Source organism: Grus americana, chromosome 5 (genome assembly GCF_028858705.1).
Source record: "Grus americana isolate bGruAme1 chromosome 5, bGruAme1.mat, whole genome shotgun sequence".
In the NCBI taxonomy this organism is placed as follows: domain Eukaryota; kingdom Metazoa; phylum Chordata; class Aves; order Gruiformes; family Gruidae; genus Grus; species Grus americana.
In genome coordinates this window covers 7,553,141-7,697,319 of record NC_072856.1, presented here as the reverse complement: position 1 = coordinate 7,697,319, position 144,179 = coordinate 7,553,141, and the positions used below count along the sequence as shown (strand labels likewise).

General features: G+C 36.5%; 1 long non-coding RNA gene across 1 annotated transcript; it reads left to right on the top strand.

The window, feature by feature from the left end:
• Window positions 1-65,430: 65,430 nt before the first annotated feature.
• On the top strand, window positions 65,431-124,306 carry LOC129207642 (uncharacterized). Its single transcript, XR_008577496.1, has 3 exons — window positions 65,431-65,472; window positions 119,383-119,501; window positions 123,910-124,306. It is a non-coding gene; the product is annotated as an uncharacterized LOC129207642 (long non-coding RNA).
• Window positions 124,307-144,179: the final 19,873 nt, after the last annotated feature.

Sequence of the window (144,179 nt, the reverse complement as noted above, 5' to 3'; positions counted from 1 at the left end):
AGATAAACAGTTCAGTTTATGAAATTAAATGCTTTTCTGACATCATTGCCAGCAAGCACTTGGAAAGTGTTTATACCTATATTTGTGTTGAATCAGTTTAGTTAACAATGAAGATCATCTCCTAAGTTAAGGATGTAGGAAATGCATTTCTCATGGTGCACACCAGGTGTTCTCAGCTGTATGCATTCAAGTAAGTGGAATGGCTCAGTGTGTGTGTTTTCTGATAGGACAGAGTGGGACCAAGTGATGCAACTCTATTGACTGTAATTTTCTCTGTGCATTTTAGATAAGCAATTTCCAAAGAAATACCTGTACTTAATTGCAAAAATTATTTACTTGTTTACAGAAAATACCGTACTACCTACATCATGCTGTTATCAAGGTGTTTTCTTCAACTTTTTCTTTATTCTCCAATTACTCTGAAACATCTATTTACAAAGATGACCATTGTCAACTTTGTGATCATGAAACTTAGTTGAGCGAATGATGTCCATTTTCCCCCTGGATCTGTATCTCTAGGGGCATACGTACTTGTATGTATATATAGCTTATCAAGGAAGATAAGTCACCTTTAGAAATTAATTTGATAACTAACAAGGACAGGCCTATTTATTGCTGTGCTAGCTGAAATCTGTGAGGCTATGTATATTCTTAAAATATCTCAGTACTTACATGTCATTCTATTGTGGTGGGAGGATTTTGTTTCTGAGAAAAAGCAGGGCTTTTGCTGAATTGGGAGCTCAGTAGGAGCAGTGAGCAGGGGCTGCCAGGAGATGCTTTTGATCAGCTGCCTTGTCTCTGTGATAGGCAGTGATTCGCCATCAGGAGCTTTTTTGTGACTCTGAACTTAAATCATGGCTATATCTAGCATGCCAAACCTATTCAAAAGTTTTGTCTAGAGCTCTGACCAGGTCCCCCAAGTATGCAATGGCTTCTGCTCATGACAGTGTGTCGTGGTTTTACCTCAGCCAGCAGCTGAGCACCATGCAGCCGCTCGCTCACTCCCCCCCATCAGGATGGGGGAGAGAATCAGAAGAGTAAAAGTGAGAAAACTCGTGGGCTGAGAAAAAGACAGTTTAATAGGTAAAGCAAAAGACGCGCGCACAAGGAAAGCAAGGAATTCATTCACTGCTTCCCATGGGCAGGCAGGTGTTCAGCCATCCCCAGGAAAGCAGGGCTCTCTCATGCGTAACGGTTACTTGGGAAGACAAACGCCATCACTCCGGATGCCACCAACCCCCCTGCCCCTTCCCCCAAGCTCCTTATAAACTGAGCATGACATCATATGGTATGGAAATATCCCTTTCGTCAGCTGGGTCAGCTGTCCTGTCTGTGTCTCCTCCCACCTTCTTGTGCACCCCCAGCCATCCTGCTGGCAGGGCAGCACGAGAAGCAGAAAAAGCCTTGGCCCCGTGTAAACACTGCTCAACAATAGGCCCATAGAACAAGAACAAAAACATCTCTATATTATCAATGCTGTCTCCAGTGCAAATCCAAAACATATCCCCATACTAGCTACTATGAAGGAAATTAACCCTCTCAGCTGAAACCAGGGCACAGAGGCATCCATATCACAAGTCAGTACCATGACACTACAAGCTTACACATGTCAATGGATAGCCTTCAGATAGCAATTATTTCATCTGACCTAGATACCACAGATCTGGGTCAAATTTTAATTAGTGTGAATTAGTCACTGGTTCTATAAACCACTTGCATTATGCTTGTGTACAGCTTTGTGTGCGCCAGTAATCCCTCTGAAACCAATTGGTGTAAAGCTGTGTTCCTACCTGAGCCGGGAAGAGAGGCGCTGTATGTTAGCTTTCTGCAGAGTTTTACTGGAAATAGCAAGCAGCTGTGGAAATTAAAGATAACCTGGAGAGATCTAGTTGACATACGTCTCCATTTCAGATATGTGGTGGGAAAACAAATTCTTTACTTTCAAGCAAAGAAAAAATGTGTTTCTGCGTTCATAACTGTCCATAAATCACATAGTTGCAGACCAGTATTAGACAAAGTCACAGTAACGTAGAGTTAAATCACATATCCCTGAATGTTTGTGCAATGAAATTTAGCCTTGTGTCCAGGGAATACTGTGTCTGCTCTTACAATGACTATACCACTGGGGTCCAAAGCAAATTGTTTCATCTGCAAGCACTTTGCCTAACATGCTTGTTTTTGTGGTAATGCGGTTTCCTATTGATATGGCTTGGATTTCTCTTCATTAAAGTTGTTAAGAAAGGGCTATTTTGGTTTATCTTACTATTTTTCTCAAATACTTGTGGCTTCCACCCCAGTCACCATCAGAAAGAGCTTTGTCCATAATACAGTCTTGATACTGTACAACAACTGATAAACAAAGTGTCATGTGTGATACCCTGCAGGTGGTTTAATGGCACCTCATTGCTTTCTGTGCCCTTGAGACTCTCAGCCTTTTTTGTTCTAAAAGAGCAAAAAGAGCAAGTGCCCCTTGTTCCCCTTTCCACGTCAGTACAGGATCACACATGGGCCTACTTCAGAACAAAGAAAATGAAGGAGAAATATGGGGCAATCTTGCTAAATGTGCAGATAGTATTCATGTAACATAACTTGACTGCACACTATCAATCTGCTCATATTGAAAATCACCGATAAAATGTTGATGATCTTTGCTCCGTAATAGAACAGCAGTCCTATCTTTATTCAGCTAACTGAAGCTATTTACTCTGTGCTCAGAATGGTTATTTTACTGTTTCACTTGTCTAGTGAAATATTTGTCAGATAAATACAGTTCTACCTATCAAGCAGTCCAAATCCTGAATAATATTCATCTGAAAGTTGATTATAAAGAAAACATCCAAAATTGTTATTATGTGAAGCACGGGGGAACGGAGTAATTTGTTTGGGTTTTTTTATTTAATTTCTGCTGTTACTACAATTCACTGTCAGCAGTGAACAAATGCTTCAAAAACTAAAGATGTGCACTTCTTTGCTTTACGAGATTTAACACGGATTGTTTCAGCTGGCATGAAGCCCAGAGCCTCTTATGTTTTGAAATGATTGTAAAGTGCAGGGAATGCTAGGATATACGGATATATATGGTTTTGCTCTTTTTCATTCAAATGACTAAATACCAACTTGCAAAGCAGTAAGTATCTAATCTGCACATCAAAATTTGTGTATTTGATGAAGAAAGTGAGAAAAACATGATGTGATTATGCATTATAGTTAAACCCCCCCAACATTCTAGACTCTTAATTATACTGCATAGTGCAAGAAAACCTTGATATTCTGCATTGATGGTACTTTGTAACATACCATGACAAATAGGAGACTTGAAGTTCGAAAATCACAATGCATTTCCTGCCCCAGAAAGCATAGGATGATAATATATGATGATAGGTGGATGCAACAAAGAAGTGGAACAGAAGAAGGGAGCAATACTTCTCCTTTTTACAGTAAACAGCTGTAGTAACACAACAGCTGCTGAGAACTACTTTAAACAAGCCAAGGCACTTGAGTACTGTTTCTGTGCATTCACAGCCAAGCCCAGTGAGTCATGTATAGTGGATGTACACAGATAGTGTGTGCACTGCATGCATCGCGTTTGTGTAATTGTACTCAATGGTCATGGGAGGGACTTTTATATGCGTGTATGAAAATGCCATTTAATACATACTGAGCAAGTCTCCTGCATCTGCCTGCAGACTTTCAGCACTGGGTGTGGCACCCAATTTGGCCTGAGGGCAAAAGCCTGGCTCTGAGGCCCATCTGGAAGATGGGAATTCTCAGGCTTGATGGGCATCAGCAGAAAGGTGACATCAAAAGATTAATTTGAAGAGGAGTAGTCATTTTGCCCTTTCTGTAGCAAATTCATCTCTTATTTGGAGGAGGATAGAAAGCGAGAGAGAGTCTGAAAGAAAATTGGACTGATAGATGATGACAGCTGGCTTGAATAGAGATGGAAATCACTGAAGAGCACATATTCAGACCACAGGCTATACTGCACTATAAGCTACAAAGCACATTCAATACAAAACTTCTCTTTGGATCAAGAGTTTGATAGACTGAAAGAGAGACCAGTCTTTCGGTGGCATGGTGGCACAGCCAATAAGACTAATTTAGTGGCATAAAAGTGAATGCTTTGAAAATTGTTTAAGTGGCACGTGTCAAAATGAGGGAGTAAGATGTTACAGAGGTCAAGATGGAAAACGATGATCTGGGTTTCAGCTTAAGCAATGCGAATGCAGAGGAAAGGCTGATCTTGGAGATGTTATGCAGAAAGAAACAATTAGATTTGTGCTGGATAAATAACATTAGAGATGGCTAAGGTGAAGTTAACACCCCTGTTACAATCTCAGGAGCTGGAGTGGTTACATTAGCAGGTTTTGCCTAGTCATTGCTGCAGGTTCAAACTATAGAAACACTTCGCCGAGCTCACATTTAAGCAGGTTGGAATGGTTTTTTTTTATATATCAATGCATTAAGTCCCTGCTAAGAAAATGTTTTGATAGTAGAATCTAAAAATCTAAGGCCTTAGTATGTTACTACAGTACTTCCTAAACATTGAAGTGGGGTAAGGCAAATATCAAATCTGTGCCACTTTCCTATGAGGTATTTTCTTTCTACCTCCAATACCGTGAGAATCAGAATGCTTATTAATATATGTCTCATAAAGGCCTAAACTGTGCTTACTTAGTAGTTTAAAATAAGCAATTTAAAGGGAATGGATTTTTCAGAAAAATTATTGATACATTGGACAATGTCTCATAATAATACTGTGAAGTAATGATCACTTCCTGTTGCTTTTAGGTGAGACATTTGTGCAGTTTTTATCATTTTCAGGAGATAAACCAGTTATCAAGAATGTGCATTTGCTCTGACTGGCCATGCATTTTACAACACTGATATAATTAGTTACAAAAATACAATTTCAGGGAGAGCATGAGTTACATTAAAAATATATTTGGGTTTTGTTGTAAAATAAAAATGCTTTAATCATATTCCACCCTTTTATATGTAAACATTTCCTTTCCTTACTCCGCACACTTACTCTTTTAGATTCTCCCGTGATTTGTACTTTCCTCATTTATATTCTCTTAGGACTCAGCACTGAGGCAAGGGTTTATGTGTGTTTATGAAGAAGAGAAGTTAAAGAGGCATTTTTGACTCTGAATCACCCATCTGGAGTCCAGTTTGACCCCTTGACTCTGTGGCTGTCAAGATACTCCTCTGTTTGAGTATTAAAAGACTTCATAGATTAGAGTATTTGGAAACTAAGAGCTGTATGAGATCTAAAATCTGAAAAGCAAAATGTGAGTGAAGCCGCTTTGTGCTTGACTCAATAAGAAAGAGACATGGTTCAGACCCTAAGGTATTTTCTGGTGACGTGAATAAAGTGACATAAATGGGCAGAGTTAAAATTATGTACAGAGTTTGGAAAAACATCACTATTTGTCCTTCTCTGTTTCCCATTTCATAGGGACTGCAAAATAATTTTTCAGGATATTGCAGATGATTTGTCAAAATTAATCCTTGGGATCTCCTGCTTTTATCAAATAAATTAATATTTACAAAAGAACGTAAGACTGTTTTCCTTTAAGTTTGTTTGCTTAACTTCTGTGACTTCTTACGTTACTTAATCGCTTCTGATAAAGGATTTTTCTAACAGATTTTCAGATAGCTAAGTACAACAGACAATGTTAACTGTATTTTGCTTGTGCACCATAATGATTTGGAAGAACTCCAGCATGTCAGTCAGGAAGAACTTCCTTCATAAATCCCCTGTAGCTTTTACTAAGCATATCCTATTTTTTCACTGCGCTTGGTGGCTGGATCCCACCAAACTGATTGAAATTGTTTCCTCTATCATTAATATTGTCTTTTATAATGGCCTGATACTGTATTCGCAGTAAATATGAATTGGAATAGCTCTACTAAATCTATAGAGCTTTTCTAATTATGCCTTGCTGAATTATGGCACTTGTATTTTACCTTTTCTTTGGTTCTTAGGTATCTGAAATACAGATCCAAAAGGTAAAATACATGTATTTTATTGAATTTTTTAGTAATTTGGGACACACTGACAAAGTACGCAGAGAATTAACCACAAACTTCACTCCAGGCTTGCATCAGGTAAATGCTGATCTCCTAAACTAGAGATACAATTCTGGCATTAATACTTTGTGTTTTAGTCACTCTGGGCAAATGGACAAAGCACATCTTTCACTTTTACTGAAGTTATCACAGTTTGCTACTGGAACTGGATGACAAGATTAGACGACTTCTTCCATGTGTAGAGGTGCTATATAGCATCAGGAATCCTTTAAATCTGGAAATGAGTACAGAGTAAACAGGATGATGTTACAAGTATGTTAATGTATTGCTATATACTGTCAGAGGGCTGGCTGTATGAGCTTCCTTCTAGTCCTCCTCTGTAATCCTGTCAGGAAAGGAATTGGGAGCTTGAGTTCCCAAGCAATGCAGATGATGACAGGTATTTTGTAATGCAAGATTGTTAAATTCTGCACTATCAGCCAAGTTGGAAAAGATGTGTGTTTGAAACCACAAAGAGTAGGCAGAGACTCAGAAAGAGCTGTTGATCCTGCCAATCGTACTTGTTACTGTAATTGTTACTGCAGACACAGGGCATTGGAAATGTAAGGTTTATGCAGGAAAGAAGTACAGATGCTGAGTTACTCTGAGAGTACTCTAACAAAGGGATGCTGTGCTGAGAAATTGCTTTTGACTCCTTATGAGAGGACAATAGAGGAAAAACACAAAAGCAGTAACAAAGAAAGCAAACCCCAACCCCTGGATGGGTTAGCAAGAGCATTACTCATATTTAGTTTGGTGCCTGAGAAGTGGATAAAATGTGATCTGTCATAGGTATAACAGTGTGGAACTATGCCAATCACCAGCTGAAGTTACAGCTTCTTTTGCAAGTTGGAAGTGACCTTACTTTTCTGTGCAATCAAGGGAAAGCTGTAGCTCCTAGAGGGCTATGAAGTGGTGTTAGTCTAGGTATCAAGGAGAATTACACCCTGGAAGCGTAAAGAGATTTGTTCTGTTGGATTTTAAGGCCCTATATTTTAGTGAATATTTAGAGACATATCTGATCAGAAGGACATGTCTGCAACCTTAAGAAAATTGTATATATTTTAGTAGCTCAATATTGCCTTGCTGGCACAGTGTTTGAACTAATATTCTTGCCCGAATTCTGATTGCTCACTAATTGGCAGACACTGACTTTAGATTGAAGTGGTCCAACTGTCTCGGCAATGAAATGTAGGCACCGTGTAGGAGAGGACTGAAGGGAAAAGAGACTGGCTTATGCTCCAACTCTGTCCCTGCAGTTGATGTAGGCACAGCCATATGTATGTCTGTGGAGTCAAGGACACTGTCAAATGAAGTGTCAATGTAGCCTGTAACGATGTGTTCAGGAATTGGTTAGATGTGCTTGTAACACTCAAACTTTGAGGAAAAAAATGAAGCCTCTCAAATACCTGTAATGTGAAGGATTTTCACATTTCAGTAAGTTCAACATATATTCTTTCAAAATAAATTTCCCTAAGCTTCTATTTTTTTTGTTTGTTTTACTAATGTGGCCATTTGCAGATATTGCCTTTTAAATATTTATTTCTTTCCTTTCCAAGAGTACCTTGAACAGCAGCGAAATTTCCATTGAGTCAACCAGCACAGTGACAATATCTTCAGCTCACAAAACATTAATTCTAGAGAGCAAATCTTAAAGCAGGTGTATAATAGGGGGATAAACCAACACAGATTCAGTTATGATGTTGACATTTTTCAGATGGTAAGATTTTAAAAAAGAGGTGGAAAAAATTAAATCCATTTTTCATGAAATAACTCTTTGCCCTACTTTCCATATGGTCTTGCAGCTCTTTTTAAATTACACAGTTGTGTTAAGTAAACAAAATTATTCTATCAACATGGGTCGTATATCACATTTATTATGAAAGAAGACATGGTGACCGCCTCTAGTATGTATTTCTAGGCATATAAAAAATTGAATTTAGCGGGAGACCTGACCAAAAGTAAATAAAACCAAGTAGCATTTTCTCTAATGGAACAGCTGTTAAATATTGTGGGTAGATCTTGGTATATTCAGGAATCTTTCTCTGAGCAGAAGCAGGCAATGTTCAAATCATTGTATTATGTATGTTGTTTCTCTAGGTCTGATTTGAAGAGATATGTATATATATATACACACACTTTTATTAAGTTATGTTGGATAGCTTGGTAAAACAGAGAGGATTTTGGTCACACAAACCTTTTTGTAGGTCTGCAGAGGCTGTGCCCAAAGGTATTTCTTGCCTGTTCAGCTGTTTGGATTTGTTTGGGGTTTTTTGTTGGTGGTGGTTTTTTTACAGTAGCAAATGCTCTAATTACTTTTTCCTATAAAACTTGCATTTCTTGTATTTTTAGACACTGCTTTTCTTGTAATTTTCTGCTATAGTCCTTAACAACTTCGCTGTTATAATATATTGGAATAAAGAGAACATATCTGGAAATGTAAACAATACAGAAGCACAGCTGGACTTTGCTTGGACAGGAAGAGGTAGACAAGGGAAAAAAATGAAGATTCATGAAGGAGATAAATTCTGATGGTGATTTTGGTCACTATTTTTTCAGTAATGTAAATCATAAAATGTGCACTATATAGGAACATAAAAAGGTCCAATTAAGTTGAAGAGAAAATTGAGAAGAATATAAATGCACTCTATTCTGTATATATAGAGTGCCGAGACATTATAATTAAGCAATGAACATTATTAATAATGTCATTCTGTCCATGAAGGCCACAAATCCATGTAGCTTTCAGATTTTGCAGTGAATTTGTGGTAGTGGACCATATTTCCACTAGTGGTTGGACTGGTGTCCCAACCATTTTATGTGTGTTGAGTTTTTTCTGCTCTTGCTTGTCATCTGTCAGTTCTAAGGATAGCTGTTGATAAAAAAATGGAAGAAATTTGCCCAGCCGAAATGAGATTCTGCCACAGAATGGATATGGACTCTAGTTGTTGTAGAGATTTTAGCCAATTGTGTTTGACTGAGACTCCCGGAGGGAGGAAAAAAACCCAAAAAACCAATGAAGAGAATAGCTGTCAAAGACAGACCAAGTATTCCCTTCTGTCAAGGACTCGAGTACTCTAATAGAGCAGGTTTTGAGCAGATGTACAGAGCATGGCTTGGCTGTAAATTTCCTCAGTTCCTTACCTGCTATCACAGCAGTTGCAGCAGTTACTGTTAGTCAAGTTGTGTGGTTCATGCACCAACAAAGAAAGATTAATGAACTTCCAGCTGTATAGCCAAGGTCAATTCTCTGCACAAATTTGACAAATACAGAGCAAAGGATTGTAACTGAAATAAAAGTTGAAACACATTTAAATTGAGAATCATTAGTACATTAATACAGCTATGGAGTTCTGTCATTTTAAAGTCAGTTTTCAGATTAGACTAGTATGTTAATCTCATAAATTTGGTTTACAGGATTTTGTTATTTTTCAAATGTTGACTTTATGGTAGAGTTTTATGGCGGTCTTGATTTTGGTTTGGGAATTGAAGACATCTTGCCAGCTTTTGTTGCTAACATATTCCATGGTCTTTAGACAGTTGCATTAACTCTGGCTCTCATTTTTTTTGTCTTGTCTTCTCAAATTGTAAGTTCTTTGGACAGATGGTCTTTTTTTTTGTCTTTTTTTTTTTTCCTTCTGTTTTTATACTATGAAGAAATGTCTACTTTAGAAATGTATTGCCAAGAAATCTAGCAAATTGCAGACACCTAAGAAAGAGCTTACCAGGTAAGAATGAAAGTTCATCTGCCACAGACAGTGTCCCATCTGTGACGGTGGACTCTAAGGTAACAATGGAACCATGTAACATTTTGCGAATGTACTTCCACTGTGTACTTACTCAGGTTTCTGAGGTTTGTAAGTCATGGACTTCCTGAGCCAAAGACTGTGTATTTGGTATATTTAATAGGCCTTTTTTCTGTTAAGAAATATAAGATCCTAATATACGTGACACACCAGATCATGAAGGGCACAATTAAAGCAGAACAGTTGCACCAAGCATCTGCAACAATGGAAAATGAGATGTGTGCCAATGCTAAAAAGAAAAAAAAACAAACCCAAACCCATTTGGGCTGCTTTTAAAAGACATGATCTGAACCTCAGCAGTACTACAGATCTTCAGCTCCCATCTGTGTGCAATTTTTTTTTTTCCCCCAAATACACTTTAAGACTGACAGTTAAATCTGTTGGCAGCAGTCACCTGTCTTTCAGGGAGCAGGCTTTGTGTAGCTACATTATATGTGTACATCCTTGCATTTCATAGAATAAGCTATCTAGTTCTATCTGCTGGGGTAATAAGGTAGAGGTAAAGCTGCTTCGAGAACTGCTGAATCAATATTGGTTCTTTATCGCTATGTTTATAAGTGTCTGGAACTTTAAGAAAAGCTGGAAAAGGAAAACATTCAAAGGATGGTGCCACTCCCTCCAGTGTTCCATTCTCATCTTTCTTTTTCTGAAACCTGTCTGTAACTCCTGATGTTTTCCACTGATTACAATGTCTTCTCCAGTGATTGATACTGTCTATGCATAATGCAGAACTGTGACAGAGAAATTCAAGGCTAAACTGCTACTTAGGAGAGCCCTTTAGTCAGAAACTGTACTTCAGAAGGTTTTTAACTACTGAAGGGTTAGGTTTTGGGTTTGTTAACAATCAGTCCTTTCAAGTCTTAGAGTGACTAGTTTTCTTGTTTTACAATCTTTGAGATTAAAAGCTCCTAAAAATTTTTCTCCCTACTGAGAAGACTTGCTAATTCTACATAGAGAAAAATTCTATTAAAGTATATTAAAAAGTGAATAAGGTATCATGAACATACTGTGCTGAATAGACACTTCTAAATGTGGATAGAAATGCCATCAGTTCGTAATGTGAGAAGACTTTCATTTGGTAGTAAAGTTTTTGCAAATGTATATTATTGGGCAATATTTTTGGATATGTAAATGACTATTACCTGCTATCTACAAGGCTCTACAGTTAAAGACATAAAGGCTATGAGGGGAAGAGTAAAGAGATCTTACAGAGTTATAGATGGAGGAAGAAAAGGATAATTTAAACATCAGTAGGACCTTCCACATGATACCTGAGTCAACTCATGTAAATAAGTGTTTCAGAATCCACCAGTGCAAGGCCACGAGGATAAGAGCATATGGAGATCCTAGTGTAAAGGTGCTGCCATGGCATGGTCAGGATGTACGGGTGAAACATTACAAGTAAGAGGCAGACTACAGAATTGGAATGAAAGGCCCTCAATGCTTCAGTAATAAAAATACTCGAGGCACTGTGCAATAGCATTGAGAAGACCAGAAAAAAATGGTATGTGTGGAAGTAAATGTCTTGATATGTATATTAGTAATTTTTTCTCAAGAGAATAGTTGTGAATTCACTCTTCATTTCAGCAGGTCTAATTAGATCTCTGACTGTAATGGGCAGCTATCATTACTGTTCTTTTTCAACTAAGAGGAATAAGTCTGTCCAAAGCAAATAAATTGGCTAAGATGTAATGGAAGGTTATAAACAGTGAAAAATGCCAGTTGGGACTGCGTATTTTAGTGCAATTGATGGAGTATTTTTCTTAACTATAATTTTTGCACATAAAAATCTTGTGCTGGAAGAGTCCTTCAGATGTTTTGATACCATATATCACCAAGTCTGAGCTTGCTTTAACAGCCGAAAACCTGAAAATATTACTCATCTTCTAGTAACATTCTCTTTAGGTATGTTGTAAAAGTCAAAGGTGTGACTAGACCTTCTGTAGTTGCTGGTACCCAAGTGAATGCTGATACAATTCCATATAGTATTTGTTATAACAATGTGAGGCGGAATATTTTGCTCAGCATTTCAAATGGGTTTTGCAGCCCACAACAAGGATGAAGCTGAACAGTTATCAGTACTTACCAGCTAGTTAGTGACATCTGAATGCCATGTAGCCAAGGTCTGATGGAATATAGGAAGACTTTTAGGAAGGAAATACTAGTTATGCCTCTAAATTCTTATTGTTTGCTAAGTGGTTAAAGTGCCTGCCAGCTGAAGCCAATTTAACGTGCTTATCTTAGTCAAATGCTCTCCATTGATGAAACATGAAGGAATGGATTACTACCTATAAGACATCACTACCTTCAGCTTTTGAATGTGCAGAGAAAACAAATACTTTCCACTGACATGAAACAGTGCCTACGTTCTCTGCAGTATAGCTACACAGATTCCAGTGAACAAATCCTTCTCGTTTTATTCACCTTTATATTACTTATGAGAACTATACTTTGTGACCCTAGAAAGTGTTGGTCTGTTTCAAAAGTAACCAAGATAGTTGTGATCTGAAGAAACATGATCAAGTATCTGAGAGTCAGAAGATCCAGACTGATGAAATCCATCAATGCACACACACAAAAAAATCAGATATTACTTGCATTATAAGAAAACAGCTTTTGAAATTGTAAGGACTGTGCATAAATTGTTGACTTCCCATATGAATTCTGTCCAGACAAGGTGGTCCTTCCGTAGTGCTTCCTCTGCACTTCTATTGTCTCCTCCACTGTCATGTCCGCTGCCTGGAGGTGTTCATAGTTCATACAGTTGGCAGAAGATCTTCAGTTTAACATTGATTTGTCACCTTTTGATTGAAACTACACCTTGATGGTTTCAGAGTCTAATCTTTTTACTATCTGAACATTTTGTCTGACTTCTGCAGTGTTTAATGAGAATAGTGTTATGGTTAAAATAATCTCTTCAGTTGCACTTGAAAAAAAACCAACCAGCATTGCATGTGATTATTATGGACTGTTTGTTTTGAGAATTCTGAGGATTAAAGTTAGTGTATAAGCCCATGAATAGGCTAAATCAGTCCAGCATAAGTACTATGAAATAAAGAGATGCTTTGCTATTTTAGAACCAGGCTGTCCAGCAGGGATTACCACCTACCCTGTTATAATCTTCGCAGTGATAAACACACTGTCTTTTTGGAACACAAGGGAGAGATTGAATTAATGTAGACTTTCAGAAACTGAATCTTACTACATTTCATTTCTGTTCAACTTTCAACTAAACAATCATTCGTGGAGAAGGAAATCACTTATTTTCAAGCATAGAGAATTTTCAATGTCTGTAGCTCTTTCAGCATATGAACAGGATAAGCAGGAGCATGTCCCCAAGTTCTTAAAATACAGGGGGCAGAGCATATGCTCCATTTGTGTCATTCAAGTGGTGGAAAGAAAGCAGAGTTTAGTTACATACTCTTTATCGTGCAACTCCTTGTTGTCAAACCACATGACACCTCTAAAAACTCACAATGGATAGAAAAAAGGTAAATAAATGTAAAAATAGCTTTGACTCTTTTGCATTCTGTTTCCTACCACATAGTCCTGTACTCTGCCATATGACCATCACAGGAATAACTGATTAATAAGAACACGGGCCTCTCACTACAAGACAGACATTGAGGTGCTGGAGCGTGTCCAAAAAAGGGCAATGAAGCTTGTGAAGGGTCTAGAGAACAAGTCTTATGAGGTGTGGCTGAGGGAACTGGGGTTGATTTAGTCTGGAGAAAAGGAGGCTGAGGGGAGACCTTATTGCTGTCTACAGCTGAGGTGGGTGTTGGTCTCTTTTCCCAAGTAACAAGTGATAGGACAAAAGGAAATGATCTCAAGTGCGCCAGGGGAGGTTTAGATTGGATATTAGGAAAAAATTCTTCACCAAAAGGGCTGTCAAGCACTGGAACAGGCTGCCCTGGGAAGTGGTTGAGTCCCCATCCCTGGAGGTATTTAAAAGATGTGTAGATGTGGTGCTTAGGGATGTGGTTTAGTGGTGGACTTGGCAGTGCTAGGTTAATGGCTGGCCTTGAATGGTCTTAAAGGTTTTTTTCCAACCGAAACGATTCTATAATTCTGTGAAGAAAGTACTGATTAACAATAGGTAGAATGATAATTAGATATATATTTGCTTTCAAGAAGGCAAACGTGTGGAATTATAGTCTTAAATGCGGCAGTATCCCCTTTCATTATGGCAGTAGTTACTAGAATAGACAGCATCACGGCTTCCTGGGGACGTCTTTCTCCTATGACCTAATTAGGGTCACTGAGCTGATCTAACCACTTGCATTTAGGTGCTTTAAAAGTTACATACAGTCTGATTCAGTGGCTCGATAGGTTCAACAACTGGGTCATAAATCCTTTTTGTGTACTTGTCTCATTTTCTCATCCTAATTTTCAGTACACTATCTTACTGCTTCACAGAAATATTAAGATGTATTCATTATAGTTGGTAAAATGCATCAAAGGCCTTCAATGTAAAGTACAAGAGCTGCTGTTAAAATAACAAAGGTGACCAATAGGAACATAAGCAGCGGTACTTTAATAGAAATAAAGATCTCCACTTTCCTTTTTTTATCCCTTTTGGCTTCAGGGATTTCTTTCTTTCTTTTTTTATTTTATTTTTACTTCTAAAGTTTTACAGCTTGATTCAAAAATTGTCTAGAATTCCTACTGCCAAAGGCTAAGCTATAAATAGTTCTTCTCTCATTAGCTTTTTTTTAAGTTTAACAGTTGGAATAGGTCTGTGGAGCATATGTCAAAGTTACATATTAAGTTCCACAGTAAAGAGGGAAAAATGTACATGCAATTTAAAATTCCTAATGAGGAAATGAGTTCTTGTATTATACTTTGATAGAAACCTGGATAGTGTTATCATTTTTTACCATTTTTCAGTATTACTAATACACTCTGAAGCTATTAATGAAAGTAAGAAAAAAATTTTTTGGGGAAAATATTAAGAAGTAAGCTTTGCTAATTGAATTTTCAACTAATTGTCATGAGTTTTCTACTTTCTCAGAAACACCCAAGTCAGCTTAATTATGAATATTTTACTCTACAGCAGAGGTTGGCTGAAAACCTGGGGTTGTGTGCTATTAATGTTCCAAAGACAAACCTTATATTAAATGAGTTTGTTAGTATGCAAATACAGAAGTTTTTTGATGTAGTGGAACTTGGAAGTTTTCAAGTTGTAAGATATTTCACTTACCTTCCTCAAAATGTTCCATGACAAAATACAATCTTCTACCTGTAATGTAAGAGAGCATGGTCAGCCCAAGAATATGGTACTGGGATTCTGAATGCCATATTATTCACTGCCATCATTTGTTTGCTAGTGCTTTTTTCAACTCTTGTCTCTAGACTTAATCTGATTTTTGGATCAGCACAAGCCGTTATGGAAGTTAGAAAGTTCAGAGAGAGAACTGTGCTTCTGAAGAAATATGAGTTGCCCTAATGAAATGGGAAAATTACAGATCATATAAAAAAATCAGGAAAAATATAGCATGACATAATCCAACAGTGAAAATAACTTTGTCTTCTATTCCATATATCAAAAGCAATAGAAGGTTAAATGTGTACAAAGAGATAGTAAGCAAAGATTTTTGAAATGTCATATTTTCTGCTCTTTCAGAAAGAAAGAGAAGGAATGAATTTATACTAGCTGAGTAGCTGGGCCGCGCTTTAAGATTGCACATGTTCAATAAAGCAACAAAGGCCAAGAGACTAAGTGGCTGCATAACTTTTTTCCCTTCTGAATCTTCAGCTGAAGTAATTCTTCATCAAAGGGTCTGCTCTGATTTATGATAGATTATAAAAATGACCATCTGATGTTTGCATCTGTATTGATGTTATCCCTTTCAAATTTTCAGGTTAATATTAAATCCATACATAATTCTGGTGCTAATTTTAGGGCTGGTCAATTTATTTTTTTTCATACCAAATAGTATTATTTCATAAAACTTCTTTTGCTGTTTGTAGTAGACCTGGGATTTTAATGACGATTTCTGTCAAAATCTGATGCTGCAGTGCCTGATGGAAGTTGGTGTTTGGGATCAGGCACTTTCTGGTTGCAACTCTTCCCTCTATAAACAAAGACATTTTATCTGATAAAGTCCCATATCTTACTGAGGGGAATGTGAGCTTACAAAAGACAGACTGCAATCACTGTGGAAACCCAATAGTTGTCTTCTCAAATTGTGAGAGCCTTCCAATTTCATCTGCAAAGAGGAGTACTAGAAAAAGGAGATATCAGAAAGCAAAGCCTAACAAGACAAGGTAAGCCTGCCAAATCTGTTTTTTTCATTGCTGCTGCCAAAGAACTGAGCACGAATTACTAAATTATATACCCACTCTTTTTCTTTTCAATTTATTAATGCTTTTAGCAAACATGGATGCTAAAAAACAGCACTAATAATCTTTTTGAAGAAGCAGTTACCAAACTTTCTGTGCTTTAGAATAAAGAGCAGTAGCTCTCACCAGCACTGCTAGCCCTCACAGCTGACCTAATTGAAGGTATGCCTTTAAAAAACTGACAAGGGGAAAGCAACAATACTAAAGTTATTCCCACTAGATGGGAAAAAGAATGGATATATGCATGGCAAGGGAGAGGAAAGGACAGAAGCAGTAGAAAGAGCCTTAGTAGCTTTGGGAATTTCTGGAGAGTGATTTATTCAGCCAGACTTTCAGACCTAGCATTCCAACAGATGTTGTGTTTATTTATAGATCAGGCACTGCAGACAAGGTAATTCATCAGATAGCAGTTCACCCTGACTTCTGACTCTGACTTTGAGTTCATGGAAATGAATACTCTCAACCACGAATGATTACATTAACCGATTTAGTGATAACTGCAGAGCCTGTTCAGGAAAAAAACATGCACCCCTTCAGCCTGATGTATGCAGGGATAGAGGATGCTCATCTATCTCCTTTTCTTAGTCTCTCCATATTTACAGCATTCAGTGCATATTCCTTACTGTGTGGCCTTGCTGTGTCAGGTATAGTAGCAGAGCATGTAGAAGCCTGTTAATTCCAGCACTCCAGCAATGATTTGAGCACAATCCTCCTGCTCTATGCATATGCTTCAGTGGGAGGTTTACTTAACAAGAAGTTCAGAGCTGTTCTAGGAAAGGGGACCCACATGAAGTGTGTGGATGATACTTAAGTAATGCATCCAAGATTGTTTGTGCCTTTCGCAACCTTCATGCGCTGAATGGATACAGGCACCATCCAAACTGTGCGGTAGAGGTTTGCCTAGAATCTCAGTTTCCTTGTCAGTGTGGTTCTTCTGCTCTGTTGCCTGGGTTTCTTTCCCTCAGAGAATGGGGGAAAGAAGGGGTTTTGATAAGTGACGGGTCTTGTCTTACCATAGGCTTGGGATGCAACTTACAGAATCTTGTACTGTTAGCGACTACCATTTAGACATCACTAGAGGAACAAAGCTACTAATGAGGAGTGAAAACTAAACAAATGAGCAAATATGCTGCTGGTTTAGAATGCTTTGCCACTCCATTTTACAGTTAGCAGCCCACAATGTATTGGTTTTCATCTTTAACATTTTTAAATGTAAGATACTAGGCACAAATCTTTCTGACATGTAGGTGGCTAACCTCTCGATGCTCATCTAACTTTTTGATCATAATTTATGTATAACATATCCTATTAACCAGTCTTAATGAATACTAAATGATATTAATTTATGCTACTTGCAGTCCTTTTAGCACAAAGCAGTTATGAATGGAAAGCAGAGCTTTCTCTCTTTCATTTATGAATGGAAAGCAGGAGTCTCTCTCTCTCTTCCCCCTCCCCAGTCACTCTGAGCCTTACGATGTGTTAGGTCTGCTATCTTCAACAGCAAAGTATAGTGTGGTATGAGAAACAGCTATAAGATTAAAATCTTTCCATTCTCCTCTGCCCATGTCTGTACTAAAGTTCTATGTTTTGTACGTTCATTCTATGCTAAGAGCAAAATCAGAGTGTGAAATCCTCATCTGTCTGGTACACTGCTGACAAGGTAGTATGTATCAAGATAATGAATATTTCTCATGCCTAACACTGTACGATGCCACATCACCATGACACTGATGCACAAATTTATTACTTAATCAGCTTTAGATTTTAGTTTCTGACTGTAATTTCTGGATCAATTATGCTAGATGGATGGTGCTTTTTTGGCACAGACTCAGATGGAGCGCATTGCCAACTTTCTTATCCATCTTTCTGAAAATGAAATGAATGAGTCCAAATATTGGATGCAGCCATTCTGCTTCCGCTGCCAGTTCATTCTTTGATGTCTTTGCAAATACTGCTGCAAGGAGTCAGTTAGTAAGGGTACTTTTTATGATTATAAAAGATACTCAACAGGAATAAGTTTCAGAGATGATCTCTATCTTCAGTAATTATCAGTTAATAGTCAGATATTATTTCCATTCATAAGTTTTGTAATAAAAGATGCAGGTTTCAGTTTTAGAAATCAGTTTTTTCTTAATGTTTTTACCGTTCTTCTCTCTCTGCTTATCTGAACTATTTTTTTCCTAGCAGATTAATCACAACTGACAGCAACCAAGTCTTTATTTTATGACTTGTGAATACTGAGTTACCAGTAATTCAAGTGCTGTTGAATAACATTTATGTGATGTCTTTCATCTAAGGACTTCCAAGTGCCTTGTACTCATCAAGCTTCACTGCAACCATGTGAATTAAGTGTTGCTGTACTAGAGACAGCCAAACGAGAATGTAAAAAGATGCAACTGTCTTCTCCAGATTCAGTGCCAGATGCAGATAAAGATTTTTATCATTTTGCATCAGTTTTGTCTTACGATTAAACCATATTTTCCTGTCTCTCTTGCTGAACTGTTGGGTAAAGGAGTAGATCCAACTAGTAAATTAGGGGTTATGTTTCAGGTGTATAACAGGCAGCGTGCCTTTTCTGACTGGTGAAACTATGTACATTTAGAAAAGAATCTGTCATTTCATAAAATGTCCCCTTATTAAGACAGTCCTCTCTTTATTATCTTAAAAACTTCTAATATGTGTCAGTTGTACATGACTTGATAAACAACATGCTCACTTTTCAGTGTTTGAAAGGGTGCATTGAGCACATTTTATCCCTGTTGTACAAGGGAATAGAGTAGGAACTAACTAGTGCGTTGAGTTTGACTGTCATCTTTTCTGACAAATAATTTGAAACTGGAGGCAACAAATTATCATGGTAAGTTTTCTAAGCATAATACGTACATGTGAGAGTATAAGTACAAAAATACAAACATAATCATTAGGCAAAGGAACCTGATTTGAATAACCATCTAGGCAAAAATCATACCCCTTAAAATTCTTTCTCATTTAATTTATTTTCAGACTTTTCTTTCAGTTTGTATTAGGCATCCAACTGTGAAAAAAGAATGTGCTTTTTTTTTTCTATAACCAAATAGTTTCTGCTTTTAGTTTTCCGTTAGTTTTTTGAAGGAGATTCTTTTAACTGCAGAATAAAAAGGAATTTCTGTGCCCGTTGTTGCTAGTTGAACAAAAACTGCTGAAAAACAATGTTTCCTGCCTTTGGAAGAGCTGTTGATTTCACTGTGTTTGGATCACACCCAGAGTTAGCCACTGAAATGCTGGTATTTAGCAGGCACTACCATCATGAAGAAGTAGCAGTACTGAGGCTGAAACACGTGATTGCTTCTGGAGACAATCTAATCGTAAGACCCCATGACTGTCAGACAGACACACAGCTCTCTGTGCTTCCACAGGAAGTGATCCATTGCTTCCCCCACCATAATCTTCCCGCTCAGCACCTGTAAGAACGTTATGTTACTAGAGAAACTGCAGTAACTTGGTAAGTTACTGGAATACTGCAGAAAAAGTGTAACATAATACCAGTAACACAAGACCAAGATGCATGCCCTGTCAAAATTAAATGCATTTGTGACATCAGCAAGTCATTAACATACTCAACCTGTAATTCTTATTTGCAAACGACCAAAACAATTCCTACTATTTCTTGCTATGAAATACCTAGATTTCTGCAGTTGTCTTCACTAGAGTTCTTGCCTGCTTTTGAAGGTGGAATACAGCTGTGATGCAGAAGTAATTTCTTGATAACTGAATGTAATGAAGGATATTGAAATTGTATCTAAACTAGCAAAACATTGAGAGCATTTGTATTGATAACACTTTATGATTAATTCATAGGGTGGAAATGAAGGTACAAAGATAGAATGCTACCTCATTAAAAAATGAAAGCAGAAAAGCCTAAGTGACTAATACCCCTTCTAAAATTGGAACTCATTAATCTTGACTCTGCCAGGAAACATATATGGTCAGGTTTACATGCAGAAATGGTTACAGTGTTTCCAGTGGGCCCAATCAAGTAAACACATAGTTGGCACTGTAATTCAGTGAGTTATCTTTTAAGTAAAGAAAATATGAGGCTTTTTAGGAAGAAAATGTGCAGTAGGTATACATTTGCACGCTATAGCAGGATAAGAACCAACTCATCTAACACTATATTTCCTGTCATATTGCAGAAAATTTTTTCTATCAGTGCATATGGGAGGGATGTATCTCTGTTAATTGAGCTCAGCTGATAGCTTTGACCCTGATAATTTATGTATTTCACTATAGCGTCTAAACAATAGAAGTTGTGTACATTTGGTAGCAGCAAATTTGGGGTGTTACTTGATTTACTTCTAATATCCACAAGTATCAAAGATTAAAATATGACAGGCAGACAAATTATAGTTGAATTCACATATATAGGCAGCATTTCTCCTCCATGTTCTCTGCATAATGTCACATTCTCTTTAAAGCTGCTCTTGCCTAGACTGTTGTGTTGGAACTTAACAATCATTTCACTTTAGTGACTTCTCTGTTTCCTAGCAGGAGAACATGACCTTCTAGCATTGGAACAAGGCCTGGTTTATATTTCCTAGCACGCAGCTCAAAGATTTGAAGGACCCTGTATCCCACTGTCAGCCTCCATACCATTCATAACCTCTTGGTTATGAAGTAAACCCTTGGTTTCCTTTCGAGTGTAAGGAAGCTGCATATTTTAATTTTTTTTGTAACTTATTAAACTTATTTTTGCAAAACTGTTGTTTCATCTGAGGGAAGGCAATAGTATTAATGGGTTTCAACCTCTGCCAGTTTTTGAATGCCCATAAAAACAAATACATGTGCTTACAATAAATTTGTTTTTCATCATAATTTTTTACGTATTCTTTCAATAAATAGTCTATAGATCCCTAGAAAGAAAGAAAGACTGCAAACTGAAAACCACTGACTATGGTTTCAAATGGTTCCTTAAGGCTATTCCATTCCAGGTTTTGATACAATAATGCAAGTTTTACTTGGTTTCAGAGTATTATCTAAAATAATCTGATTTGTCTTTCTATTCTGAAAAGGAAAACACATTACATGGTAATAACACATTTCCTTTGTCTCAGGAATCAAAATGAACGTTGTTCTAATTTAGTAAATAGCACATATTATCAGTAGCTTTATATGAAAAAATACATTTGTAAGAGTGTTAGATCTGCTTGTATGTTATATATACACACTGAGTAAATTTTTAAGGAACTCTCCATTTGTAACCCAGAAGAATAGCTAAATGTGACTCATTTTGTAATTAAACTGAGGGAATATCTGCCAAAACATTTGTAAATGTTTGCTTAGTTTAGAATTGACTGAGGGGTTTTTTGCCCTCTTTTTTGGTATGCTTTTCTTTCTAAGATATTTTAACAATGTATTGACTCTCAGAAATGTTCAGAGAAATAAAGTCATGTCCCATGTTAAGAGACTAATTCAAAAAAAAGAAAAAAATCTTCATGACTATAAATAGAGTAATCCTTTCATTTCATCAGATGGCAGTTGTTTTCAATCTCTTTTATTCCAACCTTTTTTGAAGAACTGTGTTAATCCAGTCAAGGGACAGAGGAGATTATATTGTTCTTATGTATTCAAAATTTCAGCTTTTGAGTGATGAATGAATGCAATGATCCTGAGTAAACTGTGGAAGAAGCATTTATTCACAAAAGTGACTTCAGTAGGATTCTTTGTGGTCCTACAGGGCCAGTGCACATCGAGTTGCAAGAATAGAAAAGAATATGAGAAGAAATAGAACAGGTGGATCTAGCAAGCAGGAATGAGTGGGCAGGAGAATTCAGTCAAAGTCTGCTGTAATGAATGGTGAGACTTATGACTTTGGTCAGATGACTGAGATTGACACTGATGCACTCAGTATCAAAATAAACCTCCCATGGGTAATTTGTCAACAGAAAATAATAAAAAGAATATGCTTTATGCCTTTTTAAAGCAATACCTGTGTTGTGGAATTAGTAATACCTACTGTTAAAGCATAAGAAAAATCTTTATTTACACAGTTCTTTCTCAATAAGAAAATATTTTCTGTGTCTAGACCTTTATGCTTATAGTTGATTATAATTAGAAACATATAACATGTAGAATTGCTATTTGATTTTTCTCTTGGAATAGCACACTGTAATCCCCTGGCAACCTCATTTTCAGGCTGAGGACTGCATACGTTAATGCTGAGCTTTTTTCAAATGGAAATGCTCTAAATTTTTTCTGTGTGGACAGTAGTCTTAGCAACTTTGATACTTGAAAGAATTGTAGAGAAATCTGAAATATTTCTAGCAGGGAAGGGCAGCACATTGTCTTAAATACATTTAAGATTTAAATGTGTATTAATTCTTCTAAAATAAGAATCTTCTGTTGCATAGTGGACAAAGTATTAAATTATAGGTACTATAATGAATTTTATTTCACTCAGTTAAGCAGTATTACCAACAGACTGTACAGGATGAAGAATTCTTAACCTGGGAGTAAAACACATTAAACATCTGTCAACCTGGTTGAGCTGGAGGTATATCAGAAGCCTTTTGTGTGAGCAGCGTTGCTGGAAGAGCTCTGCTCACAGAGCGACGGAGAGGATCCTCAGATTACTTCAACCTGTACAACAAAGCTGCTGCGATCACTAGCAGCTGCTGAAGTTCCTTGCCTTCTCTGGAGTGTTTAAATTGAGACTTTGGGCTGCTGTGCAAAGGTTGAAAGGGGACATGTTTCACCATCTGCTCTCTTCACTCTGCTCTTCTGGAGTGGCGCAACTTGTTTTGAAGTAGAAGTAGGTAGTAGGAAAAATTTATTGCTTCCTATTGAAATATTGTGACCCTTAATGTACTTGGAAATACTGAAAATTCCTTCAAGATTTTTGTGCAGATCCAGATTATGATGTTAAAAACTGTTTGCAGCACTAATTTCCCAGCAAAATCAGCTGTTTTGCGATACACACTTCTGATTTGAATGGTATAGTGAATGCTTTGTCTGAATACAAAATAGCACAACTATCAGGAAATGTTTCATCCATCTACATGCACAAAGCCAATTATACATAAAAGATTATGACATGAAGGACTTATTACAGTTTCTTTGCAGAAGCATTGAAGTATGGATTTATCTTTATTTGCCCTCAAAGTGCTAGTAGTTCCTAGGGTTACATCTCCCTGGTTAGTAGCTGGTTTTAAATAGGAGAAAGCATAGAGGAAAGCTGTGCTCTATGAAGTTTCCTTTATTTTCACCATTCCAGGAAATCATATAGTGATTTTGATGGAAAATAGTCCTCATAAACATACAGTATAGGGGATTGTTTCTACAGATAATTTCAATTATTTGTAAATGGCATTACATCTACTTATACAAAACCAAATCCTGGAAACTAGTACTTAGTCTCAACAGTTGTACCATAGTAAACAGGTTTTACTCTGAGGTTGTTCTCCCCTGTGTCAGCTAAATTCCATCCTTCTGGGTGACTAAGGTGTGTAATGATACAGCTTTTAACCTGGTTTATGCAAAATGTACTGTGTCCATAGCATATTCTGTCTCCCCAGAGAAACCTGCCACTTCAGGAAATGTATTTGGTTCTATTTTGCACACAGGTACTATGTATGAGCACTGTGGATGCTAGGCACTGTGTTGGTCTGTAATAGTCCAGCTCCTCTTGCAGAGGAGGAGCTATTCCTGATAGCAATATGAGAGAAAAGCGCTGTATGTGGCAGCTGTGCTATGGGCAGCCGGGGCTGCACACACACTCATGCTTTCTGAAATACAAACGGCAAACCTTTTCTTGTTAATTTTTCTTGGTATGATAGTTACAGTGCCCTATGATGATAATGGCATTCACTGGTCCCTTTAGGTCACTGCTTTCTATTTTCCCCCTTCTGTTTTGCAGCGTCAGCAATTAATTTTTTTCATCAAAACAGGATATATATATATGTCGTATGCAAACAATTTGTACTTAATAAAGTTTTGATGCGTGTCTCAGCTTCTGACACTGTACACAAGTGCAGTGGTATGTAGTTTATCTCAGCTCCTGTTATAAATATTAAATATGATGTAAACATGTCTTGGGGGTATTGATTGATGATACTTGGTGGTATTGATTGATGAGAAGCTCAGCATCAGCCGGCAGTGTGCGCTTGCAGCCCAGGAAGCCAACTGTGTCCTGGGCTGCATCAAAAGAGGTGTGACCAGCAGGTCGAGGGAGGTGATCCTGCCCCTCTACTCTGCTCTTGTGAGACCCCACCTAGAGTACTGCGTCCAGCTCTGGGGGCCCCAGTACAGGAGAGACATGGAGCTGTTGGAGCGAGTCCAGAGGAGGGCCACGAAGCTGATCGGAGGGCTGGAGCACCTCTCCTATGAGGACAGGCTGAGAGAGTTGGGATTGTTCAGCCTGGAGAAAAGGTGGCTCCGGGGAGATCTAATTGCGGCCTTCCAGTACCTGAAGGGGGCCTCCAGGAAAGATGGTGAGGGACTGTTTATCAGGGAGTGTGGTAATAGGACAAGGGGTAATGGGTTTCAGCTGAAGGAGGGTTGATTTAGATGAGATGGTAGAAAGAAATTCTTGACTGTTAGAGTGGTGAGGCACTGGAACAGGTTGCCCAGAGAGGTTGTGGAGGCCCCATCCCTGGAAGTGTTTAAGACCAGGTTGGATGAGGCTTTGGGCAATGTGGTCTAGTGGAGGGTGTCCCTGACCACAGTAGGGGGGTTGGAACTATATGATCTTTAAGGTACCTTCCAACCCAAACCATTCTATGATATACTAGACCAGTAAGAATATTAAATGCCAAGGAAGACCCCAGGAAAGCCGATTGAAAGCTAATGGAAGCATTCAGTTGAACAAAGAGAATATTTTCTGCTCAGAATTCTAAAGAACATGACAAGTCTCAAGCATTGAGTGGTTTTCAGCAATGGATTGGGTTGCTAGCTAGTTTAATACAGAATAATGAGCAGACTTGAAGCTTCTCTGGTTTCACACCTTATTCAGTCTCTAAATCCTTTAGAAACCATTTACTAGGCAAACTGCAATTTTCCTTATTCAATTTATTGTCGTTCTTAGCTGACAAAGTGAATGTCTATTCTGGCAAGGGGCAATCAGAAAAAGAAGAAAACAGAATATGAATCTTATTTTTCTTTGAGAATGTAAGTACTTGGATTCTCTTTCTTTAATGCATGATTAGTGTATTTGATCCCTTCATAAGTGGATGCTAGCAGCTTTCTTTGACATAGGTTTTTCTTACACTGCTTCTTTTCTGGATGTATTTTGAAGGTTCTGGTTGCAATGACCACAAATTTAATTTTTTTATTCCTCATTTCCATGTGCAAACTGTTCTCAGGCAGCAGCAGTTTCACGAATGAGGATAGAATCCATGAGGTGACAGGATCTCAGAGTTTTTTACTTGTGGGAGGCCTTATTCATGTAGCTTAACACTTTCTGTAAAAGCTTCACCGGATAACACATAGAACAGTTTGTAAGTGCAGAAATAAGCTTCGCTTTGGCAGATATTAAATAGGGTACTAGTTCACAACAAGGTAAACTTCTGCAACAACTACCTGTAAAATCATTGCCATGTGGTATTTCTAAGACACTAAAGTAAGGAGTTGTTGCTCTATTATTATCAGGTTTTGTGAGCGTTTTATTCTTGACTAGAAAACTGAAGATAGAGAAGGTTCTTTCATGTCTTTGCTCGCTTTCTTCTTAACAAAAGTCAGTATAACACAGCAGTAATGATGCATTTTAAATCTTCCCCCCCCGACCCTGCCTGGGGTAGGTCTGGAAATTGGTAGGTAAAAAGAGATAGGACCTTATTGTAGGACTCTGTTGGATGGAGGCCATCGTGGTTATGATATATGTGGGAATTTGAATCAGATTTTTGAAAGTCCAAATTTAAACCAATGTCCTTGCCATGACCATATATGGAACATTTCTAACAGCATACTCTATAAGTCTTAGATGTTGTACACGTGACGTGGTTATGTACTTCCTAGAAGAAAGAGTTTGTCTCTCTTTAAAATAGCCTAGACTAGGAAAAGTCATTACTTTTTTTTTCTGAACACGTCATTCTTCTGACACCAGCTGCATGCTACCTTCTGTTAACCCAGTTTTATTTTAGTAAGAAATATTTGAACCAGGAATTCTGGTACTTGCAGTAAATGTGGTACATTTAATATTTCTAAAAATGAACCTAGAATCTAATCAGAACCATTGGACATTCTGGCTGTTCTGCTAAGTCTTCTTAAATGTATCACCGGAATACAATCTATGGCCCTTAAGGTAGTATACAAGGAACAGAAGAAATGTAAGAAATGGTGTTGCTCGTTATGTATAGTAAGATATTTTGAAACACCCAGCATGATGTAGATAAGGGAGATATATTGAACTTATATTGAGAATATTGAGAAATACTATGGAATAAATTCAGAAAAGCCACAATCTAAAGATTAAAAAAAAAAAATATCCTTGTGTGTGACATGTAAAAACCCAGCTTATTCCTTAACTGTTAATTAAAAAAGCTGTCTGAGGACAAACGTGGCTGGTTGAGAACACTAGGACTTGCAGGGTTCATTTGTTTGTTTTCATATTTATTACCATGCAGATAAACGTTGTTATGGAAACTGAATATATTCTATTTCTTAAATAAATATTCTCCCAAGGCCTCTGGAACAAAGAAAATAAATTGAAGCTATTAGTGTTATTGTTGCTGTTGGCTGCCTGAAATCTCAAAGCTGGGATTGTAATTGATACTGGGAATCCAAGGATTTTGGCTTTCTGGTTTTATAGTAAAAAAAGTAGAAAGTCAATAGCACTGTCATCTGCTTCTTAATCACTATGACAAACTGGTAATGGGTCCCCATGATCCCTCTGCTTGAAGCATCTTGAAGTTTCCCCTGGTTTGGGAAGCCTTGCAATCCAAGAATAATTTATGTGGAAATTCACCAAGTGAATTTGCCCTATAGCTTGGTGAACCTGAACCTTAGCTTTATAGCAAGGTGTCTCACAGATGTTTCCTGCAAGAATTCAGACAAAACCTGTAGGTATTTTCTAGAGAAACTTTAGAAAGTTTCCATATGCTTCAGTTATGGTACAGGAATAATCATGATGGAAAGGGGAAACGTGAAGTTTCTGATCATGTTGTAAGGAGTGGATGAGAATCATATGGTAACAGTTGAAGTCAGGTAAATCAACCCTTGGTCCAGGATATAATTTCAGGCAGTGAGATTGATTGGAAGCATGACTGATGACTGAACTTATCACAAAGACAGTGGATTTGTCACTTGAAATTCTCAAGGCCAAATTGGTTCTTTCAGAATTCTTTGGTTTATTCATTATGGAGATGGAGATACCAGTCAGGATGTATGACTAGCACTGGTCCTTTCTGGGAACAGGTTTTGTGGCCTTGAATTTGTATAACTTTCTTTTTTTTCATGAGCCATATGCAGCACAGGCTTATTTATTTAGGTAGTATGCCTTAGGAAAACTCATTCAGATAGTGAATGCATTGGAATCCTATGCCTTGTATAGGCATCTAACACTAAGAAAAAAATTTTGTAATGCATTTTTTGTGATGCATAATTTGGTTTTGGATGTCCTGCATTCATGGAAACAAAAATCAAAATGAAACTGTCAGGAGCTATCAGAAATATGTTTTCCAGAGTTATACTAAAAACAGCAGCCATAATCCATAAATGATTAAAGGAATATCCTTTAGAAGTGGGGAGGCAATAATTCACCTGTATTATCCCTGCAGTGACAAGAACATTATCAGCATTCCATTTCTAGTTCCAGACATCAAAAATGAGAGCAAAATCTTAAGAGGAATTCAGGAAAGAGCTATGGAAAAGCAGAAAGCTCTGGAAAATATGGCTTGTAATAGTAGATTGAACTTTGTTCAGTCTCTTTATTTGGGAAAGAATAAGAGGTAAGTTGACCTTAGTCAAAATATATCTATCCCTACTGAGAAGATCTGAACTCTGACAATATCTATATATTTTATTGTGATTTTACTTTGGAGGTATAGGATTAGCTGAAGTACTTACAGCATACTATAGTGAAGTACATTGTAAAAAAATAGTTTAGTCTTTTGAATCGACTGTTCTCTGATCTGCAGTCAACTACAATTCAACCGCAATTGCGTCTTCTAAGTTCATTTTAAGCAGTCTTTAAGTGATTTGTGAGAAGGTAGCGTGTTAAGAGTATTTTCAGTGTAAGAAGCCTGTGCTACTTGCTTCTTTCATTAAAATAAGTATCATCTTATCTTTGGGATAATATTTCAGTAGAATAAAGAGAGTACATTGGCTGCTTAGGAGTACTCTGCCCGGCTTGCGTTATCCGTGTAAACCTATGCAGACATTTCCTTGAGGTGCAATAGTGATGTTCATTTTATCATGCAACTGGTACAGTAAGAGACTAAAACAGTACATTGAAGGAAATTAATTTCTCTGATATTCTTTACGTTTATCTATTTAGTCATTGTATGATTTGCTTTAAAAGTGTCTCTCTTTCAACTCACTTTATATAAGTCTCTGCTATAATTTTTGGGGACACTAAAAGTGTTGATTATAGGGGGGTTTTTTAGGTTCTATAAAGATTGATATTATCCCAAATTTGAAAAGCTAATACAAACTTGGAATCCAACAAACAAGAATGTAAATGTAAATAAGAGAGTGAGTTGGTGCTTCAAAAGTATATATACAAAATCATATCTTCTCTGATTTGTCAAGCGTAACTGGGTCCCTCAGGGAAATTATGCTTGGCCAGTCATTCTGGTGAATATGCAGAAATACTGAGAAAAATAACCAAAATAACTGGTCTTGTGTTGGTTGGGATTTTTTGGTGGTTTTGTTTGGGGTTTTTTTCTTTTGGTTTGCGGTTTTTTGGGTTTTTTGTTTTGTTTTAGTTTGCACTGGTAACAATCTATCAAGACTGACTAATTTTAAATCGCAGCATATATGAAAACAACTTTCCCTTAGCTTTAGATACCAGATTACTTTTGTTCATATCTTATATTTTCTGTAATCATTTGTCTTTTAGGAAATTGCTTTGGACATTACCCCTTAAATTGCAATTTAAAGGATGATTTTTGCTAAATGGGATGTCATATCTTTAAACGTGCTTCCTTCCTCTAAAGCTGTTTCCATGTTTGTATTTTAGAACCCTTTATTCATCTTTAACTCTTGAATGACCTTTGTCAGCTGTCACTGTCAACTAGGGATCACTGCTCTTGACAGTTGCTGTCAGTTCTGAAGAAATGTAAATCCCTGTGCCGTATTCCACAGGGCTGGAAAAACCAACGCCTCTGAACTGTGGAATACATCAAGGAATAAAAACAACCACCCACATGCACAGTAAATACTATTTCTTCAGAAAATAACTTGCCCTACTTACTATCTAAAATAGTGACAAATATTTAATGTGCTGCAAGTTTAAAATAGATCAGAGTGACATTTGGATCACTTAATAAAAGGAATGGTGAAAGGTCCATATATTCTGGCTTGGTTAGAGATTCTGTGTAATGCAATTAGCACAAAAATATGGGGAAATTGTTGTTGACTGCTGGAAAGAACTAATCAGCATTTTGAGAGGGGAGTATATTTTCAATTAATCCATCTGGTTCTTAAAAGGTCTGGGTGGCAATAGAAAGGTTCCTAATGCTTATAGTAAGATTATTGAAAGAATTCTAAGATCAGGATTCATTTAAAGTTAAAAAGTCATATTAGAAAAACCCATCTGGCTAAATCATTTATTCATATCTTAAACCATAGTTTCTGATTTCTGCAGTCAAAAGCAGTGAACAAGGCACAATATGGTCTTTGTAGCATTTACCGAGGAATTTTTCACAAATCTGTAGTAATTAAATAATTTGGACATGTTGTATAATTATATTAATTGGTATTAATTGGTGCATTTGAACATGTACCTATTGTAGTGGTATTTAACCAAGAGGCCTACAGTCCAGCAAATCATCAGACAACAAAATTGTTTGAGAATACCCCTAAAATCTTCACTAGGTTGACAAATTAAAGGACAAATCTGATTCAGAATTACATAATCCTCAATGTTACTTTTTAGTTTCACAGCTGGAAATGGAGGAAAACATTAGAAGCCAAAAAAATGCATTGGTGGCTTAACATGATCATAATTTTTGAAAACTTTTGAAACATAAGAACATGTGGAGGAGGTTAGAGTGGCATTTATATGTAATGAAGGATTTGGGACCCAATGGCACAGCTTTATCACTGGTCAGAAAATATTATCAGCCAAATTGAACTCTCAAATCTCTTAAATTTGTGCGCCTAAGTGTGTCCATGTTTGTGTGTGCATGTGTGCCTGCGTGCCCTGTATATATAGGAGAACTATACTCACATATGTTCTAAAGATTCATTTAATTTATGTATTCTCATTCCTCCCTCCACCCCACCCCCCCCCCCCCCCCCCCACCAAATCAAGGTTGCTAGGGTGAATCAGTACCTGTCACTGCTGTTAAATCCTTCTGTTATGGACTTGGGATAGTTTCTCAAGGAAGCTAGAAGACAGATGTAGAGCAGGAGAAACTCACAGATGAATTCCTTCTCCTTTCCGTTCTGCATGACTAGCCTTGAGGAATAGAACATGAAAGGGAATGATGAGCTCTTAGCCCTTTTCTCTACCATGCTAATTTTCTTCCTATTCTCTAATCTATAAGTTTAGTGTGCAATCTTGGAGAATCAGGGGTGCAACTCGTGACTCACAAACTAATGAATTTTCTTTTTCACTTGCTATGTGCCTCTTCCTTTGTGTGTTTGCATAAAAGTTAGGACTAATCTGGAAAAGGACATCTTTTCCCATTAAGAATCAGACAAAAGAGGGAAAACAGATATTTTGGTAGCTTTTGAGGAATACAGTAAACTTAAGATTTGATCAGGGAAACTTTTGTTAAAAATTGATCTACTGTTCTATGAATATTATCTTCTGGGAGCAACAGAGAGCTTGAAATTCACAACACTAGAACTGAGATCCGACAGCACGTAGAACTGCTGAGACTGGTAATGAGAGAATGTTGTTTTACTTCCATGTGATTGTTATCCGGAGGAAATTAATCTAAATATCTGTGAATGGAGGAAAGAATCAAAATTTCTTTTTCTATTTCTTCGTCAATGTATTAAAATGACAACTTATTCAGCTTTCAAGGATTGAAACTCTTACAACGAAGCCTGAAATTCAATTGAACTATAAGTGGGCAACGAAGGGCGAGTTTTATGTGTTTTTTCTCCCTGTGTTTCTTTTGGGAAGTCCAAACCATCAGAGAAATCAAATCTTAAAAGCTTCAATAGGCTGACATTACTGATTAACAAGAAGCTGCTTCCACAGCTCAAGAATACTAAAAGCTAAGACCAGCCTAGTCCCAAATGAACAATCTTCATGCTAAGAGTCTTATTCTGCCATAAATCCCCAGGTCCATCTCTCATTGATGTCAGTGGAAATTCTCTGCTAGTCTAGAGGAGTATCTGTCCCTAAGGAATTACATGATTTAGATCTCAAAGGACAACTAATAAAAGAAACATGTAACAGTTGAGACAAATTAGTCATTTCACAAATGTTAAGTGCCTTTTACACTGGTGAAATAGATGTAAAAGGAATATGATACTGATTTTAAAGTAAAAATCCAGACAAGATTTTTCAGAGAAACAATCTGAAGATATTTGAACAATGTCATTAACATAATTAACAACTAGAGCATGAAAATGTAGTTGTGATAGTGAAGCAGAGGAGGTCGCTAACAATCAAAGATATCCCCAAAAGGAAAGACACTGGTCTTTTTTACCCCCACAGAAGTGCCTTTTAGTGTTACCACTTTTTTAATACACCGCAGGCTATGTACCACAACCACAGCTCTGTCTCCTTTTACCTTTTCCTGACATGCCTATTTATTAGGTTGCTGGCAAATTTCCAGCCACCTCCAGCAGTGATAGTTCATTAGCTGTGTGTAGAACAGGACAGTCTATCAAGTTGTGAGATTAAGTTGGTGATGAGAAAATATTTCAGAATTTGGATCCAAATTACAAATACCTTTTTCTTCAAAGTTCAGTTTGGGATTGAGACTTAGACTTAATTTTATCCATTTCTAGTTCAAACTTTAAAGGGAATATTACCATAAATACATTCAAATACCTCTCTTTCCATCTCTTTTATCAGCTGTCAACAGAGAATTCTTGCTTGAACAGAACTACTTTCCAACACTGGTCAGGAAAAAAAAAAGAATAAAAAGGTTTTTTAAAAATTTGTTTTGCTCTATGTTTCCTATGTATCTTAATTCCCTTTCAATCAATTTTGACATCTTTCAAGTTTCCTGATTATTTTTAGACAACCCAACTGTACTGCCTTCTTTCTCACAGTGAAGACAATTCCAGTTTCAGACACCACTTTCACATGTTAGCTACTAACCTTACCACAACTCAGTATCAGATTACTAAAGCAGCGCTTTGTAGTGACTGTCTCTGGGTGAAGATACCTGCTATTCTGTTAGGAAGTGACTCTGGAGCTTGAGTAAAACAGTTGTGTTACTTGAGCCAAAATTCTGAATGTGTTGATAACAGCAATGCCAGAGTTTACCTGTTGTACTTAATGATGTATCTTATTTCAGCTGATATCTTTCGGGAAAGACATGGAGGTTCACAATGCCTCTCTGAACTAAGCAGCTGTGTTACGACATGTTTTCTGCAAGATGAACAGCAATTTGCAACCTACTACTGAGTTCAATGTACTTAGTGTGGTGAAGGTGGCATCTGCAAAATGATTTGATAGTTTCTTGCAGTGACACTGAACTGAGCTCCAATTCAGCAGTTGAATTGCCCTTCCTGCGTCTTTCTGTACTGCATTAGATTTCTGTTGCAGACAAAGCCTGAAGAAATTGTAGTATTTTGACAAAGCTACAAGTCTGTGGCAGATACTGATTAAAATACACATACCCTCTTAACTAAAGCCTGCACCATTTTTCATAGTAAGAGATTCTCTGCAGATTCTAGTTTATTTGCTATTTCATAATTTTGTTTATCATTGCAAACTTAAGATATTTATGATAGTGCAGTTAATGAAAATCATCAAATGCATTACATATCATTATTTTAAAAATCAGTCTTTAGTGAGGTCGTGTATTCAAAGATCTTTTGTTCTGTTGCTTACTGGGATAAATCAGGAAAAGGTTAATTGGAAACCATAATCCTTATCACTATTTCCAAGAACACTGGAAAGGTTTACAAAGCTTTTGAGGTAAACATTTCAGATGACTCTCTTTTGCTATTGTTGAATGTACATCAGTTCTGCTGGTTAACCCAAGGCAACTGTCACTTGTTTTTCTTCCGGTTCAGTTGATCAATGGCTCAGATGACTCACTTTCACCCATCTTTAAAATTAATTTAGATCTTTGAAAAAGACTTTTGAAACACTGGATCAGAAAAAGAGAAATACATTTTGAAATGTATTATTATATCTCAAACGTTTTCCTATTCTGAAGTATAAAGAGAAGGATCTAAGGATATAAATTTAATTTTGTGTGGTCTTTTACATACTACTGAAGAAATGGCAATACATCGTAAAACCAGAGAGCCACTTCTAATTCCCATGTTACCGTGGATGTTAATGACATTTTCTTATAGGAAAAATAGGTTTTCTACAAGAGCTACACTTTTATGTTTAAGTATATTTGGCATATACTCATTTTTTTCAACTTTAACATGCATATTTCAAGGAAGATAGAATATTTTAAAATCTTATTTAGTAGTTGTGATAAATCACAGATTCATCTAATTAAACTTTTTTATCTGATCTGTAGAATTACTAAAATGCTGAAAACATTCAATAACTCTATCAATTATATAACTTATCAATAAAAGATATCCCAACAGTGTTCTGCTTGTTGGTAGTAGATAGGACTAGATGCTTCAAAGGAAGCTGAAAGTTTGCATCTGCAGACAGATGGGGAATAATGTGACCCACGTTAAGTCACATTGAATCTTCAATAGATTAAATTGACTTAGAATTTAAACCTTAAAATATGAAGCTTAATGATTTCCTGCAATTTTCTTATCACGTTCATGGATATTTACACAACTGTAGTTTCATGTTGATTTTTATCAAATTTTTGACCTTTGCAACAATTAAAACAAAACCAGTTATTTTCAATTTTCCATCTTTCCTAACAACTAAAAAACCCCAGTTATTTTCAAATTTCCACCTTTCTTTTCTATTGAATGCTCCCTTATTTCATAAAAAAAGAAACAGACCCTAATTTCGCTTTCTCAGTACCATTTATCCTATACTATTTTTTTACCTGCCTCCTTTGATAATTTTCATCAGTGTTCCTGACATCGTTTCTTACAATGTATTTTTTGAAGGGCTGACTAGAAAGGCACAGGCCAATCTCTATGAGCCTTTAAAACAGATCATGATAATAGATAATGATAAAGAGTATTTACCTTCTATAGCTTCATTTTAGCTTTTTAAAATGTATTTATTTATTTATTTTCAGCTGGAACTTATGCGAAGGTTTTCTTCGATCATTACCCAAATTAATTATTGAGGTGATAGGATCACTTTTCATCTGAATGTCGATATCGAAATGTGTGATTTAACCCATCTTCCAGTGGGTCTTATTAGGTAAGTTTATATTTTTTACAGTTGGCAAACACATACTGAAATTAACATTACGTACAAGTTAGATTTCTATTCTTGAGCTGCCTGTTAACACACTAACTTCTGAGTAACAAGAAGTTATTTCTCCTGGACAGTTGTGGCTCCATCTGGAAAATATGCAGACTTTCTGAAATTTATTAAAATTAATAGGCATCAACCAGTTTATGTTTTGTCTTAGACATATAAAAATGTTTTGATGATACAAAACAAAATAAAACTTGAGAATTAGGAATTTTGGACATTCTATCACAGACCCAATGCAGTAGAGTAGATCACCTACTCCAGCATACCATCTCTCACAGTGGCAGATAATTCATGGGCACGCTTTTTTGCAGACCAGACTGAAAAAAAATTGCCTTGAGAAGAAACTTCTTTCTAAATCACAGTTACTAGGTTTCCACTGATGTAATAAAAACATAATGATTTATGCTTCCTCTGAAACTTGTCTTTTAAAAATTTAATGTTTTATGTTAACAATGAGAGGGTTTTTTTAAATTTCCTTCCAGATATGCTTCTATGTTGACATAGAAGACATTGATATAGAAGTTTAATTTAGACATTGAATTGACATAGATATTATTGACATAGAACTTTAGTTGCAAATGCTCATTCATCTGCAACTGTAGTTGATCATTTATAGAAAAAAAAATGAGAGCACCTTCACTTGGGGAATGTCTATGGCAATGTTCTCCTGTCTATTTGTCACATTCATTTGTCCTATTTCCAGTAGTCCCCATCTGAGAGAGGAGATGAGGAGCAGTTTCTTGCAGATTGTTTATAAGCAGATGGCAGGATGCTTACTGGGATCATTTCAAGGTAGAAAAAGAAGAGCAAATCATTAGCAATGTTTTAGTAAAATTTGACAAAACTACAAAGTAATGTCCCTTTGTGCATGACTTGGGAATATTTTGTGAGCTCTAATTTAGCAAGGATAATCTAGAATATAGAGTAGTTTAATGGGACTTGTGAGATTTGAGTTCATTATCTGGTTCAGCCACAGACTTCTACATACTGTATTCTGTTTAAAATGAATGCATTGCTTTCCATCTCAGAGGGTTGGTAAATAGATAAAACTTGTAAGGACTCTAGAGTGCACAGATACTCTGCTTATATGCAATATAAATATCTAGTTTAGCATCTAACTCTGTGTTGTGTACACAAAGGCATACTTTGATTTAAATGGGATTAGCAGTGTGCATGAAGTTAAGCATGTCCGTAAATGTCTGCAAGGCTGTAGTTATTCAGTGTACTCATTATCTCAATTTGTTGTTTCATGGAATTGTTCCAAGTATCTCATCTAATCAGATCCTCCTGGAGGCACAACATATGCCCACAATAGCATGAGCTATATATAGCTCCTTCCACAATTATGAAAGATCAATGGGATAATCTTATTGCCAGTGCATGTATGTGTCTGTGAATTACCCTGTAGGAATTAAAATCCCTCAATGAGACCAGAGTGTGAATTCTAATGGGTATAAAGCTGAGGTAGAAGTGTCATTTTGTAGATAAAAGCACAATAACAAAATGTAATGTATAAATACATATATAGTGATGTATATATACTTATACCTATTTTATATTATATATAAGCATATACTGATATAATTTCATTCAAAAGTATGCTTGACAATATCTCTTGTATACTAATCACAAATATGATGCTCAAATATAGAAAAACATTGTCATTATGCTGAATGAAAATCAGCCAGATGTTCTTCATTGAAGATGTTTACTGCAGTAGTAAAGGATGTTTGTTTCAGGTATATCTTAATGACCAACCTTTGGTACTTAAGCTTGAAATGCAGATGGCAAATAGCCCAGATAGTTCTATTCTCAGTAATGCTGTTATAAATCTGTTGAATTACTTTATATTATTGAAAGTAGAGTAGAATGTGACAAAAGGTTATGGCCTATTTCTGCTGCCTTTGTTGCTTTCATCTACAAAGGCAGTCATAGGCATCAATGAAAGTACGTATGAAGTATTACTTGAAATGTGTAAACAGCAGAATCTGACTCTTTAGAGCTTGAAAGTACTCAATAGTACTTCTCATTTACCCACCTTATTTGAATAGTTTTCAAACAACAGAACTAAGAAAAAGTCAATCTTGCCATAGAGCTGGCTGTAAAATGCTAATATTAATATTACTAGATATAATTACCTGCTGAATGAGTTAAGCATGAAGCAGTTGAAAATGAGTTGGCTAGCATTCCAAATCCTTTAATGAATGTCTTTGTTTCTAGATCTAAAATTCCCTCTTGGCCTCGCCATTCAATGTATTTTCACACGAGCTGAAAAAATGCTGCTGTGACAATAAACATAAAATATTTTTTTCCTTATGATCATATGTCACTTTTAAATTATATCAGACAAAGTTCAGAGTAGCGTGATGGAAGACTTCAAACACTGGTAAGACTTTCAAGCAATGGAGAATATCAATGAATTCAATGTCAAATTAACTTAATGTGTCTGAAATGTCAGATGCAATATTAGTGATGCTGGTGGGGAACTAACATAGTTTATGGTGATCTTGAATTAGAACATCTTTTTTATTTAAATGATACATGTATGGTGTACATACATGCATATTTTATTGAAAGGACACTGATTAGATAATGTAGTCAATGTTGCTATTTTAATTACTATTAATGAAAACTGTTCGAATAGGAAGGCATGTTGTTTCATGTTGTTTCAGTATGTCTGGAGTCCAGGGACTGTGGGTTCCCCTTTGCTGTTCCTATAGAAGCAGACAGGGAGGACAGGCACAGTGATGAAAAAGCTCATGTATGAGCACACTGACACCATGATTTGACCTGAATATGATCAGCTGATAAAAAGCACATTAACTTCTGTTGCGACAGAACACAAATGAAGTTGCGTTTCAGATGGAGGAAAAACGTTGACTAAATTCCACTGCTCTTAAAAGCACAATCATTAATATGTCCGTAACTGATCTTATTAAACACTTGTAAAGACCTATTACCAAGAGATGTGTGTTGAAAACCATTACAAAATGACCCAAATTGAATTCTTGTAGCTTCATTCCTTTACAAGGAAAATTTGTGGAGACCCACAGCACCAGGACTACTGTGCTGATTTTTTGGGGAAAAACATTTTGCTTGGGCTATCTATATAGTTACATTTTATGAGTAAGAATGCCTGCACTTACAGAAGTAGATACAGAAATACTGAATGATATTCTGTACAATGAGAGTTCCTCTTACCCAGAAGTGCCTGAGCAGGTACACGAGTTTACCCAATTGTATAAGCAGAAATTTAGGTCAAACTGAAGTCCTGCTGTCCGTCTACACTTTCTTAATGCTTTTCTCTGTGCACATCATCGCCATGGCAGCAATTCATCTTCAAACTGTTGTGGTATTTCTTAGTGGCATGAGTTTTTCCTCACCCTTTTCAATCTTTTCAATCGCTATCAGCAGAGAGAGTTTTGATATATAGTTGAGAATTCCAATGGCTATTATGAGAACCATCCGTAGAGTATTTGAGCATTTTTATTGCTACAGAAATAATGAATATATATATATATACACACACGGAGACACACACTCTCAACTACTTGAAAACCCCACTGCGGAAAATCTATTTTATTGAAATGGTAAGTGAACATATTTAATCAATTTTACTTCTTTTCAGGAACTGTGTGGGTTTTGCTGTCTAAATATTCACTCCATTTTGTAGAAACTTAAAAAGGAAACTCTAGTGGAATAGCCATGAAGGAAACTTCAAAGGAAAAAAACGTGACCTGGAATGCAGCAGTGGAGAGATTTATTCATGAAAGTAGTTGTTTAGTTGCCAATTGCATTAAAGATCCAGAAAGACATTCAACAGGCCCGTTGGTATAATTCTGATTTCTGTAGGGAGCTAGTGCAGAGAGTTGAACAGAACGATGATCTTTCTGCCAGTTGATTGTCAGAATTTTAATTTATTCCATTGAGTCCTTCACTTTAGGTTTGTTCAACCTAGACATCTTTAAGAGATAAGCTCATATTTAAATTACAAGTAGCTGTGAACATGTTTTTTTGCTATGACTGATCTCACATATTAGAACTTCACTGCACATGATCTCAGCATTTTTATATCCTATAAGGATGTTCACTGCAACCTTCAAGAAAAATATTTTTTTCTGACTGCGTGCTATTGATGCAGGACTGAAAATGTATTGCAAATGACAAACTTCCATGCATCAATTTGTAAAGAAGGATGAATTTCTCTGAGATAATTCATTAAATGTTGGTGAATTTTGAGTTTGATATAAGATAGAAGTAATATGTTCTAATGGAAAATCATTCCGATTGTCCTTTTACTTCCAGCCCCACAATAATTTACCTTGACATAATAGGGCACAAATACAAATTTTTCTATAATTCCTTTGGGCAGTATGATCTTGGAAAGAACATATACCCTAAATGGAGATGTTCCAATCTCTCGGTAAATCAAAATTTTACTTGGCTGAAGCAATGCTTGCTACCAGTGATGATACTAAATGTGGGAGCAGAAGGCATAATCTTTTCCTTGGTGCATAGTTTGGTGTCTTCTGGAACACCAGAGACAAACCACAATTAGCTCATTGCTCTAATGGTTATAAAAAATCTTTCAGGTACTTAGTATGTGTTCTCAGCACACATCAGGGTCGAAGCAACTGCCAGATTTAGAATCAGGACAGAATTTTCTTCAGGCAGGGAAAAGCTGTGGTTTTTGCAGGTTTTTTTAGCTTGTCTGCTTTCATCTTAGCATAGTTCCTTTATACGTTTTCATCAAAAAGATTCCTTATTGGGGAAGCCTCTGCAAAATGAAGATATTCTTATTTCTCTCAATCTCTTCTTAGGGCATACTGTAAATTGTAAAGTTTGGATTCTTTTGGACAAGGTATCTTATGTTTCATAGGGATTATTGAGGGCATTTTAATGGATGTAAAAAGGACTAGATTTCCTATGAAATTCTATTTTATTCTATTGCTTGTGGGTGGTTTTATTACATCTGGAATTATTGGAGTTCTAAATTATAAATGAAATAAGATTGAGGGTTTAGTCCACAAGTGTAACTGGCAAATATGACCACTTCACGTAAGCGTTTATATGATGTGAATGGCATATTACCATTCTGTGACCCATTTCAAATGCAGTTTTCATAAAGGGTGAAGATGTGATTTTGATAGCTTTTGTTTTACCAAACCAACTCACTATACTCTGCTATTAAGAAAAAAAAAATGCAACTTTTCAACAAAACCTATTAAAAACCTTTATACTTTATTTCATTGAGTGACATTTGAGCCCGCTCTTCATCATATTTCAAAAATCTGGTGAAAGAGAAATAAAGCTGATGCAAAATATGTAGCCAGGTTTGTGAATTTGAATGCCTTTTGTGGTTTAAAGAGAGTGAGTGATTAAAAATGTATAATTGTATTAACAATAAATCATGCATGCTTATTCATAGGCAGATTTTGTGCAGGTTGGTGGTGTTGACTAAATTTTCAGCCCATGTAAACTGATATCGCTCCCCAGGCTGTGTAGTGACTTTTTAATGGTATTTAAGGATCTGTGCAATTGGCTGGAATAGGATTACAGAGATGGGTAGTATCTACTTGTGTAAGATAAGCTTGGTGAAGCAGGCTATCAAGTTAAGAAATTGTGGGAATTTGAAATAAAATATTAGATGGTAGACCTGTTAGCAGTCTTAATAGAGGAATCAAGGACTGAATGAGCTCTGGAGGTTTAGAAATCTCAAAGGACTGGATCTAGGTAAGGGTGAAACTCAGAGTTAAATTGACAGACTGCCTAAGAAAAAAGAGGTAAAGTTTTTCTTTATCAAGATAAGGGAGAGATTTTTACTATTACAGGTCATGCAGGTGCTCAGAGGCTAAAAGGTGACTGGGGAGGCTGGTGGTAACTTTCAAGATAAACAAAGAGAGGAACTGACATAAACATGAACATTAAGGGGTGGAATAGAATATGTTATATCCACACTGGGTACAAATCGCTATAGACCTGTTGTAGTTCTCCTGAAGAACTAGGTGAGAGGATTCCCAAGTTACATAAAATGACTAATTCTGAGGGATGTGTTCTAAAGCATGGGAAACTAATAGAGGTAGGTTGAGAATTTTTTCTAAAAAACATCACTGTATGAGTTCTGACAACAACTTGTTATGACATTGCAATTTTAAAAAGTTTAAGCTATTTAATTTAGCACAGAGTGTTATACCCCTTTGCCACTGCTCCTTTGAAATACTCTATGGGCTAAAGAATATTTCAAATAGAACTACACAAACATTTATGATAATTTTACACAGTCTGTATAATTATTAATCTCTAAGCTATAGGAGATCCAACTAAATCTACTGACTGCTGTCCTACTGGAATTTTTGTAGTGGCAACAATAAGTGACAGGAACACCCAGTAAGCGTGCACACAGCTTCATCAGAAGGACATTATTTCATTGATGCATTCTAACCACTCCTATCATTTTAGTGTAGAATGTTATGTCTAAATCATCAGAACCGCCCACAATATAAGATGAGCTATTACTTACATCTGAGAGCTGAGTTTTAAGTTCTCATTGAGTAACTTTATGCTGTCTACCTGGAACAGTGTAGTTTGTATCTATAAAGAGAATTTCCTGATTGTAGGGGTTCACTGAACCTGTCATAAATTACTCTCTGTGAATATGATTGTCAGCTGATACAACCAATCTTCTGCAGATCTTGAGCTAAGGGATTAGTTTGCATACCTTGCTGTGGCATGGTTGGCGCTAACTCCAATGAACAATCCAGAGAGACATTAGTGTTCCAGGTCACTACAAGCTAGCTTTGCTAGTCTTTTATTAGGATGCTGTTTCTTGGTGAAAATTGAATAGTTCAGTGTGTCCTGGGTGTGGTTTTTCATATGAATGCAACTTTGCACCTTAGGTTATAGTGGTCCAGCTGAATGAATTACATTACATCCAGCAGACAGCATGTCTATCGTCTAATTCATAGTAACAAGTACTGCATTTTTATAGACCGGTGGGCAATTGGTAGTGTTGTATTTATAGGCCATCTTTATCTGCAGTTACAGCACAGGCCCCTTGCCGTAATGTCTTTCATTATATTTATTTCTTGGAGAAAAATTAGGATCTGACTTGACTTGTCTGGTACTGTTTCTTCTGACAAGTAGTTGGAACCTTCTGGGTGAGAACTGGGTTTTATTGTCACAGCCTGCTGAAGAGCTGCATTTGTGAAAACACCAGTCTTTAGCTTTCATATTTGCACTGAACTAAATTAACTCACATCAGTATTTCACATGATCATATGCTGTATTTTTACTACTCAAGCATATGCCTTGAATAAATTTTAATTTTAATTTCCCTTTCCTATGCCACTGGGATGACTCTACTTCACAATATTTTCTTCCACTTTAGGATCCTACCCTTATTGCTCTCCATCTGCTCTTAAGAGCAGGATAAAATAACAAAGGCACACTGGTCTTCAAATAGCTATAGAGTTTTATATATGGTTTTATAATATCCCAAATACAGATGCACTCTACTGCTCTGCTGAGTTTCAGTTATTTTAGAAGGAAAAGGCTCCAATGTTTATAAAGGGCTCCCATGTTATTCAAATAGTAGCTCTCCAAATTCTAAATTGTTACATCACCTTTATTGTCTGTATCATCAAATAATTGTATTACCATTGGTGCAGAAACACCGTGAGAAGCATGGCATAGGGAACGAGACTCATTTCATTTGGCAGGGATGTGAAGGCGATTTTATGTAAGCTGTAACAACCAAGTGGAACCGGTTGATGGCATCACCACTTTTGGCCACTACTAATTTAAACTAAAAGTCAAGAGGGGTTACAGAACATAGCACCATTTTGTGATGCTGTTCATAATCTGTATATTACACAAACTTTTAAGCATTTAGTAACTTTTAAATCAAGTTATAGTTTATTAAAAAAGGGCACTAAGATTGTCATTCTCAGTATGGGGAACTTAGTTAAAAGATTCTTGCAGTTTCAAAGGAGGCATCTATATTTCTGTCACCAGAAGACTTAGTAAAATCCTGAATTTTATCAAAATTTCGGAGGGTCTCTTGTCTGTAGTGAAGGTAAGAAGACTAAATGCTAAGATCCTGGGGAAATAAAACTCAAGTTCTTTTTTAGTGACTCATTGAGATGCACACTGCTTCTCAGAGGTGTATTCCTTTGGAACTCTGTGTGTAACATTTGCACTGTACTGTACTCCACCCTGTTTGCTTATTAATCCTGTGTAAAAAGAATATAATTTGGCATTTTATTTATGCCTTTGTCTTCTGTGTGCATAGCTTACTACATACTAATTTGTCTCTAAACATGATTATAGTAAAGGCAATGCCTGATCCTTCCTTGACTTTCCCTGTCCTTTGTACATTTATGCATTTTGATCCTTTCCTATCTGTCTTAATACCCTTGCGGTTATTACAAGGCACTGATAAGCTTTTTTTGTGACGCATGGGGTAAGCTGTCTTGTTGAGCCTAGGTTGTGGATCTTTGTGAATGTGATGTTCACTGCATTGTTGTCCATTATTAATGGAAAATTGTATCAGTGATGCAGCTGCTCTTTCAATTCTCTTTCTAAACTGTACCTCAAATAGTGCAAAGAATAAAAGTCCTCAAACTTGGTTTCCACTTGCCGTGTCGATCTCTTTAGAAAGAATTTGAGCAAGTAGATAAGCTTTGCAGTTAGCCCTAAATGTCCAGCTTTTACTAAATTAGTATAGGGAATTAATTCTAGTATCTTTGAGAGTGTAGAAAATTAGTTAGTTCAGCCAATCAGACTAATTTCAAATGCCTAGTTAAACATGTAGGGAAAGGTAACTAAGATGCAAAGAGGATAAATTATAAAAAGTTTTATGGAAACTTAGGAGCGCAGAGGAAGATTACACAGTCTCTCCTGTGCAGGTGCAGTATACAGCACAGGTAAAAACAGTGATAATCAAACAACCTGTGCTTTGGAGATGCAGGAAATAGTGGTTGCATTGACTTTAACAAAATGGAGAAAAGGGTGTCTGATCCTACTGCTGTATAGGAGTAAAACTGCAAACTACTAGATGATTATTGCTGCCATTTATTTCATTTGATTTACTTGGGCTTATCAGTATCATTTCAATGTTCCTGGCATGTGCTTCAGTGCACAAGCTATTAAGAGTCCAGCCTTGGAAGGGCACTTCAGTTATAAAACTTCATACACATTCAAAATCTGAAAAAATAGGAATAGAAATAGAGCTGTTATTCAATCAGGGATATTGTCACTTTCAGATCTCTTCTGCAATGTTTTATTTTGGGCTTTTAAAAATAAATAACATTGATTATTTCATTTATATACAGTTACTATCCTATTTATTGCCTCCATTAATTAAACATAATTCATGGTTGTTATGAAAGGCTGTGACTGCCCTCCTAGTGAGGCCTGAAACTGAGTGAAATATTAGCTGTCAGTAAAAATGGTAATTCAATGAAGATGTAAAGATAAAAAAAAGGAATTGAAAAAGAACAGAGTGCCTTTTCTTGAAGTTTAATATAGTTAGTCAGAAACCTTTGTCAGAAAATTACAACTTGCCAAAAAAAAACCCCCAAAAACCAAAACAACCCACCACCAAAAATAAAGAAAAAAAAACCCAAACGAAAACATGTTCAATGCTTTATCATGTGAAAAAACATAATTTTTGACAATATTATTACTACATCATTGCTACTATGCTACTATAGGTTTTTTCTCCATTCCTAGATGTTGGACTTAAAAATCTTTTATTATGATTTAGATTATGATGTTATGAGTAAAGATGAATTTATTTCTCTTATGACTTACTCCTTCCCTTAAAGGAGAAATAGTAGAACATGATAATATTATGTTCTAGGTCTTTTAGATGCTCACTCAATAGTAATAGTTTCCTCTCCTATCACCTTCTGTCTTGACATTTACTTTAGATGGAGTTGAATCTTATTACCGAAAAAAGAATACGAGTAAGCTAGTTATTCTACTACATTTACCGTACTGACTGAGGTCTCTTGGTCTTTCATCAGTTCTCTTGACCTCAGTCCCCTCAGTTGGGAACAAGTACTGGGTACTATTCAGTCAAGCTAGTTCATTTTTCTCCTCCCCATATTTATTTTCCTGTGAGTGATATATGAAATTGTAAGCAGCTGGTACACAAAGTGCATGGAATATTGTCTATTAGATTGCCATATTTTTCTCACTATTTAGTTTTGCTGTCCATTTTCATCCTTCTTTGTGTGTTTCTTTTCTAGGATCAGCACCATCCTTGCTGTTATACAGCACATAATGTTATGTGGTTCTAATTTCTGAGTGATGCCTGAAGCACTATTACATTAATTTAGCTATGTTTAGTTGGAATAAGCATAATTAAGAGCATAATTATATTAATAAATTATTTTATTATATAACATATAGAATTAATTGCATTAATAAATTGATAATTATATTAAGAATAAGTTCACCAAGAAATAGCCGTATATTTCTATGAACAAAGTAATAGCAAATGGTAATGGAACAACAGTGATAGGAACAATGTCTCCACTGTCCAAATAACAGCCCATCCTTGAGGATTCTCCATATATCTCAGTTTTTACCTTCAGTCAGGATGTTTTAATGAACTCTACTGTTACAGGCAATAACACAATCTTTGTATAATCTTGTCACTTAGCTTGAATCCAATCCTGATTGACTTAATGTTAAGCAGAAAGGTAATATTACACTGGACCACAAGAATATATACTAACCATTGCACTAATTCAGTGATAGTGGGCTAAACTTGCATTATTGTTGCAACCCTTTGCACTATTATTGTAACCCTTCTTATTAGGCAGGGCATTAAATCTGTTGGATATATATACAGAAATACATTTATTTCATGGAAAGTGTGATACATTTTGTTGAGCCTGATGGTACTTTTCTCTACAAAAAGCAAAACCCAAAGTAAATAAAAGTCCCTTCTGCAAAATTCTATTTTTATACATCTTCTGATTACTGTAGTTTCATTTTTCTTTAAGAGAAAATTATAGCTTGTACAATGAATATTCCTACTATTTTTTTGGTGCATCTATTTTTTCTTGAAGTAAATATTCTAGAACTGGCCTGAGTACATCTGGATTTGCTGAAGCTGTGAAATTGTAAAGTACATAAAAAGGAAGAGTGAAAAATCTGTAAATGTTAATTACTTTCCTAGTAATTACTGTTGTATTTTATTATTTTAGCCTAATCTATGTTCTTTTCGTCATGGGTTTTAGTCACCCCAACAAGAATGACTAATGTAAGTAGAAAGTAATGAGGCATCTTCAAAGAGAAGAGAAACGTGTTAATCATGAAAATGACAAAGGGGGAAAATTAAGGTGAATGAGATATAACTTTAAAATCCCTACAGATAATACAGTGATTCCTGAGGACAGCTTCCCAGGACAACAGAACCAACGAGGCGTGTGACAGACCACGGGGTCATTGTAGCCAAAGGGGATTTTTTGGTGTTGGGAGGAGATTGTTTTGTTTTATCTAGGATATATTTAGACCCTTACCTTGAAAGTGTATACATGACTTACAGGTGTGTCAAATAGAATTTAAGTGGTTCAGTGCCATGAGGATGTACCCACCTGTATGGCCATTTAAAGGTTTAGGGACAAGCATTGTAAGCTCCTTGGTATAGGTACCAGGTAATCTAAACTTTTATAACTGCAAGGTGGTTACCTTAACACATTATATAAGCAAGGGATCTGTCTCCAGGATTTGTTAGATGATGTTGTAACAGAAACTGTAGTTCCCATGTTTCAAAATTATTAATGATAAACAAAAAGATTATCTCTTTTTGTTTCTTTTGTCAGTTAAGGGAAAAACCCAAAACAAAAAACCAAAACCAAACCCCACAATGAGTAGAGTTTTAGTAGGATGCTGCTAGATCTTAGCCAGAAAATACATTGTGCTTTTTTTTTTTTTTTTTCAAACAGAAATACAGGTCTGTGGGATTTATCCATTGGGTTTAGGTGCACAGGATGTTCTAGAAACTGCAAAGAGAAAGGCAAGAGAATGCTGCCTTCATAGGTCTATTTTGTGCTAAAGCAAAGAGCATGTAATCTGTCATTGCAAAATGTAGTTTTCCATAATCCTAAAATGGCTAAACAGTCCCAACTCTCTTAGCCTTTCCTCAGGAGAGAGGCTCCAGTGCCTTAATCATCTTTGTGGCCCTTTGTTGGGCTTTCTCTAGTATCTCCGTATGCCTCTTGTGCTGGGGAGCCCAGCACTAGGCACAGCAGTCCACTGGCCTCACCAGTGCTGAGGAGAGAGGAAGGATCCCTTCCTATCACCTGCTGGCAGCAGCCCTCCTAATGCAGCCCAAGACACCGTTAGCCTGCTTTCCTGCAAGGATACACTGCTGGCTCACGTTCAACGTAGTGTCCACCATAACCCCAAGTCACTTTCTGCAAAGCTGCTTTCTAGCTGCTCAGCCCCCAGCATGTACTGGAGGTGCCTAGTGTTATTGCTGCTCAGGTGCAGGACTTTGCACTTCTCTTTGTTGACCTGCATAACGTTCCTGTCAGGCCATTCCTCCAGCTTATGGAGGCCCCACTGGGTGGCAGCATGACCTTCTGGCACATCAGCCACCTCCCAGTTTTGTGTTCTCAGCAAACTTGCTGAGGGTGCGCTTTGCCCCATCATCCAGATCATTAATGAAGGTGTTGAAGAGTATTGGACCCAGTATGACTCCTAGGGTACAGGACTGGTTACTGGCCTCCAACTAGACTTTGTCCTACTGATCACCACTGTCTGGACCTGGCTTTTCAGCCAGTTTTCAGTCCACCTCACTGCTTATCCAGCATTCTGTCTCACTGAAGAGTTTACAGTGAGCACAGCTATCAGCATTGAAAGAATAACTTGTTCCCTTCTGAGGATTATATACATGGAAACACAATATAAAATCACTGTAGCCCACTGTGTTTAGCTTATTATACCACATCTGATTCAGTTTAAAAATTTTAAAATGTCAGTTATAAAACTCCACATTCCCTCCATCTTTTACATACTGATATTTTTTACCTTTTCAGCCCTCCTGGAAAGTGGAGATGTATCATCTGGAGTGGTAAAGAATGCTATTTAAAGCTGGCTGTTCAGGATACTGTGGAGTGAGGAAGAGGGTACTTTTTCTGTAACAGCCACAAGTAGCTAGGACAAGGTCAGGTTTGAAAGCTGTCACCCAAAGACATTGAGGAAAAATGGATTAAAAGCAACACTGTCGATACTTCCTTTTCTCTTACCTCCTTCAAATTTCTGATCAGGAATATTTTCTGAAATGGCATCTAACAGTTTGCTTCTCTAACAGCTCCCTGTACCTTCCTGCAAGCAGGACTAACACAGAGAAAAGAGTGCTCTTTACTGAATGTCAAGTACTATCTGAAATAGGTAATTCCTTTGAGATCATCCATCTTAATATGACTCAGTGCAACCCCACTTAACCATCCTGTGATAACTGCATACAGAAATCAAGCGTGGGAATTTTAATGGCCTTTTAAAAATTAGTTTTAAAATTAGTTTTTAAGGGTTTTTTTCCTTTGCAATTCAGACCTCAGCTGTGTTCTTTGATTGTACTATTATAGCAACAGGTTCCTAAATATTTCTGTAAAATTATGAACTCTATAAATTCACTATAAACTCTTCACAGAGAGATAAAGTGACTTGCCATAGAAATTCTGTATCAGAAGTAGAAACTGAAGTCTATTATTGTCAATTATAGGCCAATTCCATAATTGCAGAAGCATTTTTTCCTCTCATGGCCAGTCAATAATATAAAATTAAAATAGAGTTAACACAGGGACCAGGGTGTTGTCCCCACACATTTTTCCTCATAATAAGGCCTCAACACTTGCAATATCCTGTCCTTTATAAGCTGATATACTACTGTGCATAAGCCAAAGAGGTGGCTTCTCTGTGCAGATGCATGCCCTGAAGTTTGAGAGGCATTACATCGGCAAAGTACTTTTGTGTTTTCTTATTGTGATTTTTTTTCTTCTTCTCTTAGTCTTGATCATTTTGCAGCATTTGCTTCTTTTCAAGTCTGAAATTTGTAATTTAAATATAGGTTTTTAGTGTTAAGAAAGCTCTGTATTGATTATTGATTATGCATAGCTTGTTTGTGAAGTAGTTGTGCATGCGTTTACTACGATTTGCTATAGAAAATATGTTCAACTTCTGCCTTCCTCTGGCACTATCAGGCATAGCAGTGAAAAAAGAGCTTGAACTCAAACTGCAGTGCAATGTTACCATATCATCACCCTGCATTTTTGTAAATCAACAACTGCTTATTGGCATAACTTAAGAAATTGTGTTTAGGAAAAAGCAACATGAGCATATCTTTTCCGCTGGAGAGAAAAAAAAAAAGGTAGCCCTTCTAGGCAATTGGTACATAGTTCTGGAAACACAGTAGGTTTGATCTGACAGCTCTTTCTCATTAGAAGACTCCTGCTATGATTTACTAGACTGTAAATAAAAGATAAAGTTTGCAATGTGAGAACTTAGAATTGTTAATCTTTATATTCTGGCATTTAATTATCATTCTCATTTTTCATTTTCCAAACAAGATTTGAGCTATTTTCTCATCTCATTGAGCAGGTATATTATAGTAGTGAGCTTCATCCTTTGCTTTCGAACAGAAAGGCGGCAAATCATCGCTTACATACTTTTGGACAATTTGCTTGTTGATTACTGAGAGCCCCTAGTGTACAGTTCATGCTGTGTTCTGGAGAAGACTCCCAATAGCTAAAATTATAGTATTTCTATAGTTAGACAAAAATAATATTGTCCTAATGTCATTTTCAATTTTCTTAATTAATGTTTACCTACCTTTTTTTCCTCATTTACTTTTTGTGTGATATACAAATATGAAGTAAAAACAAAAAGGAGAAAAGACTGGACAGATAACTCAAAAGGAAGAATTACAAACATCATTACTAATATTTTGCCATTGACAGACTTTCTAAGACCAAAGAAGATGGCCGCTGCTTCGTAGGAGTTGCGGGACATGAGGCACTGTGAAGTAATAGCCACTCTCTTGGACACAAGTACGGGTTCCAAAATGTCATATGAGGACATCAGAGTCATAGCTGCAGTTCAGCTTTGGCTCATGAACTCAAGACTATCCTTCTTCATCTGAAAGTTGGTCCTGCATCTGAAAGGACATCCAGAAGACTGGATGTCAGTTTGATGCCGTTGCCAGGAAAAGGTTTATATACCCACCCCACTTTACTCCAAACATAAGCTGGGGTTGAACATTGTGCAAAACCTAGAACAGGGAGATGAGTTAGGAAACAGGCCAAATGGTTGCATGAACAGGAAAAAAATAAGGTTTCCACATGTGAAGCCTTATTTGGGCTGTTGTACCGAGATCACTGATATTCTACTGTCATCTGTGAGAGACAGATGAAGGGACAGCATTCTGCTTCCTGGAGAGGCCTGCAGTCTGGAAAGCAAAGGTTAGCAGACTAGTTTTCCTTCAGAAAACTTTGAACCATATGTGTACCAAAGGTTTAGGGTACCTGAATAAGTCTGGTCAGAAATGAATCCCTTCTGCCTCCAATCCGCGTATAATGGAGGTGTTGAGGAGTCTCCTCAACACTGTTCCGTTGTGTCTTCCACTTTTATTGACCTGCACTACTTATAAAAGTAGTCAGAGTTGAACAGTTCCATTCAGATCCAGAGAGAGTGTATCTCTGACAGTTTATCGTGTTGCCTTTGTATGCTTTGTTTCACTGCAACTACTAACCAAATGCTAGTGTCTTAATAATTCTGGCTGTCACAGAATATAAGCAGCTTTGTTCTTTTTACCAGCTTTTCAACTGCAGCCACAAGCATAAAAAGGAAATCTGTGGTTACTATTGAGTCAATGCTTAGGTGCTTTGTGTGACTTCAAAGTGAAAAGGATTTTGCTCATTTTATCTCATTTGTTACCAGTGTGATTTAAATGATTTCATGTCCATGGAAATGCAAAATAAATTAAATCAGCTTGAGTTTGTGGTCCCAAGTGCCCAAGATAAGCCAGTAGCCTAGCCAATAGAGAATTTAAAAACATTTTTTTATCCCCACACTCTTGCAGTAGCTGTTAAAAGTGCATGATGTTGTGGAATGTCAGTATGAAATGGTAAGCAATGAGAAAAATGAAGCGTTTTTATTCATTCACACACTTATTCACGTAAAGAGCAACCAGTGTTGGGAAATAACTGTTGCACTATTTACTCTAATACATGTCAAGATGAGGAAAAGCTAACCGGGCTCAGAATATCCAGGCAAACAGAAATAAATCCACCGTTTTTAAAGGTTTCTCGTGTGTTTTCATCTTCTCTTCCCATGAGGCAGTGAGTGACCTCACTTAAAGCTTAATTTTTTTATTCGAAACAGTAATACTCTTCCAGTGCCTCCCTCAGCCAGAATATTTCTTTCAAACAGATGATAGCTATTTTTCCAGAACTGCTATTTTCTGCTCTTTTTTCTGTTGTTTTCCAGAACTATTTGCTGCTCTCTGGTTTCTGGAGACGTTGAGATTCTATTCTTCCTCAGATACTGTTTCTATTGATTTCAACTCAGAAAATATTCAAGTTAGAAGTGAATGTGTAACATATTTATGTTATTCACTGGACATGGCCTTTTTACAGTCTGGCTGAAAAAAGGGCAAAAAAATTGAATATTGCACCATTATTTTTTTCCAGAATTCATAACAGCATTTCTAACCTCAAAATTGCATTGACTTCAGTGAGCTGAAGTTTCGCAGTTCTCAGACCAGATGAAAATACTGTAGCCAGAATCCACAAGGCTGAGGTCAGGGTTAAGGACAACAAAGAGAGACCTAAAAACTTTTATTGCAAATAGGTTTGGTTTGGTTTGTTTTTTATTTAGTGCTGTGTTGAACAGTTAATAAATACATAGCCCTCTGTAAATGAAATCAGGTCCAACACCTTTATCTTCTACTTAGACCTGCCTTTGGTGCCACCATGACATTCACCAAGCAGAACAGAACCCCTCTCCTTTTCTCTGCCATCCATACAGGGTGTACCTGGATCTAGCCCTGAATTCACCCAAATTTACAGTTCAGTTTTTAGCCCAAAGGCATAACTAAGCAGTCAGACATGAATTTTACAACCTTTTTATGGAATTTACTAAGGATTGAAAAACTACTTAACATTGCTTATTGATTATTCACATTTTAAACTCCAAGTTGGAAACTTCTTGATATAATTTAACAATATTGTTGGGGAAATAAATTAAATGAAAGCTAAAATTATTCTGATTCTTTATAAGAATTATAAGATATGCAAAACTGAGAAATGTATGCTTTTGCTACTCACATTAGAGTACAAATATATTTGCTGTTTTCCTGCCTAGTCACCCAGCTGTCAGTTTGTTCTATACAATAGATTTCAGAGTACCTTTCTCCTTTCATTTTTACTGGTATTTCACTGAACTGACTACTTCTCTGTTCTGTTCTCTGAATGTTCATATTTTCTTTTTTTTTTTCCTCCCCAATATTTTTCACTGAAGTAATTATTGACTACATTAAATATCATGTGCAGTGTAGTTCCTTTTTCCCATGAAAGAAAGAAATTGCACTTTTTCAGTTGTGTCTTTTTTCTGTTTTAAGTTACATTTCAAGTGACAGGATGTTTTTTCAAGTACAGCTTGCATTTGGGATGGACGTTCTAGAGTTTATAATGACCTGGCACACAGTTCAGAGCTAATCTTTAAAGCCAGCCTTATATCCAACTGAAGAAGCTATAACTCCGTGGTACACTTTGGTGCTGCCAGGTGGTACCTGGCATTTTGACTGTTCAGAGTAAATTCTTCATTTCACATAGTAAAACTCTTTCAATATCTGTTGAAAGTTATTCCAACATAGCACAAAGATATTAAAAGAGCTGTTCTTTTTAGTGAATGGAGAGCTCGTGTTATTTGCCTTTCCAGGATCAACCATTTTAAACACTGACAGGAGACACTCAGACAAGAAGAATCAAGGATTGTCCAGATAGGATAGTTCATTTATCTGTGAGCCTTCGTGCATTAGGTATTCTACAGTAATATTTTCTGTGCAGCCAAGTCTTTCTTACTTCCATGTGAACAACTGTGTGTTATTGGTAGGAATATATTTGTGGAATAAGTATGTAGCATGAACCTTACTCTAGGGTACTTTAAAAAATGGCTGCTGAAATCCAAGGAACACTAAAAATTTTCATTAAGAACCTACTGAAATTAGGGATGGTCTAGTGGGCTGGAGAAGGGCAACATGGGTAGGTTTTGTGCTGTTGGGTTTTGTTTGGGGAAGGAACACAGCCAGGAAAACTGACCCAAATTGGCCAAAGGGATATTCCAGGCCGTATGACATTGTGCTCAGCAGTGAAATTCAGGGAAAGGAGGATGAAGTGGGGACATTCATGGTTATGACATATGTCTTCCCAAGTGAGTGTTAGGTGTGCGCTGAGTCCTTGCTTTCCAGAAAGTGGTTAAACATCTGCCTGCTGATGGGAAGTAGGGAATAAATTCCTTTTTTAAGCTTTGCTTGACCACACAGCTTGTGTTTTGGCTATTAAACTGTCATTATCCAAAAGTCTTTTCACTTTCCTTCTATTTTCTGCCCATCCTGCAGGAGAGGGGAGTGAGCAAGCAGCTGTGTGGGCTCTTTCCTGTTGGCCGGGCAACCCACCATAATTGCATAAAGATTTCACATCTGATATCCTAAATTCTGATGCTAATGAGATCACTATATATAATAATATAAAAAATCACATTATATATACAAAAATATTAATATATGTTGCTCTGAAGCTGTACTTTTACTTAGATACCACTGATATTTGCTAATACGAATTAAAAATAAGAGATTGCTCTGTGAAGTCTTATTATTCCACTTTCAAATGTTTGTTTGAATTCCAAGGCTCTGGAGTTCTCTGATGTAGCATTCCATAATGATATTCACAATCATAGTTTAGATAGTCACTAAATTTAAAGTCAAAAGTCTTGGTGGGGTTTTTTGGTTTTGTTTTGTTGTTTTTGAGAAGAAAAAAATATAAAATTACTTAGTTCCTTAAAACTGGTAATAAAAGTTATTGTTATGTTTTTTTTACTATGGGGAAGTTGAAATATCTAGTGATTAATGTCAAAATTCTGTAGGAATTCAAGTAGTTTTAGGACAAAAATTTCACTAGTCTCAAGGTTGCAATTTTCAAAATTATTTTTAAGTGCTGTATTTAAAGCAAATTCAAATTGAAAAATAATAAACATGCAATCAGTAATCAGAATCTCTTGTAGATTCTGGGACAAAGGAGAACAACTGGGGATTTTTATCTCCAATGAATACAGCCTAGAATACAATGTATTCAGGAAGGGAAAGTCCCTAACATATGGCTGGGGAAAGCATGATTAATATAAGGGATGGGAATGTGTGGATTTGATTTTACTTTAAGAAGATGAATAATAAGGTTTTCTTCATCTGTGTTCTTTATTTATAATGGCAAAAATATTTGGAAAATAAAAGGACTTCAATATTTCTGTTCTGAAGCACTGAACAATCTGTGACGTGACTTTATCATTTTCAACCCATTCATCTCCATTCTAGGAGTAAAGAAATAGATTCGTTTACAAATGCTAACAGTTCATTTCATAGCAAGGAAAGAAGTTTATTTTCTGTGAGGTACTGTCGACTGCTAATTTTATGATAATTGATTACATCTGACACATTTTGTTTTCCATGTTACTTTACTGTCAAAAATTTAGACATTTATAGTAAATTAATCTGAAAGAAGCATCAAAAATGCCTGTCCTTCCATTTTGAAAGTAGTAATTTACATTTGTGTAATATATGTTACTTCTGCAACTTGAATGGTGCTGCAATTAGTAGTCTATAACACTTTCCATGATAAATCTGTTTTTCAAAGGTTCGTCATTCAGATATAAATATTTACTCCACATTCAGATGAGTCTCCTTGATTGGGAGCAACTATTTATCATTCACTAGTCTAGAGGCAACAAAATAATTTTCATGCTTCGGTTACTCCAAAATAGCAAATTTTGAAATGTTCTTCAATGCTGGCTTACTAATGTGGGTTTAATTAATTATACAAATGATAGCAAAGAAGGGCTTGAACTTTAATTTAATTCATGAACTCTAATTTAAGAATAAAGTAAGTTTAAAAGTAATTTTGGCATGTATGTAGCAAAGTCAAATTAGTATCACGTAAGAAAGTTTACGCTTGACGTTTCCTTATTTTTACTTGACTTTGTAAAGTGTGTGTTCTTTTGAACTAGGTTTATTTCTTTTTTTCTTTACTTTTCACATATTTTCTGCTCTATATCAACTATACTTGACCTTTCTCTACCAATTTCTGCTTTTCTGGAGAGTGATCTGTCTCTTCCAATCCAGGCATAGATACTGCCATATTCCTTTTCCTGGATGAGGTATTTCAGTAAAGGAAGAGTGACAGGCAAGGACAGATAAATGTTTTTTCTTCCTCATCACGCTGACCATACTTCTTGGACTTTTTTTTTTTCTTTTCCTGGTTGTGTCTTATCAAATTAGCATCAAGTTTCTTCAAGTTTCTGAAGGTTGTGGGCTTAAACCACCACAATTTTTAAACAAGTGTTTTCTTTCATGACCAGTTAAAGTGATGCATCACAAAACTCAGGTTTTTTCCATGAAGAAACATTACAGTACAAGTTGTATATCAGCTCAATTAAGCACATACAGCTCTGAAGCTCTTATCTTAATCCCTGTGGTGATAAAACAGTAATTGTTCTGAGAGACTACAAGGGAAACTGTGACTCAAGCAAGGACATGGTGTTCCAATTGATCTCAATTACTGTCATGTAACTAATTCTTTTGTCCACCATCTAAATTTAATGCTTCTGTCTCCCTGAGGATTTTTCACAAAATCTTTTACATTATTGTTTTTGTGTTGACCTGTCACTATCTAGTCTACGTTCTCAACCAAACTGAAATAATTGCTTTAATTTACCTGACAATTCTTTTGAGATATCAATTTATCACAGTATTTTAAATGTTTTAATTAGTTCAATGTGAATCATTAGTTCAAGGTATCTTCAAAAGTTTAGATATTACCTTCTACTTTTTTTTTTTTTTTCCTACATACAGACATGAAGGGCCAAACTTCTGCTCTAAGTAGGCATAATTGACTCATACTTCATGAAGACTTCATTTTGGCATGGGCTTACAGCCTTCAGTAAAGTTACTCCAGATGTATATCATGAAGAAAATAAAAAATTGTTCTTTAGTTTAAATAGTCCTAGTAAAATGTAAATATACTTAATGGCAACTAATTTGTTCCTTTCTGTATGCATTGTAGTAGATTATGTCCTTAACATGTATAAAATGTTATATTCTCATTTCTCTGGAAACAGCAGTTAGGCATGTGTATGCCTTTCTGGAGCTCATTGTGCCATTCTGTCACGTTAAGTACTTAACTCTTTCTCTCTGCCTAAGGGATAACTGTATCCAGTATTAAGGACAGGAATTAGGGTAGAAAATGTTCTTTTTTTAAAACCTGAAAGCATAGCATATTTTACTTTGGGAATCTTATGTTTTATTAGTTGATGTATGCTTATTGCTTTGCCCCTCATCCTTCTCAGACTGTACTGTAATAAGACTGGCAATTATAACCCAAATCACATCTCAGTCACTTAAGAGAGTGAGTGCATTTCTCCCACTTTTTATGGCAAGAGAAATCTCAAAAGGCAGGCTGACGAAAACTTTTCCTTTACATCAGGTACACTATCTCAATAAATGATTGCCAAAAAAGTAGAAAAATTAAGAATTGCTAACAATAAGTTGAGATGCTCTTTCCAAAGTCATTCCCAGGATAAATGAATTTGCAAGCAGTATGGAAGGAAAAGGTCATTTGAGACAGAAGTGCCCGAGTGGAATTCCCTTAAGCATCTTAGACTGCCATCAGTAGTTATTTATATGTTCTGTGATCATAATTGATGACAACAATTACTGTGCTTCTAGAGATAACAACAACTGGGATGTCATAAGATATTGGTTTAAATATTTGGAAGAGGTCCAAGTGATTCCTGGTCCAAAGAAAGAAAAAGCTGAGATGGAAAACAAATTTGTATTCTGAGAACTAAGACATGACTATTTGTTATTATCTTCTCATACTTAATGACATCCGGAGAAATCCAGTACCTATTGATCTTGGGATCTCCCATACCTGTAGGCAAAGACTTTTGTGCAGTGGTTCTGGTGATATCAAGTGAGGAACTTACAAGAACTCATGACTGTTTGTAGCCAAATTTTCATATAATCCCCAAGGGTTTTGTGCAAGAGGTTGTGCTGATTTATCTGGGAACATTGTAGCTGTAGAATAGCAAAGATAAGAGCTTTCCTGCGATCATGTGCTCTAAAAATGTAGTAAAGATAGGTTGTGATGGAGTTTACAAATCCTACGCAGTAATAACTGCAAAGAAGTTAGTTAGCAGACTGTTCCTAAGAAACAGTGTGTTTCAGAGTGCTAAAAAGGCCAAAAGCAGTGGCTTGGGCAGTGTGAGGTCAGACTGTGTGCCTGTTTGGGTCTACATCTAAGAGATTTGAGGAGAGGTGATGCAGACTGACTGGAAACCAGGTATGGGACATACCTTACCAATGTGGTAAGGGAGGAAGCCTGTGTTGCCACGCTGTAAGGGAATTAAACAGAAACTAACAATGGCTAGAGGCTTAAGGAACTGGTTTTTTAAGTGTCTAATAAAGACCTTGTCCTACTTTTTAGTGCTTATGTCATATAATGATGCCCAGCAAAACAAAGGAGGTACAGTGAGAGTAATGTTTTACTGTACAAACACTAAATACATGTTATAACTGAGAGAACTCTACTTACAGCTGGATGAAAGGGTGAGTGTGATTAGAGAAATTAATTGCCCAGGAGATGCATCTATTGAAAAAAACCCCACAACACTCTGAAGGACCTGACAGTTGACCTAAAAGCATCTGTAGCAGGCTGCAAAAGGAAAGGTTAGAAGATCTGCTCTTGTGGTAAACTGCTGTCTCCCCCAGGAATAACAAACAGGGTGGTGATATTAGGGTTATGCAATAAGTCTGCCAGCCAGGAAAAAGAAAAAATCTTCATGATTTTTGGATGGTCGTGATCCTTAACCTCATGAAAAACCTTCAATTTGTAGATTTGATTGCAGAAGGTCATTGAACACAGTCTTAAACCTGCTTTTGTCTTAATCTGTGGGCTCAAATCCCTTGCATTTAGTGAGGATGAGTTGCTTTGTTCTGCAGGAAGTGTAAAAGGAGGACTCAAGGAAGATTACTGTGTTGCAAAAATTAAGGTAGGTTTTCTGCCTAACTTCACAGCTGTAAGCACTTAGAAATATAAGGATATTCTCTTTAGAATCATTCTTTACAAGCATGAGTTTGAAGGAGCAGTCTTAATTTAGAGAACCAGTTGGAGATGTCCTAAGGAAAATTGATAAAATGACCACTAGAAAATTGGCAGGACTGATGATATGCATCCTAGATTGCCAAGGCAATCAAATATGAAATTGCTGTTTCCATTTGCGTGGTCATTTCTCTTTGAGGCTTCTTAAAGGAGTAGGTATTAGCATATTAATAAAGTGATTATGCTAAATTTTAACAAGGATTTGAAGAACAGGAGGAAGACAGTGGGTCTAAGGAGTTACAGATCTATACAGTGTGAAAAGATAGGAAACTATAGTAAAATTGAATTAATTAGTAGACACCTAGATAACAGTGATATAATAGAGAAAAACAAATCACAGCCTCTGTAGGCTATTAGGGTTCTTTGAAGAAATCAGGATCCATGTGAGTATGGATACATAGTTAACAGTATCTTTAGACACCTCAGGAATGTTTGATAAAGTTTCTAACCAAAGAAAAGAGATCATCTCTTGCCATAGAGTGAAAAACATTAAGCTTAAACAATAACAAATGAAGTATAGTAATAAACAGTTATCTCCTCAGAGATTGTTGAACTCAAATGCCTGTTACACATAAATGAACTATAAAAACAGGACCCAAATGAATAGTAAGATGGGAGAGTTCTGGTGATACAAACCTTAGCAAAGTGTTGGAGTTTCCTCACTCCCTCCTACTGTGAGTTCAGTATTCCATTCCAGTTACATTAGAAATAGTAATGCAGAAACCCTTTCCCTAGCTATCCCTCGTGAAGCTTTCCATTGGGCTAAAGACTGCAGAGTCTGGAAGAAAGCACAGGCCGCTGATTCAGCTTACCATTTTGTCCCAGGGGCTCTGTAGGAGTGAGCAAATGAATCCTGCCTTGTTTTTAAAAAACAAGCTCTTTGAAGTAATTTGCTTGTGGCTGTGTTGTTTCCTCCAAAGGGGCTAAGTCTTCAATGGGAACAGAGCACAGCTTAGAATTTTTACTTTAGTTCAAAAAGTTTTGCTGAGTTTTGCTTCTTCACTGGATGCAGACAAACCATATAAAAGCCCCAACTCCCACAAACAGCCAAAGGTTATCTCATAAGTACACTGGGGGAACTGGATATTCAGATCAGAAAACCAAATTTGACTTTGTGCCTGATTCTGAACTAGCAATGTCCTTACTCGTGTGAACAATGTCATTTCTCTGGAGTCCAGGTTCACACGCTTTAAAACTTGAATAACGGTGCTTACAAGTCTACTCAGAGCCTTGTGAGAATAAATATTTGTATATAAAGACAGAGAGTGGTTACAATGGAGTAGCCTTGTGCTCCCTCTAGTGGTGTGCTACAGAATTTAAGGTTTTGTTCACATCCCTGGTTTTTAAATAGCCTTTCCATGGATTAGAGTGTATATTCTATGTAGTCAAGTGTAGACAATGGATTTTGGCTCATGTTTTGTTAACTGTCCTTAGATCTGGACTTCTAGAAATTAACAACAAGAGAAAGAGTAACAAATAAACCACAGATTTTCAAAAGTTAGTTATTGGCTACAATTGGGTAAATAAGATTTAAACAAAGAAGACCTGCTATGACATGTCCTGTTAGAATTAACCTTATCCTCCAGGTAGGAATTTCAGAAACCTTAAAAAAATGTTTTATTCATCAATCTTTTCAGTTTTAGCCTTGTGTATGCAACTCAATATAGTTCTTGTTTATAACATAAGCACCTGTGATTCTCTTCCATCACCCCAGGAAACAGATTAATAAATTAGACCGAAGCTGGTTGGGAGTGAGAGGGAGTTAAGTGCATAATTCAGGAGAAAGTAAGAATAAAGAATTGATTTGTGTTTTTATTAACAGCCGTAGTTTCTCTACCTTTGCAACTATTCAGGTATTTGCAGGAACTTACCATCTGCACCAGGATTTGTTTGTTTAACTAACGTTTCAGAGGACTAGTTTTACTGCAGAAAGTTTCAGACCTGGATATAGCTCCTGATTCTTGAAACATCCCTGAAATGTATGGTGAAACAGTGGTGAAACTGTGCCTTTCTGAACAGTTAGCTCATTGAATCTACCTGTTTTATCATAATGCTAATGCCAGTCTGAGTTTGGCAAACTTTGCTTATTTCAGCTTTTGGTCAAAGTTCCACCCCGCAGGGGAGCCTCTGTACAGCAACATAAGTGGCTTGAGTGGGAGCATACCACATTGCCTGGAGCTGGCTCAGTTTGGTGTAAGTGGTCAGCTGGCAAGCAGCCAAACTCCATGGGTCGGAGTTAAGGTATGTAAAGATTATAAAATACTAACTCCTTGCTTTCATGTAACTCTGGAGAAATTTCCTGCTGAGGGATTCAGCTGTAGGCCACAGAGCAGGTGTGACAACAGCCCCTGCAGCCGGTGCTTCAGCTCAAACATTGTGGTAGTTCCCAGGGCTGCAATGAATCTTGGATTTATTGAGCGTTCGCCTGTTTTTCAGCCAGCTCCGATCATTAACTGGAACTGGCCAGACAGCCCTAAGCAACATTGCATGAAATATGGGCCCAGATCTGGGAGGGTGAGGAGACAGGAATGGAAATGTATCTATTTCATTATGGAAAGAAGGGGAAATACTTTGTTAGATTTGATTAGCCAACATCATGTTTATCCCACCATTGTTGCGTGTTGTGGTCTGACTGAGGAAAAAAAAAATGCTTTTAATGACTGTTACAAGTTTTATTACAAGTTAAGCTTAATTACTGGGTCAAAGGCAAGGTAAGAAGATACTGACCCCAAACGTCTTTAGACTCTTATGACTGCTCTCTTATAATGACATGTAGAAAAAAGGTCTGCAGAGTTACATTTTCTTTGTTATAGGTTTTATCTAGGTAGCAGTTTCCTTAGGAGTACTGAACACTTGCTGCTTCTCTGCATGCTGGTAAAGCTGTTCTTTTGTTTTGAGATTGCGGTGGTTTTAGTCTGGTCCATAGCTCACTGGAGGGCTTGTATGTCAGTGCAGGTCAAGGTCATAGTGACATAAATGTTACAAAATCGTGTATCAGAGATATGCTTTTGTCATGGAATCGCTAGACAATTAACAAGCTATCCTGTCATATATTCTTCTTGGAAATAACTGGAAAGAATGAATCTCACTGAAACCACAAAATAATTTCAGTAGTCTTTCAAATGCAAGCCCAGAACTCCAGTTAGCTATTTTAAATAATTTAGAAACACCTTTTCTGTCCTGTCTTTACATAAATCCTTCTTAAGCTGGATAAAAATGTGTTTGTTGATGTGAAAATGAAGTATGTGTTTATCTATAGGACTTCTTCTAACCCAAGTCAGAACAGTTTCTTAACTTTCTGTATTATAGAAATTACATGAGGAGAGGGATATGATACATTTGGCTTAGTATTTGTTTTCCTTGAACTTCATACACTGTTTTGTGAGAATTATTTCTGCTTACAGTGGAAACGGTGAGAAAGATGAGGAGCTACAACTGAAGCTGGTGAACTTTTTACTGGTAAACGAGCAACATCTGTTGGGCTCCCTCTAGCACCACTGTTTAAACTACTTTCTATCAAGATATTTTCTGTTGGAGACTATGAGGATGTCAATGAAATGTATTAACACTGAGTGGCCCTGAAGTGAATAGCAGAAATAAATGCTGCTTGCTCTCTTTTTTTCTGTTTCTTTTTATTGTATTGTAAATAAGCTTGAGCCATGAGTTAGGAGGAGTTCTGCATTTTCTGTCGAGCTTGAATTTTTGTCTTCGTGACAGAAATGTCATAAGACATTGCTATGTATTGGAGATAGCTCATTTGTCAGTTGACTTAATGGAAGTCTTGCTTTAGAATTTATACCTCTCCCTTCTTTCTTTATTCTCTTATGCTTTTGCAATTCTCCCATCTTTTTGTTTTAATGCTAATCTAAATTTCTTTTCCATTAGTCTAGTTTGTCAAGTTTGTTTCTAAAGGCAAATGAGAGAATAATGGTGTAACTTTTAATGAAAAGGAGAAATAACCTGATCTTAATATAAATTAATGCTATTAACTTGAAAGAATTATTGTTACATTAACAATTACACCTGGTATAAATTCAATTATCTATCACCTCTAGCTATAACTTGTAAAATAGCAAGCTATGACATGACAAGTTCTGAAGCACCTAAATAACTGTATTAAAAGGTTGCTGTAGGAACAGATCTGATTTTAACACAACAGGAAAAGGGCATCCAGAAAATGACTGAGTGAAAAGTTAGTTCTGTGTACTAAATAATTAAAAAGCTTAATACTGAAACTATTATACTGACCAAGATTTTAGAATCCATATTGCCTACCAAAATAGTTATTAATAGCTATTATAAAGCAAAAAAACCTATGGTAACCATTGTACCTAAATGGGAGGGGGAAATATTCTTTCAGTTTCATTGGTTAATATTAATTTCTCAGGTAACACCTATGTGGCAGTATATACATGTTATTGTGTAAGTTGCTTACATTAGACAATATAAGTTTGTATAGTGGTTATAGCATACAGACTAAGATCCTATGCAGTCTGGATGTAGTGTTCTTGACTTAAAGATTATTTTCTGCATTAGCTAACATTTTTGAATAAGAATCGTATTTCATGGATTTTGAAGCATTCTTCTTGATAAGTTGCTACACTAGGGGAATCAATGTATTGCTTATATTTTGCTATCTAATTGTTAGATCCTGATGTACTGAGCTCAACATGAGTAGCAAGTTACTCAGTGGGACCCTTCTGGAATACAGTGCTACTCATTGTGAAGGCGGATGCCACTAATTGGTTCCACGTGATGGACCTTGAAAAGCAGCTTATAATGGTTATGCAGAAAGAGACCATGAAGCTGGCAAATTCAGCCTTAACTTTGACATTTTAGTACTTTAGTGAAGGCGTAAGTACTAGTTTTGGTAAGCTATATTTAATATATAGATTTAAACATACCCTGCCCCCTGTTTTTCTACTGTGTAGTTAAGATTGAAAACTGCTATTATTTCAAGAATACTTTGTAGAAGTTAAGCATATTCTTATTTCAGTGTGGTGGTTGGAGTTCTTTGCAATATCCAATGCTTATATGTTAAAACGGTACAGATCTTATATTTTTTTAAAAATAACATTAGTCTATACAAATACACGCAATTTGACAACTGAACATTTTTTTTAAATGATAAGGCTCTTCAAAATAGAAGAAATTTAAAATATATTTAAATTCTGTAGTGATTTGCTTTCAAGATATGTTTGTAAAACCCAGAACATTTATGCTTGTGGGTCATTCTTTTTCTTTTCATCCTTTATTCTCTGGATCTCTTGCAATAGTCCTGCAGTTGAAGTTCCCAGTGCTGAAAGAGGTAGATATATTCTTGCAATGCCCAGGCAAGAGGGTGAACCCCCAGACAGTGGGACTGACAAGCAGAAAGTAACCGGTTATTTGCCTGATGGATTTCTTGGGTCTTGTGCATATGTTGAAAGACTGCCAATATTGGCGCTTCCATACAAACTGTGGATTTGCACTGCTGCATCATGGCCTAACTTTGCTTGCTGTGTCTTTTTCTAGTCCCTCTGATGTCCAGCCCGGTATGACTTGTGTCTAGATGTGCCATCAAGGAGTAAGAGAAAGAGTAGCTAAAGCAGTGTGCTGAAGCTGGGATATTTACCATTTGTGCTGGTCAGTTTACTGCCCAGCTGCAATATAACTTTACGGTCCTTCCACTGAGTCCTCAAGCACTGGCACATTTTCTGTGATGTGGCAACAAAAACAAACAAAAAATCAGGTTTTCTTCCTTCTGTTTCAATAATCTTGAGCTAGTGTTTCTATTGGTAGCAAGAAGAATGTTTTAAAATTAAGGTGAAGCTGTCAAGGTGAGAGGCTTTCACTGAATAATTATTTATTCTTATTATTTCTGTCCACATGATGGCAGTATATGTTAATACAAACCAAGGAAAAAAAAATACAGCTTTGCAACAACAGAGTTCTGTTGCACACCCCCCCCAAAAAGTCCGAAAAGCTATGAGAAGTTTCCAAATGGCATTATGACCAGTTATGAAAGGATAACTCCCCCTTATTGTAAAAGTCCCTAAGACTTAAGAGGCTGTAGCTAACTCTGAACGGGTACAGAATGGTGCTGTGTTATAAATAGAAGTGGTCAGTAAAGCTTTGTCAGTCATGCTTAGTTTAATCATTTGCAGTCAATAAAGTCATTGAAGTATAATTACCACTCCCTGGCATCGGTTTTGCAAGTGCAAAATTGGAGTTCTGAGGCTGCACGGGCAGCTAGATGCTGAGTGTTTAATCTGTGGTAAGAGTACAGAAAGTCTAAACAGACAGACTATTGAGATACTAGCTGCAAAAAAGTTTAGGCATTACTTCAGAAAGATTATGACCAGGAACAAAATCTATTGAATCTGTCAAGCTCTTCATCTATTTGTAAGTTGAATCAAGTTAGTTTGAGTGTGTGTGGGGTCTGCATGTGTTTACTGGGTGGAATCAGACAACATTGCCAGCTGTCACAGATAAAGGTTATAATGTTAAAAAGAAAAAAAAGGGGAAAAAAAACCCCACAAACAAACAAAACCACTTCTTTTTCTGAGCTTTGACATATCTGTAAGCACGTGCTATTTTTTTTTATTTTCTGTGTACTGTAATTTAAAAGTCTAGTAGACTTAATTTTAAACCTCAAACTTTTTTGATGCCAAGATTAGATGAGAAAAAGACAATAGCAGAACTTTCTGTTTCGACAGCAAAAACAGGGAACTGGGAACAGATACTCACTTCAGCCCAAATGCATAAAATAAGAGGCAGCTGTAAAGCTCAGCAGGTTCCTTTGATTAGGGTCTCAGATGAGTGTCTCCTGGGGAAAATTTACCTCCTGGATCAGGTTACAGAACGTGTGAGCACAGGTGGCACTCTTTTTTTTTTTTCTCTCCTTTTTCCTTGTTTTTTGTAACCCTGAGTTCAGTCTTAACAGATGTGACTTCTCCCTTCTTTTCCTTGATGTTGTATAGTTGAGAAATTGGGGTGGTAGTGTTTTACTTGTGCAACTTTATTTCTTGAAAAACCTGCACTTCATGATATGGCTGGGGAACTGTTGTGTGACATGTACCTGCAGATGTGAAGCTAAAAAAATGGGAACTGAAGCAGCTAAAATACCAAAGTGAGTAATCTGTTGACACTTTTTCTTATTGTAGTTGAAGTTTATATTTCTCAGATCCTAGGGATTATTACTTTAGTTCCTGTATGGTTCATTGTAAGACATACCATGGCTAACGTATCTTTTTATAACGCTTCTACTTGCTACTGTATATAACATGCTAGGTAAGTCCTTGCTCTCATGGTTTACATTCTGCAGGTATGTAGGAACTTATTGTGGCATGCTGTATTCCCATATGTTTGGAGTTACTACTCAAGTTATAGCTAAATATAAAATACCAAAAGTTACTGTGGTAACTCGCTCATTCCTGTGTCCACATAAGACTGGTACTACTAGTGGGAGAAGTCCTGACATCTTCATTGTCTAGGGAGTTTTCTGACTACATAATTCCCATAAATTTGAACAAACGTTCATTTTAGCTTACCCTTACTCATCTCATATCTGTAAAAATCTCCATTTGGAATATCTCACTTTCTTCTTGGTGGGTAGCCTGCAAATAACACTTACTTCTAGAAATTGCATATCAAAACTGGATAAAAGTGTTATTCTTCTGTTCTCATACCCCACCTTTTGTATGAGGAAGTAATTTCAATTGCCCACCAGTATACTCCTCTGTGTGGTCAGACTAGGACTAGTTAACTGACATTCCTCTTGCTCATTTTGCTGTACTGAGCTATTATTCCGTAAGGAAGTTCTCCCATTAATTTAACCCATTCAAAATGTGCTATTTAGTAGAATACAGAGATTTTTCAAGACTAGAGTCCCCTCTGCTAGGCCCTGTTCATATGAAGACTAAGAGAAGATGTCTTCCTTGAACAGACTAACATGAAAAAACCCCACCAAAGTTTGTTGTTGGTTTTTTTTCTGTTTGTTTGTTTTTTTAACCAAAAACTAGGTAAAAAATAAGACTGCTGCAAATAGGAATAGTGCTACAATGTCTTGGGATGGGCTGAACTAATAAGGAACAATATGAGGAAAAGGTGGATGTGTTAGACTGGAGGGAAAGGAGGCTGAGGAGAACGAGCTGGCTGTTTATTTCCTACACATTCAAAATATTGCTGAAATTCACTTTAAAAAATATGTAGTTTTTGGAATGTCCAGGGTCCTTGATTTGTGATTATTTCTACTGCCTGATTTCTTTCTATGCCTTGTCCCCAAACTGAGGCAGATTTTATATAGTAACTAATAATAATGTGAGAAGGCATAGGGAGGCCCTGTTACCTATTTGAGCTTAGTGTGTGATTGCTGGGCATAGCATGAAATTATGTTTTAAGGCACGGATTAGGGTTTTTTTGGAAAAAATTATGTAGCTGATGAGACTCTAAGGCGTGATTATTAAACTAATTCTTTGTATTATTTTGGAGGAAGTGCATTTTGCTCTAGGCTCTTTAGAAGTACGTTAAAGGTGTAAAGCTAGCTTTAATACTTGCAGAATGTAGTACTGGTGTAAAGCAGTAGATACTCCTATAAACCAGCATATTTTGTGCTAAGACTAGAGAGCTGATCAGTTTACTATGCAATATTTTGGTACCAAGATAACTGTAAAACCAAAAAGTACTACTGTTATGTTCATTATGAGTCTGTGTTGCCTGAAGTTAAACAGCTGAGATATTTGGAAACTAGCATTAAACAAAGACACCAGCTTTAGGTGTGTCTATTAAAAGGTAAGGATGGCATTACTAGATGCACTCTAGATTGCTGGTCTCTTGTTTTTCCAACATTGGCGAGGAAGATTCATGGTTAAAAAACTAATTCATCTTGGATGTCTTTAGAGAGCACCATCAAGGTTGCTCAGAGGGAGCAGATTTGTACAGGCCAGGCAGAGAAAACAGTTGTGCTACCTAGAACTCCTGGGGAGAAGATGCAGCAGAGGGATGTGAATTGTATCAAGAAGGCATATGGGCTGGATAGATCTGGGTACAAACCTGACATGAGCTTTGTCATTGCTACATCTTCATCTGTGACTTGCAGTTATGTGCTCTCCAAAATTATGAAAGACAGGTTCTTATGGTAATTTTCTGTTCTGGAATGTGGGAAGAGGTACTTCACAGGACTAGTTTATGGAAAAAATTTGATCAGCAAATGTTAGCATGAATTATGCTGATATTGAAATCACTGTTTATCACCATCCCTGAAAATAAGCTTCTCAAACCGCATTCCTCATGCTTATAGAATTGCTGAATCAAGTATTTATGCCTATACATTCTACAATGTATATGAAAGTTTCTTTCTTATATAAAGCAAAACCATTCCTTTTTGGAGAAACCCCGTTGTTTTCAGGATTGGTTCACTTGGCACCCTGCTATGCTCTTGTAAATTAACTTGGACATAAAATTGTGATCAAGAAGTCTTTTAAAGGCAAAGCTTTCAAAATTGGGGAAGCATGGGAAAGCTAAAATGACTCATTTTGGAAATAATAAGTTTGAAGGTAATCAAGAATGAAGAATTAGCCCTGGTGCTAATATTTCCTAAATACATCAGTGGAGGCTGGAAAGGACTTGCTTATTGATACAACTTTCTAACATGTAGGAGGCAGTGCTCCTAGAAAAAATGGTTAGGTATTTGAGCACCTCTGTATCATTTCCATAAATGTAGTCTGATATCCAGGTTGCAGTCCTGTTTTCTTACGCTTATTCAAGCTGAAGCACTCTTGGATGCTGAGCTGTAAGAGAAATGTTTCTTCCTTTGTTCCAGGTTGTATTTTGTTTTCTTTGTTTTCCTGTATATATGCACTTTTATCATTAATAGTATTTAAGCAAGTGGATTCTATGTTGCATCTCAAATAAACGTCATCCTCTATCTCTCTGATAAACTGATAAAATTCCTAATTCGTTATAACCTGCTTTAAGAAAACATAGTTGGAGATTACTGGCTGCCCCGTGACTTTGACAGCGGGTTATAGAACCTTCTAACTGCAAGCTGCTGTTTAAAATTCAATGTAGTACATTGCAACCAAACAGTAATTGGACTGTAACAATTCTGAGAGATTAGTTTGGTCTCCTTCCAGTCCCTAGTGGGTAAAACGCTTTGGCTATCGTTACAGTTGGCGGTAAAGGGTAGCCCGGGGCTCTCTTCTTGCATCCATTGGGATCTCTTTTGTACAGACTTTCCCCCCCTCCCTAAACTGGTTTAGCAAGCCAACAGGATGTTTCTTGAACTGAGGAGTAACTTGGACATTGTCCTTTCTCCTGTGATCCAGTGCATGGGTGTGTCTTGAAAAGAGACTATTAATTGGCTGTTATTTTGCACAAGGGATTCTCAGCTGCAGAAATATCCCTTTATGGGCCTCTGCTTGCTTACGTAGTTCAGAGAGGCCTTGGGGTTTCTTTGACCTAGTTCCCTGTATAGATTAATGAGAGTACTACTCTTGGGCTCAAAGAGTGCCTTTGTTTATAGTTTTCACTAATACAGTGGAGAGATCTGACTTTTGGTGATCTTGGCATGGAGAAAATTACAGATTGGACCATCCTCTTGCTCTCAGTGGTAAGACCTTTAGGATGGAAGTGCTCAGTGCTGGAGATTATTGCACAAGTTTCATTATAGCATGAACTGAATCTAATAAATATGGTGCAGAATGGCAGAATGTCTACAGCATTAAAGCCTTTTTTTTACATGTCAATTCAGATAACACTAGTTATTCTGAGAAGCATTTTTCATATATATATAATCTGATAACTGATCAACAGGAATTGTTTCTACTTCAGTGTTGCATACACTGAGTTCAGTGTAGATCACAGAATACGGTATTATGTCTAAATTTTATAATTTATATTATAATTTCATGATTAAAACCTCTAGTGCACCTCACGCACAAAAAATTGATTAACTCCTGGCTAAGTAGCAGCATAAAGATGATGTCTTCATCCCACTGGATGTGAATATTAGCTTTGTATGTTTGTTTTAGTGGTGAAGTGAAGATGATTCAGAATAGAAAGTATAGAGGAAAGCCAGTTTTCAGTTCCACTGATCCTGCTCCAACCACTGACTCCTTAAAGTCTACTCATCACTTGAAGGAGTCTGCCTTAGTGAAGAAAAGCTCGTTACTGTCATCTTCACTAGCTTAAATTGAACTCTCATGTGAACTCAAGTATCAATCTAACTGCGGTTTCACAGAGAAAAACATAGTTAGCATATTTTCTCAAGCTATGATAGGCTAGACAGCATATAGTATCCTTGTAGCCAGTTAAAAAAAGGACTGTATGTCTACAGCCTAATCACTAATGTAATTACCACAAGGTAATGCACTGTGCAAAACACCAACAGTCTGGTGGTTTCCATAAAATTGGGCTGAACTAAAACTCTGTAAAATTAAAATGTGAAAGTTCTGCCACATGGTCCATCAGTACTTTCATTCAACTTTAAGGAACAATTTATCTATTTATTGGTAAGAAACATGAAGAGTTGGGCCCTGTGTATCAGACAGCACGCTATCTGATTAAACGTGGTCTCATCAGACCTTCCCACTTTGAGGAAGAAGTCTTCCTGAGGGACAAAGAAAACTTACTGCATTCTAAATGAGGATTAAAGAGAGAGGATTTGGTTTGTTTTCTGCTAAACAAAAGCTCTTTATGATTAGTTAATACACAGGTCAACAAAGAACAATCAGTAGGTCAATTGACCAGTTATGAATTAATAAAGAAGTCTTAAATATAATGTGCTGATAATAACAAAAAAGCCTGATTTTTATTTCTACTTGGTTGTGCTGGCTCCAGGAATACTTCTTGGCCAATGTGTCCAGTGTGTGATGAGAGCATTAGCTTTCTTTATGGAAACAGTGAATATCTCCATACTGAAACAACGCTGCAAAATTGTGAAGTAGCAGAAGCTGAAGCTTCTCTTGGTTTGGCTAGATGAAACTATGCACTCAAGTAGGGTGTGTAGCATTTTGTTACACAAAGCTTGTCACTTTGTGCGTGACTTAATATTTTTATAGGATCACTGTAATGTTAACAGCAAATACCTATTTGTCATTTCTTTAGTATATTTACCTTTGTAACAGCATCTTGATAGTAACTTGTGGAACTGGCTCCCAACAAGTGAGTGTCCCTTATAAACAATAGCTGAGTACATACATAATACACATGGTTGACATTATCTTAAATTGCCCTAAGAATATAGTGTGTCAATGGTACTAGAATTTAAAAATCAACATTTCTTTAAATATTTTCTGTGGAATACAGAATAAATATTTTCTGTGGGAATATAGAACAACTCTAGGACAATCGGTGTTCTAAACAGCCAACAGTTTTAATGCCAAGCAGCGTTATTTTGTCATAAATATTTTGATGCTCTAAATAATTATTATGAAAGTTATGATGGTCTTGACCACATTATTTCCTTTGCTATCTTTTTCCCTTCACTTTGACACTTTTCAGTATGACTTGTTACACAACAGTCAAATGTGGTCAAAAAAGTAGGAGTTTAGAGATCCGCATTGATTTTTAGCATTTAACTATTGCTCCTTGTGGGTGGAAGATCAATTATATTAAACCTCAAGTATTTCAATTTTGTCAAATTGGGCTGAGTATAAGGCAGAGGGTAAACTTTCATTATTTTTGTCATATTGAGGGTAAAACTTGCAAAACAAAATACCATGTTACTCTCATTGTCATTCAGGTACCTAACCATCATAACAATATGGGTCTATGAAAAATGCAGTGCATCATAGTTGGAGTAAGACCTTCTTTTCACTTCAGTATGTCCTTGGACTGATGCTGCATGAAGCCACTAGGTGCAATGAATTTTTATCATGAAACAGATTTGGCACAGAAGTTCATCAGTTGTATGGCAATGTTATAAGTAAGGCCCATGTTTGTTCTTTTAGCAGCGTAAATCTGGTATAATTTGAAAGGTCAAGGGTGCCATGTCAGCTTATAGCTGATTGTGAAATCTCCAAACAAGGATTTAACTAAAACAGTTGCATAGAATCTGAAGCAACAAGGTACATATTGCCCTCAGATCCTTGGGTCAATAAGGAGTAGATTGGAACTGGCATGTGAAGGTATGACTTGGTCCACAGCCTTAATAACAAGATCCTGTGAGCAAAAAGCGTACTAGCTCTCTGGTGGCAACCTGGCACTGCAGTGGTGTTGGTGTCTGGCAGTTTGTGTGTGTATAATAAAATATCCTTGTCTTTTCATATAGCAGCACTGCATGAGAAGTAGTTCACGGAATTTACTTTTAACAGTGTTTTGGTTTCGCTGTGAAATGCTCCCACCCACAGTTTTACGGGAATGTCTGTCTTCCAGTTAGGCAGAGTAGTAACTAAAGAATTCCCCTCTCCCATTACTCCTGCCCAGTGGGGGAGGATAGCATATATACAGCAGGATCTTTTTTATGTTGATCTGTAGGTGGAAGTGCCCTGCAGCCAGATACTGGTTCTATGAGGAGACTTGAGCAATAAAAATATTTTATGCTTTTACCTGCCCCATTATTCAACAAAGATATTTCTGCAGGTGTGAAGCGGCTTCTCCAGCAATGCTTCCTTCAGAGACAGAGTAATGAGAGAGATGTTTGGCACTGTGAAAAGAAGTGGTCAGATGGCTTAGGCTGTCTTTTCAGATTTGATAGATTTTCTGTACTACTTTGTTGCAATACATGACTTTGCTGTTGTTTCTCCTCCTGTTTGCAGATAAGAGGATAATTGCAGGTTATAAATACTGGAGTTCTGGCTCTGTGAATTCACTTGGGTGGTAGCACTCTCAAATGTGGGGCTCTTGCTTTGAAAATAGAGACGAAACCATGGAAGATAAACAGCCAAACAATTTGTTACTTAAAGGAATGCTCTGGAGATATTCGAGATCTACCCGATGTCTTATCCGAGATGTTAGTCAAGTAATAAACAGTTATTTCTTATAGCCAACTGCAGTGAAATTCAGCCCTATGCAGAAACAAGTCCCTGTGCTTACAAATAGGACATCACAGTGCTAATTTAAGTGGTTCATGGACTTGCTAGTGAGCCAGGGTTTAGGAGTGGATGATGTCAGTTGTATTTATCTCTGTCAAAAGAGAAAAATTGTAAGGCATAAACTTTGTCTACCTCTGTATTAAACCATGCAGAAATCTGCCTCTGAAGGGAGGCGGATGCCAAGCTGGCTTAAACCTGAGCCTTGCAAACCCACACCCTTACCCTTAGTATCCCAACTGTCCTATTAATTCTTTCTTTAAATCAGGGAGATTATTTTTCATGCAGCTGTATGCATAGTGTACACTCATAACTACTTCTCAGTTTTCTGCGCTGACTGCAGGATAGCAAAAAACCCCCTCTGTGTGAATGAGTCAGTCCTGGAGAACTTGCTCAGTTATTTACCCTCTCAGTAGCTAGTTTGTTCCCTTTTAATCAGCTCTAGCAGTAACAATGTTTCACCAGAGACATGCACCTACCATGCTTTAAGCACCTAAGGTAGAGCTTATTTCTAGCAAAGCTTAAAAGTGGCATGTTGTTCAAAAGTTCTTGGGGTGTCCATCGTTTATTGAATAGCCACAGACTATAAAGTCTCATCTCCTCAAACAACAAAGCACCCCTCTGAATTGCTACTTATAGAAGGCTATGCTTGACTGGGGAAGGGAAAAAGAGGAGAAATCAGCCATTTTCTATGACTTAACATTTATTTCACCAGGAATGGTGTCCTATACCGACTGCAGTCAATGAATATCAATGAGGCATGTCAGTAAGCTTGCCTTTCATTGCACAGACTATCCAGTAGCCAGATGTTAATGGCTCAGTGCCATGAACTGCCCAGGCTCTATCACAGGCATTGAAAAGCATGATTGCCTGGCTTACCCAGGAAACCTCTTGACACAAGCAGCATGGCGTTTCTGCAACTTCATATATTTACTTTTAAAAAGATAGAGCTGTCAGCTTGACATTTTGTTTCCTTTTTTTCCCCCTCTGGAACACAGTAAACCAGTTCATAAAATACACAAAACGAGACTCTCTGCATTTTCTTCCCTTGCTCCTTCCTCCATCCCAGCTAAGAGTATACAAGGGGAAATGTGATTTTCAGCACTGCTGGTTTGTCTAACAACATCCTAAGTAGATGCCTAGAAGACAGTGAAGCCACTTCACTGTTCTTAAAGTGCTGTCTGGGATGTCCTGTGTTGGCTGCTGCCAGAGTAGTTATAGATTCCCACTCGTTTGAAGAAGTTTTGTGCTAGTCTCTGTGGCTTGTAACTTAGCCCAAAGGTATTAATAGGAAATAAAAGTCTGAACTCTCTTTCACCAGCCTTTTGCCCTGAGGAGCCTTATATAGCTGTGCCATGTACCTGGGAGATGCTGCCAACCATAGGGTGATGAGATCTAGTGATTCAGCAGTTGTCTAAATGCTATGTAGGTGGAGAAACAGAGACATGGGGGACAAAGCTCTAAGACTGTGGATTTCTGGGACAAAAACATTTCATCAAAAACTAGCCTGCCTTTGTGCTGAGACCTGGTATGATTGATGTACGCAGCCTATGTAAGTGAAACAGTCTTCATCCACCTGCGTGATGTAGGTAAACAAAATGATATCACAAAGAAAGGATGCCTGAAAAGAAGAAACAGAAAATATAGCTGTTTATACTCTCATCCAGATGAAGTAAAACACTTAGTATCTGACTGGTAATATACGACAAATTCAAAATGCTTTACTTTTGGACTTGGTCTTTAAATGGAAAAATATCCTACCATGGTTGTGGGAGACTTCATATTATTTAAGTTCTTCCTTTCTTTAAAGTAATTCATCTTGCTGATTATACAGTCTTTAAGAGATTAATGTTTTAATTATCTAGTTTTACAGTCTTACTAAACTTCAGGTGGTGCAAATCTTTGGTGCTTATTCTAGAACTTGTCAAATCAAGCGCTATGCCTTTGAAAGTTCTTAACAGTAACATTCCTCAATAAACAATTTCTAAATGATGTGGAGAGAACAAAAATTGGAACACTAATAAAATCTTTTCTGCATGTTAAGACATTTGAATAAAATTAACTTTATTTTTTTTAACTGGGAATTGTTTCTAAATCCTTCCTTTCTGTTAGGGTTGACTTAAATACAAAGTCAAGTTTGTGATTTACTTTTTAACAGAATTCAGATAATGACATTTGCTTATCCTCATACGAAACTGAGTTATAAAATACAGAAAAAGTGCATAAAGGCAGTGGGAAGAATCCATAACTTCTTTCAGGAGAAAGAAAATATGTTACATATTGTTTTCACTTGAGTTCAGAAAAACCCCCAAGCTTTAAAATGAACAGATAATTTTGCCTGCAGTGCTTCCTTTTACCATTATTACTTGTATTGTTTCCAGTTCCCTAAAGTAGACAGAGGAAGAATATCATCTCATTACTTTTGGCTATAATGCTATTTACTTGTCTGTGTTTATTTTAATATAAATATTTCCTGAAAAGGTGAAAAGAGTCTTTCGCATATCTTAGTGCTTTTAGTCATTGACTGGGACATGAGAATGCAGAAATCAAGACTTGGGATTTAATTAAAACAGTCTTACTGAGCTCTGGGTCATAATTTGTACAGTGCTGTTACGACTTCCATATTTATTTTCCACTTATAAAGTGTTATCTTGGGGAATTAGGCCATCTACAGAGTAAGTACTGTTAAATGGAGGTAGTAAGAGTGTTTTTACTCCCATTCTTTTGGGTGCTCAGATAATTCTCTTGAACATTGACTGATCTTTTTCCCTGTCTTATGAGATGTACCACACTGTTGTTAAGTCTTCCACCAAAACATTTGATCCTTGTGACACTTTGAAATCTCTATTACACTATTATTTTACCAGTTTATAACCTTGTATGTGCCTTAAATCTCTTACGAAAGCTGCCACTTTGCTCTTAGCCAAGCTTGGGGATTTCTGCCGATCTCAGACTTAATCCTGGCCTCTGCCAGCATAAATTCCTGTCCTAGACCTGCGGCCTTTTCAGCACTGTGATATAAATCTATCTCTTAATCGCTGAATTTCACAACCTTATTTGTATTCCCACCCTAAACTGTACAGCCTAGGAACTTCTGCTCGCATGGGACATAATCCAAATCCCAATTCATCCTAATCTCTTGGTACATCTAAAATTTATGTGCAGCTACGTCTGAACTGAACTTTCACTCTAAATATTTCCTTATTAACCTTGCTTATCCTGTGGGATTGAGTAGTAAGCGTTGTTCTTGTCCATGTATTTTATTTTTTGTTAATTTTAAGCTTCCAGACTCCAGGCCTAACCTTAAAAACCTGCATCAGTTTTAATCTTCAATCTCCTTTAAGATTCCTCTAGGATGAAGTAATTACTTCAGTTTGGGGATCAAGCTGCTATATGGTCCAACTCCCAATCAGCCTGAAATCTGATTTCAACACCTCCAAATGGCAGACTATACCATGAACCATGTTCTGTTTCTAATATATATCTAAACTGCCCAGGGCCTCCAAGCAACTCAGCTCTCCTCTCAGCTGTGCTCTCCTAAACAGCAAATCTTATCCATACTTCTTGCTTGTCTCTATATAATGTTTTAACCCACTTGTCTATTGCGTTAGGCCTTTGCAATGATTCAAAAGGCTTTGCTATAAACACAGTCCTTCAGCTGATCCTAACTGTGCCCTTACCTCTAGCTTTAACTTCTGATGGTACCAGCTTTTCCTCTTTAAGAAATCTAAAGTGAGGATAACAAGGTAAATCTAACTGGTATTAGATATGCAGTTGTATTCTGGTTCACCTATTCCTCATTGCAGATTTTCTAGGCCCTGGTACATCTTCAGTACATCACATTCTGAATTCCTGCTGCCTTGAACCCAAGCCAGTGCTCTAACCCTTACGTCAGGCTTAATCATCAATCATTTATTTTCATCTTTACCACCTTTTCTTTCAGAATTTCTTGCTCTAAGCAAGCAGACAAGTGTTCAGCTATATATAAACCATGATGTTAAAGCTCAGTGTTAATCCTTGGACTTTTACCCAAATCATATGTGTAACATTGACTTTTAAAGAAAAGATCATCTATTGCTTGAAGAAGGCCATTACAAGGTACTTAAGGTAGAAAAAGTCTATGAAAGAAAATTATAGACCTAAAGCAAGATGTACAAAAATATTTAATACTGTTCCAGTTACTTCATCTCTTAAATTACACAAACAAAACATGCATGATAGACTAGGACTTGAAATGGGCTTGAACTATTGAATTCTAACTTTGGGAACAGAACGCACATTTTTGCCAGAGTTCTTTTGAGTAAACTTTCATAAATTATCCAGCTTTACCGATGTTTTTCAGTTAGCTGTTGGGTCGTTAATTTCTTCCATATTCTTTTCTTATCCTTGATCTGTTGAAACAGATAAATGATTTCCATGAGTATCAATTAAGATATTAAACATTGATTTAAAAGACTTTATCCCTCAGACTGTGTCTGAGTTACCATTTCTCTTTGCATAGAAGGCTATGAATAATTATGGGTCATTTGAACAATCAAAGAAAGACTTCCATGCAAAACTTTGACACAGAATAGAATTAATTTTTAAAGAAACATGGAGTAACCAGATTTATTCATTTTTTTCTTATTTTTTCTATTGGCTGTATTTTTTTCTGCTTAGAGGAATAATACTACTATTCTCTTATGGCTGAAGTTCTAAACTAGCTCTTCCTTGCTTTCTGAGGCAGCTGATAATTTATTTGTATTACCATTTTTGCCTTTGGTTTTTCTGAGCCTCGGCTCTATGGAAGATAACAACTAAAAGGCAGTTCACATGCTGGAAGTTCAGAAGACAACTTCATGGTCAGGAGTGCACCAATCCCTTCATTTGACAATATGACTCAGCTTCTTTTCTGCATAGCAGGTATCATGCTTCCCAAACTTAGAGCACAATCTGTGTTTAAAAATACATTTAATAACAAGTCCTTGGATAATTGATTACGAGTTGAAATTATTTGAAAGTAGATCCTCTAGGCATTTCAGTGAGTCACCTCTTACACTCTTGAGGGACTGAGGAGGTTTTGGGGGGTTCTTGGGGGGGGGGGGGCAGTTATTTGCTAAAACTGTAGAGTAGATGTACCCATTAGTCTGACAGCCTTTTGCTCCCCGAAACAAAAGCTGCTGTTTTGTTCTGCCTGGTGCCTAGGCAGACTGTGGCCTCTGTGTGCTAAGGGCAGAATCTCCAAATGTATTTGAGTACTTTTCAGACACATTAATGGAAAAATATTTAGGGTTAGGTGGTTTCCTTTTGCAAAAAGAAAACCATTTTGTGGATCCAACTTTTAAGGAGCCACTAAGCTCCTGAGTATTTCAGTGTTGAACATGACTTCTTTAAGATTGGGTTTGGGGTTCTTTTGTGTTTGTGGGGTGTTTTTCCCTCCTCAAAACAAATAAAACATATTGTATGTGTTATTTAAACATGCACATACATTATTTAAAAATGTCATCTTCTTAATTCCAAATGTACATGCTGTTGGTTAGGACAGAAAAGTCTTACTTCAGTAGCAAAATTGGAGACTACCTTCAACACTGTTCAAATGACTACTACTGCCATTCATCCTGCGAGAAGAGAAGCTTAGGTTGTCCACAGACATGATAGTCACTTTCTTGCATTGTTCCCTGAAGAAACAAATTGAAGCTGGTTCAGGTAAAGATGGCTACAATTTGTGATAGCAGGAGGAAGGTGGAGAGAGAGGTTAATGCACAGGAGATGTGTGTGGGAATGCAAATTGAGAGCAAAGAACATCAGTGACTGTGAGCATTGTCAAGGAATGACAGAATTGCAGAAACAGAGAAGCAGAGATTTTGGTTAGATGGGAGTGAAGGAAGATAGGGGGGATGTAAGAGAGAAAGTAATGAAGAAAAATGGAGATTTATGGGAAGGTTGCAATATTATAACTGATGGAAAACTCATGGAATCCTGGGAGAGGATACCTTAACAGAAGAATGGGATTTGATAAAATACATATATTTGTGTTGAACTGGTTTGTTGGGTTTTTTCTAACAAAAGGCATCTGAGAAGTCAAAATGTGGAAGGACATCTGTGTCTGAAAAAAAGAAAAGATTTTTTTTTGATCTACTTCCATGGTGTTGCCCAGAAAGAATCCAACTGTATTATTTTTCTGAAGTACGTCTTTCTCTGGTTTATAAAGAGTTGAGACTCTTGGGACTCTAAAAAAGGAAATGCTTTTCATCTCCAGTATTCTAAAATATTAACTGAGCAAAAAGCTGTCCCCAAATACACAAATCTGTGTATACTTGCATCTCTCTTGCCTGCCCTCAGATGATTCACTATACTTCTCTGGTTTTACCCCTTGCAAATCCATAACAAAGTCAGTAGTGTTTATCTCTCACAGCCGCTCATTCTGTTTCTCTCTCAGCTCTAAACCAGGTAACCAATCTAGAAAACACCTTCTCCTCTTCCCCCCCCCCCCGCCCCCCTTGGCAGGGAAATGTTGCTAGTTTGAGGGCTTTTTTGTCTCTTGATCCCTAGACAGTCTCCCAGTTTGCCACTTTCTCTGTCAGCAAAAAACCAAGCAGTCTCTTTTATCTTGTTTGCCTTTTATCTGTTCTCAGTTCTCTACGTTATGACCTAGAAGGAAAAACAGGCATCACTTACATTTACGTTTAGGTGAAAGATCAGACATTACCTGTGCTAGCAGTCCATCTTTGATATAAGCTCATGTCACAGTATGAGGGTAGTCTTCAGTGCTGTTGGTAGGAGGGCTGTCATTAAAAAAATCAAATAGTCATTACAGGAACTTCTTTGCTGGAAGAGTGATGGTTCCTTCATTTGTTAACAAGCATTTGAGAAATGAACAGAAAAATCTTTACTGATTAAAAACCACTACTTGGGGTACTTCTCGTATACAACTGTAAACTCCTGAATGCAACCCTGACAAACAGAAGAGTATTTTGTAATAGTACAACTATATAAAATGATGCAGTTAATGAAAATTATTTTAATGTAGTAATGGATCTGCATTAAAAGGACTCAATCCTGCTATGTGCTGCAAACATCAGCAAGCTTCAGTGAAAAGCTGAGGGTTCTTGCTCTTTGCAGGATTAGTCATTTAGCTCCTATGCTGCAATCCCAGAAGTTGGGAACTTGAAAGTTTCTGTTTCTGCTTGGGATTAAAATATTAAAATTCCTCTCTTTGCTCTCATCCAAATTTTCTCCAGCTACCTCAACAAATTGTTCCCTGAGGCTTAATTAGCACTAACAGAACAACTGCCTTTGCTGTGTAATGAAGCCATCCAGAACAGTTACAACCCCCCCCAACCCAAAACAAAACCTTTCTGCCATCCCATGCAATCATGCATATTACCCTCCTACTCTGCAGTGTGCCTGTACACATGTATCAAGCACAGAAGTCTAACCTTGTCTTGTATATGTAATAATTAATCACTAAAGATACTCGTTTATTTTAATGTATGGGTTTTTTTAAACCTTCACTGATTCTGGGACTTCTACAGTGATCCAACTTGAAGGATTTTAAATATCTCCCATACTCTCTAATGATAGGAAATAATTTTTTGTCACTAACCTGCTATTAATGATGGCTTAATCGCTAGGTCTATGGTTGCAGTATGCAAAGAGCTAAGAGTGGAAATAGTGAAACAGATCAGAACAAGAAATTAAGTTACTTAGAGCAAAGACATTTCATTAAATAAAACAAGGAAGATATTTTTGAGACTTGCTTGTGAACAAAAATTAGGAATGCTGCATTGTTTTGTCAATTCAAAGATGCACAGAATCATCCAACAGAAGTTACGTTGTCTTTCATCAATTTTAATGCACCTTCTAGCTGTAAAACTCTGCCAGCATACAGATGAAGGTGTCTGGGCATATTGGTATGCTAAATCATAAGCTGTCTATTCCCATTCTGCATCATTTGGTTAAACTTAAGGTTCCAGAACAACCTGCAGAAAGTGAACAACATGTGAAATTTGTTGCTGTCTGGATACTTTGATCAAGTTCTTCCTTGTCTGTTTGAATCAGTTAATAAATGTCCTTCCTAGTAGCTGTGGTTGGAAAATATTACTGAAAATAACACTTGGTCAATTGTTGACTGTTTTGGACCAGTTCTATCTATTAAGTAACTATCAGGAAAGAATGAACATACAGTCCTGCATTTTTTGTTTTGTTTTTAAACTTTAACCTTTTTAGAAACTTCATGAAAAATCACAATAATGTAGAATGCTGCTTCTTTTAATAGCAAAATAGTTTTGTAACTCCCAATTATGGTGATAAAGGTTTGTGTTATTAACGTTGCCTCAGGTGAGAATTTCAACCCAAAAGACCACTGGCAAATTTTACCTTCCCTAGTTAGGAAGTATTAGATACAAATAAAAGACGACTGTAGTCACCAGACCTCTACAGATTTGCTGCAAAATTTGTATCATTTGGCGAGTGACCTGATGCAAATGCATATCTGGTAAATTATCTAAAAATAAAAATTTCTCATTTTTAATGTCACTGTTATCAATAGATGGGCCACTTGCTTGGGGTTTTTGTGAAGGACCCTTGAAGAGAAACTTAGTGTAGACTAGCTTTGTTTCTTTCATTCTACTTGTACTGGTGGTCTTGCATTTTACTGATAACTAAAGAAAATTATTAAATCAGACTCTTAAAAAATATGTATTTACTCTTCATTGATTTTAATCTAAAGCCCATTGACTTCAACTAATTCGGGGTCAGGTTAAAACATGTAAAGTATGTCTCTATATTTTAAATTAGCCTTAAATCAAAGTCTGTATTTTAGGTTATAGTTTCATAATTAGCATTTGATAATTTTTGACAGTCTCCTATGAAACATTTATTTGAAACCTTCATATTAACTTTTCTTTGTTCATCTATATAACGAATGTATTTAATTCCTTCTTTTCTCTGCCTTATTTGTGAAATAAAAATCTGGTCTTGCCAGAAATAAGATCAGGTTTTTGTGGAGAAGCAAATACGCACTGACTTCAGAACAGTCTGGCTAGGTTGCTGTGTCGTCACACACATGTTCTGACAGTCATCTTCTAAATTCAATTGACTTTAGTGGGAAGAGGTTTGAGCAATAATGGACACATACTTTTGGAACTTGAGGAGAAAATACTGAGAGATTTGAAGCAATAATAGACAGTGTTATACATCTGCAAATGCATCATGTATCGTAATGTTTTTGAAAGACTAAGTTTGACACAGAAAAGCTGCCTGTTAAATCAGAGCCATCACTTAACAGATTTTTTTTCCCCCGCTTTTTTTTAACTCTGTAGGTGTTACTATCAGCTAGCTGTGTGCTGATGGCAAGTGTTTATCTGAACCAATGAATATGAAGAACCTAAAAAATGATAATTTTATTTTAGCTGAGAGGCACCTAGTGACCAAAATATGAGCATACAAATGCAACTTGTATGATTCTTGACACTGTAAAAAAGCAAACAAACAAAAAGACAAACCGACAAACCCCAACAACACCCCCACTCCACCCCACCCCCATTTCACAAAACAAACAAAAAGCCCCCAGAAACTAATATTGCTTATTGCAGGCTCTGGGTTTGGTGTTGTCCATATATGGTCTTTTTTTTCTATGGCAGTGAGGGTAAGTCATCAAAAGGAAAATTAATCATTGGAGTGTGTGTTGTCTGTAAGGAAGGAAAAGATTTTTTTAACAGAAAGATCACATATGTGCGTCTCCAGTGTCATCTTGGGTTCATTAATTTGACAAGTCTGTACTTAAATAAGTGACTTGGAGCACATATCCATTATATTAACAGATCATGCATTCTATTTTATTATTTCAATGCTAACCAAAGGTCAAAAAATTCAGTCTTCATCCATAAGTCAATAACAGGTTTTCTGGGAGCTTCCACATTTTGCAGTGTTATCTAAAACATGTGACAGTGCTGAAACCTCACTGGTCCCTTTAGGTTTTCATGCTGGTGTTCAGGCATAGGAGCTTGGGCAGTTCCAACGTCATCTTGGCCATAGCTCATGCAGTCATCCCTTCCAGCAACCATGGGCTTCGAATAGGCCCGACATCCTATTTTCTCCATTAAAAGTGCCCTCTTATTAATATAGATAGAGAAATCTTAGTCACTAGTGGAAAAGGAACTTTGCTTAGAAGGTTAAAGTAGTTTTGATGGGACAGTATTATAGTTGATCCGAGACTGGTGTATTTTGGAAAGGAACCATAAGGCTAAACCACAGACTCTTTTATGCCATTGTAATGCTTAATTGAAATAGACTGCAAATCTACTGTTCGTATAAAGCATCTGCCTGCTAAGCTGCTGTTTCAACAATAACAGGTTAAATGAGCTTACAAGTGAAGTCTGCCAACAAACTGGACGTGTCAAGTCACTGTCCTTCTTTACCAGATCACTGTGCAGAATTTGGTCTCTTTTACAGTAGTCCAGCTTTGTAGTTCTTATTAAAACTGATAATTTTTTTCCCTTTGTCTTGAAAGCTCCCATAAAGATTAAATTGTTTACTGTGCCGGAAAGAAAGAGTAAGGCAATATACTCCCAAATCCCAGAATAATGCTCTAGCTTTCACATTTTGCCGTGTTCTTTGTGGCCATGCTCCTCCTTTGTTTGTACTGGAAGTGTTTATTGTGTTTGGGGAGGGAAAAAAAAATAGGATCTGTTGGTAAAGGCATCACGATGTATGTCAGTGGGTAGAATTTGGGCAAGCATGAGTCTTTATTTTTAAGTTAGCTTTGAACCAAATGTTGCCTGCTGCAGATTTAAAAATGGTAAAATGATAGCTTTCCTTCAGTGAATCTGCTGATCATGGCTGGTAATGTCAGGAGTGACTTGTATCTGCTTCTCTGCTGTTTAGCTTTCTTTGAAAATATACATGGACTGTGGTTTTTAAACTGGAGTTCCACATATTTGCTAGCTTTTTCAGTGAAAGTTAGTGGTAAGGTGGGCAGAAGGGTGGTCAGGAAAATGAAGAGACAATCTGCTTTCACAAGGTAGTGCTTACTGGAAAGCTAAGAATATCAGCACGAGAGCTTGCTTCTAGGTTAACCATTCTAGCATGCTGTATGTGCAAATTGCTGGCCCCTAAAGAGTTAAAAGTGTTTGTTTCACAGGAAATTGGAAGAAATTTATGTGCGCAAGTGAAACTGAAAGGTCGAATGTGTGACTCATATCTATTGACAGATGGAATGAGCATAACATAAGAAGACAGTGACTAGAAAACAAGCAGGTTGTGTGAAAGTATTTTTAGAGACTAATTTCTACCCAGCTGTGTCTTCTATGAATGGAAGAAGTTTGTCAAGGTTACCTAGAAGTTGCCTAATAGCTACCTAGTGAAAATTAATTACATTGATATGGTTTAAATGGATACTTTATCCCTTGGTGTGAAAACAGAGTTAACATTTTTAAGAGCTCTACCTGAGATTTTAAAAAAACCAACAAAACATAGGAAAACAAGAATTAAGAGAAGACATAAGTTCCTATTAGTGCTCCTAAACTTTTACATACCCACTTACTTTACCTCAGTTCCCCTGTTGACTCCCACTTCTGTGCTCTCTTCCCCTCTCAACCTATCTCCTCTTCAGCTTAAAATATCAGAACATACCCAACTTGCTTGTTATATAATAATGACTCATACTTTCATTGGCTTAAACTTTACCCAATCTTTCTTTTGTGTCTTTTCATGTTCTTTAAATTGACATGTAGCCTCTTCAGTTTTGGGTACCACCTTGTGGGTTTTTAGTAATTTTCACTGATGACACTTGAAAAAAATTATGCTGCAACTAAACATATAACATTTATTTAGGAATATGAGGATAAATAATTAGCAATGTTTTATACAATATATTCATTTTGCTGGACAAGCAAAGAGGCGTAATGTATAGAAATCCATAACGCTGTATGGTAAAGTCTTCAGTAAAATATGACCCAGAACATAAATATGAGCCACATTGTAAAGTACATGTGAGTGCTTACTTGCCTGTTGCCTGGAAGAGCAACTTGGGCATATAATGCAATATAGCATATATATTATTTGCCTTGTGTCTTTTGTAGACCATGGGATTAAGTTCTGAGGCAATAAACTCAAAACTTAACAATTGAAATTTCTTCTATTTTTGCCCTGAGATACTCTCGTGGCCAGATGATCACAATCAAATATATGATGTATATTTGAAAAACTACATATGCCACTTATAAGTGAAAATCTTATGGCATAAGGTAAAGTACTACGTTCTGGGCCTCTGTTCCCATCAGGTGAAAGGATGGGGGGCAGAACTCATATCTCGATAAACCCCATAGAACACTGGGGAATAGGGAAGGGGTTTTTTTTCCCCAGCTTGTAGAGCTCATTTTCTCTCACCCCAAGCTGTTTGGCTTATTTTCTTTTTTTTTTTTTTTTTTTTAATATGAAGGCATCTCCACTTTCCAGGCTATTAAATGCTTTCCCTTGCATCCTGACTATGAGTGGGGCTCTAGCTCCCCAGACCACCTGCTCCATAGCCAGGTGGAAGCGTGCAAATACCATACACTGCAAGCTGATTAATTTTGTTAAAGAGGGGGAAATGGAAAAGAGGAGAGAGAACCATTAATTTACTCCAAACTGGGGTATTTCGGCAATGTCAAAATCTGGGTTTCTTTTTTAGTTATATTTTGTTATGAGATCTCTATAGACATAAGCTACTGTTAGTGATTGTGTGGTGTTTACAAGGTTCTCACACAAGCTAGCAGGACAAATGTAGCCTATTGGAATGAGGAAAACATCTGATGTTCTCTTTTACAAGAAATGAAATCTGCAGTGAGTTAAACCTATGAATTCACTGGCATGCTAAATCACTGACTAACAGTGTAAGTAGGGGTATGCTGCTAGTATGGCATATTGCTGCAAATAATATTGTCACCGTACAATTCTGTCATAAGACAGGATCTATAAGGTGAAGAGCATAACTTGTTCGTTAGAATGGGCAGCAAGGAGCAATAGTAAAAATGTGGGTATTGCAAGTGCAGGATATCTTTTTTGAAGTAAGTATATGCATATAGTGTATTCCATTGTCTATAATCCTTTCTCATCCAGCACATATGCTATTAGTCTACTCCTCTTGCTGGAGCTCATCCAAATACTAGCAGCATCATTTCCTGCTTAGAATGGAAAACTCAGGGGGAGAAAAAGAAAAAAAAAAAAAGTCTTTTGCAAATAATCTTGTAATATTCCTACAGGAATTATGTATTAGTGAAAATCTTGGATGTGAAAATATTGAATGATAAAAATTAAATGATGGAACTCATGGGCAGACTTTATAATTGTGACTCTGGTGGAAGTACAATAGCAAGTATATGAATGAAAATGTATCTTTTCAAGTACTGCTCGTCATTGCCTCTATTTGTTTTAAATTATTGTTCTCCCAGCACTAAAAAATAAAAAAAAAAATAAAAAAAATTCTACCTTTTCACTTGCATTCTTAAAAAATAGTGTTTTCTCAGCTTTCCTTGAAAATTCTGTAGGAGAATACTGTTTCATATTACAAATATAAACTGAGACCTAAAATCCCATGTACAATTAGAACTTACTTTAAATAAAAGCAGAAGCTGGCAGGTTACTATAAATGTAAAGATTATGGTAGTGAGTGCCTGAGATCTTTTTTAAGATGAAGGGAATGTTCCAACTGCTGCCAGTAAATGGTAGAATACATACCCAACCTCATACCTCAAGAGTGGATGTGTGGTCCAATATTTGATGTAAATCAGTGCTCTTCCTCTGTTGTAGGGAGATTTATGCTGATTTGTGCCATTGATGGGAGGCAGATGATTAGTGCTAGCATACCACTTTTCCCTCTGCAGTTGTGTGGTCATTAGTGGTGCATACAGAAAAAGAGACCCTGCCTGTATTATTCTTTTCGGTGATCCACCAAGGCTTTCACAGTTCTCTCTAGTTTGAAATCTTGTTTGCACGAAGTATTGCAAACTTAAAATCCTCCATTTGTTTTAATGTTTGTAAGTAAATCTGCAAAACACGAAGTGGGTTTTGGCATTGTGGCAAAATGGCAGTGCCCCACAGTCAATGGAAAAGTTGCAGGTCATTAATGAGTAGTTTCTACACATCATTAAGAACATAGAAGATATTTCTTAATGATCAAGAAGAAAATACAGTTATGACTTTGCAGATCTCTAAGTTCAGAAGAACCTATGGCTGGGATAAAACCTTGGCTATTTCATCAGTACTGCTAAATTCACTCCAAGCCTATTTGTTGTTTGCTTTAGGTTCTCACTGTCTTCACTTTCACAAAATTTGGAAAACTGTCCTTGATACTACTATTTATACATTTAATATGTCATTGAAATTTGTGTCAGAGGACATCCTGACCTAAACTAAAACCATTGATCAGTAGGTGATTAAAACCGAACTGCATGACTGTATAACAGCACAGGACCAAATCTGCAGCACTTATGTTCTGATTCTGCTTTTACTGAAGCCAGTAGCCATGCTTACTGGTATTGTATCTTATTTAGAAAACCAAATCTTCTGTGGATATAATTGTGCAATTCATGCAAGTACCTTTGAGTTTAAAAGCAAATAAATATGTTATTTGGAGAGGAATAAAAACATGTAGCACCAAATCTAATGAAAGACCTAACTGTGGTCCATGCCATGTTGTGGTACGATTGTTGAAATGGAAGAAACTGAGGTGAACAAAGTTAACCTCCATCTGAACGGAGTTAAATCTAATAAGCAGAAAGAAGTAGACAGAGGTTCATACTTCTATATGAATGGTTGCTGACAAAGTCAGTCATCTTGCAATACTCATCTCTCAGATCTTGTAGAAGTCTTCTTTCCCCTTTTTACCAGCTTCCCAGTCTGATACATTAAATTAAGAATTTTTACTCTTCTAGCTAAAAGTCGAATAGTAGTCTTGCATACGTGCAAGAAAATGTACACAGCATTGCAGGTTTTTGGAAACAGCACTAGAAATACTTGTAATTAAATTTTAGTAGGTGCTCTCACTTTGTACAATGACTTGTCTTCGGTATTCCATTATAGGTATCAAAAACTTCACAATCAGAGTATTATTACACAGGTAACACAAACTCCCACACATTCCTTTGGGAATTTTTAGACTGCTGCAACTCTTATGAATGAAAAAAAAAATTTCTTGAAAGGCTATGCAGAGAAATTGATGAAATTTCTATCCAGTTAACGGGGTAGCCAGGCATGCTTGTGTACATCTGCACATAGTTATACATAAAGGGACCTTGCTACTTAGATAAAGGTCACTGGTGCATAGGTCATATGCCTGCAAGTGAAATTGTTGATTCCCTTTCCCCCTTGCTTATGAAAGAAGATGGTACAATGCGTGGATGGACACCATTACACTGAAGATTTTCTGTGTCTAATTAGTTTGTTTATGCTTTTCTGAGGGCTTACCAGCTGTTGGTGTAGGAGTAGCACTGCATGTTAATAGTATTTCTCTTTTAACCTCTGTTGCTGCCTACAGCGAGTATAATCTGAATGTCTGCTTAGATGTACACACAACAGTATTTTTGGAGATTGTGTTGGGCAGTGGGGTGAGGGGGAGAGAAGAACCTTCAGGTACCTACACACCCAGCACTAAACTGTGACGAATTTGAATTTACATGGTGTTGAAGGGGACTGTAGTCCTCTCACAAGTTCGTTCAGGAACACCTGTTTTTACTCATGTAACATGATGCAATAGTAACTGTTAGCCCTCCATGGTTTGTGGGTCCATTGAATTAAAAAATAAAATAAAAATCTGTTTGTCAGAAAAACCTCCCCAGAGGCTGTTGGCTTAAAAAGTCAGTTTAGAGTTTGATCCTGTTTTTATTTGGTAGGTTGGAATGTACACACCATATATCACAGGGCAAAACTGAGCACATTCAGAGAATAATATTTTCAATAGGTATTAGGAGGTGAGGAATAGAAAGGGAGAGCCGTGAGGAAGGCAGGCATCTCACTGCTCTCTGTAGAGCAACCTCCGTGTACAGTGGTGGTGCTGTAAACAGACATTTCTATTCTAGGTCTATTTCCATTCCTTGTCCATGGCCCATTATTTTACAGCAATAATTTTGCTCTCTTTCCTGCAGCAGGAATGATGATTTGAACAAGGCCACACAGAAGATCTGTAAGGGCCTTAGGAATACTTCAATAAGAGTTGAGAGAAGCAGACTTCCTCAAAGGAGTGATTCAAAATGTTATTTTTTCCACTGGAAATACTTTGTTGTTATGTTTCAATTCTCTCAGTTCTTCCAGGCCTTTTTTGTTGTTTTTATGGAGTTTGTTTTGCCCTTAAAGGGGTGGTGGTGTGGGGGGGGATAACATATAAATGTTCACAAGGAAAGGTTTTAGTGCTTATAGTGTCATTCATTCAGAATACACTTTGAATGTGTTGATCTCTTCAACTTAATAGCAGCTACCATTGGCATATGATTAGCGTGCACTTTGCATCTTGGGAAAGAATGGCAAAACTGTTTCTAGTATCAAGGGGAGCTGAATTTATTCCAAAGCTGTGCTACCATAATTGATGATACCTTGGTAGGTAAATGATGTGGTGGGTTGACCCTGGCTGGAGGCCAGGTGCCCACCAAAGCTGGGGGGAGAAAATATGATGAAAGGCTCATGGGTCAAGATAAGGACAGGGAGAGATCACTCACCAATTACCATCACAGGCAAAACAGACTTCACTTGGGGAAATTAATGTAATTTATTACCAATCTAAATCAGAGTAGGATAATGAGAAGTAAGAACAAATCTTAAAACACCTTCCCTCTACCCCTTCCTTCTGCCCAGGCTCAACTTCACTCCCCATTTCTCTACCTCCTACCTGCCAGCGGGACAGGGAATGGGGGTTGTGGTCAGTTCATCACACGTTATCCCTGCTGCTCCTTCCTCCTCAGGGGGAGGACTCCTCACACTCTTCCCCTGCTCCACCATGGTGTCCTTCCCATGGGAGACAGTCCTCCACAAACTTTTCCAATGTGAGTCCTTCCCACGGGCTGCAGTTCTTCACGAACTGCTCCAGCGTGGGTCCCCCATGGGGTCACAAGTCCTGCCAGCAAACCTGCTCCAGCCTGGGCTCCTCTCTCTGTGAGTCCACAGGTCCTACCAGGAGCCTACTCCAGCATGGGCTTCCCACAGGGTCACAGCCTTCTTCAGGCATCTACCTGCTCTGGCATGGGGTCCTCCAGAGGCTGCAGGTGGATATCTGCTCCACCATGGACCTCCATGGGCTGCAGGGGAACAGCCTGCCCTCGCCATGGTCTTCTCCACAGGCTGCAGGGGAATCTCTGCTCCAGCACCTGAAGCACCTCCTCCCCCTTCTTCTTCACTGACCTGGGTGTCTGCAGAGTTGTTCCTCTCACATATTCTCGCTCCTCTCTCCCAGCTGCTGTTGTGCAGTGGCTTCTACCCCTTCTTAACTATATTATCCCAGAGGTGCTACCACCATCACAGATCTGCTCAGCTTTGGCCAGCGGTGGGTCCATCCTGGAGCCATTTGGAACTGGTTCTGTAGGACATGGGGCAAGCTTTCTGGCATCTTCTTACAGAAGTCACCCCTGTATCCCCCCACTACCAAAACCTTGCCATGCAAACCCAATACAATGATCATTTTAATTAGCCAAGTATTTCCAAATATCCAACAGAAGGGGAAAAAACCTAATACACCATAGTACCGTGAATGTAATATTCAGAACCAGTAATGATTGCTGTCACCATGTACACAAAAATATTTACCCTGAACCATCCTAGTAGTAGTTACTTCACGCTTCAACACCTTTTAGATAGAAAAAGATGTGTGAAGAAGCTTAAAGGGTTTCCTTCTTGTGACAGTTTAGAACGTGTCTGAGAGAAGCAAGAAACAATAGCAGAAAATGATGGAATATAAACATTGTGCTTCATGATCCTGCTGAAAGGTTCAGGTCTAGCTGACAGTAGGCTGATCATGTTACTGTATGACCTGACCACAGAAATGTGTAACTACTAGTCTGTTAGATCATGGATGTCCAGTGCTCTCAGTTGTACCACTCTCAACTGGTGCTTCTGATAGCTCATGAATAAGTAATAGGAATGATTTCACATACTCATAAAAGAGAGACAGGATTCAAATGGTTTTTCTATGGATGGAAATGGCAGAGCCAGGAATTTGATCTTAAGATTTTCATAATTGGTTTATTCTGCTGGGCCATTCTCAGCTAAAGATGTATTAAATTTATAATCAGCCAGAAAAATACATTACATGCTCTCTGTGAAGATAAGTAATAATTTGGAAACAAAAGAATGAGGTTGATAATCTAGCAGCTTGTAAACAGAGGGGCAAAACCATTTTCCTGTACTTTTGCACACCCGCTATTTCAGACCTGCTGTCTTCCTTCCACCTCCCTCTTTGGGAATAGTCCCTTTTCCCACCTTCCTTCAGAGTCCAGGCATCTCTTCTCTGCTGCGCTTCAGTGCTAGCCTGAAAGATGAGCCATTCCTGACTGTAACCAGAGAAGGAACAGTTTTCCTGGTAACAGCAATTCTTGGTTTGTTGTTCTTTCATATCAGTCATTGTATCAGTTTCCCATCTTTGCTGAGCTGACACCTGCAAGTTTAGATTCAGCACACAGGACAAGACATTTCATATACAATTCATAGCTGACCTACCAGACCTTCTTATGTTTAGTAGTTGCAGTGTCCACAGCTCCTCTGGAAAAGACTTCATCTATTGAGCAGTCAGTGACTCTGCCTTGAAAAACAATTATCATGAGGCAACTTAAGGCTTTCAATGGGTTGTAGCAAGAAATAGCAATGGCTTTTGAGAATAGTATGGAGAAAGGCTGAAAAGAAAACTTGTCGAGTCTATATTACTGGGTTCTATGCTGTAGAGAAACGTGAGGTCTGGGCACACACATGCAATATTTACTGAATGCAGCTGAAATAATAACTCAGAGGTTATTAATCTGGAGCCTTCCTTTGCTTTTAATAAAAGATATTGAAAGAAATTAATTCTGTCTAAAATCACTGTGTGTGCTATGCGAATGAAAGCAGACATCAGTGGTTTCTTATATCAAAAGTCCCTTAGTTACGGCAATAAGCATGCTGCTTGCCTATTAAGTCTGTATGTCTGCTATTGTTTTTTCCTTAGTATTTATTTTAAGTGAACATACTCATTTAACTGAAAATGCCAAATGACTAATGTGTAACTACATGGAGAAATACAAAAATTGATCATTCTGTTAAAGGAAAGATTGATTCTTTGTGCATAAATTCTAATGTTCAAGTGCAACTAAGAAATAAGCATAACTTCTTTCTGATAATTATGAGTGTTTTAGAGATCCAGAGCTTGTCAGAAAATCAACTGTCTTCTAGGTATTAATGAAAAATAAAAAATATAAGGGTGCATTTATTAATAGACCAGGTACAGAGTCTGAAACTAAGTAGTTTGGAAAAGTACTACATTGTTTATAATAATAATAAGGGCAAAAACATCCCTGTGGTTTAATCAATGATCAGCACATGAACATAAGACAAAGATTGTTTAAAATTGTTCCAAATGAGGAATAACTGACGTCAAGAGCTTGTTTGACTTCTTACGAGCTTCACACTCTGGTTGCCTGCAGTGACAAAAGTACTAAAAGAACATTTACGAACAGTCTTTCACAAACTGGTTTAGGTTTTTTGTTTGGTTGGTTTTTAATTTGCATTTCAATTTATTTACAGGACAGCCACAGATACCCTTAGAGGGCAGAACTGTGATACACTGGTCAATCTATATATTGTTAGCATCAACAGATAATGAAGCCAGGAACAAGTAATTGTGTAGTGTCAACATAGAATTGCACTTACACACTGCAAGCCACAAATGACGTTTGGTCGGTAACAGTGGTTTTTGTGTTAGTAGAATGACACAGGTACAGGGCCAAATTCATTGTTCCCCTACAGCCAAAAATATTCTGCAAAATTCCTTCTGTCTCTCAGTCTTTCAGGGGAGGAAATGCTGAGGTAGGATGGAAAAGGAATTCTCAGAATATCAGAGCAAAAATGCATCGTGCATTTGCGTAGGTGCTGTGTAGATGCTGTAAGGTGCCACAAATCTTAGCTGCCTGGTGACTGCTTTAAATCACATGGGGTAAGGATGTTCCTGAGGATTGCAGAGCCAGTATTAATTTCTGGATGTCATGTTGTACCATCACCTTCCATGGATGTGTTAATTTGAGCTCTGGGTCAGGAAACACTTCACATGGTGAAATTTTCCTGGCTACTTCTAATCAGGCGACTAAACATCCCTGATGTTCAAGAGTGTCTTTTCACTTTTTTTCAGAGATCCTAAAAGCAAGTCTGAAGTCCATCTTCTAGAAACTTTATGCACAATAGGGAAAGAATTTGTCTTGAGAGAAAAATAAATGTGACATGTCTGTGACTATTTAAAAGTATTGTTTATGCAAGACTTATGCAGTTTTCCATTGAATCTATTAAATGGAAATGGAATGCATTTAGAGAAACTAATCTGAGAAAAGGAAGAGTGGATTGTATCACCTGTGAAAAGGGTGGAAGTGTAATCGGTTTTGTTCCAACAGCTGGTCTGTTTTCAAGACTGATTTTTCCCATTAGCAGTGTGGAAGCCCAGGGCAGAGCAGTGAGCCCACAGCACTGCACAGACAAAAAGCTGGGCTGTTAAGGGCAAACCAAGTATTTCCTCATAAAACATGAACAGATTTTTTGCCATACTACCTGTTGTTCAGTGATTAGAAGAGGAGGCCAAAAAGAGGTTTTCCTGCCTGTGCCAGAAGCTTGTTGTACGTGACCTTGGAAGTTACCTAATCCTGCCGTGCTTCAGTTTTCCACTCTTCTGCAATTTCTTCCATTTTCAGCCCATATATTTCCTTTTTGTTTCAAATAAAGCAGGATTCCAATGGACAACAGCCTTGTTCACTGTACAGACATAATACATACCCTGAAAACTGCCTATTCTTTGTCAGGAACATGACAGTCATGTGAAAAATAGCTTATGATCATGCTTAGGTGTTTTGGTTTTTTTTTTTTTTCTTCTTTTAGTGCAGTCACCTGTTACTTCAGTTGGATTAAAAATTGTTTCAAAAATGTTGAACATAAATAGATAGGGCTGCCTGGACTATTTTCTTCCAAAAATATTGAACATACGGAAGAATAATTTGCTCCAAAACCATGTTCTGGATAGTTTTAGTAACCTTTCTCTGTTTCTCTGTCACTGATTTGAAATGGAGCTCTATTGGGAATAATCAGCTAACATTTGTGCCTGCAGGGGCATTAAATGAGTAAACACCTGAATAAAATTGCACACAAGATTTACTTAATTTACTTAATTTTGCTTTCCTTATGTCAGCCTTTATCATTGCATATAGCAAGAACCATAGCTGAGAGCAGACTAACTACAGCTACAAATCCTGCCAGCTAGAAACTTTCAGAAAATTATCAAAGGAATGTGCTGTCTTCTGGTGTAGATGTTCTGGTAGGTCTACCACACACATCCTCCTCCTTTTGTTGGAATGGAGCTGAATCTGTTACTTAGCTTCTCAAATGTTTGAATATCTCCCAAATGAGTTTTCCATCTGTCTTTCTGGTCTTCATTCTTTCCATCATATTAACTCTCTTTGAGATAGGGAAGTGTCTAACTTCCCTAGCTTGTGACCTGGGATTATAATGGGCCTGGAAAGATTTTTAGTATATTTTTAATGGTTTGGGAGTTTTGAGGGGGTTGGGTTTGGGTGTTTTGCTTGTGGTTTGATTCTTTTTGGACAGGCAGGTTGATAGGATACATCTCTTTAATAGGCAAAATTGCAATGGCTGACATTCCCAACTAGACATACCTGAGCATTGCTAAAATTCAACTGTATCCTTATCTGTGCACAGATGATTTACAGGATTTCAAAAAAATTAGACAACTGTACATATTCAAGGGCAATAGAGGTAGCTTCCTTATTTTACTGTGTGATAGTCAAGAGTTTGTAATGATCGGTAACCCCTTGGAAGTACTGCACAGGTGTTTCCTAAGGACTGAGGCTTCCGTGTCTTTCAGTCAGTACAGTTTGGTTTAATGTTTAAATAGGAAACTCTCTACAAAGAAGACAACTGAACAACGTTCTTTGAATATTTTTTCTCCATGGAATAAACCAGAATTATTTTTTTTTTATTTATCTATATGAGGGGGAATATGTGAATGGCTCTCTTTTTTTTTCAATCAGAAAACCACGCGGTGGTAAAATGGCCCTGAAACTTTATTTCTAGAGAAATGTTGGCATCTGGAGTCTGTCTGTGAAGGGAGACTGTGGAGAAACTTAGTGAAAATGAGTCCTCACACTTTTCAGGAGAGATTAGATAGGATTGCAATCATCCTGACAGCTATGCCTCTTGCCTTCTCTAGGTGGGGCAGAGCTGAATGGTCTAAGAAGAGATTTGATGTGTTGGTTTATGTGGCCATTGCAATAGGAAAAATGTTTTCAATGTTTTTTTCTTTATGCTTACCTGATAAGGTCACAAGATCCATATTTTTATGACAATATAAAAACATTTACATAAAATCTGTATTTAATACAAACCACTGTGGGTAATGGAGTGCATGAAACAGCTGGATAGGTCTGTGTGTACCATGCTGTAGGATGATGGTATCAGGACTTCACCCATAATTATAGATGAACTAGAAAGTATTGTTAGCACTGGAACCATAAAAACATCACTGGAGAGCTGCAATACTGTGTGTCAGTGAATCCATATGTTGGCTGTTCTCATTGGTCAAAATTTTGCATTTATTTAGAACAACTAATTTAAAGTATGAAACTTTATAGCTCAGTTATCCATGTGTTGCTAACTCACCAACAGTGAAAACCATAAGCGTGACTTTTGCTGCCCAATACATCTTTCTTGTTGGTTTAATGAAAATGCTACACGACTTCTCTGTCTGGGGAGATCATGTCTGCCTGAATCACGAGGGCACCCTGAAATCATACAAATAGAACTTTTCTACAGGTATTTGAATAAAGTGTTATTATTTTCCCTGCATATTAGCTAATTGGTTCTTGAAAATTTGCTTTATTTGCTAGCATAGGCTGCTTCCTGAAAAAATACATTTGAATATAAACTTAACATAAAAACTATTTTGAAGTAATGCCTACATCATGTGAAGTTTATCCCTAATAAAATTCTGCTTGATAAGGTAAGTCCTACAGATAAATATTAAATATTCACGATGCTAAGAACAATCCTTGGTATTAAAATATTCACTTTCATAGTGTACCCTCATATTTCCATTTTACAAATGGGGGATAAGGTTAAGGGGAAAAAAAAGAGGAAGAGTGCAGAGTATATTTCTGAAAGCAGACTTTCATGGGGTTTTTCTCACTGTGATATGAATTGCAAGACTCTCAAAAAATCTTCTCATGCTAATTTCTCTTATTAATATTTCTAAATTCAGCCATAAGGGGTTTGCTTATGGTTTTAGAGCAAGCTGGCGTGAGAGCTGAGACTGAACTCTTATTCCCTGAGTTTCAGGTCTACTTCTTCCTTTAAATCTTCATTCAAATGATTTTTGTTGTGTGACTTTTGGGCAGAGCAATAGCATAGAAGCAAAAATCTTCAGAGTGTTTGGAGAAAATGGGGCTTACAATGGTGCTGGGTCCTGGAAGAGTTTCTATGGTGAGAGTGTCTCTTCCTTATTTCATCCTTTGCACAATACCCACCCACTGTATCACTGCAATTACTTCAGCCTGTGTGACAAATGAATTATTTAAAGTGGAATCTGGCCCCACTGATATCTGACAAAACTCTCTCTGACTTTGGTGGAAGCAACACGTATCACCCCATGACTTGTAAACACACAGATGCAGTGCCAGTACTGAAAAGAGAGTGGACTTGGGTGTTAAGATTTGTTTGCTTTATAAAATATGCCTGACACTGTCACTGTCACTAAAGACATCTGGTTTTAACTTTTCAGCTTTCTTTTAACACGTCAAAATCAAACACTGAGTCTCAAAATCAAACACTGAATCTTTTGATCTCTATATTACTAAAAGTCTTTACCATTCCAAAATAAAAAGAAGTTACGTAGGCATAATTTATGATTTAGCCAAATAATACACAGACACAGTGAAACAGGTTTATTAGCAGTCTGTCTCACACTGTGTGTTGCTTGGGTTAGGGGACTTAACAGCAAAGATGGTGTAATCTTACAGGCTGACTAGGGAAAATTACTGAATCCCTCCTGAATAAACAACATTAGAAATGCATTTTTTTTCCATATACTCTTTTGTCCTTACTAAAAATTTTTAAGTTAATAAAAACCTTGGAGATTAAATAATTAAACCTGTAGAAAACCACAATTTTTTATTGTTAATTAGTCATAGAGAGGTGCCATTTTCATAGGATGCAGAGTCCCTAAATTTAGCTGTGGAATATTACATTGATCACACACAAAAAAACATCATTGATTCTCTGGGGAAGGGTTGGACGTCAGTATGTGCGTTTTGGCTCAGACCACCTTTCACCTATTAAAGGGGGTTCCAGTAGATTTTTATCCTTGCTGCACATAGCAACAAAATGTGATTTGCCATCCTTAACCCTTTGAACGCTCTCAGCATCTTAGCAGGATGATTCACACTTACTCGGTTACTTTGCTTTCATGTATTGCATCTGAAATCTTCATACCAAAAGTGCTGCATTTTTATCCTCTGCTGCTCTGTCAGTTTTTTAATGTATGGTACACATGTTTCAATATTTAATATACACTGAAGCCATTACAGCATGGCTGTTAAAAAAAATCTGTAATACCACACCTTCCTACTATGTCACTTATTCCTTTCTTTAAATGACTTGTAGCGTTTGTAAATAAAACTCTAAAATTAAACCCTGACATAATGCAAAATATTGTATTTTACTTCACCTGTTTAAGTTTGCCAAAAACAGTGAATCGAATTAAAACATTGTGCAGAATGATTTACTGCTGTGTAGATCTTTGCCATGATGCAGTATGATAATTCTCAGATCTTTTTTTCAGCAATCGCTAATTAAGTGTTACAGGCATGCATCCAGACACTCCTGAATTTTAATCTTCCTGTTTCTTAATGAGCTGATCAAATATTACGCAGAATGTAGAAAAATAAATACAAATAAATGCAAAAATAAAATACAAATATATAATTTGTGTAATTGTCCAGCTAATGAATTATGTCCAAATATTATGATTGTTCTTGCAAACACTTAGGGATGTGTACATGCAAACGGTGGAAATTATCTATGTGCATACATGCAATTAAATATTCTATACACACCATTGTCCATAATGATTTTCATAAGCATACATAAAATTGCATTTTCAGAATACTTATTAATATAGACACAAGTCTTGCTTAAAAAAAGGGCAGAAGCTAGTTGCATTAAAAAACATTAATGATATATAATCAAATTTGATAGAAGGAAAATTTAGATTTAAAAATACATCCAATACCACTGACTGTTACCCGACTGTAGCACCAGCCTTTCCTAGGTTCTGAAAGGATGGAAGAGCTTCTTTCCTCCCTGTTCTCTCTTTTTGCTGATGGGAAATTCCTGGCAGCTGAAGTGTCTAATATTTGACCTGCTTTAAAATGTATTGCATGATTTTGCAGAGTCAAGGAGCTTCCAGTAGTTCGGATAAGCTTTCAGCAAGGATCTAAACATCCTACTTCTTAAATAAAGTGGTGGTTTGATGTTCAATGCAACTTAATTTTGCTTCACTCTTCTCCATCTTAAAAAGCATTTCCACTAACTCAGTATTATTTATTGAAAGAAAAACGAAAGTAAAAAATTGTCAGTTGAGAGAAGCATTTATTTTTCCACACATCAGTGGTATAAGCACAGTACTGTGTTTCTGAATGGTGAGGGCCAGCCAGAGTTCTGTCTCTGCTTTGTTCTGTACAATATGATTTAGTCGGGTTTAGTTGATTCTTTTATTTTCCAAATCCTTGGGCTCATAAAGGCTGGGAAGACCACAGAGACAGATTGCTCAGGCACTGAAGAGAGAGAATGTCTTGTGCTATTTAGGAGCAACCTCTCTGCCTGATTTTGTGAGAGAGAGACAAAAAGAAAGAACGAGCGTATGCAAGAAATGCTAGTCATGGTGCTTAACATACACTTGGCAGGCAGATGAGCTACTTCTACATTAGCAGGTGGATAAACAGGACTGGATCTGCAGAGTAAAACAGCTGGTGCTGAGGACCTGACATCCCCATTAAGCCTGTGCTGGAGTGGTTTTCCTTCAGCCAAGCTCTAGTCTAGTCCCACGGGCTGCTGCCTGCCTCTCTGCAGCTGGAGGGTGGTAAGTGAGCTCCTGCAGCGCATCTCCCAGACAGAATCCAGTTCATGGTCAGTGAGACCACTCCACGGTGTGAACCAAAGCACAGTAAAAGGGAACAGTCAGAGATTTGCCTCGGAAGTATTATTTCTAATCTGTGTTGAAGCATTAATAGGCCTAAGCTCTCACTTTCTGTGTGTTGGACACAATACGTGAACCTGAACACTGCAGAAAAAGCTTTTAGGAAAAGAATGTTTAAAACTGGATTATGCTTTGGATCTTACATGTAGCTATGAAAGTAAAAGAGCACAGGAGAATCTCCATGCTGAGATATCGCCCTTTCCTTTTTATGTCTTCCCCTCCATGTAACAGTCGTGGAGGTATTTATCTACTTACTGCAAAGTACTTTACAGTGGTGGGTACTTATATATTCTGAAACTTTGAGATTAAGATTTTTTTCTTTTAGGTATCATGGTCTATCTCCTGAATCAATTCAACTTTTCAGATGATACAAAATAGATGTGTTCTTTTAAGTGACTATTTAGTTTAACAGATAAATTAAAAATAATAACATAAAGTTTAAATGGGACCAGCATTTCCTTGCTGGAAAATGGAGTATGCCAGGAAAAAAACTGTCCAGCAAAGACTGTTCAGTGAGAAGAGGCAGAGTTTGAGAAATTAAAAGATGGGTCAGGCAAAAATAAGAATACCTCATTTTCACTGTTGCATCAGCTTTAGCAAGGAAATGGATATCTCGGGAGACTGACAAATCTTCCCCTCCTGCTCCTCTACCCCACCAGTGTCTCCTAATGCATGCCAGTGCTTGACCATTTTCCAATTTTTTTTCACTGTTCTTTTATGCTTTAAGCAAGGTAAAGGATGTAAGAAAACTAGAAATTACAAATGCTGTAGCTAAAAGTTGTAACCACTGTGAAGGAGCTTATACTCCTGCTTTTTTCTTCTCTGTATGAATATTATATGCTTCTTGCCTAATGGCACAGTTTCATAGTAAGAGTCATAAAGAGTACCCCTATCCAGCCTGTCATTGTCTGATCCAAATATTTTCCTGGGAGTTTGGGCCTGTGAATTTGAACCCCCTTAAATTAAGGAAAGGGATAAGCTGCTCAGTAAGAAAAATGGGTTAAGCTTTAGATGCAAAGCTCTTCCGTCAATTATCGGTAGTATTTTTATGTGAACTAGAAAGCAGCTGTTAGAAGTAAAATTCAGTGAAAAGCAGGAGGGCAGACTAAACATTTACTTCATAGAGTTGTTTTTATCTGGAGCATGGGTATGTGTCCATTACACGTGGCTGCAAAGGCTAAACTGTCCTTTTTAAAGCGCTCCATCTGCAGTGTGTCAAAAATAGCAATGTCCTGTACATGCTTAAATTTTTGGCAGCAAAGTAACACCTTAATTTCTTTTACAGTAAATATATAGATATATTACATAGTGACATGTAGAGCAGATGTTTCTAAAAATGCAAAGAAATTCCAGTCTGTTCATGTTGATGTGGTAGCTTCAGTCTTTCAAAACAGAGCTAGTTAGGCAATGCAGTCATGGTGGAAGTATGAATATTTGAAGAGTCTGTGTACAAAGTCAACACCTTGTATCAATGAGTGTGGCCATGACATCTACAAATAAAAGGAGAGCATATTTCAAATTCCCCTATAGAAACAATAAAGCATTCCTTTTAAAAGTTTTCAAAGTGAGGGACCATTCTTGTATTCGAGTTCCAGCATAACAGGCTTGACTCATCGACAGATGACACATCAAGCACAGGGAATTTGAAAAAGCACTGCTTAACCTCACTAAAAAAAAAAATCATACTTTTGAGAACAGGAAAGAAGGAAAATTGCTTTCTGATCCTTGACTCCACTATGTTCAAAAAGGGTAATGAATGTTCTGATAAAACATACTTCATTGGACAAATAAATCTGGTTCAAAGTGACAATGTTATGTAAAGGGATGTCCAAGTCTGTTTAAAAATAATTTTAAAGCGCAACAAAAACAAACCAGAAGTCCAGCAGGAGACAAGAAATTAAATTTGCCTGTTCATTAATTCCATTTTTTATGTTGTTTTTCTTGGAAAACCTTTAGTCTTTCTTTTAAAAATATTCTACTTTACAAGATGTCTGACACAACTGGGCAACTCTTGTTGTAACAATTTACTATAAATGTGAAAAGAAGTGTTTTAATTGCAAGAAATGGAGTATAATTGCTTTTTTGTTTTGGTTTGTTTTTTTAATGTTTTCTATCCATTGATAAGATAGATGTTTGGAAACTTTGGGTGGCACCAGAGGCTGCTGAATGCTCTTTGTGTACTAAATCCTGCAGGAGTTACTAGTCTGCTCCCAGTTTAGTTGCCATCAACCTGGGTAAATGGCCTGGAAATACATTGCTATAAATATTTTTTATTTCTCTCTCCCCACCAGGTTATTCTAGTATGTGCTTGAAGGATTTCATGAGAGTCGTAGGAATGGCAGTACATTCTTGGCTTTGGAATTAGTTCCTTCAGGAAAATAAATTTATCACTAAGTCACAGTAGTGTTCTGAGACCTCAGCCGAGATTGAATTAGTGCTTACGTCAGATACTTTGCAATTTGGAGGCTTGATTTTGATACTCTTCCTTATTTTCTACACTTTTATACTGCTGAGTTAGTCTCTGTTAAGTCAAGGAGGTTACTAGGCGCAGTTTATTAAATAGTTCAAGTAATAAAATTCTCTCTGTCCCTAAGTAATCGAGACTTTTTAATCAGAGTTAATGATAGGGTTGTTTGTTTTTTTTTTCTAGAACATGTTGCAATTACCTGGTTTTGTCCAATGTTTTAGCTAACGATGATTTGTTACTGCTCTCAGGAATGTTTTCTTCATTTCTCTCCCTGTCCTGCGAGGACCATGTTTGTTGTATTTGGTCTGGTGGAACTGATTTTTTGTGATGCAAATAACATAAAACATTAACCAGAAATAAATTTCTATATAAAACATAGTCACATGTAAAACATTCATGGCGATAGTAGAAATGTTTTAAAAAGAAAGTATCTAGGATGAGAGATTTTCTTTAAACCTCATGGGTCAGTCTTTTCTCAAGTTTGTTTTGCCACAGTCCAAAAGTGTCAAATCTGAGCTAAACAGAGTGTATCTGCTAAAGCTGTTCTTTTTTGTCATGAAGGGATTCCTGGGTGATGCACTGAAGGATGAGTTAGAATTCCAAATGCCCTTCATTTCTGGTTTTTAGATTAATGGGCACGTGATAAAATCTGCATTACTCTATGGTTCAAAACAGCAAAAATGATAATTTTTTTGTCAAAATAATCTGTATCGTACGTGTAATGTAGTAATGTAGGTAATAAATCTTGCATCCAGGATTAGGTGATTCCTAAGAAAATGTTCTTTCTTAATTTTCTAGTCATGTCCCTGTGACATCCTAAGTAAGATTAAGTGGCTTATGGAGACATCTTTTTTTTACCTCACTTTTTTCATACCTTTTGCCTGTTCTGCATGGGTAGAATAATGTTTCGTTGCTAACTGATACCACCACCAACTTATTTACCTCTCCACCCTCTCTTCCTGCTGGCAGGTCACTAGTGGAGCATTGACTGCTGTCCCCTCCAGCACTCTGCTGCTCATCACCTCCGAGCCCACTTTTATCTGTTATAGGATAAAATATTAGAACATTTGTGATGTGTTGTGAATTCATTTCATAAAGTGAGATGCAAACCGTATTAATCTATAGCCGAAATAGAAGACAGACAGCTTAAATGTTTTAATTTAAGGTATTTGTAAGAAAATCAGCTAAAAAAGAATGAATTATATAGGATTTTAAGCCCTATCTCCTGCTTCTGATATAAACATGCTGTAACAATTGGCCCATTGACCTGATTACGCTGCCTTGAATATTAGCATAGTATTATGAAGGATGCTGTAGACTTTTGGAGAAAATTTTTAGATCAGTTCGGGGAAGAGGATTGCATATGTGCTTTTTTTAAGTACAATTCTGACCACATCTACAATACTTTTGACTGGACTACACCAGCGCAATATGTGAAGAATTGTCCAAACTACTCAAACTAACAGACTTTTTAAAATGCACAAAAAACAACACCCACCTGCCAGGCCCAAACACTCAGGTGGACAACCCCAAGAATGAGCATTCCTTTTGTCTGTCATACTAAATAGAGCAACATGGTGTCTTGCATCTCATTTACAGCTTTAAATTAGTTAGAAGATAAGAGATGTATTAGATCGTTATTACTGGCTTGATTCAGTTGCTTAAAAATAACCATCTCTTGCCATTTGAGATGCAATGGAGTATTTGAGACAGCTGCGTGGGGCCTGCATATGATCTATGGAAACCCATAACCTTCTGGATTAGCAGCTAGAGACCAGTATGAATATCATAGGCCTTGTCAAAAAGCACAAGATACCTGTTAAATACATTGAACTTTATGTTTTCAAGGTTTTAATGCATCTCAAACACCTTCTGAAATCAAAGGGACAGTACGTGTCAGGATTACTTCTTTGAGTACTTTGTGAAAACCCCTAAAATTGTGTTAGTCTGCATAGTAGGAATTGTACATATCAACTTTTCTCCTAAGATTACCCATATTTGTTAAAGTTAATATAAGTTATTGCAATTGGATAATGTATCTGTTATTAATGATTTATCTGACACAGCTAGCTCTATCTTGTTTTAAGAGTGATGTATGAATAGAACCAATGGAAGAAAGAAAAAAAATAATCCATATTTTGCAAAACATTTCATTCTGATATAGTTTTTCATTCCCCTCCCTGAAAAAGGACTAATTATATGAGGTAGTGGAATATATAAATATTGATGAAAAATTTAGATTTTGAAAAGCATATCTGTTTGGGTAGATAACATTCAGATTTTTATATAAAAATATTTTAAAAAGCATGTGCATAGGAATATCTAGGAAGCCATTCACAGGAAGGCAAGAAGGCAAGCCATTTTGGGAAGCAAGCCTGTTCTAGCTTAGAAATACGTTCACAGTCTATAAGCTTCTTGTGAAGAAAAAATGTTTACTTATTCCAGGAGGAAAAAAAAATGTTTTACTAACCAGGTATTGCCTGATTTAAGATTTGCGTGAGTTTCAATTCTTAATTTTTCAGCAAATGATCTAAATGCAGCATATAAGACCATCCATTTGGGAGATCTCGTCAACTTAGTGAAGTCTGACAGCATGAAAAAAGGCTTGGAAGTGTTTGCATTTCCTTCACACTTGCTGAGTAAACTGACAAAACATTAAGCATCACAAGTGTTAACACTATTTGTTTACGATGAAATACTAGGTTTTGCTGCAAGAGTAGAAAATAGCAGTAGTGAAGTATCACATGGTACAGCTAAAGAAACTCTTGGGAGACTTACAAAAAAAGCTAACAAGACAAGAGTCAGCAGAGGAAAGATTTGTCAGCCAGCTGCTTCTAAATTTGTGATGTATATTTAATATCTTCTTTCCCTCTGTAAAAGTGGGGACTTGTGCATGTCTGCTAAAATGTGTTCTAATGTTGTTGTCCAAAACATCATTCTAGATCAGTAAAACACTTTAATATAAAAATCAAGACCATTGCTTCCAACTAGCTGGGTGATGAGTAGTATTTCTAATACTATCTGGATCCACATGGATGGAAACAAAATAGAAAAATGAGAATGTCTACTTTCTGTAGGAGAAGTAAGGACGAACAAACTTTCTTATATCCTTAGCACTATGTATAAGAAAAGATGGTTTGAAGCAATTAATATTTTTTTAATGTATGCCAAGCCTACTTCCCCTAATACATTGCCCACCATCCATAAAACCTAACTTTCTGATCATCTCTTTAACATATTCATTTAACAGCAATTCTCAACCATTTATTGTCTTCTCCCTTGTTAAGCACAGAAGGATGTAAACTAATATGAAGCTAGTTGAGAGTTATTTAATTAAATATCTATGGTCAAGCAAGGAATTTATCTGGAGAAGGAGGGTTCTCTTGGAATCCTTCCCTTCAAAATCTGAAGCCACTCAGACCTTGGCACCACATATACACACAATATAATCTTCTTTGGGAGTCATGAGATTTTCTCTGGAAAGTTAAAATTATGCAGATGTACAGTTGAAAACTACGCCTTGTTTAATTGTGTGCCTAGAGATCAATTTTTGGGTACTGACATTTGAAAATGTTAGCCTTTGCCTAGAAATTATTCCGTGACAAATCTGTTCAACTAACAAAATATTCTGTCCAAATATCTGTCATAGTTAACTCAACCAACATTGATGGAGTGCCTTATATTCAAATTATTTCTTATATTTTGTGAATTTCTTTGTGTTTTGATTTTCTTTGCCAGCAATCAAGGTGGGTAGGAGAACTGTACAAGTTTTTTTTCCAGTACTTCTGACCAAATGAATGAGCAAGGATTCTAAGAGTTCCCAGAAATTGTGTAGATGCAAGAAATTTCTTGGATAAGACAGAGGCTTTGTAAATATGTTAGTCAAACTTATAGCTTTTTCTTCTCAATAAATTCAGTAGTAATGAAAAGTTTGAACTGTATTGGTATTGCAAAATATTGAAGATAAAAATGTTCTGAAGTTGTATTTGAATTTTTCAAATGGAAATTCTAAACTTTTGAGATATTTTGATTTATTTTTATTTCTACTTTTTCTTCTCTTCCCTTTTTTTTTCACCTTTTCCTTTAGTGAGAGGGTTTTAAGGCTAGAAAAGTATATATGAGAGGTGGGAATGGAAATAGTGAACAGAGAACAATGGGTTGTTTAATTTTTCTATTATTTTTATTAAATGAACTGCTAATGTAACTACTTGTAGGATTCTGCAACTTAAAATAAAACCATATTTTCTGTACTTGAAGTATTTCACTTCACTATTGTGTGGTGCTGGAAAACAGTATCCTCCTCCTATTTTTATATAGTCCAGCATGAGGGAAGCCTTGCATGCTCTAGGAGGGCAAGAGACAACAGATAAAGATTGAAACGTTAGAGGTTCCAAGTTTAATTGAAGGAAAGCCTTTTTCACCTTAGGGCATTGGAATAGGGGAACAAGTTGTCCAGAGGAATTGCGTATTCTCCATCTTTAGAGATTTTTCAAGACCTGACAGGTTCAAGTGTGGAGCAACTGTGTCTAATCATATGGCTGACCCTGCTCTGAGCAGAAGGTTGGACTAGATGAACCCTTCCAAACAAGGTTACTCCATGTCTTTAAGATCCTGCGTTCAAGCTTTTGTTGTCTGAATATCCACAATCCTTTTAACACTCTTTTTCCTCTCAAATTATCAAGAAGTACAGAGTTTGGTTTGACAACGTGTATGCACAAGAATTGAGAGCTAAATGGAAATTGCTGATATCTAAGAAAACAGAACTTAATATAGGTCTTAGAATACAGGTTGTAGTATGCTTTAATAATGAACTGAATACCTGAACCTCTGTTCTGGGAGCATGGTGATCCATGTCCATGGTACTGTTGCCACTTGACTAAATCATAGAGGGACAGTAAATATTTAGAAAGAAATCTTTAGCTAAGTGATGGTCATCTCTGGTTCCATCTACTGTCAATGAAACGAGAGAAAGAGCCCTGCTTTCAGGTGGAGACTGGTACATGGAGAGTACTGAAGTTAGATGTGTTGAGCTAAAGCTACCCTTTATGATTGTTTCTCAAGTCTCTGTCTCTGAATTTCTTGATATCTGGACATCAGTAAGGAACTTGTCTCTTTTATCTCATTCTTTATTTTCTTTGTAGTCCAAGCTATATGTAGAATGACAGTAAATGCAGGTAAAGATACAATTATACACATCCAAATACTTTACATTTAAGTGACAAGTTTGGATTGACCCATGAATATTTAATGGAGATAAAATGTGCCAGATTAATACAGCTCAGGCCTCAGAGTTGCAAAAATAATTTTGTAACTCTCCATGGAAAAAGTATTGATTGGTTTTTGTCCATCTATTAGACTGACTTCTGATAAAATACAAAAATCTTTTCAAGAAATCCAAGGAGAAGAAAAACTTCTAGAAGCAAAATATATTAAGATGATATGTCACTGAAAACAATTCTATTTTCAGAGATAAAGTAATAATTTTGGCTGTAGCAACTATGAAATGTCTCTGTGGCTGTGTATGCACAAAAGTTAAGGTCAGCAAAGAAAGTTAAGTCCATACTCTTCTGATAAATCCTTATATTTGTGATGTACAGTAAATAAAACTGCAGAAGATACATTCATGACAGTAGTTGATTTTATGCCTACATTTTTAATCTATTTCTTCTGTGAACTTTTGCAGAGTTGTTGCAGTTATTTTCTTTTAAATGAGAAGGGGATCCCATATTTAATTTCCTCCTGTCTACAGATCAATAATTTGATATTCTTTTTGACATTGGGTAGGGTAGATTTTTTCTATGCCTCCCACACTCTTAATTCTAAATCACTTTCATTGTAATAAAAGAAAATTTAAAAGCATAAACCAGTGCATTTCAAACATAAATGTATGAAAAATATTATTAAATGGTTAACCACCTGTTCTGGTCATGTATAGAAACACTTGTAATAAAGGTGAAATTGAAGTCATTAAATTTTTTTCATATTGCAAAGTTCAGTTCTGTATCCCAAAACCAAAGTAAGCCACCTACACTTGTACATGTTTGTATTCACTACACAACTTTAAAAACAGAGAAAATTTAATTATGTAGGTATTTGTTATGGAAATGCAGACTTGATTCTTATCTTTTGGGGCTCTCTATCTTCTGGGAAATATGCTTTATGTTTGGTGATAGATGGGAGAATTGTTGTCTTGTGTTAAGAGAAATAAGATTAGCCAACATATTAAAATTCTCCAAAGCTAAAGTAAAGCCTAGAAACAATGCAGAAAGGCCTCCTTCCATTTTAAGTCCATAGCAATTTCCCAAACTTTGATGTGGAGTGAAATGTTTACCTGGGGGGATGAGGGAGGGGTTGGGAGTTAAATATTCTGTTCAGATATATTGAACTGTTTATTTAAGTTTTGAACATTTTATCAATTCTAAAAGAAATTCTTTCTCTCTCTTTTTGTTTTTCCTTCTTCCAGTGGACACCACGTACCAATAATTTGATTTTTAATCAATATTGTTTCATCTATCTTTTAAGTCCCATTATGTATATGAGTTAGTAATATAGAGATTTCACTCAGTTTTGCACTAATTTTAGCTATTTCATCCCAGTAATTCTACTGTAAGGGCACAAACTGGATTTTACAGATGGCAGTTTCCCCCTATCCATCTCCCAGTATTACCAGAAAAGAACCCTGAAGAAATTCAGTTCACATCAGATTTGTAGAACAACATACATCTTATTTTTCCTCTTACTCTGTCAATACTTCACAGTACTGATTGCTCTTTGCATTGAGAATGTTTCTCATCTCACTGTATGAAAAAGGCAGTTATTCTTTTCACTGTCTGAATCATGAGCTTTTACAAACAAAGGATCACTGGTGTTGGGTAAGCAGGGATGGATGCTCTACAATGAGCAGTTGTGGTGAGTTGGGTAAGCTGAAAGAATTCTATATGAAGTGCATTGGCCCTACCTCAGCGTCGATCTTTTGCCTTAACAGATTTCATTATGGCCAGAAAACTTGTACATGTTGATCAGACAGTAAACTAATGGAACTAAAGAGGAAATGTTGGGAAAGTACAGCCAAAAAAATTCATTGTTTTATACGTAGGGCATCGTAAAGATTTCTGTCTTAGCCTTCTATTTCTATCATATATCTAAATATTTTTTTTGCTGTCTCTGGAAACATTTCATTATGGTAGGTTTGGATGTGCTTCACATAGTTTGCTTGCTTCCCTATCATATTATTGTTTTCAAAATAAACTTGAATGAAATTATAGAGAATAAATTGCTTGAATTCGTCCTGTGCAGATAGCGTTATGGTTTACCATATGTAAAAAATTTTGGCATCGTGATCTCATATTTGACATTTCAACAGATAGAAATAATCTCCATCCTATCCTTGGACATAGAGGATCCTAAAAGAAATAGAACTTGGATTCCATAACTCAGGGAATCAATGCCCAGGGAGGGGAAAATATAAATCCAATCTTTGTTGCCATATCTGTGTTGTAACGAAATATCTTTGTGTCAGACACCTAAATAAAGGTAACATGCATGAGATGGGCAAAGGGAAGGAACTGTGAAGCCAAGGTCAGAACTGGAACACAGTATTATGAAAGATCTGGGCCATCAAGTCCAAATCCTTCTTATTGTAGATGCTTATATCATCTGGCTCCATTAAGTTAATGAAACCCCATCTTAAAGTAAATATTTTTTTTTCTCCCACTGAGGACATTTTCCAGACCCTCACTCCTTTGATGCATAGGAGGCTTCTTTTAAACTTATTTATGGACAGCTCATGCGTACTTGTTCTGTTGACACATTGACCTTTCACATAGCCTTTTTCCTGACTGCTTTCTGTTCTCTGGTATTTTTCTAGGGAACAAATTTATCTCCTTCCCTTGCTTCTCCCTCTGCCCAAAACTTTCATTCTGTTGAGCAAACTAAGCCAAGGTCATTTTGATCTCATCTTTCTCTTAATTATTCTATCAATTCTTCTGTTTCCTTGTTCCAGTAAAGTTGTTCTTATTAATGATGGATAAATGCATGGAGTATTCCAGGTAAGACTTTATCTTCTGAGAATCTCATGCTCAAAATTCAGCCACTGTTGATATGGTATGGAATTGATTTCCTTCTTATTTTCAGAGAGACTAAACCAAACATCAGTAGATATTTAGCAAATAAAAGCTCTGCTTTTGCAAACACTGACACTTAAGTTGGCATACATAACGATATCCTTTGCTGTCAGTCAAAATCATTTCCACTCCCTAAAACAAAGCCTATTTTTAAGTCTTTGCTTGGGGAGGAATGTCTTGATCCTGGTACTTGGCCATCTTCAGCAAGTTGTGTATGTAAACAGATATTAATTCTTTCTAGTCCAAAATTATGGAACTGATTCTCTCTCCAAACCAAGTTCAAAACGATGCATAAAATGTTTCCAATTCTGTTTTGGTCAGTCCACCATATATCAGAATTTTAATGGTGTGTAAGTTGTAATTTCAATAACGAGTTGTATTTTTCCCCTAATTATTTTACGGACATAACAGTATCGCTTCAAAATATCTTCATAGGTCATGTCTCTATTATTTTGCTTGCCTCACAGATATTGTCTGTTGGTTAGTGTCCAACTCAGGAAGGATTTTATAAGGAAGAGAGAATCTTATACTAGTAAGATGGATGATGGAGTTTCTCAATATAATATCTGTATATATATATAAAATTCTGTAACCAGAACCCTACATAATTGTTAAAGCAGAATGGCCTGAAAGAGGATGGTGAGTCTGATCTACAAAAAGTTTAGAAAGAGTTAACTCATGACATAAAAAAGGACAAAATTTGATAGTTTGACAGTGGGCAATTCAACCTGTTTAAAAAGGTTTTGATTCCTGGCTCTAATTATTACTCTTCCTCCTTTCTAGCTACCAATGCCAGGAGAACTCCAACAGTAGACTGTAAAGTGGAATGGTAAAAAGGAGGGGTTGAACTTATAGAGAGTAGCTTGATCAAATGTAGATAAAGTTTAAAAAAAAAAAAAATCAACATGAGAAGGGAGCAGTACCAGTCTCACACCAGGATTTAAGCTAGCCTTTTATCTTTCCTGAGGCAAATCTGATGCAGAACAGTTTGGGAACTAATGTTGCTGTTGAGACTGGAACTGCTGGAAATGACTTAACAAATAATTCATGTCCTTGGAAACTCAAATGGTGTCCCTTTGCCTAACACGCCATTTGGACATGGCAGTACGCAGTATCTCATACAATACTTTATTGGAAAACAATGATATTTTCTCTGAATTTTACCTGCTTTGTCTATACATACATGCTGATTATGTTTCCCTTTTTCTAGGTATTTTTACTACTAGTGTTGTAAAGCAAACAATCCGTAATACTTATATACCTCCGTGAACCAAGGACAGTAGTTGCATTATAGTTGATGCTCATCAAAAATAGCAAAAAGTCTGAAGTTTATGCACCTAGGTCATCAACAGAGACTTCCTAGCTAAGGGAGAATGTTTTTATCTGAAATGAAATTTAAGGCCTCTTAATGCCTTATTTATCATTTCCTTGAAGAGCATTGTTGACTTGGCATTGTTAAGCCTTTGATATTTTTGGGATCAACAGTCCTTTCAACAGCTTCCTTAAAACCAAGTCAAATACCGCTTAGTTTAGTAACTCACTTTCCACAAATATAGGTTTATATCATATGCCAGAGAAGTAATATTTTCATATCTATCTGGTTACAATGTATTCTAGTAAAGGGAAAGACTAGCACCTCAGCTTGTATAGGTTAGCAGACCTCTGCTGGTTCAAGCTACTTTTATGATGTCATTGGAGGATATGATCTGTCAACTGCAGAAAATCATGAAGAACAGACTGGTGCAGACATATAATGCATCCAGTTTCTCAGAGGAGCATAAGGACAACAGTTCTCGCTTGTGAGCAGTTTTGTTTAGCAAATGTCAAGAGAATGGATTATTTATGTGAGTAAATTTTGAAGGATTAGGCAGAAAATTAATTGCTGGTATAATGTCAAAGTCAACAGTTATTCTTTTGATAGCCTTTTGTTTTGTTTGTGTAGGTCTGTATGCAGTGTGTATTATTGACTGACAAACTATTTAGTATTTCTTACAAAGTAAGTTTAATACATTAATAATTTACTTCTAATTAATTTGCAATACTCAATTGCTTTTGAAGATGTTGCCATTGATACTTGAGAGGAGTAGCTGGGGACCATGTTATTTTCCATCATAAAATTCCACTTTGGTGGCTTAACATACCATCCTGTTCACCTTCAGACTTTTTATAATAGTGCCTTCCACGCTGTCCCATCCTAAAAGTCAAAATCTTTTGATTATAATATGAATTTTATCTGTTAGACATCACTTACAGGTTTTTACCTGTGTCATGGGCTGAAGTCCCATGAGAGAACTGGAAAAGCTGCACTGTATTTCCTGCCTGTGTAGTTTCTGCTTTCTACTTTCCCTGGCTGGTATTAGGACACACAGTTCATTATACATTTTTATAATGAACTATATTCTATATTGGAATAATTTTGGTCTCCTACTCAGTCCTTGTTCAACAGAAGTATATTAATTAGACCTATGAAAGATATATCAGCACCCAAAGAACAGGTGTAACACAGCTACTTCATTCTATCATAACGGGAAGTAAATTTACCTGGACAACTAACTTAGTATCTTCGTTATGAAAGAAGGGTTCATTGCTCAGGTACAGCAGTGTGACTGAAACGTGCCAGCTGGCTGGCAAAAGACATTCCCCAACTGTTGGTCAGAAAGGAAAAGAGAGGGAAGATCCTCTGAGGATGTCCTTCTGAGTCTGGAGCTGAAGGTTTTGTTGTTAAGCTTTCTACAGGCAGAGACCCTGCTGTACGTAGTGTGCACCATACTCAATGGGAAAGAGTTGGGTTCCGCTCTCCTGCAATCTGTGTCCTGAGGCAGTCTTATTAGCACTGTTTTCAACTGTTACTTCATCTCTTGTTAGAGGATAGTTAACAAATTATAAGATTAATTTTTCATGTCTAAAATACTGACCACCAAAAAAAAAAAAAAAGAAAGAAAAGAAAAAGAAAAACAGAGTAAATTAGCTGGTCAGTGGACAAGACATATTAGCGCAAAGGAGCACAGTCCGACACTTTGATTCTTTAAACAAAGAGAAGCAAAAGCTCTATGACAGAAGAGCGTGAGGTTCCTTTCTTGGGGAACAGAAGAACAAAATAACCTAGACCTTACTTATTTCATTTACTTTAATACTAATCTTTGTCTAATATCCAGAAATCCATGTCTGGATTGTTGATGTTCTGTTTGGAATTGATTATTTGGGGTACGTGTGATATTACATTGTTCTGAAGAAGTTAATTTTGCCAAAATTAATTTTGTGAACATGTAGATGCTTTGCAACATGTGTACTGGGTTAATGATTAGTTTGACTTCTAGTAAATTGAAGGTTCAGCAAAACGTTTAGGAAAGGCTTCTGTGTCAGTGATGGTCAGGGGCAGTCTTCTGCTCACTGTCCTGTCTATTCCTATAAAATGGGATTTGGTTGTTGCACATTGCAGCAAGACATAGAAGAACAGCTTATTGGGCTGGATCCGACCACCTGAAGAAAGTAATTTTATTACTGCTGAAGCTGTACCTGTCTTCAAGTGAGGGATTTTTTTTTTTTTTGATATAGCTTAAGATGAGACAGGATTCTTGACTTTTATAGCCTGCTGAGTCCTAGAAATTAAAACAAACACCAGGGTCTTCCTTACTCTGGGTGTTTGTGTGATGTTTTCTTTGTCAGCTTAGAACAAAGATGCTCAGCTTCCTCGTTCCTTTTATGATTTGTTTTGTCTTTGCTCATTAAAATACATTAATAATAAATGAGTATTTTTCATTTCACCTACATCCTTGTATCAAAAGTCAGATGTGCTATGAAGGGTTTTATTTCATTTTCTTCTGTATCCTATACCTTCATTAATTCTTGTCTATAGTCCCACCTCCCTAAAATCTCTCTTAAGACAGTTTTATTCATGATGTTTTCAAATGTTATTTGATCTCTTGCTAGGGAACTATTAGAAAATTACAAGATTAATTTTTCACGTCTAAAATTTGTTGTACCTAGTCACAGCCTTCTATCTGCTGCTCCTCTGTCAGGAATGATAACTTTTTTTCCAGCAAGTCTCATTGAAATCCTGCTTTATTGGAGTTTGTTATTTCTTCTTGAGAAGCCTGTTCTGCTAAGTTCCTTTACCAAGATAGTTAAGATGGAAATGCTGGTTGTAGTCTACTTCAGTCTTCAGGAGAAGCCTTCTTTTGAATATTAGAAAGATCAGAACACTGTCAGAATATGCAATGTTATCAAACTTTAAAGACTATATTAGTTTTTATGATAGAGTATTTTGATGACAGAATATCGAGATTTTTATTAAATATATTGATCCAGTTTCAGTTCAATTGTTTTGATTGTTATGAACAATTAAGAGCGTTTTAACTTCATTGTAACCTGTGCTCAGCAAGTAAATTAATTATAAAATTAATATATTTAAAATGTATTAATTCTGAAAATAATGTCATTAATCCATTCATTCATTCCTTTATAAGGCAAAGTAATAAAATATATTATCCCTAATAGAATATTCAGAAGAAAAGTCTAATATATTAGTGGTATGTGTTATTTTGAGTTTATTTTTCTTTCTTTTTTCTAGTTTGTCAAATTTGTGCTTACTGGTAATCCTTTTTGGGGACCTCAGTTTGCATTGATTATACTAGTCTGCTGCTCCTGTGTTGCAGTGATATTGTATGCAGGCATGATATTTTTAGGACATTTTGTCCTTAAATCAAATCTGGTGCCTGTTCCTTGTATGACCCCTTTCTAAGATCTTTTTTCAGCAGCAGCAGTCATTCTGCAGTCTGTAGTACTTGTGCTGATATTTAGCAAAGAAATATGAGCAGTATCTCTTCTGAATGTATCAAAGTGCCTTTTCTTAAAGTATATACTGATACTTTAAAAAAACCTGACTGGATTCTCTGACTAAATCTAACTAGTTTCTCTGACTGAGATCTAAATGGGTCTATTTATTTACATCTTAAATACTTTTTAAATTGTAAAAGAATACATTTTGTTCATGTCTGGCTAAGTTTCTCTTTTTTTTTTGGGGCGGGGGGGTGGTTATTATTCCATGTAATTAAAAAATTCTAATTAATCTTTTTCAACAGCATTCCACGAAATCTTACTGCTGTAAGAACATTACTGTACTCCTTCAAAACAGTGATGCATATAAAGCAGTTTTATTTCCTTCAGTGGAATTAATTAAGTTCTTAATTATACATGTGTTCAAGGGCTTTGCGAGAATAGGTCACAAATCATACTGACATTGTAGAACCTTGATTAAAGGTTTTTCTTTTGTTTCAGTCTCATTTTCTTGTCTCCTGAAGTTTACTGGGAGAACTGGCAACAATTTCTGATGAGAAAGTTAAGGAAGTAGACGTTCATCCCCTATCATGACCACAGCTGCTAAGAACCGATTGCAGTGGTTATTCTGGATCATACACTGAAGGGATAAAGCAAATAGAAATTCACATCACATGTCTGACATTTACGAAGCGGTGGAAATCATTAAGAAGTACATCCAGATCACAAAAAGCACCGTTTACCATACATGCATTATAATACGCTGTGCCGCGCAGGGAGCTGACAGTGTCATCTGTAGTTAAGCTTTAGTGACACTTGCAGCTGCCAGGCCCTTTTCATTTGCTTTCTTGTAGTTCAGTCCTAAAGCTGGTATTTTTAACTTGAGATGAGTTGCCTGAAGCTGACATTTTTGGGGAGTATAAGATGAAACATTTCAGCCATGCTTGAGAGAAATACTGGCATAAAACCTACTATTTTTTCTTAAATTAAAATAAAGTTCTTCTGGCCATTTTATTGGCATCAGGTCCGTACTTAGGAACAAAGTTTAGACACACAAAGTTTTTGAAAACTATTTTCATGAATGAGTCTGCGTGGCATTGAAGTGGTACAGTAATAAAATGCAGAAGCTGATGAGGACTTTTCTCTGAAACCGCAGTAATGGATCCTTACTTCATTGGGGTGTAATAGCTCATTTGTGCTATTTGGGGTCAGAAATAATTCATTTTAATACAGCCGGTGCCATGACAGGCTAGCAAGCTCTGAGCAAGTGACTTTACAGCCACAACACAAATCTGTAAATCAGAGAATAATAATGTTTAGTACTTAAAGAATTGCGTAGAATAGTTGTCTTGGTGAACCAGTAAATGTGATAGAATTTTCTGCCTTTGATTCATGTTAAGTATAAAGTATAGATAAACTTTTTTGTATGTTTAATGATTTTGCACCATTCCTTTGCATAAATACCACGCTACTTTCTATGAGTAGTTTTCCAACTTGAATGCAGTTCATCAAATATAACAACTGTTATACACAGAAGTTTGTCTTCAGCTGAGACATATAATGCCTTACCATAGAAAGAACTTTCTGGTTGTTTTACTTGTCATCTTTTTGTAAGTGAAGTATGTCACTGAGGTCTGTCCAAGAGAAAAGCACAACTGTTGCCTCAGAAAAAGTACTGTTCAGCAGGTGTTTTTACATTTTTGAAAGAAACACAACTGAGTCTAGACAATTTAGTAGTGATTAAGATATAGGAAGAAAATCTGCTGTGAAGTACCTCAACAAATCTGTCCGATAACCATAGAAGCAGAAATCATGATATAGTTCTTGGCATAAATAAGGTACAGAGAGTATTTTGCTGAGCAATAGAAGACTCTGTATTGTTTTCTATAACTTAATTTTTCAAAGTTAATTTTTATGACAGTAACTCCTTATTTTTGCAATGGGAAGTAGACAAAGCTGTTTAATGTTTGTCATTTTGTTTCTGTCTGATCTTGTTATTCCTGGGAGAAAGAGGTTTCAAGAGTTGCAAAGTTCTAATTGGAAATTTATTACGCAGCGTGTGAGAGAAGGTATTGCACAAACTAAGGGGAGGACAAAAGAGGAGGACAAAAGCCTTTTTTCTTGATCTTGACCTTGAGTAGTCTTTTGTACAAGGATGTGGGAGTATGTGGGTTTTTTTCCTTTTCTTTTCTTATTTTTTTGAAGGCTGGAAAGTGAGAACATTTGCGTGCTGACCTGAACAAATGTGTAGAAAATGCCTTGCGCTGAGAGGTATTACGGATAAGTTTGGTTTGTGAAATGTCAGTGTGGGTGGATGTGAGATGATTGAAAGGAGGTATGTCATGAATTCTTTATAAAGACAAACTTGCCCCAAACTCCATAACATTTGTGAGAGTTGTTCATAGATGGTATGAATAATTATCTTTGGAATTGGTATCTGTGGTATGTCCTGTTATCGTAGCTCTGCAAACTCAGAAATCAAGGCTCCATTTCCCTTGGAGAGCCATTTCTTTGTTAAGCATTGGCATGCTGTTGAGCTTTGGAGTTCTGTCATTCTTGCAGGTTCTTCTTGGTGTAGCGGAAAGGAAATATTACTCTATTTATGGACTGAAATTCTATTTGAAATGTTATTTTAACAGAAATTGAGGCATAATGAAATATCAGAAGCAGTAAAATGAAGGAACCTGCATTTCTAAGACTATTGTCAAGAAAACAAAAAGATTCTGTACAAGAGAAACGTCCCATTAAACAGATACGAGAAATATGTGGTCTGTCCTTTCTGGCACGTTGAAAGCACTGCCCAAAGTAAGCGATAGAGTTGAGTTGCCTTCCATCTTTCTTGTGCTGTGCACCTTCTGCTCAGTGAAAGTTTTCATCTGTGGCAACCCAATGGATGCGTGTTCCTCTCTAGATTTCTGCATAGCCCTAACAGCCAACAGAACATGAATGTTTATGAACGTTCTGGGAGGCAAATACAGAGAAATACTGTCTCACTGGTTCTACAGTATGAAAATGAGCATACTGGAAAGAGATGCAGTGAAGATTAGGGATGGAAGCCTTTTGCAAGGACTGCTGGAGGAGTGCGCAGTGCTGCAGTAGTCTTAGGAGAGTGCGTCCCCTCGCAGGGAAGAGGAAGCCAAACCTAATGCAGCCTCATCCAAGCAGCTGTTTAAGAGTGGACCCTGAAATGAGACATTGCCTCTACTTTAGCCTTGGATAACTAATTGAAACAAAACAAAACAGAAACAGAACAAGCTGAAAATTAAGACTGAATGCTTTATACTGAATATATATTAAAATAAGGTTCAGGAAAAACTGAGGTTTGCACCAATATAATATTCCAGACTGAGTTTAAAATGGTATCTGGGAGCAGTATCTGTGATAGTGAGTTAATGTTCAGTTATCGTGATGTATTGCATATTTTTGTCAGCTCGGCATCACTATGGAAATATGACTTTCAGAAGGAACCAAAAATACTTGCTCTTTTACTGAGTAACAATTTGAAACATAACTATATATAGGACAAACAGCTCCTTAAAAAAAAGCAAAACTCATATTACATGTCCTAGGAGATAGTATATGCCAAAAAGGAGATCAGAGTTAATTTTCATTTCACTAGCTTTGGGATCAGTTAAGGACCTGAGTTAAAGCCATGTTTTTAACAGTTATCAGAATGTTTTATTTTCAAAGATAGAGTATGCTAATATAAGGTATAACACCATATATTAAGAAGATAGGCTGAAGCATGATAGAGATCAGTGACTTCAGGAGCCGTTAAGATAGATAAATGTTTTTGTGGGTTTTGTATAGGCCTCAGGGTTCAGCGTTTTAGCACTGGTTGGCTGAGCCCTTCAGGTTTCTATAGAAACCTTTTGTATGAGACTTTAAATAGAGGCTTTGCATGTACCCAGAAAGTAAGAATTCTCTGGTGTCTTTGGTTACAAGGTTCTTCTTTTGCCCAAAAGTCAAGTCTGATAATATTGAAAAGATCAGAGATACTCTGGGAGGAAAAATGCTATACAGATAAAAAACATATGTATTATTCATATCTTTTTGTGATCTTACAATTTATCTTATGCTTTATATAAATAAGCTGTCCAAAGCATATACTGGTCTGGTTTCTGTGCCCCAGGAGCATTAAATACTTTGTCACTTTTTTAAAAGATATAACTATTTCTTTTAGTTCTGAATGTTCATGAATAAATGTCTTCTATAAAAAAAATCATCATTACTGGTAGAATTATGCTCAGAGACCACAAGGCAAATTCTGCCATGATCTGGGAAGATAAGACTCCCAGTGAACACAGAAACTTGTCCTTGCTATATGTCATCTATGTCTTTCAAAAAAATTCTTTGTTCTGAGATGTATTTTGTATAGCAATTTGCCCAGAAGGATGCAACTGTGCTAAGCACAACCAACCAGACCCAAATAAGCTCATCCTAAAATAAAAAAAAAAAAAAAAATACTGAGCCATGGTTATTTGATCCCAGCCAGTTTTCCTTTTTTTTAAGTCTTTCCACCCAAGTAAGTTCAGTCATCTCTAGCTCAACAAAATATTCCATCTCAGAAATAGCTAAGTGTCTTCCACAGTTCTTTTCATTTGTGAAGTTTTTCTCTTGGGATGTTTTTTGCTTGGATGGTCCATTTTTCCTGCAGCAGCTGAGGACAGTTTTGTCTCTTGATATGCTAACTTTGCTAAAAAGTAAGTTCAATTCAAGATTATTTTTTTTTCCCCAAACAGACACTTTGAAGTTTTTACTTTAAAAAAATAAATAAAAATTTAAAAATTTTATATTCTGATTACTACTTTACATTTTCATTGTTTTCAGAAACAAAAAAAAAAAGTCATCCAAGCTTCTCTTGAGAAACAGTCAGGGCAGCCATAAAGACAGTGAAAAGTGGTTATTTATGGTTCACTAACTCACTACACTAGCTTTTGGCTACAGAATTGCTGTCTTCTAGAAATTTGTTTTGGAAGGACTAGTTCTTTAACAATCAATAAGCTGTTCATTTTCCTGTTATTTCCTATAGAACTGTAAAATGATATTTGGGGTTTTTTTCTGAGGTAAATCCTGTGTCTATTTGAGTGATGGGTAAAATGCACAATTACAATAACTGGACTGGGATTTTAAAGGAATATTATGCTGTTAGATGTCCTTTAAAGTAAATCTAGGCTCTTTATTCACTTTGATTTTGTTCTTCCAGAAAATCCAATTTCTTCACACAAGCGATTTACATTTTTCTGCTTGGGAAGTCTTTAGTGGTTAAGATGAATGTGAAAAGTAGATGTACTTCAAGCTGGGAACTTCATGTACTACTACAAGGTAAGAGTTGCTGTAAGGAAAACTTCTTTTTTCAACGCTGCAGTTGTAGTGTCAGCGAAACTAACAAAACTCTTTCTAGAGAAGGACACGTCATTTATTTCCTACAACTCTGTAAAGTATTTTAATAGAGTAGACTAGACTAGTTCCGGCTGGAAGGGACTTTCAACAATCATCTAGTCCAATTGCACGTAGTGGCGAACAGGTAAATTTTAAGGGGTTTTGGATGAAGTTTTCTGTATGATTCCCTGTAAGTATAGTAAGTCGGGGAAAAAAATCATTGAAAACTGTCTAGTGGAAAACCAGATTCAAAACCAAAACACCTGATGTCAGACAACTCAGTACATACATCAGCTGAGCCCTCTGGAGCAAATCTAGAACTACTTGTAAACTCTGATCAGTTAATAGATGAAGTATATTTACATAACTCATGATGCTTTACAGATGTAAAATCGCAGTGGCCATACAAGTGAGGGGCCTACTGGATCTATTCCATTGTCCGTGGAATTGTAATTCATGATTCCATAGATGAGGTCTGTTTAAAGTAAAAGCACTAAATAATGGAGAGACTATCCACTTAATCACCATGCAGATTAGAGAGAGATTACCATATGTAATAAAGGAGAAAAACCAAAAGAATATACATTTTTCTTTCATGAGTAGGTTTTTTTTTGGTGTTGTTTTCTTGTTTAAAAAAAAATCCTGAGTCAAAATATTTTATAGTTGTATATTGAAACACCTAATAAAACACTTCTAAACCACTAACATTTTCAAATCCTAATTACTTGGTCAATCTCGTGCATGACTTTGCATGCTTCTCAGCTCAAAGATCCATGAGTATGAATCTTTCAAACCTTGCCTGCTTAGCTCATCCTCATTTAAAGACAAGATTGTATCTTGTTAAAATACAGATAAACTGTTATCATCGCCCCGTACTAGATGAAAGGACCATGACAATGTCAAAGAAAGGTGCAAGTTAATTTGGATGAAGGTTCAACAGCATGTTGTGAGACAGGATAGAGGAGTGATAGCACTGTGTTGAATTATACCAGTTAATTTGTATGCCATTTTACATTCAAAATTATTTTCAGCTCTATGATTTAGATGTTTCTATTGCTATATGACTGTACTTCCTTTTTCAGATGCATCTCAGTACGATTTTTGCCTTAATGTGGCATGTGCCAAATTTCTCATACATTTTTTGATAGGACTGCCTCTTGTTCTTTGTGTAAGTTGAGCACTGATCAGGTAGAAGAATGTGTCCGTGCGCTAGAAAGCCTGAAATGTCACAATCCCAGAAAGCTGCTTTAACTCTCTCTTCCATCTGGTGTTATTTCTTGGGACCTGAGTACCTAGACAGGGGATGTATGGCCCAGATTTTAAAAAAGGAGTTTATCATGTTTCACAAGAAAGCCGTGGGTAAACAGTTCTGATCATGGTTTTGATAGCTTCTCAGCTAGCATAATAGTCACTTCCCAGAAAACTGTTGCCTTTGGTTAAGTCCCATCTGGCATATTTTAGATGAATCCACTGAAGTAAGTTCGATGCTCAGAAAAATACCTTACCAGCAATAGTTGCTTTCTACTTAAGCTCCTCTGGACTCAGTTATTATGGGGTTTTTTTAGATTTATATGTTCTTATGCAGCACTAGCAGAAGTTTTGCCTATGTAGATTTTCAGAATTTGTTTGATAGCTACATATAGAAAGTGAAAATCTCGATTTACTTTTTCCATTTGACCTTCAGGATACATCTTTGCAATGCATGGCAAAAGTGGCAAGCTTTGAAACAGCATTTGCCATCTCCAAAAAAGGTGCGTTTGTCTATGAGACAGAAGTACATGCAATTCTGACAGAAAGGTCTCGAGCCCACCCCAACTCTAAGAATTTGTCTGTCATTCACAGTTCCTTATTAGTAAATGTTATATTCCCAGTGAAGTGTAATTGAGTTACGAAGCAGCTCTTTGCAGAATCAGAGTACATTATAGGAGAGCCAGACGATGACAAGCTTTCCAGACATGCCATGTCTAACATAAGCCTGTCAGCAAGGGCTCTGCAAATAAGAAACCTTAGGTCTTGGAGAAAATTTTTCATTACTGTTCTCTCCACATAGAGTCAGATTCCAGGATGTTTCCTGCATCTCTTATGACACAGATCAACTTTCTGCATTGACTACAGACAGTAGATTGGATATGACTCGAATCATCACTTATTCCTACTAAAAATGGTGTTGATAGTTCATCTAAGGATAATATGAACCAAAGCTTTTAACTGAGTTGGCTTTGCAGTGTTAATGTTTTTCCTTTTGCTGTAGAGTTTCTTTCAACATTGTTTTTTCAGTGTTTTGGTTTTTTTGTTTATGGTTTGGGGTTTTTTTGGGGGGGGGGTTGGTTTTGGTTTGTTGTTTTTTTTTTTTCTTTTTCCCCCTGTTACTGCCTATTTGCTACCTACTGACTTGGCATCTATTGAGGTGATTCAGAATAATATTTTATCTATTGCTGATGGTATGTAATACTGAGCAATTTATAGAAAGAATAATCTTATCACTGTGCCTTAATGACTTTGTCCACCAGGGAAAGGAGTATGTGCAGTTCTAAAACTAAATTTTCAGTGGATGGTTTTGTTAACTATATCCTATTTGAATTTATTTAAAAAAAAAAAAAAAGAGAGAAAGGAAGTTTCTTTCAAAGCATTCTGTAAATTCCATTATAAGCTTCTTTATTAGCAGTACTTTGCAGTTATATAATTATTTTTCAAAATGGATGCAGAAAAGGGGCAAGCACTGAAGCTATACAATATATTAGTCTTTCAAGTGATTCATAATTCCAAACCATGCCAAAAAGCTGACAACTCAACTAAATATCTAGTAAGCATTTGAAAGATTATGTTGCAAACATGCAGGTGTTGCACATGCATGGCCAGTGGCATATCTAATGATGCGAACAGCATAATAATGCAACAGTTTAGATAAAAAAGTCATGAAAATAAATAAAATACATAATAACTTCAATTAATGAGATCTCAGACAAGCTATGTATTAATTAAAAATTGCATAACCAGCTGGGCTATAACAAGCTAAGCTTTTAATCAGATTAATGAGTCTATGGTTCAGCACTGTTCATGACTCAGAGAAAAGTCTTTCCCTACAGCACAACTTCCTAACGGCCCTTCATGTATCATTCCTTAAACACAGACTAGCAATACTATGTAAGGCATAAGGACATACAGGACAAGAGATTTTGAAAACTTTAACTGTAGACAACTTTGGAAAACCCAGCTTTGTATCACACCCTTTAAAAAAGTTACTTAGAACACTTGTTATAATAAATCAACTCTATGTATTCACCCATTCTATGAAAATTGCTCGTATCTTCAAGGAGTTTATGAAATATGAGTCTTGCCACACAGTGAAATACTCTAAATAGTCATTTGAAACATGACAATTTTGAAAATATTATTGTACACCTCTTTTTTAAAAAAAAAAATAAGTTCAATATTGACAGAAATTAGCAAAAACATCAAAAATCCAGTACAGCATCTACCCCCAGAAGGCCTTTATGAAGCCTAAACTGAAATAAACAATTGTGATATCATCATCAAATAAGAAGAAAGCTTCTCCTGGAAGGGTAATAATATTGGCAGAAAGAAGTAAACAATTCATGTTGAATTCAGATTTATTTAATTCTTTTTATGCCACCTTGTGCTTTTTCCGGCTTTTCTGATAAGAGTTTAATTATTAAAGTAAATAATTTTAATCTATGGCTAGAGTTCCAAATAGAAGGCACAATTATAGTAGGGCAGGCTCCTAGAAGAAGGTGGAAGAGCTGAGCATGTGTCTTTAAGTTTAGAAGAGGTCTGAGAACTACCATCAGAGTGCTCAAAATCAAGCTCTGTTGTTAGCGCCTCTCCAGCAAACAGGCTGGTGTTAGATTTTGAATAACCAATATTTAATATAAAATTATCCTGAATCAAAAAGTGCCAATGAGCTTTGAATCTAAGCCCGTATTTAAATTGATTTCATGTATTTGGTTTGTGCAACCCTCCTTTCGTTTGTCAACCTAAATAACTGTTTCTTTTCAAAGTTAGCAAGACAACATACAGCAATGTCTTTGAAAATATCACTATGCTACCGGGTACTCCACCAAACTAGAGTTCACATCATTTCTGACAGTTGAAGTACCTCCTCCAAAAGGCAGTATTCATGGGAATGGTAAGCAGCATTTACAACTTTGCAACATTATTCCCGAAAGTACTGCCTGACTCATGTTCATTTGAAAGAGTTTCAGCTCTAGGGAAAATTACAGAATGTACTCTGTTGTTGTAAAGGACTCTGCTAACAATGTCAGTGTACAGCCAAAGACGATTATGTTTGTTTCTTATAGAATATTACAGAAATATAACATTTTCCACACAGTAAGACTGAAAATCGTGTATGTGACGTTTCCATAGACGTGTAATGTGCCATGGTCTTCAGAAGTATGCAGGTATGAAAAATTATTTTAATTAAACTTTATTATGTAAATCTCATGACATAATTTATAAGAAGAGAAAAGTAGATTTTTAGGTAGGATAAAATATGTGTTCCCCTTCATCATTGTCGTGGTTTAGCCCAAGCCAGCAGCTCAGCCCCACACAGCCGCTTGCTCACTCCCCCACAGTGGGATGGGGGAGAGAATCAGAAGAGTAAAAGTGAGAAAACTCGTGGGTTGAGATAAAGACAGTTTAATAGGTAAAGCAAAAGACGCGCACGCAAGCAAAGCAAACCAAGGAATTCATTCACCACTTCCCATGGGCAGGCGGGTGTTCAGCCATCTCCAGGAAAGCAGGGCTCCATCACGTGTAACGGTTACCTGGGAAGACAACCACCACCACTCCAAACATCCCCCCCTTCCTTCTTCTTCCCCCAGCTTTATGTGCTGAGCATGATGTCATATGGTATGTGATATCCCTTTGGTCAGTTGTCCCAGCTGTGTCCCCTCCCACCTCCTTGTGCACCCCCCAGCCTACTCGCTGGTGGGGTGGTGTGAGGAGCAGAAAAGGCCTTGGCTCTGTGTAAGCCCTGCTCAGCAGTGATGAAACCATCCCTGTGTTATCAACGCTGTTTTCAGCACAAACCCAAACCACAGCCCCATAGTAGCTATTGTGAAGAAAATTTACTCTATCCCAGCCCAAACCAGTACAGTCATCTTCTGCAAGCATGAAATTTTATGCTCTGATTTTTTAATAGCTTTGTAATGTTATTTAAATGATACTTTTAATGTTTTGGTGTGGGTTTTTTTTTTTAAAACTAGTGAAAACTTCCAATATTTGAATGTGTCAAGTAATGCTTGTTTAATTTTGAATGAAATAAAAACATCTTAAATGGGAATGGAATACTCTTCACAGGGACACAAACGCCAGTTTGTAATTCCGTTGGTGGTTTTGTGTTGGTTGTCTAGTCACCTTTTTGCTCTGGCAAAATACTTTCATTTTATGTATGTTCTGAGCTTCAGATTAGAAGTGTGGGAGTCTAGATCCTTAATTTTATTTCCAGCTCCTCTACCATACAACATAAATTTATTTATTTATGTATTAAAACACAACAACAATATGCTAATATTTTCTCCATTTTGGCAATATTTGTCTGATCAAGGTTGTATTTGTCATCTGGAACCCAAGTCAACCAAATTCATCAGCTACACAACATTAGACTCTGAATTCTGTATGCACATATTATTAAATACTTTTTCTTTTCCTAGCAAGATAAGAGATATCTTTCTTAATATGCAAATGCTGTTAAGTATTTGTGCCCTACTCACATCAACAACTGTAAATAGGACAACTCATCCTATGCTTTGCAGACTTGGAGACAGAAACATGGCAGACCGTGATGCCTGCAGAAAAGGCACTGTCGCACTGAAATCGGCAGTGCTGTATTCTGACTTGTACTTTACTGAATATTTGACTGAATGTCTTCAGCAGGTGATTTTTATAAACTATCATCACAGGAGGCCAGCAGCTTGAAGCTTACTTAAATTTTACAGAACAGTTTGGGCAACGTAAGTACAGATAAGCAGTATATGCGTTTGGATGTACTGATGTTAATTCCAGTGGAAGCTAGTGGAGCGAGGAAAAGTAAGAGCAATAATAACAATAATTCTTCCATCGCCTTATCCAGTATATTCCTATCATAATTAATAAACTGAAACTTGTGGTTACAATGACAGAAAAAGAGAATGTACTAAACTTTCACAGGTCAAGTTTCTATCAATGTAATTGAAACAATGATAGTTTCCTTCACGGAAAATTTATAGGAGTTCCCCCTCTGTTACAGGCAAATAGATTCTTCTGTGTTTGGGTTCTTGGCTAGCAAGATTTTTTCTGTATATTGGAAGGGATTACCTCTTTTTTATCTCATAGGCATTTTATTGTCTCTCTGTCAATGTCACCTTCAGGAAAATAACAATTACTTTCTCATGCCAAATTCTAATTGTAAAATGTAATGATCGTATGCACATAACGATAGCTGAACACAGAGGAAACAATATTTTGAAATGAGAAATTACTCTTCAGTTGTGAAGAAAATAAATCAGTCATTCTGCATTTAGTGTAGGAACTTCTGAGAACTTGATCTCCTCTTTTCTATGGCAAAGAAGAAAAGTGCACTGAAATTTTCAGTCTATTTTTATTTTTTATGTTTTTGAATGAAAAAAAAATCTGCGAGTGTAAGCTACTGTGTCTCACGCAACTATCCTGGTATGTTGTGGTGGTGTGGGTTCTTTTTTTTTTTTTAATATAAAATACATGCTGTTCTTCTGTATTTTATTATGAATAATCTTTTCTGAATGGAACTTCATCCTAATTCAAGTACCACTAAAATAAAGGTTAGCTTCTCTGACTGTATATAACTTCAGTGGAAAAGCTTTTATAAATTACTTTATTGTTTCACAGGCCTTGGAGAGTGCTGTTGTGGATGGCAATGAGTGTGACTCATCTGGCTATAGAGCTGGAAGTGTAATATTAAAGAAAATAAATAACAAGACTGAAAAGAGCATTAAATGAGGAAATGAGGCATGAATGCATGAGGCAGAGGTTAGTCTACTGCATGTAAGTAGATACCACCTAATTACTTGGGAAGCAGAACTTAGTAAGGAAAGTGCAAGATCATGAATGAACTAGAAGAACTCTAGGATATGCCTGACTTCTCCAGCCTAGTAATTTCACTTGCAGCAGCGTGTGGCTGCTTTACCGCCATTCTACAGTATATGGGGGAAGAGTTTGAAAATCCTGGTCTGTGGAGGAGGAAATGCATTATGATTGTTGAACGAATGATTTGTATTGCTTTTACATTTGTTATTATGATGAGTTTTTTGCATTGCCCATAAGCAGCTCAACATATTCAGTTTTCAAAAATCATGCTTTTTTATTACGAAAAAAGCCAAAAAATTCCCCCAAACCACACACTTAGTTTAGGATTTTGCTATGCAAACTTTTAACAAACTAGAGCTGGAAATTTTGTTGCATGAAGAACTGAACTGAGAGGTAGCAATGCATATAGGGCATGCCTATTGTGCCTCACTTAGTAGAAGGCAGAGATGCCATCTTATCCAGGAAGAGCATCACTGTTCTCATTTTTACCCTAACTGAGTATGTTACTTTGGAGGAGCTCTAGCACTTATCATGCATATTTTTTTCTAGAAACTTTATTTCTTTTAGAGAAAAGTAACTCTTCCTGATCTGTAAAGGCAGCTAAGAGTGAATTATGTGCACAAACTTGATTTTTTTTTTATCAGTTGACAACTGACTTTAGCCTTGACTGAGGCAGAAACTCTTTTCCTTTCCTATAACAATCGCTCAACTGTGTTTGTTTATATTATTAGGTTAAAAAATACAAACACCACCACTCCATTTTATGCAAAAATTGCTCAGACAGAATGAATGTATTTATTAAACTATACCTCCAGCACATGTCTTGAACTATATATTAGTAGTAAACTAATAATTAGGGTGCTTGGGCATTCTGTTAATGTGTAATTGTGCTAATATTCATAAAAACATTGGCATGGCCAAATCTCTAAGAGAGGTTACATAAAGACAACATAAATAAGTGGCATTTATGTCTTTCCAAATTCAGTGCTTACATATCCAAGAAAGCTAAGGACATAGAATGAAATTGCTCAGTAATTTTTATGTGAAACCTTGTTAACAAGTTGTGTCAACAAGACACAGAGATTAATAGGAGTGTGCTCATTAACATTTTGCTGTTTGAGCAAATACTTCTTACTCATAGAGGCAAATGAGATTTTTGCAGTTCATTTTTTGAGACTGTGAAACGGTCATTACCATAGACTGTTGGGAAAACTAAGAATAGAAGTTGCATGATAAGCTCATTGATTGAACATATTAATGTATTAAGTATATATTAATATGTTTAGAGTCTAATTATTTCTTATCAAAATGGATTATATATAGAGAGATTTTTATTCCACAAATTGGATTTTGGATTTTGAAAGAAGTGAGAGTTATAGAATTCTAGAGTTATGAGAATATTTATCTAAATATTATATCTCAGATTTTAGGATAGCCTTCAGGCCAAGGCAGAGGTCTGTAGGCCTTTCCATAGATGAATAACAGGAGGTTGTAGGTCTCTTCTTTCCTAAGTTCAGGCTCACACCAGTCATGCCCCACACATCCAAATATATACATGAAGTCATATAATTAGTCTACTTACTCAGAGACTTGCCACAGCCATCAGCAATACTGATCTGTTTACCTTCAGACTTGTGGAAGGCACAAATACTATAGATGACACTGAAACACAAAGGTCCTGGTAACTGGAAGGAGAGGGTTATGTCTTAAACCTGAGTGGACTTCTTTCCCACTTGATTTTTTTACAAGATGAGCTGTTCGGCATTTAATGCCCTTTCCAAAGCTCCTTCATACAAGCTACTGGAATATTACTAAATTTAGGCTCTTGACAGATAAAAAGACTGAGATCTGATAGTGTTTGTTACTTGTCTTATACAAGCTGGTTAATTCCCTGTACATGTAAAATATAAATAAAGGAAAATAATGTTTTGATTCAATCCTTTTTTAAAGAAAATGGACCATTTAAAAATTAAGAACTAAATAAATCAGATTTCCCAATGTCTAGTCAAGCACTGTAAGCTAGGAACTAAATTCAGAGAGGCCAAAGGAAAAGACATTTTGTATTAAAGTATTGACAGTGGTTTAGAAAACAATTTTGCTTGTAAAGCAAAGTGACATATTTATAGTATAGATTTGCATAGTCCAAGGAGGGGAAAAAAAAAAAAGCAGCACTGCCTACTGAGCTTAGATTATCTGGGGCTTGAATAGAGCAAGACTATAGTGGTTGCCCTTTCAGATATGCCCAGTGTTCGAACTGGGGTGGCATCTGAATGGGGAATATCAAGAAGACTTTACAGCCACAACTGTGGAGGAGAATTCAGGTTTCACACTCCCTACTGCAGTTTAGGATTGGCTGGTGGCAGTTCTGCAAAAGTGACAGAAAGAACTCAAATGAGTAATGGATATAAATGATCAAATCATGCATACAAACATGGAAGGTGTAGACCCAACGTGTCTTTATACTTAGGAAAATGAAGATTTGGATAAACAGTTTATAACCACGGGACTCCCAGTTTTGAAAGGCACTATGGAATTTCACTAAGCTATTTCTTAAAGCTCCTTTGATCATGAAACACCAGTCCCTGTTAAGATGCCATAATGCACAAGTAGTAAAATTTGAGACGTAAAAGTTTCTGCATTTTCATGTACTTTACCTGCCATTTTTCATTTCACCCTTTTCTTCCTGAGCTACAAAACAGAAAGCAAAGACCTGACCACCCTAGACTTGATCTCCTCAGAATATACACTGTGATTCAGCAGCAGTACAGGTTACAGGTAGGTACTTTTTTTTTTTTCTTAAAAATATCAGCTATATTAACAAATCAAACTTCAATGTATTGTCTTTATCATAAAAAAGATCGTATTTATTCTTATGGATTGAGCCTGAAGTAGTTTCACTTATAAAAGTATAGTATAGGAGTATAGGTCCTGGCCTGACTCTTGTTCATAACTGTGTTCATGCTTGAAGTTTTCTCCCTCAGCAAATATTCACCAAATACAGAAAATGTTCTTTCTTGTGTTTAGTAAGAAAAAACATCTGTCTTAGCAGTAAACAAACTTTCTGAAAGTAGTGTATACAAATCAGTACCGATCCAAATATTGACAGTTGAATGCTGCAGTTAGTCTCTTTCAACAAAAGATGGCAGTGCTCAGTTTTCTTCAAAAATGTAATGTCCATTCATTGAAACTAAATGCTCCTAAAACCGTTCCCTTGTCTTTGTCTAGAATCTGCACACTGAGATCAGTATTTGTTATTACTGATTAGCTAAGTTGGCCTTAGATATTTTAAAAAATATGTATATTTCCACAAGAATTCCCAACTGGAAAAAACTAAGTGCCAATAATTCACTAAATACTCTTGCAAATTTAGCAGTGCTAAAAACCTCTTGGAGTCCAATTTAGAATTAATCATTATTTTATGGAAGCAGTTTTTAAACAAATAGGAAATGAAAGGAAAATAGTTTCCAAGATTCTCTCTGATCTATCTTTTTGTATGCAATATACATTAACCATTTAGATATTAATTCAAATGCCTATTGATCAAAGTATGCCTTTTCCTTGCAATTTTCTGCTTATATTATACCTGTGCCCAAAAGCAGAAATTTTACATAAATTTGAACTTTTCCATTGCCTTATATCAAATTAGATAACTCAGTACTTTAGGGCTTTGCTAAATTTAGGTATGAGTAATAATGCCATGACTAGCATAAATTAAAAATTAGGAAGACAATAAGAAATTAATAGAATTTATTTAGTGTAAAATACAATATCCCCCCCCTCCTGAAAAATTACAAAATAAAGTTGCAATAGGTCTGTGATCCAGATTAGAACTTCTCCCTGTTACCATGGCTAAAACGTAAAAAGAAAACAAAAGCCATAGCCCAACAAGTAATAATCATAGTAATAATAATATGTAAATGTCAGAAACCAATTTAAATAACACTCAGGGGAAAAAAAATTGAAATACATCAGTATAATGTAAAAATACACAAAATCATGCATTTTTGCTCATCATCTTTATCATCTTATTCTCCTATGATCTGAAGGGTCTAATATATAATAATAACTGAAATGTCCCAAGGTATCAAGAGTGCTTCATGTTAAGTAGAACCAAAGAGGTTCGGATGGGTTTGGATAAAGAGTACAATTTACTTTCATTTGGGGAGGATTTGTTTCCTCTCATTTTTCTGTGGGGAAATTTCTGTATTTCGGAAGCTGCATTTCAGGTATTTTTTCAACCTTCTTTCTGGCTTTGTTTTCTAAAAATATTATCATGTTGTGCTTTGAGAACACTTTTATTGTTCTTTTTCAATCCTTTCCATACCTCCTCTGAAAACAAAGATTAAAACAAAAAAGAGAGAGAGAAATCAAAACTGCTAAGCGACTGATTCTATATTTGAAGAAATGACATGACAGCAAAGATTTTTCAGAAAGAGTGTGATTTTGTTCTGACCATGAAAAACTATTCAGAGCATGGTGAAACCCAAGAAAATTCCCCACAGTTCTGTTGGATGCCATTTTGAATGCGACCAGCAGCAGTAACAGGGAAGCATAAGTAAAAAAAAAACCCAAACAAAAAACCCCAAAGCAAAACAAACAAACAAACCCCCAACCCCACCAGAAGTAATGACAAATTCAACCAAAAGCTGTAATTCATACAAACGAGATTGTGGAAATTTATGTCAATGACATTATAATACTTCAAACAATAAAAAAAAAAAATGCAATTTCAGAACAGCAATACAGACCGTTTTATTGGCAGAGGAGTCCCTAGTTCTTATATGTAGCTCACTAGGTCAGCCTCACCAGCAAATAGGACAATGATGCATTGATAAATACTCATTATCCTCACTGGGTAGAATGAAAACGGTGTTTTTACAGGTCTAGGCACATTTGCACAGCAAGAAATCACCTTACCTCATTAAAAATACATTAGCGCTTTGTTTATCTGTTCAGAAAGAGGGTTTTAAATGAGATTCATCTTAAATTACTGTTTTGAGAGAAGCAGCATATTAGGTAGTACACACATATTTCAGTCATACGTTCAATGCAGTAAATAATAAAAAAAAGAAGCTTCAGCCAAAGAGAAAAATCCCACATAATATACTAATAAGATTTAAAAATCACTACCTTGTGGCTTTTATTCTGCATTGCCTATATAGACTTCATTCTAATGTGCCAGTCTTGGAGTTGGGAGTTCCTCCAAATTTATACACTTAGTTAAATTTTCCATTTTCACCCTATTAGTTTTGCCTTGTCTTATGCTTTGCAGTGAATTACACAATGGCTTTACCCACCTTCCTGTCTCAGAGATATTTGCCCTTACTGTGTTCTGCCTGCGTCACTGGAGGGCCATCTCTCTGTACACGCCCGTCATGGCTGTGTTCATTAGAGCTGGAAATGAAAAGAGTACTGACGAGACACTGCAGCAGAGCGTCTTCCCAAGGAGCTGAACTTTCTGCTCCCTCCTTGCTCGTGGAGAACTCTGCTTACTCCTGTCGCAAACCCCACTGGCAGATCTTCCCCAGAGGTAACCAAACAGGGCCTCAGCTGAGGAAATTCCTGTAATTGCATTATATTTCAGGTGCTGAAAACAATACTGCCAAAGTAATATAGAGTAACAGAACAGAGCAGGGGGGAGAGGAATTGAATTTGATGCTCAAGATTAATGCAAAAGTTTAAGAAAAAATGAATCCTGTTTTGACAGGAAATGGTAGTAAACCAAGATGCAAACTTCCCCACAATGATTTAAAAATTCATTTGGTTCTTTACTGGAGGGAAAGGATTTTCATGGTGTGCTACTGTTTTATGATGCTGCATCAGCAAGTAAAAGGGTAGGTCAATTTTATGAGATTCCTGGGTTGCAGATGTCTTCTCAAAAGCTGACATTCTTTCACAATTGGTATCACAACAGACAATGATATGCAGAGTTAAAAAAGTCAAAATTTCCCATGGGTCATCTTTTTTTAACATGCTAATTTAGATGTGCTGAAAAGGAAGAATTTCTGTTAAATTTTCATTCATAGAAAGGACATTTTTAACGGGGGTGGGGGGGGATCGTTAAGGTATTTCAGGTAAAGGATGGTCTGAGGTTTGGGGTTTTTTCCCATAACAATGCCATATATTAGGTTTTGTGAAAATCTTTGAGTCCAATTTAATTTCAGAATATCTAATTGTCAATGAAGTTACTTCACCATATGTCTAAAAATATAATAATTACGTATTCCTTAAGATCTCACCAAACCCCACATGCTAAAAGGCCAAGCACACTAAAATGTAATAGAAAGCAGATTTCGGAGTCTAATACCACTGTTGTACGGCCAACTATGATCTCTCATCTTCAAATTCATTTGTATGTTACGGTATTGTTTTCAGAACCTACTGTAGATAATTAAGAATCTTGAATAAGTTATAGTTAGAAACTCTGGTTTGGGCAGTTTGAAGACTGCTGCTGCTGGTCACAAGATTCATGACTCTCTTAATGAAAAATTACTTACTTCAAACATGAGCTATGCCTTCTTTTATGCTGACATAGTATCAAGCATGTGGGCAGAACAGGGAAAAAAGTAATTATTCTTAAGAAACGCTGAGTAGTAGTGTGATATTCCAATAATCCCCTTCTCTCTGAGAAAGATCTATCATAAATATTTCTTAAATCATCAGAGAAAAACTCATTTTTGCTCTTCTCCCATCTACCGTTGCTCCTTAAATTCAGGAGCAGTGCCTCTTTATATTTGGCTTGGCAAGCAGCTCCTCCTCTTCCTCCCGCCATATGTTTTGGCTTGAATACAATAGTTTCTTGTTTCATCCTGAAAGAGCTTGGTACAGAGTCTGCCCTTCACCGATGCTTCCTGACCCTACTACTGGAATCAATTTCTATTTGTTTTACTCTTTACTATCTCCCAGCCCTGTTAAACTCAGCCTTTACACACATGAGCTAGGCACTTAGAGCAAAACTGGGTAATGGGCTTACCTGTCCAGGACATAAATGAGAATTTAGATGCCCAAGTCTGAAACCACTGCTTATTTGCTGACATCAGCTCCTGGAAGTGCCTAAACTTAGAAGGCTCAAAGATCATGAGATGCCCATTGTATTGTGGCTCACAGCAAATCTGAAATGAAATAAACTTTGCTTCTACTGCCTATTCCTAAGTTTGTATGCACATTTTGTGTTACAGAGTCATTGGAGAAAATATGAAATCAAGGATAAAAATCCAAGACTGCCACTGTCAGAAGAATGCCCCGACCACTAGCTATTGTAATATTGTTAAATAAATGCGTAATCTCTACTCCTTGTCTTTAGCAAATGAAAGCTGTAGGCACTTGACTACACCTGAATTTGTAGATTTTGGACCATGCTGTGAAAAATTCAAGAGTCTAATAAGCTACTGTAAAAAAAAAAAAAGTTTCTAAGTTCAAGAAAAATTTCAATTTGGTATGTTCCAAAACTAGACATTCTGACCATTTGCTACAAGAAAATTTGACAATTCTGTATTTTTACTAGAAATAGAAAAAAGAAACATTAGAAAATTTCCGAAGCAAAACACGTACCTTGTCCCTTCAAACTGCCTAATGAAACCACGGGATTCTTTGGGGTTGCTAAAAATTAAAGTCAACAGTGTTTGATTTCAAACACATTAGTATTGTATTAAAACTTTGTTTCACTATAAAGTTCCTCAGCACTCAACGCTGTAAATAAATACAGGAGAATAGAATATTCTTTGAAGTTTAGATGAATTTACCGGAGCTAAAAGGTTTTTTTGGCAATACAATTTTAATTGTTTCAGCATTCATTTCAAACAGCATGGTTTTTTAACATTCTTGGACAAAAATCAGAAATGCTCACTTTTGTTAATAGTGTAATACTATTTAAAAATAGTATGATAAAATAAATGTAGTCTTCCATCTGTTTTATAAATGGCAATAAAAGTAATATAGGAGTACAGCATTTAGATTATAGTATGCAAAAAAAAGTTTTGTTTTAATTTCTGGTGTCCCCTTGCAACAGAGGCAATTAGGAGTCAATCTCCATTTCAATTAAGCGCAATTTCTATGTGGTAAATTCACAACTTTTTCCTTGTAAAATAAGGTAGCTTTAAGAGATTGGGAGCCTCAACAAATTACTTGATTCCAATTTCTATGAGGTCAAAGAGAACTATGACTTTAATTCTCACATTTCCTCAAGATTTGCATCATTGTAATTAAAAAGTAATAGTATTTCCTAACCTCATAATTTTCAAATGTTTTAGAATTTGTCTTGCTTTGTTTAGCTTTATGTTATGACTTCTCTTATATCCCTAAATTTAAAGTCTTGAGTTCTATCATCTGAATATAAAAGACCTTGAAAGAAAGGAAGGATGAAACATCTAGTTCATACTTAGGGGTTTCACAAAATTATTCCTGTAGTTTTGAAGCTATTTGACAGACTATGACTTTTAAGCTCTATGAATGAAAAGGATCCATTGGAAAGCAAAACAGCTATCAAATGCTCTATTAGTTGTTTTCTCTGCTTTGACAGTATCATTTCCCCTAACATTGACTATAAAAATTGCTCTTTCCTAGCAAGAAAAAGTCATATTTTATTATTCCAGGATAGCCTTAAAATGAATGACGTGTTATGTAGATTGTCTCCTACCCAACCTGTCTTTTTGGAGGCTAATTATTTTAAGGGATTGGATGGTCCCCTTTATCTGAACAAATTGTATCTCTTATACAGCCTTTCTAAAATGAAGTAATCTTGTGTATGTTTACTGTTATAGGTATTATTTTAATAACTTCCTGCCAGCAAATTTTAGCCAACAAGATATTCCACAACTCGTGTGACAACGGCTACATTTGTACCATCTCAAATCTAGTCCTCCCTTCTCCTGATCTAGTCAGTCCAGTTGCTTATTTCAAATTTTAGTGCTGTCTACCTTTTGATCATCTTTTCAGTTGCTCTTTAGTGTTGGTAGTTTGCTTATCTGCTGACGTGTTTACTTTGTATAGTAGGCACCAATGTATGATCAGTTGGTGTCTCATGGAGAGAACATGTCTTTCATGGAGAAAGGGGGAAAAAAAAAAATCCAAAGTCTAATGCATCCAGAACAGAGACCAGACTAGAAAACCATAATGGACCGTCTCACCTCAGATTCTCTGATACTGATATAAATGAGGGAGAAGTAGAAGTGTTGTTGGCTGTACAACTTCTTTCAGCTCCTAATATAGAAGCATGAAATCATGTTAAAGATCCTATCTCCATGATTTTTTTTTTTTTTTTAATTTCAGTTCCTTGATTCTCTGACTGTATAACTTGAAACAATCTTTTTTTCCTCTTTCTTATACTTCTCCCATCTTATGGAAAACATATTGTGTAGGGGTTTTTTAACATCGCCTTTTCATTTAACTGGCACCTGGTTTTAATTTCAATGGCTGGGATTATATATTACTAAAAAAACTTAAGCAGATGTGAATTTTCTTCTAATGGTGAGAAGGCAAACCTGGCCCAGACTGGAATAACAAAATTCCAAGTGTGCCAATGGCTATTCTTTTCTAACTGGTCCATCTGATGTTTACAAGGGATGTTTTGTGGTGGTGTTTGCATTTTTCTTTTTTTTACTTTCTCTTTCAACCTCATTCAAAGTACACATTTTTGAACAAGCATAGACTAATTTCTTTCCAATTCATGTTAAGTTGTTTCTTTGTATAAGGTAATGAATAAATTTTTTTAAAAAATAATTTAGTTGATGGCATATGACATAAAATAGGGTTTTAAAGGTCTGTAGAGTATCTTTGAACAGTTCAATAAGTAGAACTCATTCATCAATATCTCTTATTGTTTTCTTTCTTGATTTTTTCCTTTTTTTTCTGATGATAGAATAAGCAAATTTTTTTCTGTTTTCCAGTTTACTTTATATGTTCTTCTGTGATGTCAGTTTAGAAATACATTTTAAAAAGAAGATAAGGATAAAAAGATACAGTAAAGACAGAAATCTAACTCATTAGTCCTCTTAATAGCACTAATGTTAACTTACTCAGTTATGCAAGGATATGTTCATCCTGAATCTGTCTAAATCATATATGAAAATTGTTGATTTCATATCTGGCATCTAACTTAGACATTTAGGTGAAGTAAATTTTCATTACAATTATTTTGTGGAGAGGAAAAAAGCTTAATTACCTTTATGGTATTCAGAAATCAAAAAATGCCTCACACAATTCGTGAAGAGTTGACCAGGGATAACCAACTGAACAGCTTATTAGTGCAATGTAAATTCATCTATCTTAAAGGAAGAGTACCAAACCACATACCACGTGGATTAGCACCAAAAAAGTGTTTCCAATTCTGTTGTTTACTTAGTCATATGACAAAAAGAATGGTTATATTTATTATTTTTAGTAAAAATCAAATGGTTTTCATAAAGTTTGAATATATCCATTTCCCTATCATGACTCTTTTAGCCAACATTGGTAAAATGATACTGAAAATCCAAACCTGGAAGGAAATTTGGGTGATTTTTTTTTTTTCCTGTGACAACAGAATGAAATAAAATAAGTAAAAAGGAATAAAAAGTCCATGCATTTAAGGACAAACAAATTCCTTGTTCATTAACACATATGTTTCACCTAGTACAGTTAAAGTCATGTTTGTTAAGAAAATCAGGCCTAATATTTTCAGTGAGGTTTCAATCATGTCCTCAGGGATGTCACACAAATTCTCTGGGAATTAAAAGAACAACAGTGAGAAGAACAGGTTAACTCTGATCAGGATCCAATTTCAGTTTGTGTCTTTTCCATAGACTGACAATCCTCAGACAAACCCTTCTATCTAATTCAGAACTCTCCATCTAAAAACGTCAAAAATTATATTTTGACATAGCTGGTTTTGTTCTGTTCTTTGAAGTGCCATACTGATCAAGGCCCCTGCTGGGAATGTTTTGCATTGGAATTATGACAGATTTCTCCCCTGGTGGTTAGTCTATGATGGTAAGACACATTTTCATATATTATGGGATAAATAACATGAAAGAATGGGTTGAAGGTTTGTTTGCCTCCCTCACCATTCCCAACTTCAGGAAAAAATATCCAAGAGATACTAGTTAATAAATATGGAGTTACTCGGTTTCATAATTCTACATTCCAACATTTTTCTATTTCTCTCCTTTCTACCCTGCCATTATTTATCTGCACATACATCAAAATGATGAAAAGAGTCCTCACTATACAGCTTTTCTTTCTGCCTTTAAACATTATGCTTGCTCACATCTGCAATGCTGTAATGACCAGCCAATATAATTAGAAATTCTTGACGGGTGAAACTCCTTTTCATGAACAAAATACAAATGTCAGTAATAAGAGTTTAGCTATCTCAAGATGTTATGTGATTTCATCCTCAAACATGATATAAAGCAAAAGAAGTACCTTTTTATAATTCATAAGAATTTATTTTCAAAGTATATTCTTATTTCAAAAGCTAACAGTCTAATTCTGATTTCATTTTCCTCTTCTGGGGGCTGTGGGTGGGCGTATAACCCTAAAGACCAGCACATGCTTCAAATGAAAACTGGGCCTAAGCCAGCTTCAACTGTCTGCAGTTATCTGTGTATAGAGCTTAAAGGATTGAACTTTTGGCCCATGGCCATTTAATGAGTATGGTTGACACCAACAGTGGAGGGATATAGGGGGCAGCGGTGAGCAGCCCTTGTTCTTTTACTGCAGAATTCCAGGACACAAAAGCATGTAGAACTAGGTGAAAACAAAAACTAGCCCACTCTGGACTTTCTTCTCTGTCTTGTTCCACGGAGACAAATAATGACATTTAATGATCATTGTCTGAACCACAGTGAGATACTTCTAGGCGTGCTGCCAGGATAAGGGTGGTATTTGTAATTGAATAAAATGTCCCATGAACAGCTGAAATAACTCTATATACTTGATTTCATAGAAATATGGAAAGAAAAGCAGAGATTCAACTCAACAATACATCACAAGAAAATACACATTGCTGTTTAAAAGAGCTCACAATATCAATTGCAACTTTGGGCTAGAGTTTATAAAGAAAATTTTGAGAAAAGAAGCTCCCTTGTCTCGAATAAGCAAAATTTATTTGTATGATTACAAACCACATGGTTAATCATAAGCATAAAGGTGGAACAAAGAGATGCAGCTTCAGCTGCATCGTGATTTGCAGCTTCAAGTTGTAAATCTCTTTTCCTGCCTGCTAATATTGTCCATGTTAAACTACTGTCCACAACAAATTTTACTTGACGATATTCTATATAGCTTCATAGAGGTCTTTGAGCTAAAGGTAACCAGTAAAGAGGAAACAATATTCACAAATATTTTATTTTTTAAGATTTTGTTACAACTCTAGGGACTGTCTGTAGATACCACCTTTGGTGCACCCAACCTACTTGAAAACTAAAAATCTATCTGCATCTCTCAAGTCCTTTTCTCTCTCTCTCTCTCACACACACACTATTTATTTAAAGTTTGCATTTATAGACTATGCATTTATAGTCTGCATCAGGAGCATTCCTGATGGCTTGCTCCTTTGTTCCCTTTCATAAATCTTTGCTCCAAAGGGCTGTTATGTTAACAACACTTGCTGATAGGCCCTACACTAAGAATGAATTACTCCAGTCCCTCCCTAAGCCTACCAGCAGAGCAGAGCCAAAGCAGGAGCACAAGAGGCTGTTTGCTCTCCGATCACTTTCCTTCTGGGAAGCTGGCAACGATCACTATGGGCCCGTACCTCAAGTCTTGGTACTTTGCATGAGAGTGTAAGGGTGCCTCTTAAACACTTTTATATGAGGCTGAGATGTACATTTACAACCCTCAGATTTTCTTGAGGATAATTCACTACCAAACATACATAAAATTTAAAATGTTAATACATGATTAATATATTTTTAATGGTCACTTATTAGAGATTGATACAAATCAAAAAGTCAATGGTAGCACCTTGTTGGCCAGTAACATTTAGTGACAACAGAAGTAACTGTCTATAAAATAGCGCATTCTTAGAATATCTATTAATCATTAGGCAGTAAATTCTGTATATACCAAATAAATGTACATATATGAACGAATGTGGAGCTACATCCCTTTCTCCTGTAAAAGAGCAAAAGAAAATCCTGTAAGGTAATAAAATCTCACTGTAGCTTTTTTAAAAGGGCTTATACCACTGTAAAATAGATTGCAAAGTTATTTATTGACAAAATCTGCAAACTTGTCAGTATCTACTAACATCCTTTCAAGGTCTTATAAACAGAATATAGTATCAACAGTAGAGTTCAACAGCATTGAAGAAATGCTGTCAGAAATCCCATGTGCCTTTAATGAAGCCTTCTGAAGTAACTCAATGGAACAGCATCTTTGCTGGGCCAACTCAAGAACACCACTCTGATCACAAGTGAACTGTGCATATTTTTGGAAAAGAAAACTTAATCTATCAGGCACGTAGTTAAAAATCCCTGAAAGATGGTGGCTGACTTGCTTATATTAAAAGTCGTTCTGGTTTTTATCTGCCATTATCCTTTTTTCCTGATGTAATGCCCACCCTATCAGTTCTTGGAAAGAACTGGACTAGTCTATGAGTTTGTGACCAATCAATAAACCTCTACACTGGGAGAAGACTCATAGCATATGGGTGAAGGTGATACGTTCATGAAGCTCAGGGAAGAATGGAGGGAGTGACAGACCATTGCTGTTACAAAGGAAATTGAACTTAGCTCAACACAAAGGAGACCAAAGGGTGGCTTTGGGTCAATTGAGTGGAAGAACTGGTTGTGTAAATATTTCTGCTAATCAAAAGATTGTGAATGTCTTCCTGAGTTAGCTAGACTAACGTGGGCAGAGTGTGTAGGTGGCTCAATCCAACACAGAGTATAAAAGCTGAACAAAAAAGATAAAAGGAACTTTGAAGAGAATAGGCTTGAGCTAGTTCCAAACCACATATACCTTCCTGGCAACTGGGGATGCCCAGTCTCTTGACAGTGAGCATATTATATAGACCAGTAATGAAAATCAGACTTGTATTGTGGTTCAACTCTATAGTGCAATTTCTGTATTCTGTGAAGCATAATTTACACATGTATTGGGATTTCAGTACCTTGTGGTATCACTGTGCTAAATCAAAATCCTGTATAACGTCAAGCATCTACAAATAAGTAAATCTGGTATTAAATGTTAAATCCTCCCTGTGTAAAATATCTAGAACCTCACCAGAGAAGTTAAAACGGTTATTCACCTCTTTGATAGTAAGACTAAGAGTGCCTATTACTTGACAATGAGTTTTTCTGCTTCAGCTTGATGAATTCCACAGAGAACTCTCCTGTTTTCCTTTTTGGTTAGGTGCTACCATACTGATCTCTGCTGATCTCTGTTTAGCTGGAATTAGCCTTCAAGTTGTGTGAAGAAAACAGGTAGACCATTCCAAGTGCCACATGAATCACAGTCCTTCATTTGACCGCAACATTTTTAGGCATACTATTAAAAAAATGTCAGGTTTGGAAACCTTTCATTTGACATTTATCTGAAAAACCATAATGTAACTGTATATAAATGTCAAAGAAGAATAAAGTTGTATTCTTATCTGTGTAAATATCAAATGAGTGGTTGTTTCCTCTGATATTTAGGGTTCTGAAAGGGTAGAGGTCAAGTGAGGTGCCTCCCCCAGCAAAGGTTAATGGCAGTGATGAACCAGGGTATTGCAGGATTCTAAAGCAATAGCTCACACCAGTACCCTGGGGTTTGTTGCCCTGAGCAGCTCAGGTTAGTCACTTAGGAACAGGACCTTTTAAAGCACCTGTACCCTTAGCCAACACAACACTTAATTCCTACCTCCTTGTCCAAATGCTGCTTGCACATGACATGATTTGGAGCAGGGAGATGAACTCCGGTATTCCACTTTCCTGGTGAGCAAATCACTAAATTATTAGTTATTTTATAGGAGGTCTCACTTTCACATTTTCTGAAATAGAACTGCAAAACACAGTTAAAAATGAAGTATATTCGAATAGGGACAGTAGAGATATAAATGAAAATATCCAGATTGTCTATGCTCCTCATACTAAGAGCCATAACATTTGTACTTTGTGAGACCCATCTGCTTTTTATCAGATATCAGCAGAACAGAATTACTACCCAAATAAATTTTCGGTTAGCCACCCCATACATAAGAACATCGACTGCATTATGCATAATCTAAAATGATTACATTAATGACTGTAAGGATCTCAAAAAAGTTTGAAGATTTGTTCTTCACTATCTAAATAAGTCCAAAAGTCAGTTTGTCCATCAATAACACCAAACAGCACTAGATCCCTCAGTTTGGGAACCAAAGATTACCATACAGGTCAAGAAACCAAGCAAACAAATTCTTCCTCTACAACAAAACAGAACTCTTAATTTTTGTTATCCATTTGTAAGCATCCACAACATAAATACTTCCCATCTATCACCATAACTAAAATACTAAGTAGAAAACAAATCAAAAGGATCATTGCCTAGACAAGCATATAGTATTCCTGTGTAAGATCCTAAATATGTTGGTGGAATGCCTAATGCTATTATAAACCTGGAAATGTTGAGATTCACAATTTCAAGTGCTGATTTTCTTATAAACTGTAAATGCAGACTGTAAAATTTAAACATAATAAGAAATGCTATTTTACAACACCTGCTCCAAGTACATTAGCATACCATAATGATATAGTTATGGCCTTAAAAGAAAGCAGGATTTAAGAAAAAGGCTGCTATATCATCTCACTTCTACTGGGAAAAAAAATAAAATTCCTTACAATTCCTTCCTCAGCTACTGGGCAGGTAAATCACAGAATGACAGAATGCCTCCCCTCCTCCCCCCCCCCCCAAACAAAAACAACCAAAAAACCTCAAGACTTCCAGGAAAAACTCCTTACAATTCCTGCTGTGTCCTGCATAGCAGTCATTTCACCTATCCATTGCACTATCCTAAAAGCATGCTTCAAATGTGAGAAGTCCTCTATAGGCAGTTCCTTAGCCATTTTTCAGGTGATTTAGAGCTGGGAACACCCACCTGTTGTGGTTTAACACCAGCCAACAACTAAGCACCACACAGCCACACCCTCACTCTCCCTACAGTGGGCTAGGCCAGAGAATCAAAAAGAAAAAGCAAGAAAACTCATGGGATGAGATAGTTTACTAGGACAGAAAAAGAAGAGAATAACAATAATTATTATAATAATGATAAAAGAATGTGCAAAACAAGCGATGCACAGCACAACTGTTCACCACCCAGAGCCAATGTTCAGCCAGTTCCTGAGCCACACTGCCTCCCAACCCACTCCCCAGTTATATACAAAGCATGACATCATATGGGATGGAATATCCTATTGGCCAGTTTGGGTCAGCTGCCCTGGCTGTGCCCCTCCCAGGCCCCCCTGCCTTCTCGTTAGCAGGCCAGTATGAGAAGCTGAGAAGACCTTGACTGCTTGGCAACAACTAAAAACATCAGTGTGTTATCAATATTATTCTCATCCTAAATCCAAAACACAGCACTATACCAGGTGCTAGGAAAAAAGTAACTCTAGCCAGCTGAAACCTGGACAACCCCTGAAACTTTTCCTTTCTGCCTGTCCTGGTTCTGGCCAGAACCAGGATACTGCCCTATTTTTTTTTTTTTCCATTCACTCATTAGAAGCAGGATTCCTTCTATATTGCTGGGACTTCATTATCTGGAAAACCATGATACTCTCGTTGGAGTCTAAAATATATGTCTAGGTCTCTTGCCTTGAGCATCCTGAGCTGCAGCAGGGCTTGCCCTGCAGCCTGCAGGCTGTAAGCTAAGTCTTCGCTTTAGGTTGTGCCAGGAGGTTAGCCTCAGGATCCCTACTCAGACAACTACCTGTCCCCAGGTAACCTGGGCATTAAACTAACCAAGGCATTCCACAGGTGAGAGGGAATCTAAAATTTGATTTTGTAATGCTGCCTAGAGATATCCAAAGCTGCTTGTAATTTCTCCTCATGATGCTTTACATAATTGTTTTCTTTCTTAATTTCACTGAAATTATACTCCTGCACAAGGAAAGGGAGGTTAGGTTGGATTCACACAGTCAGTGAATATCTTACATTATTCTTTTCAAGTAACTAGAGAGTAAGGATGACATAGAAGGGCCTACATACGGGCCTGCATCTCTTCTTCCCTATAAGATATATAGTCAATTCAACTTCTTTATTCAACTCTGCAAACATAGGAAGATGTGTGAAATGAACAAAGTATGTGTATATAAGCGATGGGTAAAGAGTGTTGATGTTGAACCTGAAATGAAACTAAGGAAAGCATATGATGTGTGAAACATATGGCAATGCATATGTATGAAGTTTGGATCAGGATATGCATCACAAAATAGTAATAGGTTTTTATTCTGGGAGAAGAGAGTGATAAAGCAAAGGGGAATAAGAACCTCACACTAAAAACAAGAGAAGTTGGAATCTCCTTCCTCTTTGCTATTTGGCATTTCCTCTTGAGAGAAGCGGAGGAAGTATTTAAATATTTTATAACCTTCATTATTGGAACATACATCTCTTTATTAC